Genomic DNA, 105,260 nt, shown 5'->3' with positions numbered 1-105,260 from the left:
TTTTCTAAAAGGGCCGCCGCGGCCTTCCTGAGAGGCGCACCCTGAGCCCACCCTGCATGAAGGGCTGGCCCCCTCCGTCCTCAGCTCCGGGGAGCTGGCTGTGGTCTGCAGACCCGACCTGCGGATGGGGAGAGGGACGCACAGGTGAAGTGACCGGCCCCACTCCACCCACAGGCAACGTCTGTGGGTGTCCAGCGTCTGGACCCTGTGCTCCTGGCCAGGCCACCTGCTCCTCCCACTCGTCCGACTCTCATGGGAATGCAGTGTCCATATTCCATCCCGGCAGCTCGCCCCTCCAGGGCCTGGGGGCCATTAATCATTCAGACACACCTGCGGATTCATTAACTTCCAAATTAATCCAGGGCCCTCATTACCGCGGGCCTGCTGCCTACATCAAAGACGCTCCTTATTAAACTCCCCTGATCAACGACCACATTCCTGCTTCACAGAGGGGGCAGCGCCAGACCCCGGAGCTGGCAGGTCTAACTGCTCCCGTGCCAGCTGCTGTGTGACCTTGAGTTGAGACTTCACCCTCTCTGGGCCTCCTGCGTGGTTACCTGGTGAAAATCAGGCAAAGCACAGTCTCCAGACACGGCCGGTCGAGGTGACCCTGCCCGTCTCTGTCCCCTCGGTCTCTGTGCATCTTTCTTGGACTCACATGACCCCTGTCCCCATTTCCCAGGAGAATCCGCCTGTGGTTTCCGGGGTTCCTCCTCCTCCTCCTCCCCAGCGGCCTCCACTCGACCTGGAGGCCTGGGCCGTGGGCTCCGTGCCACCTTGTCACCTGACACCAGTGTCTCTGGGCTACACTGGCTTGGCAGATGGACACATGCAAATCAGAGAGGCCAAGGGACCCACAGCCACCAGGGCAGACTCTCGTGGCCACCCAGTCGCAGCGAGGCCAGCCCAGTCTCGCGCTGTGTCCTGTGCCGGCCACCCTCTGAACAACCTGCCCTGTACGGGGGGGGGGGGACTGGGGTGGGCAGGGGGCTGCAGCTGGCTGCCACCTGGGTCCTCAGCACCTCCCCCACGGGCACCTCCAGGGCAGCCACACCGGGCTGCCCACTGGCCTTGCTGCGTCCACACCTCCTCCCCGTCCCTCCAGCCGCCCGCCCCGGCCCCACGGTCCTGCAGCGGCACAGAATGGCTGTCCCCTCAGCCGGCAGACACCTGATCAGTCTCCACGAAGCCTGGCACCAAGAGAGCCCCAGAATGAAGCACAAAGACACCGCCACCCCCCAGGATCCACCCGCCTCCTGTCCCCGCTCACGGGCACCAGCAGGCCTTGCCGCCCCTCCTGGCCTGGGACTGGGTCCTGCTCCAGCCCACAGGCTGTGCAACTGTGGGTCCTTTACCAAACCTCTCTGTGCTTCAGCCCAGGCATCTTCACGCCTGACACGGCCCTCGCCTCATCCACCCTGACACCCATCCAGGCCACACACCTGCGTGTCCCCTGCTGTCCTGACATCTAAGCCACCAGCGGCTCCTCTCTGGACCACAGCAGCTGCCTCTCAGGTCTCCTGGGGTCCCACGTCCCTCCACTCAGCTCCCAGAGCGCCTCTCAACTGCCCCTCCAGGCCCCCAGCCAGGGCCTCCCTCTGGCAGCCGGTGGAGGTGCCCACGGTCCCCTGCTCTCCCTCAGGCTCCCTGACTCCCCAGGGCCACGGCGGGGGAGACCGGAGGAGCCAGGAGCTCGTGGACCGCGGGACTGGGCACCGGGAGCTCGGCTCCGGAGGGAAATGTCCTGTGAGCTGTTTTGTAGAAGAAAGCGTCCGACCGTTTCCCATGACAGTCCCATTTTCAGACTGGGTCGGCTGGGGGTGAGGTGACACTCCTGCTTGCTGGGAGCCCCCAGCACAGGGGCCGGGACGGGACGTGGCGGCCTCCCTCTGTGGCCCCGCCCCAGACACCAGCGGAAGAAGGTGCTCAGTAGATGCCCCCCACCCTCCCTCCCTCCCAAGCCCGGCACCCGGCTGCTGGCTGCCAGGACCAGGCCCTCGCCCGGCGCCCCGTCCCCTGAGGCCCTCGCCCTGTCCCCGAGGCCCTCGCCCCGTCCCCTGAGGCCTCAGAGCTGGCAGCTCCCTCGAGCAGCAGGCGAGGAAACCGGGGCCAGGGGCCGCAGAACCTTGACGGGGCCGATGGCCGCTCCCCGGCTCCTCCGGGAAACCTCTTCCTGACGGCTCTCCAGGTGGGCTCCCGCTCGGCCTGGCCACCCCGCCTCCGGCCTTCGCCTGCCAGAAGCCCCCACAGGTCCTCCTTGGGTGCTCCAGGCTCAGACAGGCCACTCCTGCCCAGGTGTCCCCACTCGGTCAAGGTCACCACCCCAACCTGGTGGCTCGGGCCTGGACCCCAGCCTCCCCTCAACCCCTGCCCTCCCACCTGGAGGTGAGGGGAGGACCGGCCTCCCCTTCCTGCCACTTCCGCCTCTGCCTCTCAAGACCGGCCACGGCCTGGCTCCCCTGGTCGCCCACGGTGGCTCCTTCTTGGCCAGTCCCGCTGCCCGGAAGCCAGCAGGAGCCCCCCGAAGGCCGCTCGGGGGCTGCTTCCCCCTCATCATCTGTCCAGGGTCCCCACCTCCGGGACGCCCTCCCGAACCTCGGGTGCGACTCACGGCTCCAGCTCCCAGTGGAGGGCCAGGACAGCACCATGTGACATGTCCCCAGTGCCAGCGGGAAGCCTGGCACGGAAGACACCCTGGGAGAGGGACGTGGAGAGGCAGGAGGACCAGGCAGCCCCCGGGCGCTGACCCCGGCCGGCCTGCCCACCGCCCACCTCCCCACGCGCTGAGTGAGCTCACTGTCACCCCCGATGACAGCCAGGCCTCGGGTCCTCGTGGTGTCATTATGACCCTGAGGAAGTCGACCAGCCCACGGCTCCCACGCCAGCCCTGCCCTCGGCCCACGCAGGGGCAGGGGAAGGGAGAGAGTGGCCGCAGCTCCTGCCAGGGCCCTGCTGGACCAGGGGCCAACACAGCAGCCTCCTGGAGTCTTGGGCCTCTTGTGCCTCCTGGGGCCGCTGACAGAGGAGGCCCGGGGTGCAGGGCCCAGCGCCTTCTTAGTGGGAGGGAAGGTGCACCCGGGGTGGCCCCCACAGCCATTCTGGGAGGACACAGGCTCTGAGGCCCCAGCACAACCTGAGTTTGCCCTGTCCCTGGCACAGCTGTGTGGCCTCAGGCACCTCACAGTGTCTCTGAGCCAACCTCCCTGATGGTCCCTAGAGACGCAGCCCATTAAACGAGAAGGCAGTGACGCAGCAGGTGACCACCTGGGCCGGGCCCCCCAGGACCATTCCTCTAGCCCCCAGCCCCTCGAGAGGCAGGCCCCTGGCACTCCCCGCTGATGACCAGGCGGCCCAGTGGGCGAGGGTGCGGCCCCGGGTTACGAACCCAGCACTGCACTGGCTCGCGACACTCGTTCCCTTCCGGCTGTGACCCTCCCTTGGGCCCCCCAGGGCCACCTGGGCCAGCAGGGAGCTTCGCAGGACCCCCTCCTCCAGACACCTGCCACACCCTGCACCGGACAGCAAAGCCTCAAATGCCACCTCTCTCAGGAAGCCCCCTGCGCCCCACCGTCTGGGGGTCAGGAGCCGCCTAGTGGGTCACCGCCCGAGTGCCCAGCCTCAGCCCACCCTCTCGCAGCCTCCGGAGGAAACGGCCGGAAGCAGGAGCCAGCTCTGGAGCCCGGGCGCCTCCCTCGCTGCTGTCCCCACCGTGGAGGGCGCTGGCCATCTGGCCTGGCCCTGAGTCTGCAAACCCAGCTCCAGCACCACTGGGGTCAGGACGACCGCCTGGGGGAGCTGCGCCCCAGAGGCGTGCACACACACACACACTCAGACGCACACGCTCGTGTGTACACACACGCACACGAACACACACGCGCGCACACACGTGTGTACACACACACGCACGCGCACACACTCGTGTGTACACACACGCACACGAACACACACACAAACACACACATGCACACACACATGCGTGTACACACACATGCACACACACCCACGCGGGGCCCAGCCTGGCACTGGACCTATGGCTCTTCCTTGCTCAGGAGCCCCCTCCCCCCCGCCCCACCCCCCTTCCCTCACTTAGCTCTGGGCCCCTCCCCACCTCCTCCCCCTCCGCCCACCCTGAACCCCCTACACCCCTGGCCACAGGGGCTGGACTTGCTCCCTGCTGCTGGAAGGTGCTGAGCCGTCTCCTCCAGGAAGCCCTCCAGCCCAAGCCTGCCTCCCTGCGGCCAAGGGATTCCCGGTGGCGGGAACCGTGCTCCTTCCCTCGGGAGCCCCAGCACCTGGCGACCCTCGCCCTCGCCACACCCGGGAGCTGCCCTCCACACCTTCCCTGAGCTCCTGGCCCACAGTGACCTGCCACCTGCCCACTTCTGCCCCCCCCAGCCCGAGTGGCACACCTGGGCCGCCGCGTCCACTGGGTTGGGATAAGATCCCCGCTGCCCGCCACCGGCTCCTCCCTGGGGAAGGAAAGAGGCAGGTGTGCAGGGCCTCTGCACTGTCCACAGCCTCCAGAAACGGCCACCGTCCATGGGCCTGTCACCACCTCCTGCCCGCTAAGGCCCAGTCCTCGGCCCCAGGCCACCCGGCAGGGAGGGAGAGGAAGGGAAGGAGGAGTCACCGTCCACCCCAGGGAACGGCTCAACCTACCCCCGGAGCCCCCCCAGGGAGAGGCCCACTCTGCACCGTCCCCTCACCTCTGGCCCCTCCTGGCCTCTCCCCTCCTGCTGCACTGGTGAGGTCCCCAGCAGCCTCCCAGCCCCTGGAGGGACAGACACCAGGGGGGCCGGGTCCGCCTGCCCACGCCTCCACCTGGCCGCGCACCGGGAGGACTTCCAGTTCCACCTGCGTGTGACAGCCTGCTCCTGCTGAGCCCTGGGGGGTGTGCGGGGACCACAGGGGCCAGGCCGGCCTGGTGCTGCCCAGCGGAAGCCCCATACTTGGGGAGCGGTGGGGCCTCGGGCAGCGTGACCAGGCCAGGTGGGGCCCCTGTGAGGAGGGATCCTCTGTTCTCAGGCCAAAGTGTCCCCAAAGAGCTGAATCACCAGCAAAGGGGCTGTGGCTGCCCCAGCGTCCCCGGAGGAGGGTGCGTCGGACGGGAGGCAAAGGAGGTGGGAGCCACCCGCGCCCCCATCTTGAAGACCAGGGACCTGAGAGCCGGGGAGCCGAGGCCCGACCCCACAGCCCGCGGCAAAGCCGGAGGCCCCAGGCCTCGGGTGCTCTCCAGGGAGGCCGGGGCAGTTTCTAGAACAGCAGCCTCTGATCTAAGGGTCAAGTCTGCTGATGGGCACCCGTGGGAGAGAGGAGGCCTCAGGGGTCAGCGGCGGGCCTGTGGGACCAGGACCCCGCTCGGTCCAAAGGTCACCTAAAACCAGCCCCAACCAGGCCTCGGTGGGTGGAGACCCCTGCCTGGGAGGCCCCGGGAGGTCTCCCAGTGACCCAGCTGCCCGTCTTCCCTCTGATGCAAACGAGGGGCACAGTCCTGCTGACTTATGTCACAAACGTTAAGGGCTCCTAAAATGTAAGTCCCTCTTCCCCAGCACCACACACCTTTCATTTGCTTAATTTCCTTCTCCTCCCTCCCCCAGCCTCCCCGGTGCTGAGAGTCCTGAAGAGCTGCAGATCATCTCCCCGCAGGGGGTGGTCCCTTCCCTCCCTCCCACCTCCAAGGGAAGAGCCCCCCGCTGAGGAGCAGAGGCCCAGGGGTAAGGCCTGCTCCTTCCCGACAGCTGTGTGACCCTGGGTTGCAGTCTTAACCTCTCTGTGGTTTAAATGCCTCCTCTACAGAGGAGGAAGAGCCACTGCACACTGCCCGCCTCGGGGTTGGTGTGAGGATCAAGCGAGATAATCCGAGTAAAGTGCTTAGTTGTCTCCTGGCGCAGAACAAGCCCTCAATGATGTTAGCCCTGGTCATTATGCAAAGGAGAGTTACATGCCTCCCCCCAGCTAAGCCGTTGGTGCAGTGGGCCTTCTGGGGCAAGCTGGCAGCTCCACACAGCCCTGGTGCCGCCTGTGGGACAGCGCGGCACAGGTACAAGTCCCGGCTTCGAAGCCACCAGACAGAGCCGACGGCGGGGGTTGGCCACAGGCCCCACCAGGCCCTATTGCCCTCCTCGGATCAGATGTGCACTCCTAGGTGACCCTGCCCTGTGGCATCCAGTTCCCCCGGGGTTTAGACCTCTCAGAGGTTTCCCAGATGCCAAGCTCGACATGCCTCAGTAGGCCCAGGTGACATGAGGGACCGAGGCTCACAAAGAGGAAGCAGTGGGTAGCTGAGAAGCCAGGGCCTGCCCGGGCCTCTCCTGCCAACCCAGGGCACTCCTGTGTGCTCAGGCCAGCATCGGGGGCTCCAAAAGACAGAGGGAAGGTGTTAGAGGCCCCCCACATCCTATCGCCCAGAAAGGACCCTAGACAGAAACTGTCCACAAGTGTCCCCTCTGCTGGCCCAAGGCATGAGGAGCCGGGGCCCCAACTACCCCACGGTCCCCATCTCTCAGTAGAGAAAAGAGGTGCAGGCAGGAGAGGGGGTCCCCAAGGTTCAGGGAGGGAGAGTCGAGCCCTGGCCTCTGAAGACCTGGCTGTGGCCAGCAGCGCCCAGTGAGGCCCAGGAAACAGCACCCACGCCCGCCAGAGATGGGCCCTCCTGGGCCAGGCGCCGCCCCGAGCCCCGAGCCCATCTGCTCCTGGCCGAGCTCCTGGGGGCGATGGCTGAGCTCAGGGCTGGGGCCACACTCAGAGCCCCCCGCAGGGCACCCCCAGCCTGCATCCAGCAAAGGCACAAGCAGCAGCTGGCGGTCACCAGGGGCCTCTGCCGAGCTCCCCGTGGACCGCAGGGCGGTCATGGACAAGGAAGCGGAGCCAGGAGAACCAAATGCCAGGCCAGGGCCCGGGGGAGAATCGGCGCTGCCGGGTGGACTGATGGACAGGCCAGAGGACAAGGGTGGGGGACGCTCCCTGATGACGTGCTGCAGACGAGGCTCAGAGGGGTGGCCCAGTGGGTGAAGGCCAAGGTCAGGAGGAGCAGGGCAGCACTGCCCTGGTGGCGGAGCCCGCAGAGCCCACGGCTGCCACTGTGCCCCCAACACCTCCATTCAGGGCCACCGCTCTCCCTGCCCAGGGCCCGAGGCAGGTCTTCCCCGCCTCCCATTCAGTCCACTGACCAGAGGTGTCGCCCAGGGCTTCAGGGACTTGCCCAAGGACCTACCAAGCCAAGGGTGGCCACGCGGGGACTCCAGCCCCACCAGGGCCTCCCTGAGTCTGGAAGAGTCCCCGAGGGTCCCCGGCTGCTGCAGGGGAGAGGGCGGGCCAGGGCCTCAGGACGTGGTGGAGGAGGTAGGAGAGGGGCTGGGGGGGGGGGGTGGGCCCTGGATCCCGGTCCAGGTCCCGGTTGCCTTGGCAACAGGACTCATTAATTCCAAGTCGGCTCCATCTGTGCCTCGGCTGGATGCGCGGTCTGGGCTCGCGGGTGTTTGTTTTGAAGCAAAGGGGAAGGAGGCGAGGGACTGGAGCCTGTGGTCCCGAGGGTCGACCAGGGCTGTGACATGGTTCACACGCGGCGTCCCCGTCCCACAGACCGTCCCAGACACCTCCCCTGCAGGAGGCGGCTCAGATCCCAGCCCAAACACGGCCTCCCAGACGGCAGACGGCAGCGCCTGCCACGTGGGCACACACGTGGGCACACACGTGGGCACACACATGCACACCCCGGTGGGCACGGGCAAGAACGAGAGAGACCTGGGGCCAGGGGCCAGCTCAGCTCACGAGTCTCAGCTTTCACGTCTGCAAAATGGGCACAAGCCCTGCCCTGGACGGCCCTTGGGAGGAGGGGGGGGTCCGGAGCGCAGGGCTGGGGCCGCCTACCCCAGGCCACAGTGGCAAGCCATCATGGTCCCCAGAAGGTGGCACTTTTGAGGAACTGGAACAGGGCCAGGATGGATCACAGCTCGGGAGAGGGGAGGGAGCCCCAGGCAGGAGCCCAAGGCGCCCAGTCCTGGCAGGGCTCAGAAGCCAGAGCAGGGATTCTGGATTTGGGCCCAAGGACAGTGGGGAGCAGTGACACTGAGGAGCTGGCACCAGCCGAAGGATGCAGAAGGAACCAGGGGCGGGGGCGGTGGCGCTGCTGCCACGGTGCTGGCCTGTGATGGTGACTGGACACAGGCAAGGGCAGGAGGGGGCAGCCACAGGAGGAGAGAGCAGAGCTTGGTGGCCTAGGGGACGGGCTGTCAGGGACCCCAAGGACTGCCTGGGAGGCTGCATGCAGCTGGCACCCACCTGAGCAGACAGGTGCAGGAGGAGGGAGCCCAGGGCGGGACAGAGGGACGCCCCGAAGGACAGGCCAGCCAGCAGGTGACACAACCAAGTCCTGCCAGAGGCAGGGCCAGCGGAGGATGGTGACAGGGTCCTGCACATGGCTGGCAAGAGCCAGGGAGGCAGAGGCACTGCCCAAGCAGGAGGACGAGGCTGGAGGGTCACCCTACAGGGACAGAGCACTGACGGAGGACACAGTGCTCAGGGCCCGCCACACGACGGCACAGAAGTGAGACCCTGCGTGGCTCTGGGAGGAAGCGCCCAGGACCCCGCCAGCCCAGGCACAGCAGCTGTGGGCAGCTGTGGGCGCAGGCTTCCCAGGGGTCAGGGTGCTGACCTCTGCTGAAGCCCTACTGTGTGCCAGAGCACCGTCCACCCCAGAGAGCGACAGTGAAGGGATCGGGCCCTGCCACACTCTCACCAGCCACCAGGCCAGGGCCAGGCCGCCCCGCGGAACCTCAGCTCCTTCAGACGTCCAGGGCGGAGAATGAAGGCATGACCCGGGCTCATGGGGTCATTGTGACCATGAAATAAGGACACATGCAAAGCACGTGTCACCCGCCTGGCACACAGCAAGCACACGGCCACACATCACTGCCGTCACCTCGACTGTCATCGCGACGGCCGGAGAAGGTGCAGGACGGATCCCCTCAGAGCCAACGAGAAGCCAGAGGTCACCCTGGTGCCCAGACCTGCGCCGCAGGACCACCCCGACCACGGGACGCCCCTCAGCCCAGGGCAGGGCTGCACGAGATGCTGGGCCTCTCTGACCTTGTGACCTTGGACGGCCCAGCTCACCTCTAGGCCCCCGGGTCCCCCCTGAAAAACTGAGGCCTCCAAACCTGCCTGATGGTCCCCAGGACCCAACGAGGCCGTGTGGGAAAGGTGCCCGGCGGCTGCACGCAGCAGGTGCTCAGTGAACGTCCCTGGCACGACCACAGGACAGGAAGGGCCACACAGCACCCACGGTGGTGCCCGGAGGGGGGGCGCCCCAGGTGCACCTCCCCGGGTCCCAGGATGGGGAGTAGGTCCCCACTGCCCGGCGCATGCCTGCCCCCCGCCCCCTGCAGCGCACGGCCACGCCAGCCCCCAGCCCGCTCCCCTCCCCCACCCTGCATCTGCTCAATTAGGGGCGCGGGAGCCGGGAAACAGACTTAATTTCTGAGCTAATCAGCCTGCCTCGTGCTAATTACCATCCTCCTGGGCACGGATGAATGCCTCCTGGGGGAGGGCACAGGGAGGCTGGTCCCCAGGAATGCCACCCCTCCCCTGAAGCCAGAGAGGGACAGCAGTGCAGGGTGGGGTGGTGACCAGGAGGTGGGCAGATGCTACTGAGGGTGGGCCTGGGAGGAAGTGCCCAGGAGGAGGGACGTGTCCACCGGGCACCCAGCAGGGCATGTGCCAAGATGAGGCCTGTCTGGGCTGGCCCCGGCCCCCCGGGCTTCTTCCAGGACCCTGCCTCAGCCCAGGGCGCCTCGGACTGAAGGGAGGCCCCAAGCAGGTGCCCCAGTTGGTGTCCAGCCCATGGCCTTGGCAGAGCTGGACACATGGACACTTTAAAGCTAGGAAGTTGAGTGACCATCCGAGGGAAGCTTTTGGGTCCTGGTTAGTGTGTGTGTGTGTGTGTGTGTGCATTCGTGTGTGTGCACTGGAGGGTGTGCACTGGAGGGTGTGTACATGTCCATGTACGTGTATGTGCACTGGTGTGTGTGCATGTTGGGATGTGTGTGCATTAGTATGTGTGTGCGTGTCGGTGTATGTGTGTGTGCACTGGTGTGTGTGCACTGGTGTGTGTGTGCACGTTGGTGGGCATGCACTGGTGTGTGTGCACGTTGGTGGGTGTGCACTGGAGGGTGTGCACTGATGGGTGTGTACATGTCCATGTATGTGTATGTGCACTGGTGTGTGTGCATGTTGGGATGCGTGTGCATTGGTGTGTGTGTGTGTGTTGGTGCGTGTGCACCGGTGTGTGTGCGAGCACACTAGACAAGAAGACCTGGGAGGGAGCCGGGAGGCCTGGTTCGCGCCCGCCCAGGCTCTGGAAAAGTCTGGAATCAGCTTCACCATAAGAGCTGGAGGAAGGGGTTTTAGAGATCTTTCTAGAAGTGCCTTATTTATCAGGTAACCTACTCTTCCGCAAATGCTCATAGAGCACCTACTACGCGCACTCCAGGCCCTCTGCCGGCTTGGCAAGTCGTGAACACGACACACAAGGTCCCTGTCCTGGTGGGGCTGTCCCCGTGGAAGAGCAGCCGGGGCTGCGAAACATACTGTGGCACTGACCCATCCCGGGGGACCTGGGCCGGGTGGGCCCTGCGGCAGGCTGGTCACCACGTGTTTTAGAAAAGGTCCCCAAACGGTCTGGGCTCACTGCGGCCTGTGCATCAGAACACACGGGGAGCCCGGGGACGGCTGTGACCCGCAGATGCACACCGACTCAACAGATGACCCGCGTCCCCAGCCTGGGCCTGGCTGCACAGTGGGTGCACCCAGTGGACAGGCGTGTGGCCCCTGTGGCCTCTCCTGGCCGCAGCCCGCTCACACTCAGACCTGCTGCCCTGGGCACTCCTCGAACTGGCTCCCTCTCGCCCTGTCACGAAGCCATCGCAGCTGCCCGCCCTGCTGAGCACCTACTGTGTGCCCGGGCCCCAGGTGCCTCACACACTCTCACAAGAGCCTGGCACAGAAGCACCGTTGCCCTGTTTTATGGACGGGGAACCCACAGCTCGGCCAGTCAGGGGCTGCCCAGGAAATGACAAGCAGGGCCCGGGTGACCTGGTCCCGGCTGCCACACCTGCTGCAGGCAGGACCTTCTTCATGGACATCCTCGAGGCTCTGACCAGGGGCCAGGCTGCCCGAGCACGGCCACCACAGATTGCCAGGGCACGAAGTTAGTTAGGAGGGCGGCTGCAGGAGCGGGCGGCCCAGGTTCAAATCCTGATTTCGCCACCTTGTCCCTGGGTGACCAGACGGCACCTGCTGCACCTCTGGGCCTCCACCTCCCCATCCGCATGGGGGCCCGGTAGCACCTGCCTGGCGGGTGGCCTGAGGATGCCGATTCCTGTGATGTTCTCAGAACAGCCCTGGACGCCGTGGTCCCTAAGTGTCGTTAAGAGGAACAAGTGATTCCTTGGATGCAGTGGGTGGCCCAAGAGTCGGGTCCCAGGCAGAACGAGAAGCCCAGACCCAGGACTCCTGTGGAGCGCTGTCCCCCACCGCTGACCAACATATTCCCAGCTCGGCCAAGGGGACAAGAGAGTCCCAGGCCTGGCCCAGGAGAAACGGGGGAGGGGGGCGGGCTGAGAGCCCCCAGGGCCAGGCCTCCGGTCCCTCCAGATCCCCTTTCGCCCTCTCTGGGGGCTGGTGCCCACCCTGCGCCAGAGGGCGCCAGCACATCTGTGGGCACCCAGCACCTGGACAGCAGGGCCCAGAGCAGCCCCCTTAGTGCTGAGGGGCCAATGGCTAGTGACCGGGGCCGCGGCAGGCGGGGGATGGCCAGGGACACTGGGCCTCCCAGCAGGAAGCACCGCTGGGCGAGTCCCCAGGGAGCTCTGGCCCTGGACCCCACATCCTGCCCTCGTCCCCAGGTGCCCACAGGCTGGATGCCCAGCTCACTCAGACCCCAGCTGCGAGGAGAAGCCAGCGTCCACGCCGACCTGGAGGCACATCCCCAAGACCAGCCCCCGCCGCCCCAGGGCAGCCCCCAGTTAGACAATAACGAACCGCCATAAAGAAAAGCCGCACAAGGAGGCTCAGGACCGCTGCACTGTGTCCCAGGGGAGGCGCCCTGGGTGCCCACCGGGGCCCTGCCCAGGCGCAGGTGCCAGGAGCACAGGCCAGTGGAGCCCCAGGGGAGGGGGCCAGGGGGCAGCAGCGCGCCCTGCTCGGTCAGTCCCAGGGAGGTGTCACACCTTGCTCCTCCCCACGGTCCCCCAACACAGGACAAACGCAGCAAAACCAGCCGGTGCCCACCACGCCGCTGGTCCACCAGCTCCTTCCAGTGGCCCAGAGACCACGAAGCCTGCGGCAAACGCGGCACAGACCAAGACAGCGGGACAGGCGGCCAGCTGAGAAGGCTCACTGGGGCCTGGGGCGCTGGTGGCCCCAGGCCCACCTCAGCCTGGCCACCCGCTGCACCGTGCCTGGGGCCAGTGTCCTGCTCTCGGGGCCACAGTCTGTGGTTATCGGGGTGGAGGGGACGGAGCTGGCCCTGATGGTCACCCTGCACTCTGGGTCCTGGTTCCCTAACCCGCCGCCAACCCCTCTTCCCTCCAGACCCCCTGCCTTGGGTCGGGCCCGGTCAGGCCCAGACAGACCAACGACAGCCCCGGGCTCCTTCCTGAGTCCAGGGCCTGGTGTCCAGGTCAGCTGCCATCTCGGTGGAGCCAGGAACGCATCCCCAGAGCCGTCCCGTCCCCTGTCACCGATGGCAGCACTGAATCAGAGGAGAGAGCAGGGTGGGCACAGGAAAGCGCAGGTGCCCAGCATGGGCTTGGGGCAGAGGCGGCCGCCCTGACAGCTTCCCTCCGCCAGAGCCCCAGAGCGCCGGGGAGCTGGGGCGGGACCCGGCGTCCACCCCGAAGCCCGTCGGCTCGAAGGTAGGCACGGTCAGACACCCCACGTCCCCTGACCCAGACCCCCAAGGCCACAGCTTGTCTCAACAGCTCTGAAGGCACAGACTGCCCAGCAGGCAGCCAGCCAGGCCAGGGCCAGTGTCTGGAGCCCACTGGGCCCGCAGGGAAGTGGCCTGAGGCAGCACCTGGAGGCAGCACCTGGAGGCAGCACCTGGAGGCAGGCACTGAACAGTCCCAGTGTCCAGATGAGGCCCCCTGAGGCAGGCCCAGAGATTCTGGGGACCCACACCCGTCACTGCTGCCACCCGGCTCTGACCTGACTCTCATGTCACCCCTGCAGAGAGCAGGCGAGGCTCACTCAGGAGACCCAGAGACAGGCGCGGGGTCCCTGGGAGCTCCCGCCACCATCCTCGGGCCAGGAGCCTGCAGTGGGGGAAGGTCTGCGTCCCCTACTGGCCTCGTCTCAGCCTGAGGTCCAGAGTGGGTGGAAAACTAGCTAGGGTCACACAGCAGGCTGGAGGCAGGCAGGAGCCCTGGGGTCCTTTGTCTCTGCCTTGCAGCTCAGCATAGCGCCCCACCTCTTGGCTTAGCGGAGCTACGAGCTGGGGTGGACACGGGGCGGGGGTGGGTACGGAAGCTTCTAGAACTCCCCACGCCCTCCCACAGCCCATGGGCTCACTGTGTGCAGACCCTCCCCTCCTACCCCAGCCTCACTCCTTCCCCTCCAGGAGCCCACAGCTCCCCATTTCACAGCTCAGCAAACTGAGACGCGGCGCGGCCCTGGGCGGACCTGGCCTTCCTGCTGCCCGCCCATCAGCCTCGCTGCACCTTGGGGACCACCTCTTCCCAAGCCTCGGCCCTCGGGGAGCCTCCAGTGGGTGGATGGGCCTCCCCGCCCACGCTCAGAGAGCAGAGGGACCCCAACACCCACACCCCCATCTCAGGAGGTGAGGGCACTTGGGAGTCAGGAGGGTGGGGCGCCCACCTCCCCCCGGGGCACACCCAGCGCCTCCTCTCCCTCCCTCCTGCTGGCTCCCCTCCAGGCCTGGCCAGTACCAGGCAGGCGACCCCCCTCACCAGGCCCAGGCCATGAATCCCACCTCTGTTGGGCACCACAGACCCCCCTTTCTCCTCCCCAAACAAACGGGGTCTTGAGCGAGACCCAGGGAGGAGCACACAGGCCCGTCTATTCCCTGGGCTGGCATGGCTGCCAGCAGGGGCGGGCAGCAGGCCGGGGCAGCGGTCGGTCCGCTCCACAGGCCCTGGAGGTCCAGCCCCTGAAATGGGGACTGGGCACTCTAAGCTCAGTCCTGGCAGCACTGGGACCAGCAGCCCCCTACCCAGGTGACCTAGAGCAGGCCCACACCGGTACGCCATGCCCTCTCCCTCCCTCCTCTGTGCCCTGCCGAGAATTACCCCAGATTCTCGAGAATCAAGTGGCCTGGCATCCTCCCTGCTGCTGGGGCTACCGTGGCCACAGGAGGAGATGCAGGCAGGAAAGTCCCCAGCACACAACAGGTGCTCAATTAAACCACTTTCTCCTCGGTCTTCTCTCTTTGGTTTTCTCTCTCTTTCCACCGAGAAGGTAAGAGGTGGAGTTGGCAGAATGGGATGTCAGAGACCCCGGACTGGCAGGGCAGACTAGGGCCGGTCCCAAGCACGTAAAATGTCCCCTATTCAGAAATCAAAATCTCAAGCCCCTCCAGGGCAGCAGTGAGGCCTCCCAGGACTGAGGGGACTGAGGGAGGGAGGGGACCTGGGAGAAATCTGTCAATCAAGTTCAAAGTCACTGCCTCCAGAAGCCCATTGAGAGATGCCCCCCCAAGACAAGTAAACTGAGGTACTGGGGGGAGAGGACCTGGCTGAGGTCACGCAGCCAGGGGCAGGCAGCTGAGTCCTTTAGATGATGCAGCTCTTCCACCAGAAGCTCCTCCTACAGCCCATCAGGAACCATCCGTGACCCGCCTCTGCATTCAGAGTCAAGGCCAGAACCTCCAGCCTGTCACCGCCAGACCCCAGAGGCCGAGGCAGGAGAACTGCCAATTTGAAGCCAGCCTCCTGGGCAGCTGGCAGGGTGACCGCCCATGCACTCACCACGTATTTTATTGAACATCTACTATATGCCAGGCCCCACTTGGGAGAGAGCAGGGAACAGGACAGAAAAGGCTGTCCTCAGGGAGCTGACACTCTACAGGGGCGGGAAGGCAGACAGCCACAACAGGACAGAAGTGCGCAGCCGTGGTGGAGCCATAAGGAAAGAGCCAGGAGGCCCGGAGCAGGGACAGGCGATCAGGGGGGGCTTCCCTGAGGAGGCGACAGTTAAAGAGCCAGGGGGACTGCAGTGAACAGAGGGACCAGCAGCTCGTGCAGAAGGAACAGCCACACCGGCAGGACACGCCCTCTCCCTCCCCCACAGAAGCACGTGGAGACGGGCCCGGCACACGGTGGCCACTGGGCACCACCTGCCACTGCCCCTCTGCTCCTCGCCTGCTCTGCTGGGAGGTGGGGAGCTGTGTGTCAAGAGAGCCCCGGGCCCGGTGACCCTCGTCCATTGTCATGGTCCCCATTTTGCAGGTGAGGAGACACCAAGGTCTCGCAGCGGGTCCGCAGGGGCGACTCTGGGACGTGGACCTGCCTGGTTGTCCCAGACCCCAGGCCCCGACGGCCTTGGTGGTGTCACTCACCACGGGGCCGGGCCCGTCCCAGGACGCGGGGACCCTGAGGAGCCTCGCCCAGCGAGGAGCCAGGCCCGGGTCTGGCCGGCCCAGGACCGCCCTCCGGGTCACCTGGGACACTCCTCTTCCCAGGGCCAGCCGGGAGTCCCCAGAAGACAGGGAGCCGGCCGGGCTCCCCCAGAGCCGACGCAGGGGGTCGCGAGTTCCAGGGTGGCCACGGCGGCTCAGCGAGACCCCGGCTCAAAATCAGAACCAAAAGGGCTGGGGGTGCCACTCGTGGTAAAGCACCCCTGGGTGCCACCCGGCACCAAAAGAGAGACCGAGGCACCCAGAAGGGCAAGAGCCAGGCCGCGGGCACCCTCCCCCGACAGCGGCAAGGCCGAGGCAGGTTCTCGACACCCCCCCCCCCCGTGCAGATGGAGAAACTGAGGCCCAGACACCCATCAGAGGCACCCGCCCCCGCAGGCCCGGGACCTGGCAGAAACCCCTGTCCCTCGAAAGACAGCCACCTGCCACTCCCCAGGCCCCTCCAGGGTGCCCCCTCCCGCCTCGCCCGGCCTGTGCCCTGTGGTGCCAAGGAGGTGACCCGATCCCCGACTGGTGATTTGCAGGTCCTCCCCACCCCAGGCCACTGGCTGTGCCCAGGCCGGGGTCCCACTGACCAAAGTGCCCCCAGGTTCCCAGGGCAGCCGCAGAGACGCCAGAGTCAGGGGACCTGTGTCCTAGGTTCCCTCCCGCTGGGCCATAGGTGCCCTGTGACCCTCAGGAGGCACTCAGCCTCCACAGGACCCGGGACTCCTCCTGCTCAGCAGGGGCCCAGGGTGGGGCTCAGGGACGCGGGTCTCGCAGGGGCACCCCAGCTCCCGCGCCCGTCGGAAAACCATTTTCCTAAAAGATGGCGGTGATGGTGGGGACGACTGGGACGCCACAGTGCACCAGGGGCCACACCAGAGCATCCCGAGCAGACCCCAGAACAGCGCCTGCCAGGCCTGAGCCCCCTCCCCACCAGGCAGAGGGAAAACGAGGCGCAGGGCCACAGAGGGAGACCGCCACCACCAGGGTCAAGACTCAGTGTCCTCGGAGGTGCGTCCTGTGATTCTTTCAATGACATGTGGCTTTGGGAGAACCTGTGGGGCCTGGGGACAGAGAGGACTGAATGGTGCTGGGTGGCAGAGGCCAGCCACCCCGCAGAAGGAGCTTAGCCCGTGGCCTGGACACTTGGCGCAGGGGCTGGGGGCCAGGCTGAGTTAAGTCCCCGGCCCTGGACGCGTCTGTGTGACCCCAGACCTGTCACTGCCCCCACCGGAGGTCTCAAAAGCAGGCAGCCAGCTGGGCCAGCAGGGGTCTCCGCAATCGCGGGGCAGGGAAGCATCGTGGGGGGACCTGAACAAGCCCAGGGACGCGCTTAGAGAAAAGGCGGGGGGTCAGGGTGGCAGTGAGGTGGGCCCCCTCCCCACAAGAAAGCCCCCCTGAACCCGTGACGGCCACACCAGATCCCCTGACCCAGCCCTCCCAGCACCGTCACCTCCCTTCCCGAGGGACCTGCACCCTCGGCAGCCTCGGCCGCCACGTGGGGACCACCGCATCCTGGAGACGCATCTCCCTCTGCTTAGCAACCACCAACACGGAGCCGGCAGCCGTCTCCTCCCCTCTCCATGGAGACCGCAAAGCCACCGAGGAGCTCCCTCGCACCGCCCGCCTGGACAACAGTTCCCTCCACGTGGCCACCACCAACACAGTGCGGTGACAGTGACAGCCTCTGGGCCTCTCCTCCCCAGGGCCGAACAGCGCCTGCCGCCTGCCGCCTGCCTGAGGCCTCCTCCCGTCAGGCCTCCTCCCTCCCGTCAGGCCGGGCTCCCTGCCGCCTCCCACCTCAGTGACAGGGACCAGGCCCCACCTGGACACTGCAGGCTGCACCCCCCAGTCCCCTCTCGGCCCCTCCGTTGGCCTCCCCTGCAAGGGAAAGGCCTCCACCAGGGGCAGGGGAGGCTGCCTTCCCCCAGGCCTCCCTCTGGAGGCCCCCAGCAGGTGCACAGACACCCCCTGCCCTGTGGGGGTGCAGGCCAGGCCGCTGCCCCTCTCTGCAGGGGAGGGAGCAGGACGGGGCTCTGACCCGCAGGCTTCCTCCCCACCCTCCCGCGGGCCTGTCCCAGCCCCCATCGGCCTGCGCTCTGGCAGCGGCCACAGAGGCCTCGGGGTGGGGGAGGCAGCCGGGTGCCTGTGGCTGGGGCAGGGGCGGCCAGGCAGGGAGGGACTCGGCAGCAGCCTGAGGCCGGCCACTGTGCGGGTTTGCCAGGCCAGGTCACGTGAGCGGTGCTCACATCCAGCCGCTCGGGCAGAGGACCCTGTCCTTACCAGGCATCTGCAGGCAAAGGGAACCTCCGTCCCTGACCTGGGTCTCAGGGAGGTGGCCAGGCAGCAGCGGCAGCAGAGGTGGCAATGGGGTCTCAGGTCCTGGCCCACAGCAGCCGCAGCTCCTCACCCAAGTCCTCTGCTGCCAGGAGGCGAGGGGGAGAGGGGGAGGGAGGGAGGAGGGAGGAGAGCAGGAGAGGGAGGGGACGGGGAGGGAGGAGGAACACCGAAGTGTTGAAGGGTACACTCACTTCTTTCTTGGGTTTCCCATGGCAACCAAATACACCACAAATGATATCAGTGTGAGCGGGAGGCCAGGGAGGGGACGGAGGGAGGGGAGAGAGATGGGGAGAGACCGAGAGACAGGCAGAGAGACCGGGAGACAGGCAGAGAGACGGGGAGAGAGGAGAGACAGGAGAAAAGTGAGGAGAGGTGGGCAGAGAAGAGGCGGCCTGCTCATGGCCGGCCAGAGGAGTCCAGAGACCAAGGCCTCAGGACAGATGCGGCTGAGGGCTCCCGTCTTAGGCTGTGGGGTTCAGAGGGAGGGGACAGGCCAGAGCCATGGGACTCTTTCCCAGTCCCCCACAGGAGGGGCAAGCGACAGACTTTTAGGAAACAACATGTCCCCCTCCGCTCCTTGACTAGGCCCCCGACTCCCTCCTGGGCCCCTGGCCTGGAGGTGCCTCCAAACCGTCCTCCCAGGGCCACACCCCACTCACAGCCACGGCCACACACCGCCCACAGCATGCCTCACCCTCACACTTGGGCACCCTCCAGTGCACACCCACCTCAGTGCCCAGCACATCGCCCTCCTGCTGGTCACCCAGATACTGGCACCGCACCCCCTCGTCAGCTGGGAGAAACAAAGACCCCCACCCCTCTCGTTCAGCACCCTACCGGGTTGGCACTCACCTCTGCCCAAGTGCCCAGCCTGTGCCCTGCCAGGTGTGACGTCTCAGCCCACCTCCCCCTGCCTGCTCCAAGAGCTGGGCACACCCATCTCCCCTCGCCACGCTCCCAGACAGGGGCCGGCAGAACTTCACCCATCTGCCAGCGCACGTGCATCCACAGGGGGCCCTCCCTGTCTGGCCCCACATCCGCCACCAGCCCAGATGGAACTGCAGCTCCCCTCCAGGCAGGGGCTCACACCTCGGCCCCCCCAGCCCTGCCATTCACAAACATATGGGACCCACCAAGGCTGGCAGCCAGCGACACCCTGCAGAACATAAACACTCCTGGCCCGGCTGCCTCCTCCCGCCCCCTCCCAGAGGCACAAACAAGGACGGGCTGCTCCAGAAACGGGCCCCAGCCCAGCCCAGGGTGTGCCCCTGACCCCATCCCCAGCCCAGGGCGCACCCCTGACCCCAGCCCCAGACCAGGGAGCACCCCTGACCCCCAGCCCAGCCCCAGCCCAGGGCGCACCCCTGACCCCCAGCCCCAGCCCCAGCCCAGGGTGCACCCCTGCCCCCAGCCCAGCCCCAGACCAGGGCACACCCCTGCCCCCAGCCCAGCCCCAGACCAGGGCGCACCTCTGGCCCCAGCCCAGCCCCAGCCCAGGGCGCACCCCTGCCCCCAGCCCCAGCACCAGCCCAGGGCCCACCCCTGACCCCCAGCCCCAGCCCAGGGTGCACCCCTGACCCCAGCCCAGCCCCAGCCCAGGGCGGACCCCTGGCCCCCAGCCCCAGCACCAGCCCAGGGCCCACCCCTGACCCCCAGCCCTAGCCCCAGCCAAGGGCACACCTCTGACCCCCAGCCCCAGCCCCAGCCCAGGGCGGACCCCTGACCCCCAGCCCCAGCACCAGCCCAGGGCCCACCCCTGACCCCCAGCCCCAGCCCAGGGTGCACCCCTGACCCCAGCCCAGCCCCAGCCCAGGGCACACCCCTGACCCCAGCCCAGCCCAGGGCGCACCCCTGACCCCAGCCCAGCCCCAGTCCAGGGCGCACCCCTGACCCCCAGCCCCAGCCCCAGTCCAGGACGCACCCCTGACCCCCAGCCTCAGCCCCAGCCAAGGGCACACCCCTGACCCCAGCCCCAGCACCAGCCCAGGGCGCACCCCTGACCCCCAGCCCCCAGCCCCAGCCCAGGGCACACCTCTGACCCCAAGCCCCCAGCCAGCAAGCACAGGACAGCACCCTGGCCCCCAGCCCCCAGCCAGCAAGCACAGGACAGCACCCTGGCCCCCAGCCCCCAGCCAGCAAGCACAGGACAGCACCCCTGGTCCCCAGCCCCAGCACCAGCCCAGGGCACACACCTGACCCCAGTCCCCAGCCCCAGCCCAGGGCACACCTCTGACCCCCAGCCCCCAGCACCAGCCAAGGGCACACCTCTGACCCCAGCCCCCAGCCAGCAAGCACAGGACAGCACCCTGACCCCCAGCCCCCAGCCAGCAAGCACAGGACAGCACCCTGGCCCCCAGCCCCCAGCCAGCAAGCACAGGACAGCACCCTGGCCCCCAGCCCCCAGCCAGCAAGCACAGGACAGCACCCTGGCCCCCAGGCCCAGCCCAGGGCACACCTCTGACCCCAGCCCCCAGCCAGCAAGCACAGGAGAGCACCCTGGCCCCCAGCTCCAGCCAGCAAGCACAGGACAGCACCCCTGGCCCCCAGCCCCCAGCCAGCAAGCACAGGACAGCACCCTGACCCCCAGCCACAGCCCCAGCCCAGGGCACACCTCTGGCCCCCAGCCCCCAGCCGGCAAGCACAGGACAGCACCCTGGCCACACATGAGACACACACCAAAACCCACCAGGCACACTCAGAGCCGACACACCCAGGGTCCAGCCAGGGAGCAGTCCCTCCCACAGCCCTGTCAACACAGCTGGGACACGGCAGACACATGGACACAGCCGCCCCCTACCTCGTGCACTGCCCAGCCCCAGGTTCTGCCAAAGGCACCCAAATACACACGCCCCCAGCGCAGCGCACCGACCGAGACCCACACGCCCCCCACCCGCGTCCCCCAGCCCACCCACACTCGGGGAGCCGCTCCCAGACACCGGGGCCAGGCAGGGGTGCCAACATGCCCAGCCCGCTCAGCTCACCCGCCACGGCGCTCCCGGGCTGCTCGGCCGGCGGCCCCCTGCTGTCCCCACCCGGCCGCCACCCCGGGAGCGCACGCTCAGGTCCCCCGCCCCGCGCCCGCCCCGCCAGCGGCTCCCGCTGCCGCGCACCGCGCCGAGCCCAGGGGCCGTGAAATTGGCTGCGAGCGTCAGCGGCGGCGGCTGCAAATTCCAAGCACCGGGAAGGAGGCGGAAGCGGCGGACGCACGGCGCCCAATGCGGCGGGGGTGGCCGGCCCCGCGGGGGCTCCCGAAGCGCGCTCCCGCCGCCGCAGTTCCCGCCCACCCCGGCGCGCGCTCGAGGCCGCCCAGCCGCTGCCCGCCGGCCCCGCACCTGCTTGTGCAGAGCGACCACCCCGCGTGGCGCCGCGCCACCGCCTCCAGGACGCCCTCCTGGCTCTCCCCTCCTCCACCCGGGCGGCCTCCTCTCCCACGCACAGCCGCAGCCCGGCTCCACCAAAGGAAGCAGAGGAGGGAGGGCAGTCGCTCGGTCCAAGGTGCTGGGCAGGCCCCCGCCAGCCCCATTCATCCCAACCCTCTGTGCCAAGCTTTACCCGCTGTGCGGCCTGGAACCCCCGAGCACAGACTCTGCCTTTGCCTCCTCATCTGTGCAATAGGAAAGGTGCTGAAGGGCAGCCGAGCCTCCGATGTGGGGCTCCCCGACTGGTGTGCGACAGCAGTCAATGAACAGGGAGATCATTAATCAGTATCGGCCTCTGTCTTGCTGCTGTGTCACTCAAAGCAGGGCTCTGCTCTGAGCACAAGCGCCTCCTCTGGAAAGAGGATGGCTCTGCCGCCTCCCTGGAGTCGGGGAGGAGTCCTAGAGACCCCCAGGGAACCGCCACAGACACCTCTGTGCCTCCGGCCAGCAATCGTGGGTGAATTAATCTCCAGAAAAGAATCAAAAATGGGGTCCCCAAACCAATGCTACTGAATCCAAGGCTGAACAGCGGAGCCCAGGAATCTGCATTTTAAACACAGGCAGCTCTTGACGCTCATGACCAAAGGGGAAACGCGATCTTAGCCCAGCAAATCCGGCCCTGTGTGGTGACCCTAGAGCCACGTGCCCAAATTCCCCTTCTCAAAATCCACTCCAGGCTGCTCTGCCTCGGGGCCCCTGCTCGTGGCCCTCAGGCTAGCAGGACTTCCAGCCAAAATTAAACCAGCAAACAGAAGGTGCCCATCCACGCCTGGCCCATGGCAGGTGCCCAGAGCAGAAGACATCCAGCCTCCCGGCCCTGCGGCGAGGCTGCCTCAGCACCTGGCCTCCAGCCGGCGGCACCAGCCCCTTCTTGCTCAGGTCACAGTCCAGTGAGGACATCTGTCAAGCAAGCCCTACTGTGTGCACCTGCCAGCCGTCACACACGTCCCATGTCTCCTTCAAAGCCAGGCTCCTCCAGGCAGGGACTCAGCCCCGGGGGCCCCTGCCTGCGCCCTGGGGCCAGCAGATCTCCTGGGGTAACACACACGCAGGAGAGTGTGTCTGTGTGTACACGGTCCGAATGGGAAACGCATCGATCCATCCTCAGTCGCATGCAGATGAAAGGAATTGGTTCAACAAGTATTTTTTGAGGCATACGGAGCTGACAGGCAGAGAGAGAGCCGGACACAGCTCAGCTAGCAGATCTGTGAAGTCCCCGCAGGTGACAGGACAGGCTGGGAAGGGCCCGAGGCTGGTGACCTGCAGCCTCCGTCTCGACAAGACCCAGGGAGAGCCGTACAGAGGCCAAGGGGGAAACCGAGTCAGGTCTGAAACTTGGGGCAGAGCTCGGAGCAGGCTGGTCAGGGGGACCTGGGGATTTGCTCCCCAGGTCCCCGACCCCCAGGGGCAGTGACCACTGGGCAGGTCCATGCAAGCACACACACGGACACACAGACGCCCCCCCACAGCCCCACTGCACAACCCAGCAGCAGGTAGGCAGCCCCCGGCCTCGCCACAGCTGAGGACTGGGACTCAGTTCCAGTGCATTTCAGAAGTGGAGGAAGGAGACAGACACACAGCCCAGACAGGGACACACAGCCACAGCCAAGACCCACGCCAGGGCCCCAGGAATGAATGACCAGTCAGACAGGAAGGAGGAGGGAAAGAACCCAACCCAACTATGTGCCAGACAGCATGCTACACCCAGGTGAGGAATTTGGCAGGACCGTCCTGACTCTCAAGGAAACAGGACCTTAGGGAGGTGCCAGGGACACACACGGATGAGGACCAGGGGCAGGGTTTGACCCCTGAGCCCCGATTCCTCTCACAGGCAAGATAGGGGAGGTGGCAGGTTAGTCCAGGGGAGAGCCCAGGGGCAGAGGCCGCCCTCAGGAAGACACGGGTCCCCGTGAGGAGGAGCACAGGAGGAACCAGTCAGGGGCTGGGCAGGAGGACCTGGACCCAGGAGCCCTCCCCAAGGCCTCCTTCCTGTCCTCTGTCCCTGCAGCCATGAAAATGGCTTCCCCACCCACTGCTTCCCTGCAGCATGGTCACAGTCCCCATGTATAGATGACCACACGAGGCCCAGAGAGGCCCTCGGCGAGATGACAGGGCCAGGCCCACCTGGCGAAGAAGTTCAGCGGTAAATGGTGCTGGTTCCAGAGTCCCCCTGCAGGGATTCCAGTCCTGGCTGCACGGCTGTGTGGCCACGGGCTGCTCTGTAACCTCTCTGTTTCTTGTCTCTGAAATAGCCCCTACTGCAGAAAACTTTTCTGGGATGAAACAAATGCCAAGTGCTGTTTGTAAAGGGCTACACACCAGGCCTGGCTCTCGGTACCATTGTCATGGTCACCACCGTAATCACTGTTGTTGCCATGAGCAGCATGGGGCCCAGACGGCTTCCTCTGACCAGACAGAGGGCTGCCTGGGAGGCTCTCCAGTGCCTTTTCGGCCTTCCCTGGGGACTGTGCGCAGGGCCGGGGGCCGGAGAGGGGCCCTCTTATTCCAACCCCTGGACGCCGTCCTCAGAGCAGTGGCAGGCCTGGGGCCAGCTGCGAGCCAGGAGGCTGATCTAATCAGAGGCCGCGCTGGGGCGGCAGGAGACGGCTGGAGCTGACCCCCTGGGCTGATCACGCCCTTCCTGAGGAGGCCTTTCCACCCAGGCTCGGCCACACATGCCACGCGGCTCAGTGGCACATGGGGTGGGGGCCGGGCGGGAGGGAAGACTGGGCCCAGAGCACTGCAGCCGGAGCAGGGCGCAGTGACAGGGACAGGTACTGCCTTGGACTGCCCTGGAAGCCAGATTCACGTTTGCTCACTAAAGCCTCAAAGGCAAAGCAGCCTCTGCCCTCCACAGACAGGCCCCGGGGGACACAGAGCCAGCAGGTGGCACAGGTGGCCCCAACCCCAGTCTGCTTCCCAGGCAGACTTCCTGACCCCACGAAGAAGGATCAAACGTGTCCCAGGAGCCACCCTTGAGGGGAACTCCCATGGAAGAGTGAGTGGACGGGCCTCAGTTTGCCCATCTGTCAAATGTGCCCATCACAGTGGCCAGCCCGGCCGCCTCACAGACTGCCACAAGGACCCAAGGAAGAAAGGAAGTCTTTGCAGAGTTAGGCTTCATCTGAAGGAGGAGCAGCTGCCCGGGGCCAGGGACACGGGGACAGAGCTCATGGGAGTGGAGCCCCCTCCCCGAGGGCCAGCACCAGCACCCCCTGGAGGCCACCGTCGCCCATGACCCCCTCCCTCTCCAGCCCTCCCAGGCTGCGGAACAGAGAGCCCTGCTCAGAAGGGTGGCCGAGGGCCTGAGGCACAGAGCACCCAAAGTGGCAAAATGAGATTAGAAGCCAAGGTGTCCCTGGCTGTGGCGGTCAGCAGTTGTCACATGCATTTACATTCACAGGCACACTCACTAGGACACAGGTGCCCCGAAGTGGCTGGGACAGGAAGGGGAAGAGGGGCCGGACAGAAGAGCCACCGTGTGGGGGCAGAGGAGATGCACTTCTCAGGGGCACAGGAGGGGACTCCCACACCCGCTCAGGCCACTGGGAAATGGGGCCTCTGGGGAGGGACCGCCCACCTTGTGGCTCCGTCCCCCTCCTCTTATCCCCCGAACACACAGGGGCATGACCCCACTCAGTGCCACACACAATGACATCACACTCGCATACTCTGGACAGTGGGGGTGGCCCCTCATGCCGCTGTCCCAGTGACGTCACCAGCAGCCCAGAGTTGATGTCACACCCCAAGGTTCTCACTGATGTCACCATACTTCTCCCTGATGTCCCCTTTCAGTCACTCCTCTTTCTCCTGCCCAGGGGCTCATGGCCCAGAGGCCCCCACGTCCACCCCTATGTAGCCATAGCCCACAGCTTGCTCAGGACAGTGTCCATGTGCTCACCCCCTCACCAGGCACGTTTACCTACCTGAGCGCCCACACGCCCTGCCCATGACCTAGACATGTTACATCCCACAGGTGTCCACAGGCTAGAGAAGCGGGGTGGGAGCCAGGCACGCACACACACACCCACACACACTCCTGCCAGCGCTCCCAGCCCCCACGGTGCTGCCGCTCAGATTCAAATGTCCCTCAATAACTCACACCTGCCGTCTGGGCTGCAGCTTCCACCACCCTCCCCTGGGCGGGCGGGCGCGGCCAGCAACTGCCCCTTCCCCCAGCTTCTCGCCTCCGACAGCCTGCTGACAGTGACAGCCGCAGCCTGGACACACGCGCGCGCACACACACACTCCAGCCCAACACCTGTGTCACCCAGCAAGGGACCCAGCCAGCAGTGCCCTCCAGAAGCAGCTGCTGGTGAGGGAGGAGCTGGGGGAGGGGGCATGGAGGGAGCCCCCAGCTGCAGAAAGTGCCCTGAGTACCACAGTCCCCTGAGCTGAGCCAGGGTACACCACCATCCCTGCTCATCTCCGTCCTCAGGCATGCCTGACACACCACAGCCTGGTGGCCTCTGTCCCAAACACAAGCTCCCCAAGTGCCCATATGCACCCACACACAAGCACATGCACAACCCCACGCAACAGCTCTCTCCCTCCAAACAGTCCCAGGAAACCCCGCTGGGCCACCAAACGTGCGCATGTGTGTGTGCGCGTGTGCACTGAGATCCGCGTCTACCCATGTCCACGCAGGGCACATGCGTCCCTCCCCACCTGCATGCACTGCCCCAGCCAACACGCCCACCCCTCCCCCTTCCCAAGACAGTTGCTGGAGCCCACATGCAAACACACACTCGGGCGCGCACACACACACACACACAAACGCGGACACACACACACAGACACACAGAGCCAGCAGTGGCCCAGGCTCTGCCAGAGCTGCAGGCTCTGCCGATTTCTGCTGCTCCCTGCAATACCTCCCTGCTTGCCCCACACCAACCCAGCGCAGGAAGGGGCAAGCCTTTGCCAGGGTCCCCACCCCCCAGTTCTGTCCTCCTACCAAACCCACCTCCCTGCTGCCGGGGCAGGGGGAGAAAGCCCCACCCTGGCCCCCTCCCCCTGGGACGGCCACCCCGTATCCGTCAATCCCCCCTTACCAGTTGGAAGATGAATTCCTTGACCAGCAGAACCCCCTGACACGGGGTGGGGGGAGGGACTCCGATTGCCAAAGAGAGGGGCAGAGAGGTGCGGTGTGGCACTGGCGAGCACAACCATCCACCATCAAGCCTCTGCACCACCACCCCAAATGCTCACCTCGCCGCTCGTCCTTCGTGTCCTCCCACCTTGCCTCCGCCCACCCCCACCCCCACTACCCCCATGCAAGGTGGTCCCCTGGGGGTCTCAAGGGGATCCCCAAACCAGGAAGAACTGGGGGTGGCTCTCCTGGTCTCATCCTCCCCCTTCTGGTCCTCCTCCAAGCCCCACCTCCGCTGGCGGAGGGGGGTCTCCTCCGGCTCTTGCCCGGGCTCCCACAGTCCCCGCCGGCCACCAGCGCTCAAATCTGGAGGAATTCACTTACCCCCAGCCCCAGCCGAGATCCGGGCGACCGCCGCCTCCGGGCAGCGGCGGCTGCGGGCCTGCGCGCGGGTGCGAGTGTGCGCGGCGCCTGGCGGGCTCGGCGAGCCCGGCCGTGGCTCTATGCGTGTCGTGTGTCTGTGGCGTGGCCCGTGCGTGTGTCTGTGTGTGTCTGTGAGCGAGCGTGTGCGCGCAGACACCGCCGCCCCCGCCTGCCCGCCGCCGCGCCTCTGCCTCGGCGGGGCCGGGCGCCCGGGAGGGGCCGCGCGAGCGTGCGTCAGGGGCCGCGGCGCCGTCTGTCCGTGCGCCCTCGCCCGCCGCGCCCGGCTCCCTCCGCAGGCCTTCCCGCAGCAAGCCCCTCCGCCCCTCGGCCGCGAGGCCCCGCGGACACACGCACACTCACGGACACACACCCGCCGGGCGGGGGCCTCGCCGGCTCCGCTGCTGCAGCTGCGGCGCCCTGGGAGGCGGCGGCCCCGCGGCCCCGCGGCCCCGCTGAGCCTGGGCACCCGCTGAGCGGGCCCCCTGCACTGCTCACCCGGCGGGGTCCGGGTCCCGTCGCCACCGCGCATTCAACAGCTGGAGGCAAACTTGCAGCCGGGCGAGCCGCCCCGGGTGCGCAGCGCCCCCCAGCGACGGCCCGCTTCGCTCCCGCCCAAGGACGCCCCCATCCCGGGACCCGCCTCCACCCCTGGACACCCCTCCGCCCCACCCCCGCCCCTCCGCGCCCTGATCTTTAACCCCGCGCTCCACCGCTGGGCATCAGTGACGTGTGGCTGCTGCGTGCCATTTTACAGGCGGGACAACTGAGTCTCCCCAAGGTTACACAGCGAGCTTGCTGAGTCTTAGTCTCCAGGTCTCCCTGGCTCGTGCCCAGGCTCTCAGCGGCCGTCCACTGCTGTTCCTATCCCCCAGGAGTATCCCCAGGAGGATTCTGGTTTCTGTTGCAGCCGGGAGAAGCTGCATGCTGCTCCTTGCCCCAGTCCCACCACCTGCAAAGGGGTGCGCGCTGCTAGGAGGAGGTGGGACACGCAGGGAGAAGCCCTGGCACCGATGGGGTCTATGCCCCTGCGCTTGGACACCTAGCACCTGGTGGGAGTCTTTGCTCATGTCAGGCGCCTCCTCCCTGCCGCGGTGACCCAAACTCAGACAGTTGAGCCGGGCCGCCGGCAGGCCCTGTGCATCTCAATCACGCCGGTACCTGTCCTCAAGGGTTGCGCTACGGTTCAGACCCGACTGCAGGCGCTCCAGCGGGGGCATCTCATCCAGACCCGGAATACCGCCGCTCGGGCTGAATCTTGACGAATGAATGAGAGTTGGCTAGCTGAAGAAGGTAGGGAGGGGTGTCCCCGGCTGTGGCGACCGCGGGGACAAGGCAGAGGTGGGAAGCGACCTGGGGCTGTACAAGGAACTCCATGGAATTGGGCACCACTAGAGGGGAACGAATAGCTGCTCAGAAATGGCTCCTTCTGTCATCTGGGGCAGGAAAGCCACCCTCCTAGCAGCGCGCTCTCCTTTGCAGGTGGCACCGGCATGTGTGGGCTTGGGATGGGGAGTGGGACCGGGGCACGGGGCAGCATGAGGCTCTCTGGGCTGCAATAGAAACCAGGAAAGCCTCCTGGGGGCTGGGAGGGCAGACAGGCGCTGGGATGTGGCCACTCTTTATCTCAGGGACCAACTGCTGGACGTTCCACCGCTGCCCTTCACACCTGCACCCAGACTGCGTGGCACACTCCTACCTACCCTTCAAGGTCCTCCGCTGCATACCCAGAACCTTCTGCTGTCTCCACTCTCTAATCTGAGCCCTCTTAGAGGGCAGGGGAGGTATGGCACACACTGCGTCCCCCACATCAAGCAGGGTCCCAGCTCTGCGTCTGTGCCACAAGAGCCCTCCCCAGTGCCCCGCCCCCTCCAGGCGGAGACACGACGGCCTCCGCGCCCTCTGGTGGATCTGGCGCGCAACTGCAGAGAACTCTGCCTGCCGCTCCAGTCTCCGCGGTTCCCTGAGGTCGGGCTCTGGCAAAGGTCTACCTCTTCAGCTCCTGCCCAGGAGACTGAGCAGTGCCCCCCAAAGACTGCCAGGCATCGAGCGGCAAAAGGCATCTTCTGGTTCCATCTGCGTGACTTCCCAGTCTGCTGAGGGCAAGTCACCACCTCTCTGAGCTGCTGTTTCCCACTGACAATCCCAGGGCATGTCTGCATGGGCACTCCCTCCTTCTTGGGACCCCCATGTCCAGCTGTATTAGCTCAGAAAGGGACTGAGTTCTAAAACAGTTGCCCTTGGAAGACTTTTGCCCTTCCTGGACAGATGTACACTGGCACGGGTTTCAGACTGAGCTCAGTTGCTGCCATCATAGAAGATGGAATGACCTGGGCTGAGGGTCATGGTGGACCACACCACCTGGATACTTGGTCTTTCTTTAGATCAGTGCAGTACAACAGAGCATTTCACCACAGTGGAAGTATGAATAGCTGCACTGTCTGATACAGTAGCCACTAACCCCATGTGGCTACTGAGTGGTTAAAATTGTGGCTAATAGGACTGTGGAACTGAATTTTTAATTGTTATTTGTATTGATTTAAACTTAAACAGTTATGTGTTGCTTGTGGCTACTGTGTTGAACACTGCAGAGCCAGAAAAGCCATCACCTCCTTGCTGAAATAGAGCCCAGGTAAGCCAGGCACAGCTGCATGCACCTGTAACCCCAGCTACTTGGGAGGTTGAGGCAGGAGGATCACAAGTTCGAGGCCAGCCTCAGCAACTTAGCAAAACCTTGTCTCGAAATTTAAAATAATAATAATAATAATAATAATAATAATAATAATGGCTCGAGGTATAGCTTAATGGTAGAGCCCCCTGCATTCAATCACCTGCACTGCAAAGGTCCTCTGCTGCATACCCAGACCAAAAAAAAAAAAAATTAATAGAATTCAGATAGACCTAACACACACACACACACACACACACACACTCACACACTCCCTGGCCAGGCCATGGTGCAGAGGGGATTGAGACAAATGTGGGCAGCGACTGTCCATCTCCACAGAAGTGGTTTCAGTCAGGCCTCCTCATCTTTCACCTAATCACTGCCACAACCTCCTCCTCACTTACACTTTTAAACCCTGCAGTTGTGCCCGGAGCCCACGCAGCGTGCAAATAGACTTCACTTTTGATTGGCAGCAGTTCCCTAGGTGCTCATTTTCTGCAGAGCGTCAGGATGGATTGGTGATGCCTGCCTTGGGTTCCGATTCAGACACACAGTAAATCCCTCTGCTAGAGAGCAAAGCCCAAACTCCCCCCACGCCCAAATAAGGCACTCCACAGTCAGGCACGCCCTGACTCACCCTCCAGCATCTCCAGTACCACCCTACACCTGCTCTGTGTCCAGCAGCACCAACACCTGCCCTTTCCAGAACATTCCATGAGTCTGCCATCCCATAATCTCCATGCCTGCTGGGTGCGGTGGCACCTACTTCTAATCCCAGCTGCTCTGGAGGCTGAGGGAGGAGATGGCAAGTTCCAGGCCAGCCTGAGCAACTCAGCAAGGCCCTGTCTCAAAGAAACTCAAAGGGGTGGGGACGTCTCTCAGGGGTGGGGCGCTTGCCTGGCCTGTGCAAGGGCCCAGGGGTCTATCCCCAGTTCAGCAAAAATCATCATCCTCATCTCCACACCTGGGCTTCTGATGGTGCTGTTCCCTCGGCCTGCGGACACTCTTCTCCTCTCAGGTCCTCTCCCCACGTGTCTACTCCAAGTCCATCTCCAGGTGGAACCCGAAGGCCATCCGGAAGCCTCCCCTGACCGCCCCTCACAGAGCTGGCCAACCTACTCCTCCCTCCGCGGGCTCCCGCCACAGTCAGGAGGAGTTACCGACAGCTGCATGGTATTATGTCATTTACTCTCCGTGTCCCTCCCCGACTCTCCCTTCACCCCACCCTCTGCCAGACACTGCCACGGGTCCACGGCTTGCTCGGGGACAGGCACTGTGCGGAGGCTGCGACATTATTCTCATGAAGGAGCTGCAGAAGTGGACACTGGGGGTTCTGTCCTGGGCACCCAGCATCTATCCTCCCTCCCATCCACCCCCGGTTCCCTCCCTCCCCACTGCCATGGACGGCCATGGTGAGATGGAGTCACGATGCCCATCTCTGCCCGACCTGGGTCAGCGGGACTGTGGGCGGAATGATGTGAGCCCACCCAGGGATTTCAATGCCAGATGACACAGGCCGTCCTTCCTGGACCTCTGGGCTACACCTCAGGCCCCCACCCTCACCCCCTCCCTGGGGGGCAGAGGAGCCGCCCCCAGCAGCCCACCAAGAAGTGCCCTGGCCAGACGGGGCTCACAACCAAGGAACCCCACTGGCTGGCCACGCGGCCTTGGGGATGTTTCTCCGGCAGATCTTTCCTTCCTTGGGGCCCCTAGGGCAGGAGGACCAGGAGGACCAGGGGGACCAGAGGAACAGGGGACGCTGGGAGCCGAGCCGCGCGGCGGATCAGACAAGATGCGCCCTCCCTACTCAGGTGGAGTGGTTTTGCGCTGGGTCCCCACGGCATTTTGAATTGATGCTAAGAAAAAATAGGTTAAGTGATTCTTTTGGAGAAAGAAATGCGCGCGCGCACGTCCACGCGCACCCAAGAGCACAGAAGGGATCCCACTCCGGTTTAGGATCTAGACCCAAACCTCAAGCTTTCAGCTGGCACCGAGGGCCCTGGAGGAGGAGCAGGGAGGAGAAGAAAGGACCCCGCCGCCCTGCCCACCGGGGACCACCCTGCCCACCGGGGACCGCCCTGCCCACCAGGGGGCCGCCCTGCCCACGGCGGACCGCTCCATCTGGGGGCATTTTGTCTTCCACACGCTGTGGCAGGGCTGTCAGCAAGACGATGAGAGTGGCTATGAGGGGGATGGGAAGGGGAGCCCCCCAGGGGGCCTGCTTGGGAAGAGATTCTGGAGAACGTCCCTTCCTACAGGGACCCGCGGCATTTGGCAGGGCAGTAAGCCCCTCCCTCACTTCCGCCCCCTGCCCCCTGCCCATCCTCATCGCCACACCTGGGCTTCTGGTGGTGCTGTCCCCTCGGCCTGCGGACACTCTTCTCCTCTCAGGTCCTTCAGAACAGTGTGCGGGTGACCACATTAGTCCCGTTGTTGGGTAAGGAGCCACCTCAAACCTCGGTGGCTTGAATCAGCAAAAAATAACTAAATAAAAGAGAAGCTTACTATTTCAGTCTCTGTGGCCTGGGATTGTGGGGCGGGGGTGGCTCCGACTTGAGGGGCTTGTGAGTTTGCCATCGAGAAGTCTGGCCGGGCCCCGACGCCACCCCAGGACTGGTCGCGGCTGAGGGTGTGCCCAGCACGGCTGCCCCAAGGGGCCGGCAAGCGGGGCTGGCTCTTGGTTGGGGGCCTCAGTTGCTTGTCACATTGGACGGCTCCACAGGACTGCCTGGGTGGCCTCAGGACTGGCAGCTGCCGCCCAAGACAGGGGCCACCGTGTCTTTTACAAGTCACCCACTGTCACGTCTGCAGTGTCCTGTTGTCACACGGGTCCCCCTGCTCACGGTGGGAAGGCCACACAAGGGATGTGGACCTCAGGAGCCAGGGCCGTCTGGAGGCCAGGAGGTTTGAGATGGGTCGCTGGTCACCTAGTCCTGCAGGCAGATGGGCCAAGGGAGGGCAGCAGTGAGGTGGGGCCGGAGCAGGACCCTGGGGTTCCCGCGTCTGTGTTCTCCGTAGCCCACGAGGCCAGGGAAGTGCCAGACTAATGGGGACAAAGGTGCATGCAGAGATCCTCATGAGGCTGGACAGGAGAAAAGGGTGCCCAGCCATGGGGCCCAGTGTCCCTGTGAGGCCTGCGCCACACTCTGGGGGTAGTATCCAGGTGGATGCCCTCGGATCCAAAGGTCCCACAGTGGAAGGGGACCCACAAGATCCCACTGGGGTGCTGGCGGCTCCCTGCCTACCTGGCCCAGGGCTGAGGTTACTGGGCAGTCAGGTTTGCTAGGCCACCACCCTGCCAGTCGGGGTAAAGCAGCCCAGGAACGTGCCCCAGGACATCAGGGGGACTCCTGTCCCCCTGCTGATCCATCTGGTACCTCCACTAAGACCTGAGCAATCCTGTGTCTGACCCAGGTCTGTGCCCTGGGTGCCCCAAACAGGGTCAGACGGTGGGTGTCCCCACCCCACCCCAGCAGGTCCAACAGAGGTGGGGTCTGCAGGGCATGGACAGCCCCGCGGCGGACCACCTCCCCGGCCCTCGGACCCAGCGGTCCCGAGACACCCCAGGAGGCGCTGGATCGGGTGGAGGGGGCGGGGCTCTCCGCAGCGACCTGCCCAGCTGCCCAGCAGACAGGGCCTCCGAGCCCTGCACCGTTGGGCGTCTGCCATTTGGGCGTCTGCCATTTGGGCCCGGGCACCCTTGTGCAGAGTTCCAAAATCCCTCCATCCTGGGATCCTGCTGCCACAGCAGGGATGGCGAGGTGAGCCTGGCAGCCGGTTATTAAACCCTCTATCTGGCTCTGCCTGGGGACGCGGGGATGGTGCTCGCCGGCTTCTGCGCCCTGGGCTGGAACTGGGTCAGCCGGAGGCCCCTGGGAGCTGGAGGTCAGCGACCAGGCTTGTCACCGCCGACCTGCTGCGGGCTCCGAGGCTCCGGAGGCAGCAGACTGGAAAGGCGCTGACTGGCTGGTTTCTTCATCTTCTTTCCAGCCTCTGAGTCCACAGGGTGAAGCGCCGCCCCTCCGCCTGGCATCTGGAGTTGTCTGCAATCTGGCCCCAGTCTACCTAGAGTCACAATAATAGCTCAAAATGGGGCATTTACTCTCTTTCAGGCTCAACGCCAAGTGCTCCACATGAATTAGTCTCAGGGAACAATGACAACCATCCTACAAGGCACTGATCCTTTGTTCCCATTTTATTGATGAGGCTCAGAGTTGCTAAGCAATTTGACCAAGATCACACAGCAAGGAAAGAGCAAAGGTTCACCCACGGGGCTCTCCGTGTTTTAGGTGAGTCTCCTTCTCTTTTTTAATTTTTTTTTTTTAGTTGTTGATAGACTTTTGTTTTATTTATTTTTATGTGGTGAGAATCGAACCCAGTGCCTCACACATGCCAGGTAAGTGTGCTGCCGCTCAGCCCCAGCCCCAGCCCGTGAGTCTCATTGTGAAGCCACCATGGCCTGTCACTTCCCGGAAGGGTTCTCTCTGTCTAGAATCTGCATGTCTGAAGGTGGCTCTAGGCAGGGGACCCAGCTCCTGGTGAAGGAGGGTGGATGGCTGTTACCAAGTTACTCAGGCCTCAAACCCCAATGTCCCTGGAGGCCAACTGGGCTACCACCAATCTGGCCCCTCAGGACCTCCTGTCATCTCTGCCCCTAACCAGGTCTCGCCCCACCCAGGGCCAGGTGAGTCCTGCGGCAGGGTGCAGGAGTCCCCTTACCTCTCCCTCAGGTACAGTGGCTGCGGTGTCCTTCCTTCGCCCTCTGGATGCCCTGGGGGCATCTGTCCCTTTCTGGCCCACAGCCCAGACCTGAGATGAAAGAGCAACCCCCACCCTCACACCCTGGCCCCTTGGGTTGTGCTGAGCTTCAACCCCAGCTTCCCTGAAGCCTCCCCGTCTCCCCACATGGTCTGCTTCCTGCCTGCCCTCACCCTCAGACCCGCCCAAGCAGACCCCAGGGGTGCCGACTCCCCAGCGACACCTGGAGGTGCCAGAGTTGCCAATTTTCTGCCAATGGCCAAGTTCCCCACGCTTTCCCCACAGCCCAGCCCTGTCCCTGTTGGGAACTCAGCCCCCAACACCCGGAGGAGGAAGCCTAGAGATGGGGACTCAAATCAGACCCCGCCAGTGGCCGGGGGAAGGCCAGTGGAAGGGTAAAGTTTCTAAGCTGCAAAGCCTGAGTTGAAATGTAGAGGACGAGGTATTGTAAAGTTTCTGAACTGCACACAGAACCTGAAATTCCTGAGGCAGTTAAGACGATGCCCACTGACCATTTAGTGGATTAATAGCCTAGGACCCTGTGCAGCTTGGCACTTTCAGGGCCCGAACCAATCGGTTTGAATGTCACCCCCTCCTGAGGAATGACCTATCACTCCAGCCCGACCTGTTCCCGCCAATGAATGTACTAATCATGTCTAAGAATTGTTGTTTGATTTTCCCGCGGTGTATGGTGATTTGTTAAAGGAGACTGTGATGTATGCAAAGCCCCCGCCCTCCCCAAAAAGTGTACTTAAGCACTGCTCAACCCCTGCTCGGGGCTCTGGGCTGCTCTCCCTTCTTGAGTGAGCACGGAGCCCCAGCACGCTGGATCAATAAATCCCCGATTCTGCGGATTGCATGAGTCAGTCTCTTGGTGGTCTCTTCCTCCGACGTTCGCCGGACCCTTACAGCCTGGAGGGGGACAAGACCAGGGTCAGTGTCACAGCCAAGCGGGCTGGAGCTCAGAACAGCCCTGCACTCCTAGGAGAGGATCACACTGTCCCTCACCATTCCCAGGGTGCCAGGTTATGTCATGGGGTGCCCATCCTCAAACACCATCGAGTTACCACTTGGGACTCACTGGGCGTGACAGAAACCCAAGGGCGGCCCGGGTTGACCTGGCTGAATCCCACAAAGGAGCCTGGGGAAGGCTGGGGAGGGGGAGGGGCCACCAGCATCCCTCTCACTCCCGGTGGCAATGGAACCGGAGCACCCCCCCCCAGAGTTCCGGGCACAGGCTCAGGATCACAGTGGGGCGAGCTGTCCCGCCTCTCCACCCCACTGCGCCAGCGGGGACTCTGATTGGGCCGGCCTGAGTCACATGCTCATCCTCTGGCCCAATCACTGCAGCCAGGGTAATGAGGGTAGATTGGGGGTGGGGCCTGGGCCAGGAGCCCCACCCCGGTAACCAGGGGGACAGATGAGCAGGAAAGCTGGGGCCTGGCCCTTGGACTGGAAAGGGAGGAGGGAGGGCAGGCGGGACCAGGCCAGAGCAATCCAGAAAGGCTCCCTGGAGGAGGGGGACACAACTCCAGTGACCCTCAGGAGAGCAGCTGGCTATGAGGGCTGTCCCAGGAGACAGGAGGGTGGAGTCCCACAGCCTGGGTTCAAATCCTCGTGCCCCTGCTTCCTGACTGGGTGGTGGGGACAGGGGACGGCTTCCCACACTCCTCTGGGCTTCCCTCCTCCCCCTTTGCCTGGCCCTGCTCGCTGCCCGAAGCGCTCCGTCCTGAGCCAGCGGCTGACCCCAGCCTGGACCAGCTCCAGGCCCAGTGAAACCCCTCCCTCCAAAAGCACTGAGAAGCTCAAGAGCATTAAGTCAGGAGCGGGGTCCCCTTCCAGGTGAAGGTCCCCAGCCACCACCTGGGTCACAAACCCTACAGCTCGCCCTGGCCCAGCCTCGGTGACCACCTGCCCCGTGTTCTGGCTGCTAATGTCCCCTTCAGCTGCTGGCCCCCACCACCCCCTGCCCCTGCTGCGTGGCCACCGTCGGCAGGGGTGGTGGCTCCCACGTGGCTTCCCTTGGCTCACCCTGGCTAGCAGGTGGCCTGAGATGGGCTCCAAGGTACCACCTACAGTTAGACTTCAGGTCCTTTGTTTTTTTGGCTGAAATAATTTCTTTTCCCAGGAAGCTCCTGAGCACCGTGTCCCAGGATGCCAGGAACCAGGGGTCCGCGTCCCCCGCAGGCTCCCACAGTCCCCGGGGCCCCCAGGCAGCTGGTGGGCTTACACTTGGGGGGATGGAGGCTACGATTTTATCCACTGACATTTTGCAAATTTAAAACGGGGCTGAGCTGTGAGCTTGGCTCAGCCCCTGAAGGGCTCCTGTCCAAAAGAGGCCCCAGAGCTGGGCTTCCCTGGCCAGGGACACCGGGCCTGGCTGCCCCTCTCACCTGCACCTCCCTCCCCTCCTTCCCCCACTGTGCTCAAGGGGGGCATCAGGACCCACGGCCCCTCCCCTGCTCGGCCCGAGGACGGGCGCCTGCGGCCAGGCCTCTCTGATGATCGCAGCCTGGACGAGGCGGGACATCCAAGAAGGCTCAGCCACAAAGCTGGCACTGGGTTGGTGCCCACTGTCAACTGGCAGGTGCCCTGGAGCCGGTGACTGAGGGCCTCCCTCTGGCATGGCAGGAACAGGGGAGTTGGGCTTTGCAGGCAGACAAGTCCCACGAGAGCCAGACAGAAGCCATAGGCACCTGGAGACCAGGACGTATCACTTCCGCTGCTTCCTGTTGGTGACAGCAAGTCACTAAGTGCCGTCCAGATTCTCTTTTTCTTTTTGGAGGTCCTGGGGATTGAACCCAAGAGCATTGGACACTGAACTCCACCCGCAGCCCGTTCTTCATTTTATTCTGAGACAGGATCTCCCTAAATCATTGAGGCTGGACTCCAACTTGTGATCTGCTGCTGGAGCTTCCCAGGGCCACCAAGCCTGGGCCAGCCCAGATTGGAGAGGAAGGGACCTAGACCACATCCCACAACAGAAGTGTTTTTTTTTTTAAATGGGACATGTTTTAAAAACAGCCTCTGTGTGGGTTAGAGTTAGCTCAGAGTAGAACTTACCCAGTGTGTGCATGGCCCTGGGTTCAATCCCCAGCACCACAAAAAATAAAAATCAAAACTGCCACCATCTGGCACATAGCAAGATCTCAATGTGTGATTGCAGTTGTACGACGATAGCTCCAAATAAGAAAAGTAAACATATAATGCAGAATGGAATTGTTGAAATATCAACAGAAGAGTCAAAATTCCAACAAAAATTGAATAATCCAAAATATACTCAGTCGTAATCCTGGTGAAATGGGATTTGATATGCCTGTGGAATGTGTTCCTCAGAAATGTATGATTTTGTAAAAAACAGAAAGCACAAACCATAAACGCCCAACACCAGAGCTGCGTCACCTGTGACCCGTGTGGGCTCCTCTGTCAGCTGCCTGGTGCTGGCTGGGAAAGGACCCCGTGGAGTTTTCACATTTTCCCCCCAAAACACATCGAGGCGTCCCTGTGGGGAACCACTGGAGTTTTCTAGAACAAGCTCAAAATAAACTCTCCAGTGCACAATCGATGACTCCCATCACGAATGGCAGAAAAGGGACCAGAGACGTGGAGGTGTTTCTCCAAGTGGCTTGTCACATAGAGAAGCCAGGCACAGCTGTGCCTCTGCCCAGACACTGGCAAACCAGCCACACCGGGAGGGAGGGACAAGCCGCACGCGGCAAACAGGTGACGCTCGTTGCAAAATTATTGTATCTTTTCCCAAGTCACACTGCAGGCGGCGGGGACCCTGAAGTTCATGGCCAGCAACACGGAGGATGGGTGACTCCCGCGGGCCCTCACCAACACGCACTTCACTTCACGGGCACAGAAGCCACTGCCGAGCAAGACCTGGGACACCCCGCTTCTGTGCCTCAACTGAACCCTACTGCCGGGGAGAGGCTCCGTGCCCTGCTCCAAGCCAACCCCGAGACCCTGTTCCCGATGTCCCAGGCTCCCTTGCAGCGAGGGAAGCCGTGTGACCCAGGTGTCCAGTGAGAAGGAAGGAGACAGCAGCAGGCGGTTTGGGGAAAGTCTTTTCTTCCCAGGGGTCAGAAGCCAGGCGCCCCACATGGGCGGGGCCAGACTTTCCCAGCTCCTTCCCACCTGGACTGGGGCGGAACATGGATCCGGCCACCTTGCCAGCCTCAGGCCTCCTGTCATAGAAGGAAAGGCCCCTCCATCTCTCCTCCCACCTGCCCTCAAGCCACAGTGACCTCCGTTCCTGTAAGAGGTGTCCCCGACGTCACACTACTCCTTCTGAGGCCACTCTGTCCCTTCCTCTCACCAAGGCCCTGCTCCACTGCCCTGGGCCTGTCCCCTCCACTCCCAGGGGGTGCCTCTCAAGGGTCCCCTCCCCCTGCTTCATTTGCATTCCCCTTGCTGGGCTTCCGGCCAGCTGTGCCCAGCCACTGGCCACTCCCTCCACCTGGGAACCTCCTGGGCTCCCAGGGCCCCAGCTCTCCTCCCAGAGGCCAGGTGTTCGCTGACCTGTCCATGGTTCTACCTCACCACCTGAAACAGCGCCTGGCCACTAGTCACTGAGCTGAGGAAGACTCTGTGTCCCCAGTGTCCCCCGCCCTCCTTCTGCAGGAATAAAAGACACAGCTATTTAGACAAGTTCCCCAGCTGGCCAGCACATAGACGGGGTCACATGACTGGATTCTGACCAATGGAATGAGAGCAGAAACGAGTCCTACAGTTTCCTGTTAATGCCTTCAAAAAGAAAGGTAGGTACCTCCCCTTCGTTTTCTTGCCTCAGCTGAAAGGCAGATGCAATGGCAGGGGCTTCGGCAGCCATCTGCAGACAGCACTGCTCCTGTAGGCGCAGATGGTTTCGCAACAGAGAGGTAAACATCAGCCTTATTTACATCACTGCCTTCCGGCAGAGACCCAGCTCTCAGAATGCACGAAAGCAATTGTAGCTGGGTTTTCTGTCACTTGTGACCTGATCCAGACGTGAGGGAATAGGCTGCATATTTTATCTGGTCTTGTTCATCGCTGTCCCTGGCACCTAAGGAGGACGTTTGGGGTACTCTGATGGCTGCCTTGTGGGTCACGACATAGACTGGACAGGGACACAGGGACCCAGACACAGCGTGCCTGTCACGTGGCTGCGGGGCCAGGCAGTGCCACCTCGTTGGAGGCCCTGCTCCAGGATGCCGTAGTCTGCACTCACCCACGAGTACGGCCGGCGGGTCAGGGCGCCTCCCGAGCTTCCTGCTGAGAAAAATGGAGAAAATCAGAGCCGAACCCGGGTCCCTGGGTGGACGCCTTTCCAGCCAGCCATCAGAAGGGACAGGAAGGATGAAGATCTGCTCTTCCCACCCCAAATCCTCACTGTTGACTGGAGCTTTCTGAAAAAAGGAGAAAGCTCCAAACTCTTCCTCTGTGGCCCAAAGGCCCTTCTCGTGACTCCCCCAGGACGGGCACCGAATCCAGGGCGCTCTGCCGCCAGCCGCACCTCCAGCCCTTTTTATTTGTAAGTTGGAGACAAGGTCTCGCTAAGTTACTGAGGCCAGCCTCGAGCCCGCGCTCCTCCTGCCTCGGCCTCCTGAGAGCTGGTTACAGGTGCGTCACTCTCAGCATCTGACACTGTCACGCAGAGCTGAGATACAATCTCCACCTGTCACATAGCGATGCCGGCTGTAACCCAGCTCCGGGGCTCCTCAACCCCAGGGCTCCTCTGCCCCAGGGACTGACCTTCTCCTCTGCTCAGCAGCATAAGCCTATTAAACCCCGTCCAAGCCGCTGCCCAACAAGCAGGAACCCTCTCCAGTGGCGTGAAATGCAACCAAAGCCAGGGTCAGGCCGCTGTCCCCAGGACTCCCCAGCCCCCGAGTGTGCTTGTGGGTGGCGGCTCCTCTTCTGATGGGCCCTAAAGGGAAACTTCAGTGAATAGTGGCTCCTCTGTCACCTCTGGGGCCGTGTCCAATCCCCAGAGCGCAGCGCTGCTGAACGCCACCTGGCCCTGGCCACACCCTGCCGCCTGGCGATGGGCAGCCGCATTCAGCAAGATCAAGGGTAAAGGAGGGCGGCGGCCTGCAAGTGAGCGGGGACAGAGGGGTGGAGAGGGACTTCCCTTTGGGTGATCGGAGGCTACTTCTGAAAACTGTGGTCAAGTCTAAACAACCGAAGAATGTGCCGCTCTGGGCCGGGGCTGGGCTCAGAGGCCTGGGCTGGAGCCTCAGCTCTGCGTTCAGGTAAATGAATAAAACAAAGGTCCGTCAGCCACTGAAGACAGTTTTAAGAGGTTCCGCTTCGGTCCTGTTGAGGTGTGCGCTCCAAGTCCCCTCGTCACTGTGCAGCCAGCACCACGGCCCGCCCCCGGAACTTTGCTTCACCCCAATGTGAGTTCTGAACCCCTGGAGTGAGAGCTCCCCTCCCCCCCCGTCCCTCCCCCAGGCCTGGCCACTTGGTCAACTGTCCCAGGGACCTTGAGTAAATGGAGCGGGACATCGTTCGCCCTTTACTTCTGGTTTCTTCCACTTCGCACGTTTCCAAGGTCCATCGTGCTGTAGCCAAGCGTCTGAATTTCATTCCTTTTTTAGGCTGAATAATAGTCCCCTGTACGTAGATGTCACCTGTTCCTTATCTGTTCCTCTGTTGGCCACTTGGGCTGCATCACCTTTTGGCACTGGGAACATGGGATGCTCTTGTCTAAGTCCCTCCTCTGAGTCCCTTCTAGGATGTTCCCCGGGGTGAGACTGCCGCTCATGTGGAAATCTGCATTTAATGTTTTGGGGTTTTTTTGGCAGTACTGGGGATGGAACCTGGGGCACTCTACCCCTGAGCTACATCCCCAGCCCTTTTTAAATTTCATTTTGGAAAAAAAAAAAAAGAACTAAATTTCATCTTGAGTCAGGTCCTGCTCAGTTGCTGAGGCTGGCCTTGAACTGGGTGGGGATCCTCGTGCCCTGGCCTCCCGAGTCCCTGGGTCCCACGCGTGGGCCGCACCTGGCGGTGCTTGACTTCCCGAGGAAGTTCCGCTCCGCTGCACTGTGCGCACTGCGCTGCTCCACGGGACGTTTCTTGCTAATTCACTTCCACTTGTTCGGCTTTGGCCAACCTTCCCTGATCTGACGAAGCGGGATCTGAACAGACCGTCCACTTCCCTGTCCTCAGGTGCTGGCTTTTATTGCCATTTTAGGGGTCACCCTGCAGAGGGTCCCAGACGTCCAGCCAAAGCCCGGTGCTCTGGGCGTCTCCAGCCCCAGGTTCTCAGGTTGCCGACTGCGACTCGAAGGTCCTTTGTGCTAGGACCAGGACATGTGGCCCTCACCCTGAGGCTGGGGGACAGGGTCTGTGAGGGGACTTCCAGGCCGTGATGGTGGATGGGGACCAGGTTGGGGCCACATTCCCCTCAAAACCTCCGGGGGAGGCCGCTGGAGGTGGGGTGGCTGGGGACGGGGAGGGGTTCGGCCAAGCAGTGGGGCTGTGGCAACGGAAATGGGGAGGAAGAGGCCGAGGTGGGGGCAGATGAATGGGGGAGACCAGGGAGAGGCCAGGTCCCCTGGAGGCCCACCAGAGAGAGGCCAGGTCCCCCGCCGACGGGCTGGGCTGGGAGCTGGGCCCCATGTCCCCAGGGTCACCGCGCCTGGCCAGCCTGCGGGGGGGGGGGCACCTTCTGCTGAATCTGAACGGCCCTCCACTCCCCTTGTCCTCTGGCGCTGGCTTTTATTGCCACTTTAGGGGTCACCCGGCCAAGCAGTGCACCCCCTGCCGGGCTGCGGAGGCCCCTCTACGTGGAGGCGCGGCAGAGGTAGCTCCGAACCCTGAAGCCACCCGCCTTCCCTGGGCCTGTGCCGGGGTCGTGAGTGGCCTCTGCGTGTCCAAAGGTCCGGAACTCCACCTCAGAGCTGAGCCTGCCCACACTGCGCTTTCTGCCCTCCCCAGGCCTCCGACCACCCGTGTCTCTACCCACAAAGACTCCCAAACCCTGCCCTCAGCCGGGGGCTCTGGGCCCCGCCCCTCCTCTTTGGCCGCCTCGTGAATAGACCCTTTCTGTAAAGGTAAAATTTCTAAGCTGATTCTAAGCTGCAAAAGCCTGAGTTAAAGTGTAAAAGACTAGGCTTTGTAAAGCTTCTAAATGGCAAGGCCTGGGCTAAAAAGTAAAGACTAGGTATTGTTACAATTCCTCTGCTACCCCCAGAACCTATAATCCCTGGAGCTGTTAGGACAATACCCGAACTGCCCAGTAAATATTTCCACTGATTCCCTGGTTGTTTAATAGCTAAGGGCTCCAAGTAGCTCCGCACGTAGGCATCCAGGCCCCAAAACCAATCAGTTTAAATGTGTACCCCGCTTAGGAATGACCAATCACCCCCGCCCGACTTGTTCCTGCCAATGAATGTACTAATCACGTCTCAGAGTTGTTGTTCAATTTTCCCGCACCTCATGATGATTTGTTCTGATGTATGCAAAGCCCCCGCCCTCCCCAAAAAGTGTACTTAAGCTCTGCTTGACCTCTGCTCTGGGCTCTGGGCTGCTCTCCCTTCCTGAGTGGGCACAGAGCCCCAGCGCGCTGGTCCAATAAAATTCCCCCCTGCTTATTGCATGAAGCTGGTCTCTTGTGGTCTCTTTCTCCGACGCTCTGCCAGACCCTTACACTTTCCTGTTTGCAAACCTGGTCATTGTCCTTCTGGTGTCCTGGGCCATGAGCACACGGGCCTCAACTTCCAACACCAGTGGCCTCCCCCGAACCTCACTGCCCCGCAACATCAGCCCCCACCCACTAGGGCTCCCTTGGGACGGCTGTGTTCTAGCACTCTCCAGGGGTGAACACTGGACCTCACAACAACCCCCACTTCCCAGGTGAGGACCCTGCGGCTCAGAGAGGCTGAGTAACGTCCCCAGGATCACACAGCCCAGAAGTGGAGAAACCCCAAACTGCCTCTCTAACCACAGGAGTCTCCTGAGGGCCCTCAGGAGGGACATCACACTCTCCACGAGATGCAGTGTTTCCTTCCCACGGCGTATTGGAAGTGGGGCCACCGCCAGAGAATCCTCAGCTCTCGGGCTTGGTTCCTGGTCCCCCTTCCCTCTGCACAGACTCCTGTGGCTCCGGCCCCCCCTCTGCAGGGACAGACTCCTCTAAAGAGAGGCCCAGCCCACCCCGCGGCCTCCGCCTTCTCCTGAGCCGCGAGGGCTGCAGAGAACAAACACTCCTCTCCTTTGTCACACAGAGTGACAGACTCTTGAAAAATCACGTTCTCGGGGATCACAGCTGAGTCGTAAGAGCCGGGACTCTCCATCAAAGAGCCTCGGAACCACCGGCTAATAGAATCTCAGTCGGTGACCAGAGATTCCAGGTCACTCCAGTCTCCCCAGGGCTGGGCTGAGGCAGTGACACGGAGCAGGGCAGGGGGACGGCGAGAGGGAGGAAGGCCTGGGGGGACAGGAAGGGGAGGGAGAGGCCCGGCCCGTGGTCACGCTAGAGGAAGCCGCTGGCGGGCGAGGCTGGCTCTGTTACTGATGGTTTTTAATTATGTAAATCAGCCCAGGGCCTGTGCCTGGCACAGGCTTGGCATCCATCAGCTGGCAGCAGAATTAATCAATAAATAACCAGCTGGATGGGGCGCGGGCCTGAGCGCCAGCCACGCCCCACCCCCACCCAGCTGCCCGCGGGGGAGGAGAAGGAGGGCCGCAGCCCAGGGCCATCAGTGGCACACGCGTGTGCAAACCCACCTGCACATACCAACCAGGCACGGTAGCAGTGGCTTCAGACTGTGCACATGCCCGGGCAGACACACAGAGTCAGAAGCAGCAGTGCCCCCGCCCCAGCCCCATGGGCCTCAGGAGCCCAGCCGTAGGGGATGAGGTCCCCGTCCAACCTCGCCCTTAACCCCTCTCGGCTCACAGCCACAAGGCCCTGTGACACTGGCCGGGCCGGGCCGGTGGCTTACAGATGAGGAAACTGAGACCCAGAGGAGCAGTCGGCCTGAGGTCCCGGCCAGGGGCTCCCCCCTCTGCCAGCCCCTGCCCCCCTCAGATGCAGAGTGGAAACGGAGGGGCATCGCTGAGGCAGGGTCCCCTCCAGAGAACAGGGCCCTTGGTGACCTGGCAGAGAGGGCCGCAGGCGGCAGTGAGGCTGGCCGGCCGCCCAGCTCCCAGGGTGGCTCAGCGCCACCCTTAAACCTCACCTCGGCCCGGCTGCTCCCTGCTCATGCTCCAGCGTCAAGGGGAGGGGGCTCCCATCGCTGGTGGCAGGAGGGAGCTGGCAGGGAGACGGTCCCCTCTTCCCTTTCTGCCTCCAGCTACCCACGGCCTCTGCTGCCTCATTGGGGACCACTGAATCCTGAGTCAGAGGTGAACGGAGGCGTCACCAATCTCCTGACACCCGGCACTGCGTCCCTGTTCTCTGGGCCTGGGGACCGTGCAGTGGGGACCAGCCCTTGGCACCCACTCCCTGAGCGTCAGCTGAAAGGCTCCTGGAGGCGGGAGAGGGGGCAGGGAGAGGTCCTCCCCACCAGAGCCCAAAGGAGACCAGGAAGGGCCTTCGGGGCTCCTGGGGAACCGCCTTTGGGGACCACCCACTTCTTAAAGCAGCTGAGCTACGCCCCCAGCCTTTTTTAACTTGAGTCAGAGTCTCGCTGAGTTGCAGAGGCTGGCGCTGAACTTGGAGTCCTCCTGCCTCAGCCTCCTGGGTCCTGGGATGACCGCTGTGCGCCACGGCCCCCAGCTTGCTCTTCTTTTTATGAGTCAGGGTCTCACTGTGTTGCAGAGGGAGGCCGGCTTTGAACTCACGACCTGACCTGCCCGCGTCCACAGAGCTTGCCTTTCTTACAAGTTGCCAGCTAACGCCGCGACCGCGGGTGTGGGGGCCACGCTCTGAGAACCCACAGCCCGTGTGAGTGCCCACTGAGCAGCTCGACTCCGCTGACCCCCAAACTCTCTGAGTGAGGGAGGTGAGCCAGGGCCCAAGGCCACACGGGGAGAGGGTGGCCCAACAGCAGGGGGTCCCTGAGGTGGAGGAGGCTCCACCCCACCCACCCACCCTCCTTCTAGTCCCATCCCAACCCCCACCAGGAGCGAAAGGCGGAACTGCCTTCCTGGGCAGAGGTGATCTCTTAATCTCTTGGGCTTTAATCTTGCAGCCCCATATAAACCCAAATCCTCCAGGGAAAGGAAGGGGGTGGGGACACTGATCTGCCCTGGGGGGGGGGGGCGGTAATCTAGGCTTTAGGGTCTCCCTTGGCCACAGATGTCCCACCCCCTCCTCTGGGAGCTCTGGGGGAGGAGCAGAGGCGACAGGAGAGGAGGAGGCGGAGGCAGCCAGACGGGGAGAGAAGGTTCAAAAGGCCTCACCAGCAGGAGTTTCCTTGACCAAGAGGCAGAAGCACTAGCATAAAAAGAAAAAGCGGTAAACAGCGCATCATGAAAACGGAGACTTTATAGTTAGTGAGCGCAAAACACCCTCTCCCGGGTCAGGAACGGCATCGGCATCGTAATGCCTGTCCGGATGCGAGGGAGGCCCAGCATCATCTCACGTAAAGCACTCCTACACACGAGTGAGCCCTGAAACAGGCAGAAGGTACGAGGGCCACCTCGCCAAAGAGAAGATGCGTCCAAACAGCGACTCGCACTTGAAAAGACGTTCGCAACCCTCAAGAGGCAGAAATCGGAAACCCTCCAGTTAGCCTTCACACCCAGCAGGAGGGGCACCACTTGAGATTGAAATTAGTAAATCTAGGCTGACAGAATCACCTCCCGTCGTCACAGCTGGTCCCAGTGTCACGGCTCAGCCACTGTGAGAACCGTTTTAAGCCACAAGGGTGGGGCCTCCTGGACGGAGTTAGTGCCCTCGTGAAGAGGCTCAAGGGAGCTGGTTAGCCTTTTGCTCCTCCGGCCACGTCCAGCCCTTGCCAGACGCCGAATCTGCTGGCACCTTGATCTTGAATTTCTCGGCCTCCGGCGTTGTGAACAGTGAGTTTCCATTATCCATCGACTGCCCAGCTTCAGACAGCTGGTCACAGTAGGAAGGCCCCGAGACACCTGGGCCTGACCTACCCATTCTGCTCCTAGGAATTCACCGGGAGAAATGGAAGCGTCTGTCCACGCAGTGACCAGGAGGGCTCCCTGCAACAGCAAGCCACCCAGACGTCCATGGACAGGTCCCCGATCACCACCGTGGAGCCCCTCCCCGATCCTGGACACCTACCCCTGATTCATTACATGGAAGAGACCGCGAGGCTCCGCGTGGCATGAGCCACTAGTTTCCCAGTAGTGAGACGTGGTTCCTCACGACTCCACCCACGGAAGACCTAGAGGTGGACATCGCTGGAACCCCTGTCCCTCACACCCGTTTCACAGATGGGCACCCACCTTCCCCCTATGGAGATGCCCATGGTGCCCAGGAGCCCAGCATTGAAGGCCCAGGTCCCAGATGCTGAGCCAGCCTCCAACTGACCTGGACCAGTCCTGGGACCAGGTGCCAGTGGTGCTCCATGCAGGTCACTGCTGCTGGGGACCTTGACATAAGCGCCAGGGAGATGGCAACTGCCCACCTGGACAGCAGGCCCTGCCACGGAGATAAAGGAGAAGCCAGAGAACATGACAAATTGTAAAGAATAAGCAGCTAAAATAAGCCCTGTCCCCCTGGGTCTTGTCCTTGAAATGGAGCAGCTGTCCAGGAGCCGCCCGGCGAGGCTCAGGAGGACAGCTGAGACGCCCACACCAGGACCACCCGGGGGCTGCTACCTGGAACGGGGGCTGGGTGGCCTGGGTCCAAATCTCTGCTCCAAGAGCCATCTTGGACGTCCTGCCGGGCCCAGCGGAGCCGTCAGATGGTGGCAGCCCCAGGAGACACGGGCTGCCACCAGGAGAACTCCCCAGCTGAGCCTCCCGGAACTCCTGGAACGACCCTTGCCACCACGAGCAACGTCACCGATCACAGGTGAGCAGAGGCGTGCCTCGTCCAGGCTGCGGTCATCAGAGGCCTGGCCACAGGCGCCCGTCCTCGGGCCGAGCAGGGGAGGGGCCGTGGGTCCTGACGCCCCCCCTGAGCACAGTGGGGGAAGGAGGGGAGGGAGGTGCAGGTGAGAGGGGCAGCCAGGCCCAGTGTCCCTGGCCAGGGAAGCCTGCAGCCTCTTTTGGACAGGAGCCCTTCAGGGGCTGAGCCAAGCTCACAGCTCAGCCCCGGTTCAAATTTGCAAAATGTCAGTGGATAAAATTGTAGCCTCCGTTTTCCTCGTGTCTAAAGCCCCAGCTGCCTGGGGGCCTGGGGGAGCCTGTGGGGGAGGCAGACCCCTCGGCTCCTGGCATCTGGGGTCACGGTGCTCAGGAGCTTCCTGGGGAAGATATTAGAGCCATAAAACTAACGGGCACCAGCACACTCTTTAATATCTAGAGACTGGATGTGAAATGAAGACTCCTGGGCCAGTAAGTGCACGATATATACAGCAGGACAACGTTCAGTGAAACACAGGGAACAAACGGCCGTGGGCAAGCCACAGCTTCCAGCACATTCTACAAGACCCCTTTTGCCACTTCTTCCTCCCACCTCCGTGGGCCTGCTGAACAGGTACGATTCCAAACGCAGTATTTCCCATGCATTCCTTAAAGCTCTTTACAAAAAGTTTTATTCCACGACTTCTACTTTCAAACATGCCAAGCCCTTCCAAACACACAGAAGCTCTCCCACGTGAGAACCTGTCCTCCCCGCGCTCGGCACTGGTCAATACAACTGCGCACGTCGCGATGGTTAAAACCCGAGGGATCTTCTAACATGACTGTTTTGGCCTTGAATCTCTCCCTCCCCACTTCTTTCTCTCTAATTCAGTCCAGTGGACAAGTGCAGCCGTATGTGATGCTTACAGATGGTTAAACAAATTCACAGCCAGAAATTATTTACAGAGGACAAGCTTTCCCACGGATTTAACACAATGCAGAAAATGTGCTAATTTTACTTTGTCATACACTGGCCATCTCTTTATCATCTAGAGACTCCAAGATGCAAAACTGGGTCTCGTTTGTCCATGATATGCACACTGCAGGGGTGGGGCTCAGCGGTACGGCGCTCTCCTAGCACGCGTGAGGCCTTGGGTGTGATCCTCAGCACCTAGTTAAAGTAACTAAATAAACAATAAACGTCTAACCACCTCCACAGCCCTGCTCAGAGCAGTGGATTAATAGTTCCACTCCCCAAAGACAGTATCTGATATGAAGTTGAGCAAAAATGCATCTACAAAGCGATATTTTTACCACCTCTGCGTTTAGCATACGCAGGGCCCTTCTGAACATTGACCCGACGAGATGTTTCAGGTAAGGGCTTTGATTGGTCTGCCACTTACACCATGGTCTGGAGTCACCCGCCCACAGGTAGCAATGTTCTCATTTGGAAATGTCTTCAAACTATGAGCATTCTGGCCCGTCTCTGGCCCGTCACTGGCCCGGGGGCTGTAATGCTGATTTCTTTAGAAGACCTTCTTTCCCAGGAATTTTAATACAAAACGGACATGATTCATGCTTAGGAACAGTACTTGGTCACACCGTGGCCACCTCTGGAACATCTAGAAAGACAGCGGGCGTAGATGAGGACTCGTTTGTCCTTTACAGACACTCTGCACCCAGAAGGAGTGAGGAGTGAAATCCACACACACACAGTGTGGCCCCACGCGGCCCAGGACCTGCTTCTCTTCCTTGTCCCAGCTTCTGCTCAAGGGAACAGGCGTCGCTCCTGGTGTCACTTCCAGAGGTGGCTCCATTTCAAAGTCGCTTCCAGAAGTCATTTCTGATTGTTTAAAACGAGTGGGAGGCCAGGCACCACGGTGCCGGCCTGGAATCCCAGTGGCTGGGGAGGCTGAGGCAGGAGGATCGCAAGTTCAAAGCCAGCCTCATCAACTCAGTGAGGCTCAGTGGTTAAGTGCCCTTGGGTTCAATGCCCAGGACCAAAAAATAAGTTAAAAAATAATTTCAAAGGGCATTTCCAAGACGTGAAGTTTTCACACCCCTTATGTCCAGGTTTGGCGAAGTTTTCTTTTTCAGCCAAGCTTTCTGAGAGCAGATTTTCCCAGTACACACACAGGCCTTCTCCAGGGGCCGCGGACCTTGCCAGGGGGCACCGGGCACTTCGAGTTGGCTGGGGGACGCGCTGCCTGTCAGTTGGGCAAATCCAGGCCATTAACTGCACGCGTCGCTGTCGGCGGCTTCACTCCGGACCCTTGAGGCCTCTGTCCCCTGTCCCCACCACCCAGTCAGGAAGCAGGGGCACGAGGATTTGAACCCAGGCTGTGGGACTCCACCCTCCTGTCTCCTGGGACAGCCTCACAGCCAGCTGCTCTCCTGAGGGTCACTGGAGTTGTGTCCCCCTCCTCCAGGGAGCCTTCCTGGATTGCTCTGGCCCGTCCCGCCTGCCCTCCCTCCTCCCTTCACTGTTTTCCCACAGGGCTAGAGGCCAGCCTCTGCCTTCTTTTCTACTCTGCAACATGCCCCCCGCCCAGGGTGACATTGAGGACTGCAGGAGCCTGGTCCGTGCCTGGGACACAGAGGCAGCTATCAAGTACCAACTTGGTGGAACTTCATTTCCTTATCGTGCCTCCCGGGAGGTGGAACTCCCAGTGCTGGGCGCCCCCTCGCCGCTCCCACCCGCTGCTCCTGATACAATTGACCCCTGCCGTCTCCTGGCGCAGAAGGAGCAGCCCAGCGCTTCCCCCTGGCTTAGGGTTATGGAGGCAGAAGTAAGTGGTGATTATCAGCGATTCATTTGTCAAACGCAAGGTCAACAGTCCCATTTGTCCCTGTCACTAGGACAGCGGCAGGAAGCTCCCCACGTCCCCAACTCTCTCCCTGACAATGGCAGAAATTCCACCATTCGAGCCAAGGGCCCAGGACGAGGAGCAATTTAGGAGCAGCAGCTGGAGGAGAGGCGGATCCAGGTCAGCCGCGAGGAAGGAGGGTGGGAAGGAGGGCAGAGGCGGGCCACGGGTGTCGGTGGCGGAGGGTTCTGCAGCCTCACAGCAGGCGCACACTGTAATCCCCGCAGCCCGCCCCGAGGTAGGGGCTTAAGCCTCCATCTAGAGGAGCCGAGCCCTGCCCCCAGACTCACAGGCCACCCGTCCCGAGCAGGGCTTCCCAAAGGCTCCGCAAGGCACCCCGCAGGGCTAGAGGCCAAATTCATCAGAGGAGCAACAACACACACCCCAGCAAAATCACACACTCGCACACACACACACACACACACACATGCACACTCACACTCACACACACTCGCACACACAGACACACACACACACTCACACACATGCACACTCACACACACTCACACGCACTCACACACACTCACATACACGCACACACACGCACGCACACACACTCGCACACACTTACACACACGCACACCACACTCTCACACACATGCACACTCTCACACACATGCACACTCACACACACTCACACACATGCACACACACACGCACACTCACACACACACTCTCACACACACACAGAGGCAGGTGGTGCACTGACCACAGGCCAGGCACAGGCACGCTCAGTCTGACCTCCCACGGGCATGACAAACCCCCGGAATGTCGTCATCCTGTCCTGGAGGAAGCCACAGCCCTGCTCTGCTGGAGCCCACCTCTTCTCCACAGAGTCCCACCTCAGGGAGGTTCCTGTCACCTCATTCCCTTCCCCAGGAGCGTCCCCCAACCCATGCGTCCTCTATCGCTGTCCCCTGAGCCTGGCCTGTGGGCGCCTGTGGCCTCTGCAGAGGCTGCTCCAACAGCCGCAGAGGGAGGGACTCCCCACGGCAGGCCACTCTGCCTCCTGGGAGGAGCTGGCCAGAGAGAGTGTGAAAACACAGATTAGAGCAATTAGAGAGGAGCCGTGGGAGGGCACAGGGACCCCCACACACCGTCACTAATCACAGCCCCAGCACAGCCATGAGGCACTGATGCCAAAGCAGGAAGAGGGCTGGGGTGGGGGGCAGGCAGGCAGAGCCCCTTGTGTCTGAGTCACACCCATGCCACAGAGAGGCAGCATCACTGAAGTTCCATTCCCCAGAGGGGACACTAAGGCCTGGGGCACTGATGGAAGGGACCGCCAAAGACCCCGTCCTGGCTTGGTCTTCCCGGCTTGAGGTGGAACCAGGCCCTGGGAGAGGACCCCGTGGGCTTGGGATCCTGCTCTCCACACTTGGCCTCTCTGGAAAGAACCGAGCTGAGCAGGAGGCCGACCCAGCTCTGTCTGCTGCTCACAGCGGGCTGCCAGTTGCACATGAGGCAACCCTGACCTTCACCAAATGGCAGGATTATTTAACTGATGGCTGCTGTCCAGCTGGTCATGTTTGTTCAGCAGGGTGAAGAGACGTCTGTGGAATTTTCTTCCCCTGGTTGGGAAGAATTTCCATGGAATCTCAGTGCAAAGGGCCCACTCTGGTGCCCCTTTATCCCATGAGGTCCCTCCAAGCCCATCAAGTGCCCCCAGTGACCTTCTGGTCAGTCCTACCTGGCCCTGCTGGGTTGAGAAGCCAGTGGTGAGACGTGAGTGCCCTCTGCTGGTCACGGCCCGCACTGCCCACGGGGGCTCCAATCCTGGGTCCAGGTAGTGGGCTCCCCCTGACATCTCAGGTCTCCTGGCTGGCTGGAGGGATTGTAGGACCAAGCATGGAGCCCTGAGGAGGCGCCAGCAGCACATGAAGAAGCTGCAGCTCCATTCCTGTCCCAGCCCCAGGGAGTGGAACCGGGGGGCAGGTTCCTGGGTGGGCGCCAGGCAGGGTCAAGAAGGCAGGGATGGCTTCTTGAGGGGGCCCAGGAACTGGGAGCCAGATGAAGTCGGGGATGAGCGAGTGGATGAGTGAACTCACTGCTTCCTAAAGGAGCTGGGTAATCGGGATTCACGAGAGAGGTCTACACCACAGCAGTGAGCCGGAACGGATCCACTCTGGTGTGAATTAGAGGTGACGTCTCTGGCCCGTCACATCCTTTGATCTAAAATGTCCTAGGTACACAAGAGTCGACGTGGAAGCTGTTAGGTAAATAACATGGACATCCTCCGCTCTGGGCCTCTGCACTCAGTACGAGTCCTGGATGGATGAAGGGACGTTAGGGCAGGTTTTGAACGATCTTTGGCAATGGGTCCCCTGTCCTGCTGCGTAGGCGGGGCAGTCCCCAGGGCAAGTCTGTGTCTTTGAATCTGGGGGGGGGGGTGCTGAGGAGGAAGTTTCTGTGTCATCGACAGTCCTCAAAGGTGACTGCCCTTTACAGGACATCGGGGCTTCGCTGCCTTTTGAGATAGTGACGCTGAACTCAGCCCCCACCCCCACCCCGGGGGTTCCTCTGCTGGGTAAGAGCTTGGACCAGCCAAACGCCAAGGTTTCATGTACGCAAAAGGAACTGACCTGCTGAATCTGTGCACAGTACAAAGTGAGCGTGTGTTTACCATGGTCTTGATGCATCTGGATTCAGAATGTCTCACTTGTCCACCCTGCACATCATTCTTCACGTGGCACGTCTTTAGGATCAGTCGCGATCACAGCGGCTCTGTGCCGAGCACGCAAGGTTTGCTGTCCTGAGTTTATAAGTTCGTTGATGAGACTTTTCTCCCCCTGAAAAATGACTCCCCATCTGGAAAACTGTGACTGGCTAATTATGAGCATGTATTAATAAAATGCAGTTATAATCTGTTTCTCTCTCTTAACTGGGTCCTGATTCGCTCGTAATAATTCTCAGTGGCGGCCCGGACGGCTGGGCTGGTTTTTTGCAGAGGGCTGGCCTGTGTTTCTCTAAACCCCACACCACGGCGGGTGGACAAGTTAAGGCTGCATTTGATGTGCGAGCAGTTCAATTATCTTGTTAGATACTCTGGATAAGAGAAAAAGAATTTCCACTCATGAATTTTCATCATTATACCTCTGGGAAAAAAAAATGGAGAAAAATAAATTTTGTCCTCTTGGCGAAGACTGGCAGACATATTGCTGTCAAGTCTGATTCTTAGGTCAGTTTAATGGTGTTCAAATAACAGGATTTTTTTTGGTGGGGGGAGGATTTAAAAACAAAGCATAAATAGATTTGACATAGCACAGGGTCAGAATTAGTTCTGTTGATGGCAAGTTATTCAATATTAATTCTACTTTATGAATAAATGCAATTAAGTTGCAAATCCCTTAACAGAGTGAAATGTTAGGCCAGTGTTTTAATTGGTATTAGGAAATGTCAGATTAGCGTCCCAAAGGAAGACGAAATCTTTGGCATGATGCTGAAAACATATGTGTTAGTTTTAAAGCTGTGTCTTGCTCTTTTACATAACTACTGGGGAATAAAAATTGGTACCGCCACTCTCAAGAGCAGCTGGACGGAATCCACCTAAATGATAAATGTACCTTCTCCTAATTCATCAATCCCTCTGCTAGGAGAAATTCATTTTCCAATATGCTCAGTGTGGACATAATAACACGAGTACAAGAAAACTCACCGTAGCATTGTTGGAAAAACAGCCTGGATGACCATCACCAGAGACTGGTGGATAGAAAACTAGAGAAGTAGTATTTGGACTTTCTTGGCTAAAGGAGATTAGGGATTCAACGACGACACAACCCAATTAAAACCTGGGCAAAGGACTTGGACTGACATTTCTCCAAAGAAGATATGCAAATGGCCAACAGCACGTGAAAATAGGGCCAACATCACTCGTCACTAGGGAAACACGGATCAAAACTGCAATGAGGTACCATTTCACACCTATTACAATGGATATTAAGCACGCACACAGTAGAGAATAAGTGTTGGTGGGATGTGGAGAAATTGGAACCCTTGTGCTTTTCTTGTGAGACTATAAAATGGTGTAGCTGCTACGGAAATACCATCAGAGTTCCCTAAAAAACTTAAAACACAGAATTATCATATGATCCAATAATTCCACTGCTGGGTATATACCTTGAAGAATTGAAAGCAAGGATCGATATTTGTACCCAGGTTCACAACGTTATTCACAGGTGCCAAAAGATGCCAACAACCCAAATGATCATCAATAGACCAATAGTTAAATATTATACTGTCATAAAAAGGAGAGGAACTCTGAGATATGCTTACAACATGGATGAATCTTGAAAACATTCCACTTAGACATTAAGAAGAGGCTTTGGTGATGGTCACACAACCTTATAAATCAGTGCTGCTGAATTAAACACTTCAACATGACTGAAAAAGCAAATTTATGGTATACATATTCTAACAACATTTTAATAATTTTTTTAAAGTGAGGAAGTCTAAATCTCTTCCTTTGAGGCTGGGCCATCTTGGTTAATAAGTTATGCTGCCTGACTTCCCAGGGGAAGTCACAAGAGGTCACACAGCTTCTGCCGAGCCGTCTTGGCTGGGAACCTGAGCCAGAAGGGAGAGTCCAGCTGTCCTGCAGGTCCCTGCTGGAGACACAAGACATGGCGCAGAGCCCCACTGTCCAGCTCATGGCCTCTTCCCCATCTAGGCCTCAGACAGGTGAGGGCCTCCAGGTGACCCAGCCCCAGCCTGGAGCCCCGCCTGCGGAGGCCAGGTGCAGCAGGGACAGGTGTTCTGCCGAGACCTGCCAGACTGCAGATCCTTGAGCACAATGGCGTGGGCGATAGAGGACGGTACCGTGGACACGCTGTGAAGTAGGAGTCGTCTCAGTTTGGTTTCCGTGACACAGATTCACACTGTGTGAACGCTTCTTGCCAGACAACTGCTTGACTGGGTGGCTTCACTCTCTCTAAACCCCTACGGGTGCAAGGTCGCTGTCACCCTGGTTCTGAATGGGGTCCCGGGGTTGGAGCCACAGGGGGCCCTCTACCCAGAGGGCAGGGCTGTGGGCAGGAAGGAGAAGGCGGCGGGGCACCCAGCCTGGAGGTTCGCCCACCTCTTCTACCCCAGGTCGGGCTCCTGCTCAGAGGTCCTTGAAATAAAATCCAGAATGAGGAGCAAGGAGTGAGCGGGAGTCGTCACCTGAGATGGGACTTCAAGAGATTTGAGCAGAAATTATGAGGCCAGAGCCAGAGGACCTCAGGGGCTGTAGGGTTATCAGGCGCGGAAGAATCTAGAAATAAACCATACTGCACCCCCCGGAGACCTCCCCCGTCTCCTGCCTGCTCAGGTCCTTCCCGCTCCTCCCCCCCAGCTCTGCAAGTCCTGCTTGTGGCCACAGGGGAGCAGACGCTGAGTAAGGAGCACCCCACAACCCAAGGGCGCCCCTCTGCGCAAGTTCCATTCCTGCGCGGTGCGCATGGCAGCGGTCCCACCCGCCAGGCCGCGCCCCCTCTAGCCAGGGTCCTCTGCTAACACCAGAGGGTCCGATGGCCCATCCCGTCACACAGGACCCAGCCAGTGGTCACCCTCACTGCAAGGGGCGCTGGAAACATGTCCGGCTGGGGGCCCAGGGGGAAGAGCTAAAGGGGCCATGACCCCTCAGGATAAGAGCCTGGTGGCAGCCGCCACCCACCCCGTTTGCCACGTCTGGCGCTAAGCGTGGGGTGCGAGGACCTTAGAAAATGGGGAGTCTACGGTGGACGCCGGTGCTGGGTCCTGGGCCTGGAAGGAGGAGACGCTCTCCCCCCAGCGGCCCTGGAGCGATGGCGGGAGGGGTGCGCGCTCTCTTTTCTGATTAGGAGGCAGCCTCTGAGCTCTGAGCTGGGCACAGGCCACGCTGATCCTCCACCTCTGCGCCAACCGCTGGAGCCCGGGGCCGCCTCCCCAGGCCACAGCCTTGCTGAGGGCATCTCCAAGGCCGCTCTCCTTCCTGGCAGTCAGTGGACCGTGCTCGACACACGGGGGGCTCCTGGGGCAGCAGCTAGAGCCCCCTCGTCCCCACGCGCCCTGGCTGCCAGCACAGCCCTTGAACACAGTGTGGAGGTGTAAAGGAGCCAAAAGCCAGTGAGAGGGTAGGTTACGGCTGCAGTGGGACAGCTGCACGAGCTGGATCTCGTCATCGCCAGGCCCTGGATACCACTGTGAAATGGCCGTGAACCAGGGACCTGCAGCATTAAGACAGTCACTCGCCCTGGGCCATCGGGAACGGAGTCACCGCGGCTCTGTGGACAAGAAGTGTGGCCGTAGGGACTCCACCTGGGCTGTTCTGGACCCCATCCTCATTTTCCTGTCGCTGCTCCTGTGAGGAGGGACTTGCAGGACCCACTTCTGAGAATCAGAAACGAAAATTGTCTTTTTATTAAAAAAAAAAAAATTGTACTTTGTGCCCCACAGAATGTCCCAACTCAGGATATGGTGGTGGTGGTGGTGAGCTCCGTCCTGGGTTTGAGTACAGCTACGGGGCTGCGTGACTGAAGTGGATCACGGCCCCGCTCACCTGAGACTCGGACACGGTCGTTGAGCACCTGCTCGGCCGAGACGCGGCTCACCGAGTTGTAAGCTCCCTGCTTGCGTGACGCCAAGAAAGGCCCCTGAGTCGTGGTTTCCACCCTTAAATTCCCAGGACACAGGCCAGGCTGTCCTCCCACCGAGCATCAGACTCTCGGGTGGGTGACGGTCCCTGGTCAGGTAAAGAAAGCTCTCTTCTGTTTGAATTCGGACTTGAGAGTTTTCCGAGGCGGCTCCCCAAGACAACAGTCGGGGCTCAGGCCATGTCTGGGGGCTCATTTGCTCACACAGGCTCCGTCTTCATGCCTTGCTGCTTGCACAGTATGGGGTCCCTGATAAGTCATAAATCAAGGGGTGTCCACCAGATGGCCCCTGTGTAGAGTCAGCAACACCTACAACAGGACCTTGGCCTCCCTGAAAGTCACTCCTGAAACAGGGATGAGGACGACTCCACGCGGGAGCCAGGACCACAGAGTCACCTGCACCCCATCAGGCACGGACACACAGTGATCTCGCCCCAGCCGAGCCCCGAGGCCTGCGGGAGGCCGGGCTCTGTCCGTGGTGCTGAACCCCTGGCTCCAGCCGCTCACTCCAGGAGCCTGGTGAAAACAGTCTGCGTCTTGGGAGAGCTGGGTTCTGCGGGTCCAGGGGGAGCCCTGGAATCTGATTTTGCCAAAAACCTGCCGTTCTACACCTCCACCCTGGTACTGGCCCGTGTCTAAGCCCCGTCAGGAACCGCTTGGCCTCCTGGGGTGACTGCTCTGGGCCCAGCGCTGGGCCAGAGACCGCGAGGCACGGACCAGGCCGGGTCCTGCTGTGGGGGGCTCAGGGCCCCCTGCTCTGTGTGGACAGCGCCCCGCCCACGCCTGTGACTCTCAGGCGGAAGATGAGATGTGTGGCGACAGGAGTCATCTCAGCCACACGGAGGTCCGCATCTGTCCCCCGGGTCTCCACACCCCATCAGCAGCGGGGCACACCTGCTCAAGACCCAGAGCCCCCGCAGCCCTCCCCCACCTGCTGGCTGTCCCGCTGCTGCCTTTGAGGGCAAGTTCTGCACCCAGCTCAGGGGCAGACTCCACCCCACCCGCCCCCACGTTGTTATCCCAGGAAGCCAGCAGTGAAGGGGGGGGAGAGCAGGAGGGTCCCAGGTCACAAAGCCGCTGGGACAAAGGTTTGTAACAAGCAATCAGGGTGCGCCTCCGGGGACCAGGCTCCCGGCCAAATGCAAATCAGGCAGGGCCCTTCCAGCCCAGGGCCGCCTCTCCTCCCTCTGGGTGCGCAGGGAACAGGACGGGAGCCAGAACAGCTGTGCTGATGCAGACAGATGTTCTCCAGGCGAATGTGGGGCAGGGAGGAGAGGAGAGAGTGGGGGGGGGGGACAGAGCTTTCCTGCGCACTCACGGGGGGGGGCGCTGCCCAGGGACCTCCCCGCCCCCCTCCTGCCTCAACAGCCACCCGCAGGCCCCCTGTGAAGGAAAATTCCCCCGTGATATCATGTCACCCACGAGTATTTCAAAATGCATCTTTCCCCTCTTAGAACGTTTTTCAAAATAACCTCAATGTCATTGTCACCCCTCATGATGTTAACAGCCCCTAATGTCATCTAATGCACAGTCCCTGCTCCGATTTCCTTATTTTCCTCAAAAATGTCATTTTAAGGTCCATGGATTTCAATCAGGATCAAAACCAGGCCCACACATCGCATCTGGGTGCAGTCTCGGGCGTCTCCTTTAATCTGCCCCCCTTCTTTTTGTATGCCGTCCCCCTGGTTGGAGGTCAGGTAGAACTGTCCCCATGGTTGACCCCGTGGGTTGAACCTCAGTGTCACCCAACATGCTGCACAACCTGGCAGGCCCTGTACCCCGGTGCTCAGATGCAGAGGGCCGACCTGGCTGGGGCCCACGGCCAGGGGAAGCCGACCGGGGAGGCGCTGGACCGTCCAGTCGGGTCCTAACTGGACATGCACGCCTAGGGTTTCTCCTCTGGGCCATACTAAGGATGAGTGTCTTAGTAGAGTGGGTCCCAGTGAGGCCAGACTGATTCCTCCATGATAAAGTCCCTCCCCAGGACCCCATCCATAGGACCCCAAGACCCTGGCAAGAGGAGCAGAAGAGATGGGAGAAGCCCATTCGCTCAGTTTTCTATTCATCCTTCAAATGTTTGTTGAGCATCTACTATGCCAGGCCCTGAGCGGCAGCCAACAGAACCACGGGACCCCTGGGGCCCTAGGGTCCAGAGCCAGGTGGGGGTGGACACCTGAGGCACCACAGGGGCAGTCTGGAGCAGGAGGGGTGGACAGCATGACCACAGGCTGAGGCGGCTGCTGCGTGCTGGGTGGCCCCGGGCCCCCGGAGGGGCAGTGGCTCCCGACAAGAGCAAGGCTCCAGGGAGAGGGAGAGCTGTGCAGACAGGGCCCCACCTGCTGGAGGAGCCATGAGGAGCCCGACCGAAACCTTCCCCTGCCGTGCCTCAGTTTCCTAATCTGCAAAATGGCCACAAAGGTCGGTGCACTACTTCAAACAGGCAAAGATGAAATGGCTCGATTCGCATCAAGTGCTCGGGGTGGCGGCCCTGCAGCATGCCCCCATGAGGGTCAGCTCCGCAGCAAGGGGGAGCTGAGATGCCCGTGGCCAGTCTCCCAGGGTGGTGCCCACCCTGTTCACAGAGGGGCAGCGTGGCTGGGGGAGGGGCAGCGTGGCTGGGGGAGGAGCAGGCTCAGCTGGGGCCTTGCCTACTCCATGACGGGGTGGGGGCTGGCCGGAGGCCCCCAGCCCCTGAGGACCATCTCCAGGTTCCTCTGGTGCCTGTCCACTCTGTCGTCCTTGTCATAGGAGCCCACCTTCAGCCCAAGGTCAGTGGCCACCAGGGCCCCAATTATCCCATCCACGTGCACCCTAAGGGGGGCGGGCAGGCTGCCCAGCCCGGGCTAAAGGTGAGGGGGCTTAGGAGCACAGTGAGGCGGAGAAAGGGGTCCCACCGCCCCCGACCCTGCCCCGGCCTGCAGGGCCCACAGGGGCGCCTCAGCTGGGGGGGGGCAGACACAGAACCGCCTGCTCCCAGAAGGGGTTACGCGCTCCTCCACCCCCCTCCCCCGCCATCCTAATCCCCGTCCTGCTGACTCCTCCAGCCCCACCCCCAGCTATTCTGGGATAATGGAGGCAGCAGATGGCCGAGCCCTGCTCCCCCCACCGACCCTCAGGATCTGGGAACTACCCGAAAATCTGCTGCTGCTTCTAAAACCAGGCCAGCCAGCAGCCTCCCCGCCGGGTGAGGAGGACAGCGGCCGCCCTCAGCTCCATCCTGCACTCCCGGCACAGGTCCCTCCCGTGCTGGGGGACCACGGGCATGTGGCAGTCCCCCTCTGGGCCCCAGGACCCTCCCTAGGAAGGAAACAAGGGGCTGAGCTCGGTGGTTCCAGATGCCTCTGACCCAGATGTGCTGGGACAAGGACTCTGTCCCTCAAGAGCCAAGGACATGACCCAAGGGAGCCCGAGGCCCGCTGCCTGGGCCAGGGCCCCTCCACCCCTCAGAGTCTCTCCTCCCTCCTCCCCCATCCCAGAGCCCCACTGTGGCCCTCAGGGGTCAGTGGGCACAGCCACACGCACACGTGCATCCCCGCACAGAGGTGCACAGAGGGGCACTCACACCTGTGCACACACTCCCACAGACGGCACACACACGGAGCCCCTCCTGGGCACCAAAGTGACCACCGTCACCACTGTGACAGACAGACTGAGGATCCCGCCCTGATCTGGCTGCAAACAGAAAACTGGACCAAGAGAGACTTAAATAGGGGTTTAATTTCGTACAGAACCAAACGCTGGAGGAGACAGCTGCGGTGACGGTCTTGGGCTTCCCTTCATGGTGGCAAAGTAGCTCCTCAGATCCAGCCATCATACCCACATTCACACAGGAAGATGAGGTACAGGGCTGAAAAACCTCACCCAGAAACCTCTCTACTGGCCAAACCTGGGTCACAGGGTAACGTCTCCCAGCAACGGAGACTGGAAAGTGAGCCAAAGGGTCCTCTGGATGGGCTGGGACCGTGCGGAGCCATCACCTGGGCCTGCTGAGGCCCCAAACCTGAGCCCATTAGCAGGGGTGGGAGCCAGGAGCTCAGAGATGTCATCATCCGTCACAGACCCTGGGTTTGCCATGACTCTTTCAGGTCCCCTCAGGGACACAGGATCCGGCCAGGGGACTTAGGAGCAGACGGCCCAGTGCTTCAGCCCCAGGGGAATGACAGGGACAGAGCCAGGGCTGGAGCCACACCCCCCAGGGGCCCAGGCACTGTCTAAGGGATGGCGCCCGATCCCTGGCCGGGCCCAGGTGCCTGCTCCGTCGGCTCCCCCAGGCCGCGGGCTCCAGCCTGGGCCTGTGCGGCCCTCACCTGGTCCTCCTGCTCCCCAGGCTGTCCAGCCTCCTCTCGGGCCGGGTGCCTCCAGCTACCCACAGGCCTGCACCTTCGTCGCCCGGAGGCCGCGCCAGGAGCTGCCCTCCCGGGCACTCGCCAGCGCTGCGCGGGCACAGGAGCCACCCGAAGTCTCCGCTGGCCTCTGCCCAGCAGCTCCTGCTCACTGCACCACCAGCTGGGGGCACCAGGGCGTGTCTGGGTGCAGGAGGCAGTGCAGGGAGCGGAACCTGCAGAGAGACCAGAGCGGACGGTCACCGTGCTGCGCGCACTCCCCGGCTGCCCAAGGGCACAGGCCGCAGGTGGCGAGCAGCAGGCACCACAGACATCTGGGGCCAGGAAGCCCCGGGGGGCAGGGACTGCCCTGTGCCCTGGAGGAGGCCCAGCGGCACCCTGACCTCTACCCACTAGACGCCCGCAGCACGTCCCCAAGTCGAGCAACTGGACATCACCCAGTGTCCCCTGGGGAACTAGGCCACCCCCGGCTGAGTCCCCAGTTTAGAGAGACTTCAGAACAAGACCCCACTGAACCCGTCCGCACCACAGACCTGGGTCTTCAGGGCTCTGGCCCCAACCGCAGGAAGCTACGGATTCTAGAATCCTGAGCCTGGAGCGGACTAGCGCCATTTGTCTTGCAGGGCGGGGGCGGGGGTTTGAATCCAGGGCCCCGCTGCTGGGCCAGTGCTCTGCCGCTGAGCCGCCCAGCCCCGGGGCCAACCCTCAAGCCTCTTGGCCTCAGCCACAGCTCCCGCCCCCACCGACGGCCGGAATTTTGAGGTTTCTCCCTGTGTTAAGCCAAACTGTCTCCTTGGAACCTACGACGTGGTCAACGCAGCCCCCAGGACCCTCGGGGTGCTCAGAGCCTCTGCTCCAACCGGGCAGCTCTGGAAACCTGGGGGCCAGGGGCCCTGCTTCCCTGCAAGGGACCAGAATCTAAATCTAAGGTCCAGGCAGAGCCCACAAAGGCCTTGCGAGGTCGCTTGTCACCTCCTTGAGCAAACCAGGCACCGTGTCACCTCTCCTCACTCTGCATCGGGCTGCAATGGCTCCCTCTGCTTCCTTGAACACGTCAAGGTCTGTCTCCTGCCTCTGGGCCTTTGCACATGCCATCCCCTCTGCCCGGGACACTGTGCCATCTCCTGTCCTGGGGACTGCTGCTACCACTTCAGGTACCCCATGCCCCCTCCCCTCCCCCTCCCTGGACAGCCCACGCCCGTCAACACGGAGGCTGTCTTACTGTCCCCCACAGGACAGTGTCCCAGGCGCCCCATTGTCCAGGACTCCCTTGGACAAGTCTCCACCCTCAGGGGACCCAGGGCCCACACCATCCCTTGCTACCCGTTGCCCCGAGACCTGCACACCCCTGCAGCAGGACCCCTCCCCAGCTCCCAGCCTCCACAAGGCGCTGGCTGGCGGTGGGTGAGGAGGAGTGGGGACCGCGGGACTGCCCGGAGGGAGGGGCTCCCCGCGGCTGGGGGCTGCAGGCTGCACGGGTGCCAGGAGGGGGCAGTCCTGCGGCTGGGCTCAGAGGCCACCTGCCCCCCACCCCTCCCACCACCTGAGCCAGCAGCACAGGCCACACACCCCCGGGGCAGCGGTGGACGGGGAACCAGGCACCGTCACAGACTGTCCCCTAGACTGCTCCACACAAAGGGACAGAGCAGCCCCAACCCCCTGAGGCCTTTCAGGAAGGTTCTAACCATCCCAACCCTCCCTCCCAGAAGAACCATCTAAGAGGACCAAGAAACAAAGAAGACAACACAACCCCCGCCATGTCTGGGGTTGCAGCACACCGCGTCCTTCACTCGGCCAACAGGACAGTCTTCCGGGGGCTCCTGAGGAACTCTGGGGGACCAGAGCTGGGAGAGTCCTACACAGCCACAATATTCAGTCTCCAGGTGTTACAAGTGAGAGACTGAAGCCCAGAGAGGGCAAGACACTGGCCTAAAGTCACACCGCAGAGCAGAGGCAGAAATCTACTCCTTCCACTCAGCTGCCTCACCTCTGGAGGCCTGGGCTCAGCACCCCCACCTCCCGTCCGCAGTTGCAGCCCTCAGACCCACCTGGAGGGGTCCTCTTCAGGGGAGAAGGGGCCAGGTAGCTTAATGACATTGAGCTTCCCCTCAAAGACACCATAGCTGAGGGTGACCTGGGCAGAGAGAAGCGGAGTAGTGTGAGGGGGTGTCGCACCAGGGATCCCACAAGGGGGCAGCATCTTGGCAACAGCAGAGAGGGCCAGAGGGCATCCTGAGAGGCACAGGTCTGCCTGCAGCTCCACCACGAGGGTCCTTCTAGAGCCCCCCGTGGGCAGCGCGTGCTGGGCCAGGAGCCTGCTGCTCAGCTGCGCCCCAGCTGGGGGGGTCAGGCCCCATCCTCCCAGCGGGGAGGATGCTTCGGTCCGCCCTCCACCGGGCGTTGCACCAACGTGGATCAAAAATACGCAAGAACCTTCGCCTCTGACCTGAACGTGCACGAGAGCATTCTTCTGACGTTCCCTGACACTTCAGTGCAACACCCACTCACCTGCAGGGGACAGTCGGCAGGTATCAGGCGTAATCAGAGACGGCTTATGTATTTTTTATCTTTACTTTTTCAACACTGGGGATTGAAGGCAGGGACGTTTTACCACTGAGCCACATCCCCAGCCGGTTTTATTCTTTGAGACAGGACCTTGATAAGTTGTTGAGGCTGGCCTCAAACTTGGGATCCTCCTGCCTCAGCCTCCAGGGAGAGCCCTGCTTCCGGCTGTCCAAAATCTGCCGTTTTCCCAGTTTCGGGCATGTGGTCCTCATAAGATGAACCTGGGGTTCCCAAGGAGGAAGCCACAGCCCAGCTCCCCGCCTGGCCAAGCAGCTCCCGGCCCTGGTAGGAGAAGGGTCATGTGATGGCCCAGGCCATTAGAGTAGGAATCAAATCTGCACGGGGTCTGGGAAAGGAGGCGCCCTGCTCCCAGGATGGAGTGGAAACCAGCTGCCTCCCGCCAGGATGAGGCCAGCGTGGGCAGACAGAGTCCCGAGAACCAGAGGCCAGCTTCCGGTCACCTGTGCAGGCCCTTCCTGCAGCATTTGGGGACCAGATCAAAGAATCACAGTGTCACAGTGCTGACCCTTGAGGAGCAAGTCACTGAGTACCTTTAGGGGGTCCTTTGCCACCCTGGGCCTCAGGGTCCCCATCGATAGCCAGGCCCCATAATCTCAAGTTCCAGATTGATGTCAAACACCCCAAGGTCCTTTGGGGGACCCTCCTCCCCACTCATTGCCACCTGCCCCAAGACCACTCACCTGCTCCAGGAGTTGGGCGGCCCCTAGTAGCTGCAGGGTCTCCAGGTGCGAGTGGAAGAGGGGGCTGGGCCGCAGGCGGCCCCCCAGCTTGCACTCCACGATGTAGCCCACGGTACAGTCATCAGGCAGCCGGATGAGGGCAGAGGTGTCCACGAAGTGGGAGCCGCTGTGGGCAGAGCTGGACTGTAGCACTGGCCAGGCCTCCGCACTTGACCCCTTCCCAGGAAGCTCTCCGCGGGGCGGCAGCAGGGCGGAGCGCTCAGGGGTGGAGCGGCCTCTGCCTACTGCGGGACCCTGGGAGTCAGGGCCCCGAGCCTCCGTCTCCTCTGCTGTGAGACGGGGCGATCGCTGTCCTGCTCAGGGCTGTCGGGGGCCTCAGTGGTGAAGCCCTTCATAAATGTCTCCTTCCTCCTCTCCCCAACTTGTGGGTTCCCTGCTGAGCCTGAGCACCTGCCTGCCCCGGACACAGAGAGGAAGGCTCTGGCCTCCTGGCAGCGCCTGTGCTGGGAAGAGAGCTGGTCAGGAGAGCCAGGAGGCCGGTCACTGGGAGCAGGACACCCAGCCAAGGGGGGAGGGGTGCAGAAGCCCCGCCCACACTCCCTCCCAGGCTGGGTCCACAGCCAAGCCTTCAGGACAGAGGAGGGGGAGTTTTTCCTAAATAATCCCAACAGCTCGGGAGGCTGAGGCAGGAGGATCTCCCATTTCAAAGCCAGCCTCAGTGATGGTGAGGTGCTCACCAACTCAGTGAGACCCTGTCTCTAAACAAAATAGGGCTGGGGCTGGGGCTCAGTGGTTGAGTGCCCCTGAGTTCAATCAATCAATCAATCAATCACATGAAAGTCCCACAGAGGTGGGACACCCCCTGGCCGTTCCAGGTGCACGCCTGCCAGACCGGCCCCAGGACAACAGGCCACTCCCACGCCCACGGATCCCAGCCTGGGACAAGGCGGGCTGTACAGTGGGGAAGCACCCAGGTCTCAGCAGCTCGTACCCCTGAGCCTGGGTGACCTTAGCGGCGCTGACCCTCTAGGCCTCACCCTCCTCAGTGCAGACACAGGCTACACCACCAAAAAGGTGACACAGAGGCCAAGCTCAGATCCAGCCCTCAACCCAAGTTCAAGGCCACGAGTGTTAATACCATCCTGCCCACAAAGACATGTGCCACTTCTAGAAGGCCAGCATCCCCCATCCAGTGCCCCCGGCTCCCCTCCTCTGGGGTCCTCTAGTGCTGTCCCAGGTCAATTCCACCTCTTCTGGCATTGACTGGTCAGAAGAGCGGAAGGAGGCTGCAAACGGGGCCTTGTGATTCCCTGGCTCGGCCAGATGCAGCCCAAACCCTGAGCCTTGGCACCAGTAGTCCCTGTGTTTGCAGGTCCACTTGCAGACACGCAAACAGACTTCTCGAGGTGCTCCTGTGTGCAACAGAGGCCACCAGACTGTGCACCCCCTGCAGACAGGGGGACAGGTAATTTGCTCAGCATGAACTGGGTCACAGGGTAACACAAAGTGAATGACAGGCAGCTCCTCCTGCGCCCACTCTCAAGCCTTCCTGCCCCTCGGGCATGCCAGTAGCCACCCTTCCCTGCCCTCCAGCCACCCAGGGTCTTGGCTTACCTCGCCCACGGGGCCATCCTCAAAGCCAGCTTGCGGTTGATGCAGAAGCCGGCACCCCCTGTGGCGAACCAGAACTGCACCAGTCTCTGGGAAGGAGAGGGCAGAGGTGCAAGGTGAGCTGGGGACAGGGACATTGAGGCCACGCCTCACCCCAACCCGCGTGGCTCAGAATCTCTCCATGTAACCTTCACGTCTTGCTACAGCCTCGCATTACGAGGCCCATCTCACAGGTAAGGACACCAGGCCCAAAGTCACACAGCTAATTATGAGTGCCGAGGTCACCAAGGACACTGGAATACAGTGGAATCTGACCCCCTCCTCTGAGAAAGGGCTCTACCTTCTGGCAAGAGGGTGGAATGGGCTACTCCCCAGGTCACGGAAGCACGCAGGCACCACAGGAATGATTGTGCACAAGGCCACACCCCTTGACCAGTGATTGGCTCCGCAATAGGCACATGACTTAGGCCAGCCAATCAGAGTCCTTCACTGAGTGCTATGTGCTATGTACAGTCCTGATGCCACCTCCACCAGGCCACTTCCAGTGGCTTCCCCACTCCCAATTCCTGGGGCCAAGAAGAGTTTTTGGCAGAAAATGAAGATGAGGTCTCTCATGGAGTAGAGGGGACAGTCAGTCCTGGGAGCCCCTGCTGCCAGCAAACCCCGTGACATCTCAATCATGGGCACCAAGGTGTCCCTTTGGGGCTTAAACTATTCTCTGAGCCCCAACATCACCACTATCACCTCAGCCCAAGGCCACTCCCGCCCTCCTCTGTGATGACCCTAAATTCACCATGGATTTCTCTAGAGGCACTTTGCCCTTTCAGCTGTCCCATCCCTTGGTCCAACAAGTTCCCCAAGGATTCCTGCCCCCAAGTCCATAGGTGGTGCTTAATGGAGGCACGTCATTTGGGGCGAGTTATCTCCCGTGATGCAGCGGGGAGAAGAGCCCTGGGCAGCAATGAGGATGCCTGAACCTGAGGTCTCCCTCCTCCCTGCTCAGCTGTGCGACCTCGAGAAAGGCACTGCTCCTCTCTGGGCCTCCTGTGAGCACATCTGCTCCAGTTCTGAAATCTGACGGTTCTCCTGGCTCGGAAGCATCCTTCTAAAGACCCCAACAGCCGTTCTTCTAGAATGCGAAAAAGGTCGGGCTCAGCAAGGCAGAATGAGTAGCTCTTGAGGACCTGACACAGGAGGTGCCCGGTAAACTCTAATTTTTTGTTTTCTAAGTGAACGAGTGTGTGGTCCCCACTCCCGTGTAATGACACAACATGGCAGTAGCCTCGTAAGTGCCTGACCCTGAATGCTGCCTGTCCCATGCCCTGTGCCAAGGCCCGTGCCCCAGGTGGGTGAACAAGCACAGAGAAATGAAGTCACTTGCCTGAGGTCACAGAGTGAGGACTGACCCCAACCAGAGCTCTCACCCCCTTTGCAGTCCTGCCCTGGAGGACCCAAGATCCGCACAGTCCTGGACACTGTGGCATTCTGCAAGCTCCAGGGCAGTCCTGGGACCTGCTGGGGGTGCATGCCAACGAGGGCACATGTGAGCCCTGGGGGGTGGGCCTAGATGTGCCCAGCTGGGCACTGCATCTGCAGAGAGAGGACTTGGCTGGGATGTGAACACTGACTAGGACTGACCGCTGACACTCGCCAGTGTCCATTACATTCCAGGTGCCATTCCAAGGACTTGGACAGATGACCCCTTTTTATTCTATGCTCATAACTGCCCTGTGAGTAAGGGTTGTTATCTCCTGCTTCTCAGAGGAGGAACCTGAGGCCCAGAGAGGTTAGGTGACTTCAATCAGGGTCTCAAAGCTAGGCAGTGGCAGGGTTGATGTGTGAACCTCTGGAGGCAGGCTCCACAGTGACCTTCTCAGCCCCTGAGCAAACGGCTCAAGCCAGATGAGAGTGGGGTGGGAGCGGTGAGGGAGCCTGGGGGACCCCTGGACTTACCTGGATTCTCTCACATGCATGGCCTCACGCCCAGGAGGATTTAATTAGGGCTCAGAGGCTGGGGAGCTCTGATAATTAAGGCTCTGGTTTCCCTAGCGAAGCAGATGGTGACCTGGGGAGGGAGAGGGAGCCCCACAGCTCACCCAGCTCCCGCTTCAGGCAGCTGCCTCTAGGGAAGGGACTTCCTACCTGCCTTTTCCCTGTAGCCAAGGGGACCATTGGGGCCTGGGCACCCCAACACCTATAACCTGGTGGGACTTGGGTTCAGGGGAGAGCCATGTGATTTTTTCTTCTAACAGATTCTTCATTATTTATCTGAAAGTCAAATTTAACTGGGTATCCAGGATTTTCTTTTTTTCCCTAAATCTGGCAATCCTAATCAGTGTCCATTAGGTCTAGGGTCGAAGCTGGTCTGGGCTCCCTACGGTGCCAACTGTGCACTCTAAGTTTGGTTAGTGGAGGTTTGGAGAGGAGGGTGCTGAAGCGGGGTCGTGTTCTGGGGCCCACAGGATTCCAGCATTTTAACACCCTGCGTGACTGCATGGTGACACCAGGTGGCCACGAGCCCCGCCATGGAGACAGGAAGCCTCAGTACACCTGGAGCTCACTGACCAGACCAAACATCCGCTCTTGGATGACTGGGGACCTACTACCTGCCCTTCTCTAGGCCTTGCCTGCACAACCTCCATCTCCTTCCACAGCGGAGGAGGCTGAGGCTCAAAGAGGAGAAGCCACTGGCCCAAACCCACAGGGACGAAGCCAGACCTGACGCTCAGACCCCACCAGTGGCCTCCACCACGTCTCCGCCCCCAGGTCGGCCGCGCCCCTGGATCAGCCCCGCCCCCGAACTGGCCCCGCCCCGAATCGACCCCACCCCTGGGGCCTACAGCCAATGGGCGAAGGAGGAGGGCAGGACACACCGTGCGATTGCGCGGTTGGGGTTCCGAGGCGCGGATGGGCCGGTTCAGGCTGGGCCTGCCCACGTAGACGTCGAGGGCCGCGGGGAAGGCCCTCAGCAGCCGCAGCAGCGCCCATGGGTTCACGTAGTTGTCATCATCCACGTGACAGAACCACCTGTGAGGAAGGACAGGAACAATGAACTTGGAGGGATAGGGGGCTCCCGGGCCGAAGCCAGCCAGGCTCCCCTTGCGCCCCCAAGGTCAACAAACACTTGCACGGCGGGGTGGCCACCACTTGAGGCCCATTTTATGCCAGAAGCACGTGCTGGAGGCTCCTGGGGAAGGCAGGCCGCTTAAGACACGAGGCCTGGGGCAGAGGCTGAGGCACTGGCCCAGGGCCACGGCTGGTCTGCAGGCTGCCTGCTGCGTGGGAGACGAGGGTTCTCCCACTGGACTCAGGTCACGTCACTGCTTTGACCCAACCCTCAAAGCCACCCCTCCCCCAGAGACCCAGGAGCACCCACCTGAGCCCGCTGGCCAGGAAGGCGTCGAACTCGGCAGCCATCTTGCAGGACAGCGCAGGATGGCTGTGCTCAGCGGAGCAGTTGGTGACCACGAGGTGGGGCCCTAGAGGAGAAGGAGCCATCAGGGGCCCTGCCCAGCGCCTCCCACAGCCCCAAACACTGAATGCAGAGCAAGGCCAGGCCAGGGGAGCCCCAGGGCCACCCCCTCCCAGCTGACAGTGGGGAAACCAGGCCCGGGGCAGGCTGACCTGGCCAGAACAGTAGGCTGGATTGGACCAAGTGTCCAGGGCCTAGTCCAGCAGCCCCTCCCCACACCTGCACATGTTTCCAAGAGGGAAGCCCTCTCCCCTCCTGGGCTAAAAGGAATCCCAAAGCCAAAGGTGGTCAGCCCATTTCCTGGGCAGCCCCGGGCCAGAGCACGGCTGCCCAGCTCTCTCTGGCAATAGCCAAGGGCCCCACCCAGCCAGCACTTACCCAGTCTCTCCTGGAGGCCTTGGTCCGGGCTGTCAGTGAAGATGAATGTCTGGGAAGGAGAAGGGGTCAGGACTTGGGTCAGGCCTCGGTGTCCCAGGGCAGACCCAGGCCAACCCAGCACCCGCCATGGCCAAGCCCAGACACCACCCAGGAGGATACACACATCAGTGACAGACACACGCCCCCCTCATGGCCATATGTCTCTTTAGGGGACACACACACACACACACACACACACACACACACACACACCTCCTTCTATAGACACAACCTCCTGGTGCACAGCCCTGTCCCCTTCACAGAGCCATACCCTTGGCAGAATGGCACCCTCTTACATCCCAGGTCACATACACACGACCCTGAGCCCTGTTGGGAAGCAGACTCAAAGGACCCCACACCGGCGCCCCGGGTCCCCACACCATAGACCCCACACAGTGCAGGGGCCCTGAGCATCTCAAAAAGTTTTCACCAAGATATGATCCCGCCCTCTCACCCTGGGCACCCACCAGGAGCAGGACCCCTGCCTGCCCCCGGCTGGCCCTCTCCCAACCTCATGAGGAAGGGTTTGCGATCTGTCCCCTAAATAGACCAAAGGCAAACTGGGAATGAGAGGCAGAGGGGACGCTCCAGAAGCAGCCATGAGTGAGACAGAGATGCAGGGCCAGGACGCCTCACCCCCCAGGCCCAGCCCGACAGGGGCAGAGCCGCCCGGCAGCCCGAGAGCTCCTTTCTCTACTGAGCACCTCCAAGGCCGGCAAGGACCTCCCGATCCCTGGCTGCCCTGTGGGGACCAAGGAGAAAATGTCCCACCTGTTCATCCACCCCAGGTACCCCATGCCCCACCATGCACACCTGAGGCCTACCCCTGTCCTCCCTCCAAGAGCAGGGCCCTGGCCCTGAAGGCCCTTCCTTGTCACCCACAGACCTCTTCCTCCTTTCTAGGAACCAGCCCCTCAGAGCAGTGCAGCCCCACCTTGGGCCTCAGTTTACCCACTGTAAAATGGGGGGCAGTAACAGCTGTGAGACTGAAGTACGACCGTGTAAAGGAAGGAGTGATAGTTCCACAGGAAGACTTAAGGGAGACGGAGGCAGCGAGGCTAGAGGCCAGGGTGAGGAACAGCGGAAGGTACGGGGGGACAGGGCCTCTCCCAGGGCTCATGTCCACAGACCGACTTCTCAGCCACCATCGTCTCTCAGGGATTGTGGCAAGACTCTGGTCCATTCACCCCGATCTGTTTTCCTCTCGGGACCAGAATCAGATAAGCTCATACCCACCACCCCTTGCCAGCACCTTCCATGGGTTCCCTTCTGCCCCTGGGATAAAATTTAGCCTCCAAAGCATGACCAGTGAAGGGACCCCTGACCCTTGCCACCTGATGCAGCCTGATCTCAGTACTTCCTGCTCCACCATGAGGCAGGAATCTCTCTGCCCAAATTTGTTTCGGTTCCCCAAATATGCTCTGTGTGTGTGTGTGTGTATGTGCTCGTGCATACACACACACACACAACTCTGAGCCTTTGCACGTGATGCTCCCTCTTCCCACACTCCAGCTCCCAACTTGGGCATCACCTCTCCCAGGAGGCCTCGACACCCCTCTGGTGACACTAAGGAGCTCCTTTGCCCCCCCCCTTCCTCCCAGCTTTCACATCCCCTGCAGCCACGACTTCCACAAAAAAACTTAAAAATAAAACAACATGGGACAGGACGATGTGGCACACGACTGTGATCCCAGCGGCTCAGGAGGCTAAGGCAGGAGGATCGCGAGTTCAAAGCCAGCCTCAGTAACTTAGCGAGGCCCTAAGCAACTCAGTGAGACCCTGTCTCTAAATAAAATATAAAAGGACTGGGGATGCGGCTCAGTGGTTAAGTGCCCCGGATTCAATTCCCAGTACCAAAAACAAAGGCTGGTGTGTGCCTCTGCGGCAGAGGCTGGGCAGCACGCACAGGCCCTGGGCTCCATACCCCTCCCCCCGCAAAAACAAAAAAGACCGAGTCCCTGGTGCTCTGCTGGGACCCAGGACTGGGGGCCACCATGCTGCCCCTCACATGCAGCCTGTCCACCCCTCCACACCTTGAATCATCGCTATTTCAGTCTCTCCAAGCCCAGCCCTGGTCCAGCTCATGGGCATGACCTCCTACGGGCATCTCCCCTGGTCTCCTGCTCTGACTGCCCCCACCCACGTCTGATTGCCACACTGCTCCCAAGGGGTCTGTAACAGAAGCCAGGACTCTTGCCCTGCTCCCTGGCACACCAAGCAGCACACTGGAGAGGATGGACCAAGCGGGTGAGGGACGGCTGGTCGTTGAAGAAGTAGAAAACACAGGCAATCAGGGCGAGCCTCAGGCGGTGGGATGAGCAGGGGGAGTGGGCGCTCCGGGAGCAGGAGAGGGCGCAGGAGCTGGTGGTCCCCGCCCCTGGGAACTCGGAGGCTGGCAGAGGAGAACAGTGGGCAGAATTTCCTCTGAGCCAGAAGCTGCATTTGATTTGTTTAACAGGGTCCTGACAATGGTTAAGACTTCACAGGCGAGAAACAAAAGACCAGCGGCCCACGGGGCAGGGAGGGGCGCAGCGGGACCATCTGCTGCAGGAAGGGAGATGTAGGGTTGCTGCCACCTCCCGACCCCTACACACACACACACACACACACACACACACACACACACACACGGGACAAGGGGCCTGTGGGGGAGAGAAAGGCTCCCCTCAAGCACAAAACACACAAGGCCCGCCTCCCCCGCCCGCCCCTCCGCAGGACAAAGGCTCCCACACAAGCCACAAGGGTCCACCTGCCACCCCACCACTTCTGACCAGCCGGCGCCTAGCGCTGGAGCTGGCCAGCTCAGGCCCCTTCCGGATGCCCCTGTGCTGCGCAGGTGGGGAGGGCCTCGGCCAAGGTCAGAGAGAGAGAGGAACCCAAGGTGAGAGAGAACCGACGTCCAGGGTGGGCCTCTGCTCCCCGCTCTGGGGTCCCTGAGTGAGCTCGTCCCAGGACTCTGCTTAGCTTGCATCAGCTTCCCCGCCTGCCACCTGGGAGCATGGACACCCAGCCTCAGGTGATGTGAGGGAAGCGGAGCCACGGGGCACAGTGCAGCCCCCAGGAGCTGAGCCGCCGGCAGGTGCCCCCTGATCCGCTGCCTGATCAGCATCTGGGATAGAGCCTGGGACGGGGCCACTGTAGCCAGGCTGGCACTGCCAGGCACAGCCCCCAGGCTGAAGGTGCAGGAGAGGTGAGACCTGGGTCCCGCTGGGCTCTGCCCCCTCGGACCCCTGGGTGACACTGGCCAGCACTTCCTCCTCTAGCCTCAGTCTCCTCATCTGGGGGCACCACCGCGGTGAACAGGACAAGACAGGAAGGGACCTCAAGCCACGTGAGGCCCACTCCCGGTCCACAGACACCCGCCATAAACAGGAAGGTCTGCAGGGAGGGCCAGCCTTGGCGGCTTCCGCAGGCGGAACCAGATCTCCCCACGATGAGAATCTGGCGGGGCCCAGGGATGCTGGGGGCCCTGCTGGGAAGGGTCAATCCTGGCGCAAAGACATTGGTGCCGGGAAACCGGGGCAGGGGTATGCCCTCCCTGGGGTCCCTGGCCTTTCAGCCCTTACTGTGCCTTTCCTTGGGCTCCTCTCCAAGGGCTCAGTCACTTCCTCCCGCAGAGCAGCCACCACAGTGGGGGTGGTGTGTGTGAATCCACCCCTGGCCTCCCCAGAGATGGTCCCCAACAACCCCAGATCCCTGGCTTTGCTTGAGGAGAGTACTGACCGCAGGGACAGGACAGGCTGGGAGGGCTTCAGATGGTCAGAGGTGCCTCCCCTGAAGGGCACGAGCCACGTGCCCAGGTCACCCACACACCTCTTGTCATTGCATGTGGAACACTCTTGGGCTCCGCACAGGTGAACACAAGTGTGCACGCACACACCCCAACCTCTCACCCACCCCTGCCTCAGCGACAGCCTCCCAGGACAACCACAGGAAACCAGCGCAAGACACCAGACGTGCACATGCGCACACGCCTGCGTGCCCACAGGCAGCCGCAGGGGCTAAGGAAGCCCGAAAGGGCGCCTCCCGGAACAGGCCCCACCTAGGGCCTCCCTCCACCCTCCACCCTCCACCCCAGAGCCTGGGCAGGGCAGTTCCTAGGCCGAGGTTGGCACAGGACCCTTGAGAGGACCTCTGAGTCAGGACCTCTGGGAAGCCTCCACCCCAGTGGCCCAGCACCCTCTGTGGTCCCTGCGGCCAGGCTGGGCCAAGCTGGGCGGGAGTGAGGCCCCCGCTGGGGCAGCCAGGGAACAGAGAGAGCCCAGGAGGGACCGGGAGCCTGGGGCAGCTTGGCCACCAACAGAGGATCTGAGGAACTGGACGCCGTGTCGTGTCAGTGAGAGCGTGGGGCCGGGAGGAAGGATGGGGCGATGGGCCCCGATGGCTGGACGACAGCAGCTTCTGCTTCAGCCAACAGAGATCCCAGCCCAGCGGGAAGACTCCAGAGTCCCTCAGGCCCCAGACTCCATGGCGCGAACTGGCCCACTCATCACCTGTTGCCTGATCCTGGAGACCCACGTGTCGAGCAGCAGGTCCAGGCGCGAGCGGTGGAAGGCCCGGGTGGTCTTGACGGCGATGAAGATGTCGTGCAGCCGCAGCTCGCGGGGCGCGGGGCTGGGCCGGCTCAGCCTGGGGGGCTGCTGCAATCCCTGGGGGGGCGGGCGTGACTGGTACCGTAGGGACAGAAGCCCCATGCACAGGAGGGTGAGGAGGGCTCCGGCCAAGCCCTGGAGCAGCCGGCACTGCATGGGCACAGCGGCCGGACGGCTCAGCTCCCAAGTCCCAACCAGTCCGGGACCGGAGGCTGGTCAGGCGGGGGCCCTGGCAGGGGCACGAGTGTGGCAGGCATCGGGGCGCACAGGGAGCGGGGAGGTGGAGCTGGAGCTCCCGCCCCGGAGCCTGAGCTGCGGCTGCCCCACCGGCCGCCACCCTCCACCTGCTCGGGGGCGCTCGCCGGCCCGGCCGCCGGCCCCGCCCCGCCCAGCCGAGGGGCGGAGCCAGGCCGGGCGCAGAGGTGGCAGAGCTGGAGGCAGCCGCCTGGGGCAGCCCTCGCCCTGCCAGCTGCTGGGGCGGGGGCGGGGGCGGGGGCGGCGGCAAGAGCCAACCGTCCATGCCCGGTGGGAGCCAGGGGCCCTCCAGCCACGCCGCTCCCCAGAGACCGGCCGGCGTGGCTGCAGCTGCGCCCGTTACTTTCCAACGTCCTGGCGTCTCCGCTCTTGCTCAGTGTCTCCTGGATGCTCTCCCCATCCCACGGCCTCACCCGCGTCCTCTCCTCTCCTCCAGGCCAAATTCTGTTTGCGCTTAAAGCTCAGCTCCGGGGGTCCCTCCTCCAGGAACCCTTCCATGGTGGCCCCTCCCAATTCCTGGGACTCCCACAGAAGTTTTCTCAGTTCCTTTGGACTTCACAACTGCATTGGGACAGTCCCAGTTTATAGCCGAGGCACAGGGTGACATAAGATGATCCAGGCAGTCAGGCCCAGAATTGGGTGGAAGCCTGGTCCCGTGTCCTCATCTGGACCCGCAGGAGACCCCTGAGGGCACCTATCCAGCCGTGGCCCTCCTGATCACCCTTGGCAGGCTCTACAGCTGCCTCACCCAGCCACACGTGTGTCTTCCTTGACACTAGGCCACTCACACCTCCTTCCTCTGCTCCAACCCTGCACTGGCGTCCCGTCCTTAGAACAAAATCCACAGAGCACACGCCAGCGCAGGCATGGCCAAGCGTGAGCAAAAGCGCCCCAAGAGTGTGGCTAGAGGCAGATTCAGAGGCCACTGCCAAATGGGTGGGTGGCTGGAGGGACAGGAGAGGGACTCCACCAGAGGCAGCCTGGACTGGCACTGGACACCTCAGGGTCCAACTCCACAACTCCATCCTGGTGACTGGCTGGGGGACCTCAAGCTCCCAGTCAAGGCCCCCTGTCCCCTGCAGTCCCAACCTGCACCTGCTTTCTTAGGGAGGGTAGAGAAGCTGAGGCTCTTAAGCCACACACAGCCCTCTTCCAGCCTGCCACCCCCACATAGGGCATCAGCAGACCCTCCAGGGACAAGGGCCACAGCCTGCAGAGGATGTGGCTGTTGCCGGGGGACTCCCGGGCTGGTGAGTCAGGAGGGTCAGGAGCTGGGTATCGCAACCAAACACACTGCTCTGCCCCGGCTCCATCCTGGGAAAGAACATCCCCTCCCTCCCTCCCTCCCTCCCTCCCTCCCTCCTGGCAATCCCCTTGTCCCCCTGGTCCCATTTGGGGCCCTCAACCACCTCCTTCCCTGCGTCCTCTCCTTTTCTCCTCTTGTTCCCACTGAGGAAGGGGCTTGGTCCCTCACTCAGGCGCCCTGGTCCCCTCAGCCTCCCTGCTCCCCTGCCCACGCCCTGCCCCCACATCTTCAGCCCAGATCCCTTTGAAGCCCAGGAACATTTTCCCCAACGGCCAAACATGGGGCCCAGAGCTGTCCCCGGGAGTTTCAAAGAGCCCTCTCCCCTCCTCTAGACCTGGTCACTGCCAGCCCCAGCCGCACCCCCAGCCCCCTTCCCCCAGGGTGGTCACTCTCAACCCATTTTCTGTCCCCAACTGGTCAGTACACCCTCTCTCTCCAGATCCTCCAGGGGCCTGACCAAGTTCACTGTGGGGACCCAAGATGGCCACCTGCACGAAGGCACAGAGGCCCAACGAGTGCCTCTCAACCACAGGAGCCCCAGCCCACGGTGCCCACAGCGTGCTCCAGTCGGCCCGGGCTGCCCCCTGGAGGTGACTGGGCACAGCTGCCCCAGGGACCTGACCACACTCCCAGGGCCTGCTCCTGCCCTCCCAGACTCCGCAGCTGGACCCCCAGGTCTGCACCCCATGGGCTCCGGGGCCCCGCTCCAGAGGACACTCCTCTGAAAGGCAGGGCAGGGCTGGGTGCTGGGGTGGCCCGACTGCGGGGCCCTCAACCCGTCACTGGGGGCAGGTAAGGTGATGCCAGCACAGATGGCCAGCGGCGCTGGGATGAGTCAGGAGGGAAATATGACCCTCCCCACTGGCGAGCGGGGACCTGAAAGGTGGAATCAGCCTGTGCTGGAGGTGAGGACAAGAGCGGAGAGGGGCCCAGGCCAGGTACAGGCAGGAGGCCACCAGTCTATGACAGTGTTTAATGTTCCTTAATGTGCAGCTTCTCAGTGACAAGGGCCCAGTGGCGATGCACGGGCTGTACATTCTGTGGCAGAGCAGCCGCCCCTCCCCCAGCCCTCAGAGAGGCCAGCGGGGGCAGGGGGCGGCTGTGAGAACATGGTCCTGGGTGTGCAAGAACACACGTTAGTGCCCAAGTGTCACAGGGGTGGGACATGACATTTACACAGGAGAGAACCAGAGACACACACAAGAAGACACAAGGGGTACAGTGAGTGGAACAGGGGGGCCACATGTCCATGTGTGGCCACGTCAAGACTGAGCTGGACAGGCTGGAGTCATGTGGCGGCAGCTCGGCCATCCTGCAAGCTGAGCAGGCTGAGGACCAGGATACCCCGTGTTCCTGGGGGAGGGACAGAATCTGCCTGGTGAGAACCTGGCTGTGCAAACCCACGCACAGGGACAGGACCCAGACTCCAGGCAGGTGTTTACCACACAAGACACACACGAGACCACGAGTGGGGACACAGGGACACAGGGACAGACAGGAAGGCCCACAGCAGCAGGTTGGGGGCCGGTGGAAGCTCTACCCCCCAGGCTCCCACAGGCTCGGCACAGGTGGTGACAAACTCAGGTCAGAACCCAAAGCCAAGGCCCCTCATCAGAGTCCAGGATCGAGGAAGGCTCAGGATGGGGAGGGCCAAGTCCACCGCAGGATCGGGGTCCAGCCGCTGCCAGCCTCCGCAAGGTGGGAGGAGGCCCGACGGCCTCAGGCCTCGCTGCTGCTGCCGCTGCCGCCGCTGCCACCACGGCCACTGCCGAGCTCCACCCACACGAGGCGCGCCTGCTCCTGCAGGATCCGGCCGCGCACCACCTTGGCCAGCTCCTCAGCGTGGCTCCAGGCGTGCGCGGGCACCTGCGCCCAGGAGCAGGGCAGCCCCCAGAGCACCTGCTCGGAGCCACGACACTGCCGCAGCAGCTCCGAGTCCCGCCAGCCGGGCCGGCCCAGCAGGCCCCTGTCGAGAGAGGAGGAAGGACAGTGGTCAGAGGCTCTCCCTCCGTGAACCAGGACTCGAAGAGTCAGACAGAGAAGATGGACAAAGGGAGGCAGACAGAGAGACAGACAGAGATGGAGACAGAGAGACATCCACGGAGAGGGCACCCCCCACCACCACACCTGACTTCCCGGACATTCTTCTCGGTCACCTCCACGTGGATGACGATGGGGTAGACCTCGCTCTGAACCAGCTCCCGCACGCCCCGCGCGCCCAGCTCCAACAGGCAGTGCTTCTTCCCGGTGGAGAGAGACCACGTTTACCAGAGCCCAGGGACACCAGGGCCCCGCTCCACCCGCCACCCTGGCACAGCCTCCCGGGTGCACAAACTCCGCCTCACCCAGAGGGACCCTACCAAGAAGGGAGACTGAAGACCTGAGCTCGCTGGTGACCTGGAGGAAGGTCCCCTCCCCACTTGGCCTGGGCCACCTCATCTGCAGGTTGGAGTTAACCCCACCTCACCCACCACCCTGGAGCCCTGGCCATCTCCCAGGGTAGCAGAAAGTTCAAGAACAAGGACGAGCAGGCGAGATGTCCCAGCTCATCACGTTCAGGGCGACCCATGTGAGGGCAACGGCCCCAACCCCCCCACGTCACAGGTGAGGACACTGAGGACGCAGGAGGCGGCTCCGACGCTAGCTTGTGAGCCCAGGATGGCAGCCCAGCACCTACCTTCCCAACAGACTCCTGGATGGCTCGGATCCTGGTGCCCAGCCCGGGGGTGGCAGGCCGGGACTTAGGGGCCCCCGGCGCTGAGGGTGCACACTGCTCCTCCCCAGAGAGGCTCTCTGCAGAGGGACAGGGACAGGGTGTTGCAGGGCCACAGGCCTGGCTGTCCTCCACTGGCTGTCCTACTGTCCCCCAGCCTCCCCTCCCAGGTCACAGGCTCACCTGCTGGGCACACTTGGAAGTCCAGCCGGGAGCTGGGCAGGTCTAGGAGATTGCGGATGAGCCGGGGCGCCAGGCACTCGGGCAGCAGCACCACAGGCCGGAGGGCGGACACCAGCAGCGGCCGCACCAGGCTGTAGGGTTTGAGGCTCCGCTCGGGCTCTGAGGCAGGACGGGACCCACAAGAGATGAGAGTCCGGGCGGGGTCCCAGCTCTTACTTCCCTTGACATTCAAAATAACTTCACCTCCTCGGCCACCTGCTGCTGCTCCCACAGGTCCCCAGACACACACGCACACGCACACACACGCACACACCTGACACTGCAGGCTGGCCCCTCTTGCTGGGACCATGACAACAGGCTCCCCAGGGATCCTCTGCCTCACCCCTGCCCCCTAGAGGTCACTCTCCGCTCAGCAGTCAGAGAGGCTTGTTCACGTGACTCCCTGGTTGCCAGGCACCAGTGACTTCCCAGATCCCCAGGGCAAAGGTCACATCCTCTGCACAGGTGACACAGTCCTGCAGGAGAGACTGCAGCCCTGCCTGGGCAGTGCCTTCAGACACCTCCAATCCCAGGGCTTCTGCAGGCCCTGTGGCCACCCAAGGCCCTGCCCCTGCACCCAGGTAGCCCTCACTGCCCCCAGAGCCCAGGCCACACCTCCCCTGGTCCCTAGATGGGGGGGGGGTCCCTGCCATGTTTCTACCACACCCGGCTCTCTTGTGTCACACACATCATGCTTTCTCTCCGTGTCTGCATTGTGAGCAGCTGGAAGCATCTGCCTCCCCCCAGACGGGGACCCCATGCAGAGGACCACCATGTCCCCTGGAACCCACACGCCTGACGGAGCAGATGTCCCATACCTCGTTCGGAACCCACTCATCCTCCAAATACACCAAGCGCAGCCCTGTCTCCACCTCTGAGTGAGCGGCGCCCTCTGCCTGGAGCTGACCCCTCTGCACCCCTGAAGGCCTCAGCTGAAACAGTCTCTTCCAAAAGTCCCCTAGCCACCCCTGTCCCCCCTCGAACGCTACTCTCATCTGGGCTCCCTCGCTCCTTCTCCCTGCTCTGGCCAATGGCCTCACTATGCTGCCTCCAGGACCCCCCTAGAGTCCTCCTGGCACCTGCCACCATGTGTGAGAAGCAACACTGCAGCGGACAAGAGCAGCCCCAAAGTCACATCACAGCCACGCCCACGGCACCTGCCCACAGATGACCCACAGGCAACTTGGCCTACTCACCACCAGGGGGAACCCTGTCTCCCAAGCCCACTCACAATCAGCCTTTCCAGACCAAGGACCACGGTGGCCAAAGGACACATAAATGCACACACTCCTGGCCACCGGGAGTGACACGGGACACACCTTCCCAGCGGCACTCACCTGAGCAGGGCTCCAGCAGCAGCTGCTCTGGGGAATCCCCTGTAGGACCCCCCACGGGCTTGGGTCTCACCAGCCCAAGGGCTCGCTTCTTCAGCTGGGAGGACATAAAGAAAGAGTCACCTCCACCCCAACGTAGGGAGAGGGGACAGTGGAAAGGACCCCGGGCAGAGCAGGCCCCACGGGCACCTCATGTCACAGAAGAGACGAGCTTTGGTCTCTCTTCCAATGAATCATCAAGGTGACATGGATTAACGAAACCCATGACACTAATTACACGGCCACCTAACAAGTGGCTGCAACAGGGCAGCCCCGGGCTCCGGTGTGCAGGAATCTGGGGCCACAGGCTGTCTAGGAGGCAGGTCAAGCAATGTCCCCCTTCACAGATAAGGAAAGCTGCCTCAGGGCTGGCTGGGGCTGGAGCAACAGGGAGGACAAGGCACCGTCTTCCCAGAGCCGAGCTGAGCCCAGGCCACTCTCCACTGGCTTCTCCCTGCTCCTCTCATTTTACCCACAGACACAATGAAGATGGTGGCCCGGCCCGGCCCTTATCCAGGGACCTGCCAGATGCCTGCCGTGTGCCCCACATGCTCCCGGGCACTGGCACACTCAATCTAATCTCCCAACCACCCTGGACGGTGACATTGTTTTCCTGTTTGCTGGGCACATAGTAGGAGATCAACTAAGTCACAGGAAGGGCTGCAGGGGGCCTTCTCCTGGCTCTCTCCCCCCAGAGCTGCCAGAACATGAGCCTGCCCCCTCCCTTTGGACCCCAGCCTTGTCCTGCTCTCCCCGGGCCCTCTCCCTGCCCACCCAGACCTGCTTACATTACTGCGGGGACTTCGGTGCCGGCTGGAGGACAGACATTTTTCCTGAACTTCTAGGAGCTGCTGGGCTCTGTGGGAAGGAGACCTGTCATGCACTTGTAGGGACAAGCAAGCCCCTCACTCCTCTTGTCCAGCCCCCATCCCATCCCAGAGGATGGTGAGACCCTGCAGAAGGAAAGACCGCCCCGTCCTGGTCCTGGCCGCTAGTGGACCCCATCCCCAGGCTCCCTGCTCTGCATCACCTCTGATAATTGGGCACAGTGCCCCGGTCCAGGTCCCGCAGAGTGACGGGGTCCACCCGGGTGCAGAACCACTCCCGCCGCCGCTTGTGCGCCGGGTCCACCAGCCGCAGGATCTCCTGGGCTTTCACACAGAGGGCGTGGGGGTCTGCGCGCTCGGGCAGGGCCAGGTTGGCCCGAATGTAGAAAGGCTCGGCCCCCGGCCCCTTCACCCAGGTGTCAAGGGCTTCGTGGAAGGACTGGCAGGCTGGGTGGACGGGGCAGGTGCAGGGGGGACAAGAGGAAGACGGTAAGGTCAGGGAGCAGCCTGGGGGACCCAGCCCTCCGACGGTCGAGCTGCCAGGACCCCACTTTCCTTCCTCCCGTGAGAGAGGGCGTAGGGGCTGCCCCAGGCCAGCCAGGACCCCGACCCAGGCCTCCGGACTCCTAACACAGTGCTCCCCTCACAGTTACGATGTGACCAAGGAGAGGCCAGAAAAGAGCCCAGAGCTGACAAAAAGAGGCCACAGCACGGCCAGGAGGAGGAGACAGGGGGACGCTCCCTCAGGCCCTTCCTTCCCCACCTGCACCAGGCTGCAGGGGCTCTCCCTTGGGCCCCACGCGGTCACCCCCCCCAGGCCAGGCTCACCCGTGGAATCCCGCAGGAAGGGGAGTGTGGACGCCTGATTCCACGGCAAGGTTCTCTGCTGGGTTTCGGGGTCCAGGCCAGCCCCCTCCAGGCCGGCGGCCTCTGCCTTCGGCTGGGAAGAGATTTTAAAGGCGGGAATCTGTCAATGTGCCTCAGCCTGCCCCGCCTCCCAGCTCCCACCCAGTCAAACTCTTATTTATTTATTTATTTATTTATTTTTGGCGGTACCGGGTATCCCACCAAGAGCCTCGCACATGACAGGCGAGCCTCTACCACGGAGCTACATCCCCAGTCTCCATCTCAGTGCGAACTTTTTTTATTTTTATTTTTTTGAGACCGAGTCTCACTAACTTGCTAGGGTGGCCTTGGAGCTGAGATCCTCCTGCCTCAGCCTCCTGAGTGGCTGGGATCACATGTGCATGCCACCGCTGAGGCAGGACAGTCACCGAGCCTCCCTCTCGAGCTCCACCCAGTGATCCTGCTCCACCAATCAGCATCCAGCCCTGGTTACCGCACTGACCCCGCCCCCAGCTCCAGGGGCGGGGCCTCACCTCTCTGGGTTCTGTCCTGGCCGACCCGGGCCCCGACAGCACCCTCCGGACCACCGCCCCAGACCATCGGTCTCCAAGAAACGACAGACCATCCGGACCCTTGTCCTGGGCCTCCGGGCCTCCTGGGGGGCTCCAGCCAGACACTCGGATGGCCAGAGACCTGAAAAGGGGGAAGAGGGATGGGAATTACCGTCCAGCAGTGCTTTGGTGCAGCTCAGGTTCATTGGAGATGGCCTGCTTCCTCCCGGCAGCAGGCCATGGTGTCGCCCCAGGCCTGGCACTTGCAGTGGCCCCTGCTTGGAATGCCCTTCCCCCCTGCTGTCCTTCAGAGCTCAGTCAGAGCAGTCCTCCAGGGCCCCTGCAGCACGCCTCTGCCCAGGCTGCGGTTTAGCACTTTCTTTTCTTACATCCATCAAAAGAAGGCTTTCAGCCGCAGAGCCAGGCAGCCTGGCTCCCCAGCACCAGCCCCGGGTCTGGCACGCAGCGGATGACTCATCGGTGCTGGTCATGCTCACAGTCCGGGGAGGGGCGCAGCTGGACAACACAGATCAGAGGATGGCTCCAGGTGCTCGGGAGCACAGGGACGGGGGATTCCGGGGAAGAAGCACCTGGGCTGCACCGTGGTGAGGAACAGAGACGAAGGCATCGGAGACAGAGGGAGAGGAGACGGTGGTCCAGGCAGAGCGTGGAGGACCGAGGACAGACCGCGTGGCAGATTGAACAAGGACAAGAGCGGAGCTGCCGTGGCCAGCCACCAGGCTGGGCTCCCTACCCTGAGTACTAATAAAGCATCCTGGGACATGGCTCCCAGAAAAGAAGCCGGAGCCAGCCCGGGAGGCACGGGATGGGGGCACTGGCCTTGCTCGACAGCGCAGCCAAGATGCCCATGTGCCAGGGTCCTGCCTGCCCCAGAACTGGGAAGCTCTTAGCAAGGCTCAGTGACAAACAGAAGGCTCAGAGGGCTCAGTGACAAACAGTGGCCAGGCAGAACCCTGGCCACTGCCACATGCCTGCAGCTGCTCTGCCCCCTGCTGCCAGCCCAGGGTGGCCCTGCTGCGGGGACCTTGACCCAGCCAGCACCCCTGGGGAGCAGGAAGCTGTGTTCCAGGAGCGGCTCTCAGCCTCCTCAGTCAAAGCAGAGAGCCAGGCCTGAGGTCGGGCAGGCAGCCACAGCCTGCGCGGGTGACACGATAGACCCGGGAGGCCCGAGACCTGGCCTGGCCAGTGGCTGGCGCAACAGTCTGGCTACCTACCCCAGGGTCACCTGGGTCCCAGGCTTAGGCAAAGAAGCCACTACTTGGAGGTCAGTTACCGCATCCACGAGATAAGAATGACCACGACTCCCCTGTGCCCTGGGGTGGTCGGCTCAGATGAACACGAGGATACCGCAGGGAACAGAGGGCCCCGCAGGCGCCGGGGGCTGCAGACCCGCCAGCGGAGCTCTGTCTTGTTTGTTCAGTTTGGTTTTGTACCAGGGATTGAACCCTGGGGTGCTCGGCCACGGGCCTCATCTCCAGCCCTGTTTTTTTATATTTTATTTAGAGACAGGGTCTTGCTGAGTGGCTCGGGGCCCAGGTAGACTCAGCTGTTGTCTCTGGACCCTTTTGTTTGAGGTGGTGTCGGGTGTGGTCAGAAAAGCTTGGGGAAAGCACCCTGGAGGGAAACACAGGAACTCTGGGGCCAAAGCTGGGGCCAGGCGGCGGATGCTGGGCGTCCACCCACCTCTTCCAACACACTGAGTTAGAACATGGACGCTCTTAGGACAGTGCCCGGCAAGAGATGCAGAGAAGGCAGCATCTCACGGTCGTCAGGTATGAGTCAGAACAAGCACCCTCTCCGGCCTCGGCTTCCCCCCCCCTTTTCAAACCCACACGCCACTGACCATCACCACGGCCCCCCGACACCAGCCCAGCAAGCAGCTGCACCCAGGCCCTGCGCAGCCCTCCCCCGCACGGCAGCGAGGCTGACCCTCGGCTCCCCCGGCTCTTCCTGCCCCCCCCCACTGCTCCCCAAGACCAGCTCTCCACGACCCTCCGCCAGCTCCTGAGGTCCAAGAGGACCAAGGGACTTCTCTGAGCTCCAGAGAGCACGACACCTGCTCTCTGTGCTTCTCAAGGGTCCTCAGAGTCGGCCTGGGGGCTGCCGGAAGCAGGGACCCCTCAGATCCCCCAGCACCAGCCTCCCACAGCGAGCAGGAGCCGGGAGAGAGAGTGGGGCAGGAGCTGCCGATTCCAGCCTCCAGACCCACCACCCCACCCCGCCTGGGGGATTCTGCAGCCGCGGGGTGAGGGCCCCCAGCTCCTCCCCTAGAAAGGTCAGGAGGTCGGGTCACTGGCACACAGGAATGGGGTGAGTCACCAGCTCCAGCAGCTCAGTGAGTATCCCCTGTCCCCAGAGCATGGTGGGAATATCTCGGGGGCTGCTCTGCACCAGCTCAGGGACCCACAATGCAGAGACTCAAGCATGTCACACAGGTCCCTCCATGTAATCCCCGACACCTGTCATCACCCCGCATCAGAGGAGGGAACTGACTTGCACGGGGCAAAGACCTACGAGAACTTGCTGTGTGAGGACAAGGTTCTGGAACCACGTGAGGAGGGGAGAGGCAGGGCTGTGCCTGGACTCTGGTCACTCTTGGAGTGTTCCTGTTTCTCTCCCTGCTGGCCATCTAGCCATCCCCAGTCCCCCACCCTCCATCCCCTGCCCCATTCTGTCCAGCACAGAGGAGGGAGGGGCCCAGAGTGTGACCTGGGGGCAAGGACGTCTGAGCGCTGACAGGTGTGGACACCCACCCTGAGCCAGCACAGTCCCAAGCAGAAGGAATGCAGGAACCTCCACCGTGACCCCAGGGGACAGCACTACTGTGACTCTGGGAAACTAAGTGACCTGCCCGGAGCCCCAGGGCAGCAACCAACGGCTGAGATCTGAGCCCTGAAGCTGGCCCCAAAGCCCCTTCTTCCCACCTCGCCACAACACTGTCCTGGGACACAGATGTCCCCCAGCCCAGGCTCCATGAGTGAGGCTCCCCTGGCCTCTGTGCTGTCCACCTTCCTCAGCCACCCTGCCCCCGCTTCCATCTGGCTCTTCCTCCAACCCCTCCCCCCAGGAATAGCGTAGGCAATAAAGAGGGCCACGTGACCCTGCTCCCTCTCGCATCCTGGCGCCCCCTGGACAGCAGCCAGGACCCCTGCTGCAGGCCGAGCAGGAGGAAGGAGGAAGGGCCAGGCAGGCAGGAAGGGAGGCACCTCCGCCCCTTCCCCCAGCCGCGCAGTGTCCAGCACCGGCAGAACAATGTGGCCCTGGTGAGGGTGGGGGTGGGGGCCTGGAGGCAGGAAGGCCCTGGTCCCTGGTTTGCCGTGTGACCTGAACCTCTGTGCCCAGCAGCACATGTCCCAGCTCTGGCATTCAAACCCTTTCCAAAACCCAAGTCCAATCAGGTCCCTGTGGACCTGGCCCTGGTACTTCTCAGCTGTGTGACCTTGGGCAAGTTCCTTAACCTCTCTGAGCTTCAGTTTCCTCCTCTACATCCAGAGACAGTCCTAATGCCTGTTCCCAGGACAGAGAACACTGTGAGCAGCCGCCGCTGGCCTTGCCTTTCATAACACCTGCCTTCCCAGGCCCTCCTGAGCGTACAAGCCAAAGTCCAGTGCCCCTGCCTGACTCAGAGCCTCCCCCTCCCCCCCACCCCTATCCCCGCCACCACCCCGGTCACCTCGAACTCCAGGCCCCTCCATGAGCCCCTGCTGCCTCCACACTGCTCTCCCTGCAGGCTGGCTCCTCCAGGCTGGGTTCAAAGGTGGCGTTCTGGGCCCCCCTGCCCCCCTCAGAGCCACCGGCTAGTGAGAAGAGGGGGTCACCAAAATGGACTCTGCACCAACATTTTGTGACTCCTTTTTTTTCGGGGGGCAGGGTACCAGGGATTGAACGCAGGGGCGCTCAACCACGGAGCCACACCCAGCCCTATTCTTTGTATTTTATTTAGAGACGGGGTCTCGCTAAGTTGCTTGGATTGGAGCCTCACCAAGTTGCTGAGGCTGGCTTCAAACTCTCGATCCTCCTGCCTCAGCCTCCAGGGCCACTGGGATTCCAGCACGTGCCACCTTGCCCAGTGTGACTCCTGCTTCGACTCACAGCCAGGCCAGCCACAGGGCTCCCAGAGCAACCCCAGGCCACCCGCAGCAAGAAGTTCAGCTGGAAGACTCAGACACGCGGGGCTCAGCAGGGAAGACGGCAAGTGGGCGACGGGGCAAGGACCGCTCCCGAGAAGAGCTACTGTTCACTAAGCACCTATTACGTGCCTGGCAGAGCTGGAGACTTCACAACACTGTGCCTCTTCACCAGCCAGGAAACTGGGGCCCGGGGAGGAACAGGGGTGGCTCAAGCCACGCAGACAGCGCACAGTGGGAACGAGACTCGAACCCAGGTTCTGTGGGTGCTACGAAGCACAGAAGAGGGGCGCAGCCTGCTCCCCCGCCCGCAGTGCGCGCCCAGCCCAGGCCCCTGCCCACCTGTTGAGGTCCAGGCCACAGCCGCGGCCCAGGAGGGCTTCTGGCTTTCCCAAAGGCCACACGCTGTCGGAGGAGGAGGACGAAGAGAGGCCGGGGGACCAGGGCTTGAGCGTCACACTCCCTGGGGAAGGAGAGTGAAGGTCGGGCTGGGCTGGGAAGCAGCGGCCCAGGTTCAGGGGGGACCTTGCAGGCGGAGCTCCCAGGAGCGGCCGGCCCGCGGGCTCAGAGCCGGGCCAGGGCCCGCGGGGAGGGGGCAGGACTGAAGCCCCTCACTGCACGCCCAGAGCAGGGGCCGGGACTGGGCACCGGAGAGCCCGGAAGCCTCCCAAGCAGGCCTCCTGTCTGGCCAGGGCACAGTGCGGCCTGGGAAAGGGGACCCAGGCCAGGGCAGCATGGCCCCTCCCGAGATGGCCCTCCCCGTGCCCCAGGTCCCCCAGGGCTGTTACCTGTGATGTCCGACATGCTGCTGAAGGACCTGCTCAGAGAGGGCGGGAGGGGACAGGAGATGTGACACCGTGGGCACTATTCCCCACTCCCCCTCCTGCCCCCAAGCCACTAAAAGTCCCACCACCCCCAAGCAAATCCGGGCTGGACCTCAGTCAAGGGCCCAGGCGCAGAGCACCAGTGCCACCCAGCTGCCCTGAGTCACAGGACGGGAGGTTCACGTCCTGGCCTGTCCTTCAAGACCAGCTCCCTAGAGGCCACCTCCTCCTGGAAGCCTCCCCTGACCACTCCCTCCCCGTCATCATGGCTCCCAGGGTGTCCCCCCAACTAGGCCACCCTCCTCCACACTGACGATTCACCATCCCACCATCCCACCTCCCCTGGCAAAGGGCTAGATCAAGGGCCACCTGTGGGGGACAGCTGTGCAGGGGGACACACCCCAGAAGGCAGGAACCTTGTCCCTTGGTCTGGGCCACCGGCAGAGGTAACAGAGGTTTTCCGGCCCCTGCTTGCTGCTGATGCCCCACCCTGGGCACAGCCTTCTCCCCGAGGCCCGTGGCCCCCAGGACACCCTCGCACCCTGGTCCTGAGCTGGGGCTTCCCCTCGGGGGACTGTCCTGTGTGGAGCTGGGCCGGCCCACGCTGCCCCCTGCTGTCTTCCTGCCGCGCTGGGGACGAACCCAGGGCCCGAGCCCGCGGGGCCAGCACCCACGAGGCCTGGTCTAGCCCGACCCCGCCTGGGCCCTCCTGTGACTCCGTCCCCGAGCCCCAGCATTAGGGGAGGTGACGCCTGGACCGGGCTCTGGCTCTAGGGCTGCGGGGGGCATCTGTGCAGGAAGGGCCCCCCCTCCCTGGGCGGCCACTTACCTCTTAGGGGGTTCCGGGTCCTCCTCGCGCTGCCGCCGGAGGATGGAGCCGGCGCTGGGCGGGAAGGGCAGGATGGACAGCCGATTGATCTCCTTCTCGCTGTCGGTGGCCTCCTCCTGCCAGGCGGGGACAGGCCCGGGTCACCCCACGGCAGCCCCATCCCAGCCCCCAGTGCACCCGGCCAGGCCCCTCCACAGACGAGCCCCGGGCACAGGAGCAGGAGCCGCCCGGGCCTCGGCCACCACACGTGGCTCTGGGGGAGCTCCGAAGCTTCCTGGCCCCCGGGGCCTGGGTCCTCCCTGGGGAGTGGGCAGCTGGCGCCTGGACACCACTCTGTGTCGGCAACTACAGGGGCATTTCGCCCCCCCCCCCGTGTTTGGGCAGGTGGGCACCTTACCGAGGTGTGGGGCTCAGATCCCCCGCTGACGGCCGCTTCCCCGGCGGCTTCGGGGCCCACCAGGGGGGACGGGAACTCGCTGAGGCTCCAGGTGCTGCTGAGGTTGGAGCACAGGGAGTGGGAGGAGGCACAGGCCTGGAAGGGAGGGGAGGAGGGAAGCCAGTGGAGCCCGGGCCAGGCAGGGACACAGCCCGGGCACAGGGAGCAGACGCTGGCCCTCAGGCAGCCTTGAGGGGGAGACAAATTGCCAACGAGCAGATAGAAACAGAACCACCCCAAAATCACCCAAGCAGTGAGACAGCAGAAGGAAGGGGTCCCCACCCAGTCTAGAGCATCGGAACGCTCTCCAGAAGTCAGGCTGAACTGAGAACCAGGGAGATGTAAGTAGGCACAGCTGGGGAGGACCAGCAGGGCAGGCGGAAAGTATGTGCAAAGGCCCCGAGGCAGGACTGTGACCCATTCCAGGAATTCAAACACTGAGAGCCAGAGAACCAGACTAGAGGGAAGGAGGGGTCCAACCTGCAGGGCCTCTTGACAATAGGAGCTCGTCTTTACCCAAGAGCAAAAAGGCCACTCAGGGTCTTAACAAGGGAGGGACCAAAGATCTGTGCCTCCTTCTATTCCTCCAGGCCCCACTGCATCGAAGCCAGGGTTCGACTGAGCTCATCTACAGGCAACCCTGACAGGAGGGGCTCGGTGGCAGCCAGGGGACAAGTGTCTGATTTACAAAGGGTAGAAGCTGGCTCCGGGGCTACTTGGCTGTGTGAGTTTGGGCAAGTCCCCACCCTCTCTGGGTCCTGTACCATGAAGGTCCAGACCAGCTGGTCTTAGACAAGACTAACATGGGCCTCTGATCTCTGATGCCCAGGTGCATCCCTAAAACACCCGAGGCCCTCAGCCAGCCAGCCTGCCCAGGCCTGCCCAGGGACAGGCTTCAAACACCCTCAGTGTCCCAGGAACTCAGAGATCCACGTCCCCACCCCCCAGCTGAGGGGTCCTGGCAGGTCCCTGGGCTCCGACTGCACCGGGCCCCGCTGCCCCAGAGCCACCCAGGCTCCCCCAGCACCCAGCCTTCCTCCTGGACGCCCGCTGCCCACCTTGAGGCAGGGGCCGCCCTGGGTCCGCTGCAGCTGCGCCTCCAGCAGCGCCTTGGCGCCCTCCAGGCTGGTGAGCGTGGTCAGCAGCTCGTCCCGCTCGGCCTCCAGCTCCCGCACCTGCTTTCGGTACTGGTCCTTCTCGATGAGGCTCTGTGAATACTGCAGCTGGACCCTGTCTCGGCTCTGGATGGCCTGGGGAGAGCGTGGGAACACTGAGGGGCCGCCCTGGCTCTGCTCCAGGCCCCCCGGCCTCAAGAAAGGGGTCGGTATCAGGAACGGCTGCTATCAGGCCTGAGTGCTGGGCCTTGTGCTAAGTATCAGCTCATTTAATCCTCACTAACAGGATCGGGAACAGTCTCATACTCTCATTTTGCAGATGGGCTAACCATGCAGCCAGGGCAAAGCTGGACTCCAACTCAAAACGTTTCCAGCAGTCCTACTGTGTGCCCAGGGCTTCGCTCCCAGTCCCGATCAGCGCAGGAGCCACGAGCCAAACCCACCCCGTTTCATCCCAAGCACTTTCCTCCACCATGGAGATGAGGGTCCCCGAGAGGCGGGCACATGGCCTGGTCCTGCCACTCTACGGCTCTGAAGGAGTTGGGGACAGAGGCCCCGGGGCTGGGTGCAGCCCGATGATGTACATGATGGCTGGGCCTCACCCCAGGCCCCCTGACCAGGACACCCCAAGACGAAGCCCCAGATCTGGGGCAATTCTAACGCGGAGCCTTCTCTTCGCGGGACTCAAACTTGGCCACAAATAAAACCCTGCCCAACCCTCCCCCCAACCCTCCCCCTGGCCTGGGGGAGCCAGCCTCCAGAAGGCAGCAGGCCCGGGGCCTCAGCCCACCCCACAGCCTCCACAGGAGGCGGGGCCGTGGGGCCCAGGGACGGGGGCCAACACTTCTCAGAATTCCTTCATCAGCAAATGCTTGCAGGCACCTCCTCTGCGCTGGCCTTGTCCTTGGCAGGGAAAGAACAAGGGATTCAGGCGGGCAGGACAGCTTTTAAACCAACCCGGGGCTCAGGTGAGGCAGCGGGTCCCGGGCATGAGGAGGAACCCCCAGCCGCGCTCTGGCAGCAGCCTGGGGACCGCGTCTGACTCAGAGGGTGTGAGGGCCCAGCTCAGCTGCCTGGCCGCGTGACCTCAGGGAGGCCGCCGACTCGGGTCCCTGGGTCCTGAGCCACCAGGCATCAGGCCTCCGAGGGGCTCCTGGGCCCCAGGACACCAGACCTGCTGCGGCCTCAGGGCTCCGCTCTCCAGCCTGCGCACGGGCCTGGTCCCTGGCTCCTGGCCTACCTGACCGTCTACGGGGCCAGCACACCCTCACAGCCCCTCCGAGTCCAGCACCGTCCACTCCCCCTCCTCCCCGGCACAGAACCAGCCGTGGGACCAGGGCCTGCGGGCACAGACGGGCCTCACCTGGTCGCGCTCCTTCTCGATCTCCTCCAGCTGGGCCAGCACGGTGGCCATGCGGTGCTTGTACAGGTCGCAGTCCTTCTGCAGCGTGCGGTGCTTGAGCCGCAGGTCCTCCACCTCCTGCAGGTACTGAGGTGGGCAGGCGGGGCGGCTCAGGCCACAGCGCCAGGGCAGGGGACGCCGACCAGCAGGCACTCCAAGGGGCCAGAGAGAGGCCAGAGCCCTGGCCACGACGGCCCACCTCCCCTCACTGGGCCTCAGCCGCCTCGTCTAGAACTGGAGCTGACCATGACGGTGACACCCCAGGCCAGCTCGGCCTCCACAGAGACTGCAACCTGTGGCCGCCGGACCCCTCTGCCTGTCCCCATCACCCGTCCGTCACCACCTGTCACATGAAAGAACTCCCCGGGATGACGCGTGGCCCTGCTCCCTCCCGGGCCAGGACTCCCTCCATGGGAGCAGGGCCTCGGGTTGGTCACTGAGAGTCCCGAGTGCCACAGGGTCTCCTGTCAATGGCTGAGACAAATGGACGCAGCACTCTCACCCCTGCCCAGAGATGCCTGGGGAAGGCTGCGGCTGGACAGGACCCTGGGAGCCAGGCGCCGACAGAGGGCAGCGAGGTGGGCACAGAGGGCGCTACCCGTCAGGCAGAGGGCGCTAGCCGCCCCACAGGGGGTGCTACAGTCCCGCAGAGGGCACTACCCGGGAACTACCCGTCCCGCAGAGGGCGCTACCCGTCCACAGAGGGCGTACCTTGTCACGCAGCTCCTCCGCCCACTGCAGCTCGCCCTGCATGGCATGCAGCTTCTGGCACAGCTCCTGCCTGCTGTCCTGCGCCTCCCGCCAGTCATGCTCCAGGATGTCCAGGAGGATGCGCTCGGAGCCCGGGGCCCCCGGCTGACCGGCCTCCTGGGGACCAGAGTTCAGGGCCCCTCAGCATGCAGCCCCGGCCCACGGTGGGCGTGGGGACAAGGGAGCCTCACGGGCCTCAGCCCGACCCCACCCCGGCTCTGCCACCTTGGCCTGGGGCCCTGAGCTGAACCAGGGTGCCCTGCGTGGCCCACCAGGGATATCGGGGCTACAGAGGGGGGTGCAGCAGCTTGGACCAGCTCCCCCGGGCCTCTTCCTGAAACAGCCCTGGCCACTCCCTCTTGCCTTGGCCCCCACCTGGCACCACTAGGGAAACACAAGCCAAGGCCTGTCCCTCCCCCTGACTAGGGGTCTCCAAGGGGTGGCCCTGGGCCCCAGATCCAGCCCCAAGACCCACCCAGCCAGGCACCCCAGCCCCATGATATGTGCCGGCTCCCACCGTCTTCCTATGTGGAACCGGAGCCAGGACGAGGCCCGGCTGCCCCGACCTGCCCAGGGACACCAAGCAAGGCCTCGGGGGCTCAACCTTCAGAGTCTCCGACTCCTCTACAAAGTCCAGGAAGCCCAGGGCCCTCTCCCCAGGAAATGTCCGCACACAGCAGCAGGAGCAGTGTCACGGGACTCAGAGCCCTCCGGGGATCCCCCACAGTCCCCCGAGTGATCCTGCAGGGCGAGCAGCACCATCAGGACCCTGGGCGCAGAGGCCAGGTCAGGTGGTGGGCCAGGACTGCACCCAGACCTCCGAGCCTGGTTCTGAACCCCCGGCTGTCCAGGCCTGGCGAGGACAGGTGAGCAGCAGGGGCACTCCCAGGGCTGCCCAGGCCACCCGCGCCAGCGCCCACCTGCTGGAGTCCTTCCTGCAGCTCCTGCAAGGACGCCGTCAGCCGCTGGTTCTCAGCCCGCAGCTCCGACACCAGGTCCACGCCGTCCTGCTCCTGCTCCTTGTCCTTGTCCTTCTCCTCGGCCCCGGGGGGCGGCCCCCTGGCCCTCCGCAGCAGCGTACACTCTTCCTCCAGCCGGCTGACCTTCAGCTTGAGCTGATCCACCTAGGGCCCAGGACAGGGGTCATCCCAGGGAGGGGCCACGGGGAGCCACCGCGAGTTGGGGGCGCTGCTCCCAGATTCCCACAGGGGCCCTCGCGGGAGTCCTCCAGGGACCCCCCTGTGAGGAAGGGCTGGGCCGCTCAGATGAGGGGCTAATGGGGCGGAGGAAGGTGGGCAGCAGCCTCCCGGGGAGTGGGTGGGTGTGCTGCACTACAGCCCCCCATGTGCCCCCGGTCCTGAGACCCTGCGTGCCATCAACTTAGCCCAGGATCGAGGTGACACAGGAGGGCCACCTGAGGTTAGGGGACCAGGGTCTGGGCCCAGCTGTGCCTCAACTGCAGGTGGCCTTGGGCAAGGCACGGCCCCTGGCTGTGCCTCCATCTCACCTGCACCGGAGGAGGGAGGGGGACAGAGGTGGGTCTGAGGGTCTCAACCACCCCAGGAGCCGACCGCAGCTCCAGATGCTCCCTCAACAAGATCCCGCACCACAGCCGCAGCAGAGGCCGCGGGCTCAGCCGGCCCCGGCGGCCAAGGTCTGGGTTTCGGTTTCACCATCTTTAGGCTCCACCTGCGGAGCCAGCCGCCCAACTCCCTGTGCCTCGACGTCCTCCTCAGTAAAATGGGGCCAGCCGGCCCCCTCCCCCACACCCCCATGTTACTCCAAGAATCGACCGAGACAGTGAGTGGACAGACGGTGACAGCTCCCACGGATGTGACCTGGTGACTTCGACGTTTTCATTAAACCCCAGCAGGCGGCCACCAGACGGCTGTGTGGCCCCGGGGAGGCTGGGCAGCTGGCGATGGCCGCTTGGCTGAGGGCAGACGCGCGTGGCCAGCCTGCTGGAGAGCGAGCGCGCTCGGCCACTGCGCGTGATCTTCCAAACTCCTGTGAGTCCTGAGGGGGCCAGATGCCATGAGAGCAGGGGCAGGTGGCAGGCCAAAAAACTGAAGTCATTGTTGGGGACAGTCACAGTGACCTCTGAGGCTGTGTTCTGAGTGCCAACGTCTGGTGTCTTTTAGGAGAGCCTGGCCCATCTTGGAGAGTGACCTGCTCTTCCCCAGCCCTCAGAATGGCGCCCACACCCGCGGCCCGGGAGGCCGGCCCAGGCAGCCCATGAGCTCCCTCAGGCGCCTCCTCCACAAAGAATCACAAAGAAATCCCTGAGTCCGCGCCTCCTTCCACTCACAAAACCCGCTTTGTGACCCCCAAGGACAGTCTCAAGGGCAGGCCTGGCCACGCCCTCTACGGCAAAGCACAGCCTCACTCCGCAGCCTCCTGGCTGACCCGCGGCCAGGCCAGCGGGCTTCCCTGATGAGCTCAGAGCCGGGACACCTGCAGCTCCTCCCAACACAGGAAACACAGGTGCATTTAATCCCAGGGCACAGACTCACTTAGCACCAAATGACAGCCCTGGCCCCCGAGTTTATGCTGCTCAGAAATCACGGCTCATTAAATTCGCACCTTATAAAACACAGTATTAAACACAACCGCCACCCACTGCCCACGGGGGAGGGACTCACCTGCCATGCCCAGCACCACCGACCGTTCCCTCAAAATCCAGTCACACCTGCACACCCGCCACGGCAGGGGACCCAACCACAAATCCACCCAGACCACGCCAGGCCAGGCGCGGCCTCTTCCAGGCCACCTCCCCCCACCCGCCCCCCAGCCCCGGCCAGTGCTGGCCTCTCTGAGCAGCAGGTTCTTTGCTAGTCTAGAAAAAGAGGATCTCTGGGTGAAAAGAGGGGATCCCACTTGCCACCCAGCACCCCTCAGTGATGCACAGGACAAGGTCAAAATTTTTTCAATCTTGGGAACTTTGAAAAAGGCTCTGATCAACTTCCCCGTGCCTCAGTTTCCCCCTCCAGGAATGGAGACGACAGCCGAGCCTCCCGCCCTGCAGCACAGGGCTGCTGTGAAGGGAGCCGGTTTGTGCCCTGAAGACATTTAAAACCAAGCCTGGTGACCCGGGGCGCTTTACTGTGTTTTGCAGGGGGCAGGTTCCGGGGATTGAACCCAGGGGCACCCAACCACTGAGCCCCATCCCCAGCCCTATCTTGTATTTTATTTAGAGACAGGGTTGCACTGAGCTGCTAAGGGCCTCGCTTTTTCTGAGGCTGGCTTTGAACTCACAATCCTCCTGCCTCAGCCTCCCAAGCTGCTGGGATTACGGGCGTGTGCCACAGCACCCAGCCCAGGGTGCTTTATAATTGCAATGCCGTCCTCATCTGTGACCTCTCGCTGAGGATGGGTAAACTGAGTCCTGGAGCGGGAAACCTCACCCAGACCAGACTGTTCATTAGTGGCAGAGCCAGGTCTGGGACATACATGGTGGCCCTGCCCACACCCTTCAGAAACCCCCCCCTCATGCCAAGCACCCAGCAGAGTCCTCACCCTCATCTCCCAATAGCAAACTGGCCACTGACACCCTCAAGCAGGACCAGCTGCCTGGACCCTCCGACATGTAACCTCAACACTCTGATCAGGACTCCCCTTCCCAAACCTCAGCCCACCCAGCAAGTGCCCGAGTCCACCCAGTGCCCCCACACACCAACCTTCATTCACCCACAGGAATCAGCACCCCCAGCAACAACCACTGGGGGCCTGTCACCCCAGCCACTCAGGAGGGTGAGGCAGGAGGATCACGGGTTCAAGACCAGCCTCAGCAACTTAGCTAAAGCCCATCTCAAAATAAAAACTAAAGGGGCTGCGGATGCAGACGCTGGCCTAGCATGCACGAGGCTCCACCCGCAGCAGTGCTGGGGAGAGAAAAAGATCACACTGTGGAGTCCCACACAGCACTCCAGGAAACAGCCTACTGTGTGCTGCTGGCCCTGGTATTAGCTCATTTGTCCTTTGGACAACTCCCCGTGGCGGCTGACACTCGTATTGTTCCCTGCTAAGACCCCATAAGAAGCCACAAAATTGAGCTGGGTTTCGGGGCCTGCAGGAGGCCACCTCGCACTGCTGGAGAGGATTAGGTGAGATTTCACTGGGCAGGGAGCAGGCAGAACAGCATCCTGGGAAGGAAGCCAGCACCAGTGCCAGGTGGCCCCGGTTCAAAAGCAGGCCGCATGCCTCCTGGCCCGGAGACCTGGATCGATCCCTGCACAGTCTGAGCCTGAGCGTCTGTTTAGCAAGGAACCTGGTGCATGGTGCTCTGGGGAGGATTAGATGACAGGACACGTGTAACTGTGTGGCTCCAGCCAGATTCTCCGCGCTGTCTCTACCAGGCCTAGCACCCGAAATCCCCGGGCTCACAGTGGCTGAGTCCCCACAACCCGAGGTCTCTCCCCTGGGCACTGTGCACTCGGGGGCCAGGTACTTCCTGGTCATGGAGGCTGTCCTGTGCACCGAGGATGTTTGAAGGTGTCCCCGGCCTCTACCCACTAGATGCCACCAAGGCCCCTAACGTATTGGAGCTGGACCCACAGTTTGAACCACGAAGCAAGAACAGCAGGCCCAGGGTGGCTCTGGGACGCAGGCTGCCTTCCCAGGTGCCCTGTGTTCTGCAAAGGTCACTCCTCCGCACCTGCCCCGGCCCCCGCCCCACCGCCTACCGCCAGCTGCAGGTCGCGGCTGCGCAGCACTGCTGAGTTCTTCTCCTCGCTGAGCTGGGCCAGGCGCATGGCGATCATGTAGTTCTCGTCCTTGAGCCGCAGCAGCTCCAGGCTGCCCGCCTCCCAGTCCTCCCGCAGCCGCTGGCAGCGCTCCTGGGTCTGCTGCTGCTCCCGCAGCCGCTGCTCCAAGCCCGCCCGCTCCTCCTCCAGCGCCCGGCCCCGAGCCTGAAGCTGCTGCTCCCGCTGCAGCTGGGTCTTCCGAGCTTCCCGCAGCCTCCGCACCTCAGTCATCAGGAACTGGGTCAGGCCCTCGGGTCCTTCCTCATCTGCCAGGACAGGAGACAGGACACTCAGGGGGGGACAGCAGATTACACAGAAAAAAACAAGCGATAAAACGAATAGAGAGAAATCCTGGAATATATCTTTGTAATTTGAGGATAGAGAAGGCCTTCCTAAACAAGACACAAGGGGCTGGGGCTCTAGCTCAGTGGGTAGAGTGCTGGCCTTGCATGCACAAGGCCCTGGGTTCAATCCCCAGCACCCAAATAAATAAATTAATTAATTAAAAATTAATTAATACTAGAAAAAGTATTTGGGAAAAAAATATCCTAAACAAGACACAAAAATCCATATGTTACAAAAGAAAACAAGACAAATTCATATAAAAATCTTTAAATCTCTGAAAAAATGAAAGATATAACCATGTTAAAAGAAAATCAAATTAAAATATAACATATACAACAAATGACTCAGTTGTTATATATAAAGAGTTCCTACAAATCAATAAGAAAAAAGCAAACAACTGAATAAAAATATGGGCAAAAACTATCAATAAGCATGTCCCAAAATAAAAGTGGCCAACAAACACAGGGAGAAAAGATCCATTGCCACAACATTTGGTGACTTCATTTTTTTGCACTAAATATACATATGACAACTCTATAAGGTAAGTACTACTATGGTATCCATCATTGCCTGACATAACATTTAAAATATACATACTCCTTGAGAAAGTCTATTTCAGAAACTCTCCCCAGTTTAGAAAGTGAGAATTGCACAAAGATGCACACACAAGGTGTTCTCAGCATCCCACAACAAAACTGGAAAAAAGAACTAGATGTCCATCAACATGGGATGGGTCACATGCATTAAGTGACAAGTTCACTAATGAACATTACGCATATACTTAAAACAAGGGTGACAGGCATGGAAGAATCCATTCTGAGAAACAGCCAGATACTGGACAACACAGATGCCACCCCAGTGTGCTTGTGTGTGTGTGTGTGTGTGTGTGTGGTGTGTGTGTGTGTGAGTGAACACTACGACGGGGGAACTCACAAAAGTGCCACCTGCAGAACAGAGTTGGAGGAAGGAGGAAAGATCTAGCTTCTCTTTTTACTGACATCACCTGGAGCCTCTAAATTCTTTACATACAAAACCATAAGCCCATGTAGCCGGCCAATCAAGTCTGAAAACAATACTGGGCAGAGTGATGTTGGGCTACACAGGTGGGCCCTGAGCTGGGGCTAACTGGAGTAGAAACCGAGCCCCACCCTCAACCAGCCACGGGCCCCTGGGAAAACCACATCAGCCCGTGCCTCAGTTTCCCTATCTGACCAAGAGGAATATCAGGTGCAGAGGCTCGAGCAGATCCACTCACCAAGGATCATGGAGCAGCGCTGGGCGGGTTCCCGGCCCGTTAGCAGCCTGAAGTGCTCGGGATAGTAGAATTCTAGTGCTTCCAGGAAGGCCTCATAGCCCCTCTTGCCCCGGCAGCGCAAGATGTCCATGAGTCGCCCTGTGGGGGGCACCCAGGGGTCAGGATGAGGGCGGCCCCCACGGGCTGCTTCTTCCCCACCATGCTTCAGGGCCCACGTTCCCCAGATTTCTGAGCTGATGACACACTCACAGGGGCCTGTCCCAACAGATCAGGGAGGAGAGCCGTCTGCCAGGCCAGGAGAGCCAGAAACCCCCTCCACAATGGCACCTGTGGAGCAGCGGCCAACACCCCCGCCCCACCCCCACCCACAGACAGATGCCCGTCAGCAATGGCCCAGAGAAACCCCTCCGTCCCCCAAAGCAGAGTACTTCTGTCCTTAGCCAGAGCCAGAATTCCCGAGCCTTTGCCAGCTGTAGTTCAAAGACACCCTGCGAGGGAGGACCCCCATAAAACCGAGATGAACCCTTGAGGAAAAACAACTCTCCAAGGAGCACGTGCACACAGGAGGGGGCAGGGGAAAGCAAGAAGGCCAAAAGGCACAGGAGAGATGCCAAAGCCACCAGCTGTAACCACAGGTCCCAGGTCTAGCGGGCACCAGCAACCACATCCAAGCCTCTCCTCTAATGTGGGTTCGGGAAGTGAGAAGGAACCCCAAGGTAGGCAGACCCCTGACGGAGTGGGCCCCACAACCCACCGGGCAAGAAGAGTGGCTCGGGAGGAGATGGGAGGTGGGCGCCCCAAGCAGCCCACTCCACGGATGCGGAGACTGCAGCCCAGGGGAGCAGAACCCCGGCCCTGCGCCCCAGGTCTCCATGCGCTGCACTGGGGACCCGTCCCGCCCGGGGAGGCCCGACCGCGGGGCGCCGACCCCGCAGCTCACCGGTGCGGTTGACGCGGCACGGGAAGCGGTAGGTGCTCAGCACCTCTTCCTCGTCCTGCTCGTCGATGACCCGGCACTGGCGCAGATACGGCGTGAGCTTGGCCGGGTTCAGGGCGCGCGTCAGCCGGTGCCGGACGCCTTCGATCCGCTCCCACAGCGCGTCCTCCTCCGCCTCGGACCCCGAGCCGGCCGCGGGCTCCTCTTCGGCCTCCCCCGCCTCGGCCGGGCCGGGCATGGCCGCGTCCCCGGGGTCTGCGGGCGAGAGGCGCGCGGGGGTCGGCAGGGAGCCCGGATCCCACCGCGGGGCGCCGCCCGAGCCGCCCCGCGCGCGCCGGCCGCTGTGCGCCCCGCGCCGGACTCACCCCGCGCGCCACGGCCTCGCGCTCCCGGCTCCGCGCTCGGGCGGCGGCTCCGCCGGCGCAGGGGGGCGGCGCCCTCGGCGCCCCCGGCTCCGCCCCCGTTCCCGCGGCCGCCCGGGCCGCCCCACATCGCCGCCCGCCGCCGCCAGCGTCCGCCGCCGGCCACCCGCACGTCCGCCCTCCCGCCGTCCGGCCCGCCTCCCCCGCTTCCTGTTTCCCGCCCGCTCTCCCGGCCGGCGCGGCGGGGTCCCGGCGGCCCGCCCACACCTGCCCGGCCTCCCGCGGGGCGGGGACCGACACTCAGGCTCACACCCTCCTGCGCGCCGCGACACACCTTCCCAGGGCCACCGCGCCCGCTGCCCACGCCCACACCGCGCCGGCCGCTCGCTGCAGCCGCAGGCGCAACCTGCGCTGGACCGTGCTAACGCTGCGCTGGACGCACACTCGGTGCCACACCACCCGGCGCACATGTCACAGAGCTCAGGGGAGCTTAAAGTGTGGGACTCATCTAGTGGGGCACAGCGACACACCAAGCGGCTCAGTGTCACACCAACACGCAGTGGACTCAGCTTCTACCTCACACACAGCTCACACGCCACCACAATGGTCCCCACACAACCTACACATCACACCAACCCTGTGCATATGCGACGCACCTGGTCACAGTTCCATGCACCTCAGGGAAATGAGCTTCAAGTTTGGGGCCGGACCTCAGAAGGTCCCCTACAACGTCCCAGATTCTGGAACTTCTATGGCCCTGATCAGCTGTGGGCCACCAGGACCCTCCCTCTGGGGAGCACTGTCTGGGAGCACTAATTTCCATCAGCCCAGCCTCTTGCCTGCCAGTGACCTGTGCAAGTTTGCCATTCCCAGACCTCTGGGTCCCCAAATAGACTGCCAGCTCTGGCACCTTCCCTCAAGTTCAGGACAGTCCCTGGGTGGGCAGAGGGCAGAGGTCATGGACATCTTGTCAAATGCGGGAGTCAGATACTCTCTCCATCCCGTGTGAAGTCCCATGGCACACGGGCACCAGGGTCCACACATTTCTCCAAGGGGTTCCCCCTGATGCTGATCCCAGAGAGGCTTGGGGGGAGTGTCTGTGGTTAAAGTCAAGTAAGTTGGAGAAATAGCTACATCTAAGCTCCTCCCCCTTTGGGAACTGGTGGTGGCTTGGCAGGATAAGGTCTGAGTCTCTCGCTTACTGGTATGTGTGATACCGTCTTTGTATGCACTGGAAACTTCCAATGTGCCTACTGAAAGGGAGGGCCCCTCCATACTTCTGACCTGGCTGCCTGGGTGCATGCATTACTCATCCAAGGACACAAAAGTTTTCAATCAATAAAGGCTCTGAAAAGTCCTGCCATTAAGAAATCGGAAAACACTATCCCAGTGGCCTTTCCCAACCTTGGCTGACCCCAGATTTTCTTCCCCTTGTTGCTTGTTTTCATTTTTGATGTCCCTGTTTCCAAGCAGAAGAAAGGCTTGGGAAGGACTGAATTCTAGTGCAAATCCATCCGTTAACACAAGAGGAAACAGAAGCCCAGAAAGAGCAAGGAACCTGTCCAAATTCACACAGTGAAGCAACAGAGGATGAGGTCAGAGCCCAGCCCCTGACCTCTCTCCACCCCAGCGCTGTGTCCCTGCTCAGGCCAGGCCTCCCTCCAGGGCAGCCTTCCCTCTCCCTCGCCACCCTCCCACACACGGCCCCTCCCACCAGCAGCCCTGTTCATTGTGAGTATTTTTATCTTGGCCAGGAGAACGGGTGGAAGCCTTGGGAAATGAGTCTGTGGTTAATTATTTTCTCATGGAGAAACCTAAACAGGGTCCAGAGATTAGGCACAGAGATCAACATTGTCTGCAGAGAAGTGAGGGCACAGGGGTCTAAGCAGATGAGGTGGCTGGGTGCCCGTGGGTGCCTGGCATTCCTGGAAATGCTGCGAAGTTGCTGGGGCACCACTCACACGTCCACGCACAGTTACACACACACACACACACACACACACACACACACACACGGTCACACACGCACTTGCCCTCTGTGGGCACTGAGCCAGGCAGCGACCACTCCCTGGGACAGCAGAGCCTGATTCTGTGTGGAGTCCCTGGGGGTCATGACACTGACCGCCAACGGGTGGCTAAACATCAACTTCGTTATCGTCCTCTCGTGGGTTCTGCTGTGTCCATCTTCCCCGTTAGCCATGCCCGGAAAGCAGGGCTGCAGCAGGACACAGACTCTAGACCTCCCGACAGGGGCCCTGGATTCTCGCCCAGGCTCCGGGCCAGGAGTGGTATCATCCCTGGTCCTCCATTTCCCCAGCTGCACAAGGCCAGTGGTGAGTAATCCCAGCCACACCTAGAGGGGAAAATGGCCTAGGAGCAGAGACAGTGCCCTGGAGACCTACATTTGGTCTTTGCCACATGTCCTTGGCAAATCTCTTTCCCTCTGAGTTTCCATGTCTGTGCGGTGGCATAATAGCCCAACACGGGCAATTGTGGTGCATCTGAGCTGAACTTCCTCCATCTGTGAAATGGGTACAAGAACCTCAGGCCTCTTCCCAGCCCTGGTGAGGTCTGTCCCCTCATCTCAAAGTCCCCCTGTCTCACCACCTCTGGTCCCACCCCAGATCTCCTCCCCCCAGGCTCTGAGCTACAGAGAGATCATTTTTGGTTTTTTGCAGGGGTTGGCAACAGGGCCCCACTGTGTTGCCCAGGCTGGTCTTGACTCCCGGCTCAGGTAACCCTCCTACCTCAGCCTCTGAGTAGCTGGCACTGCAGGTGTGCACACATGTTCCTAGCTGAGAGGTGGCTTTAAAAACCAAAAGCTTCCCTCGAACTTAAAACCTCCCAAAGATTTCCCACCAAGCTAGAATAAATGCGAACTACCTCAGACCTGCCGACTGCCCTACCTCTCCCCTCTGAATTTCCCCATCTGTGCTATGTCACTGTCCCTTGCTCTTGGCATGGGGAGGGGGCTTCTTTGATTATTCAGGTCTTGGGCCAATGGAACCTCCACTTCTACCCCAGGAACAGAGCCTTTCTGGTTAGCAGGACTGGGCTGGGATGTTCCAAGAACCTGGAGGAGGAGGAGGAGGAGAAGGAGGAGTGGTTGGAGCAGGATCTAGCAGGGAACAGAGCAGAAACCGGCAGGTCCTCATCAGGACATTGACCTTCACATTCGTTAGCAGTAATATCATTTTGTTCTACTTTGTTTGTGGCACTCAGGACTGAAACCAGAGGGGCTCTACCACTGACCCACATCCCCTTTTTTTTTTTAATTCTGAGACATGGTCTTGCTCAGTTGCCCAGGGCCTTGACTTTCTGAATAGCTGGGATTACCACATATGCCTGGTGTAATATCCTATATTACCGTCGTCCACAAACCTCTCACGACATCCACAGACACAGGGACCCCCTTTTCCACCCTTTCCTTCAAGGGTGCACCTGACCCCAGAAACTCCCACTTCTTCGGCAACCTCAGATTACATTCCAGGAATCTGGGTCTTCATTCGCCTGGTCTGCGAGTGTGGGTCCTTGGTGAACCTGTCTCCCCTCCCCAGCTTCCAGACTGATGACACCTTGGGCGGCCACCTTGTCACCACGAGCAGGACCTGGTGGTGTGGATCTCAGCAGAGAACTTGACACACAGCACTGTCTAGCAGGAGACTGGCAGATTGCAAAACACCCCTGACCGGAGGCCGGGGTTCAACCCTCAGGACAGCACAAGCTGTGGTCTCGGGTCAGTTCCCCAAGCTCTCTCTCCACTGTGGGGAAGGGACCGGGCCCAGCCTGAGCAAGGTGGACGCTAAATGTGCACCTCAGTTGAATTCACCCAGCCTCTCCCCCTCCCCATTCCCTGCCCTGGGCTCGGAGACCCAGGGGAAGCTAAAGCTGGGCTTCTTGGCCTGGCCATCCCTCCCCGAGGCTGTGCCACCAGCCACCATCTCCACAGAGGGGGTGCTGGAGGAGGTGGCTGCCTGGGAACCCTGCCTGGGGCCCCAAATTCTAGAGAAAAGCCCAGGGAATCATCCAGGCTGAGTCAGCAGGAGAGGGCGGGCCAGGGGGACCGGCAGCTGAGTCACTGCCCCCCCCCCAGGCTGCCCTGTCTTCCTCCACTGGCCGCCCAGCCAAGAGGTCACCCAATCTGGGTTCAAATCTCAGCCCTGCCACTTCAGTGAGGTCGTGACCCTGGGGGAGACTGAAGGGAGACAGTAAGGTGGTGTCTGGTGAAATGAATGACGACATGGAAAGTGCTCAGAATGAGGCCATGCTGAGTGACAAGGCCAGACCTTATCACTGTGGGCCTGCCCTGTAGACACATCTTCTGATCAAACCCCCCAGGTCGGTCCTCCTCCATCCCATCCGATGACCTGGGGTGGGGCGGGGTACAGGGCTGGTGCCTGAGGACCCGTGGACGTCCCTGTGGGTTGCGCTCCTCCCCCACCTGCCGGCAAGTTCTCTGCCCAGGGTCCGTGCCCAGCCCCGTTTGGTGTCCTGGGGACCGGAAAGAATGGACCCAGAGGCTGCCCTGAGAAAACGGCCCGCCCACCACGGCGTCCCGTTATGTTTCTGGCAGCAGAAGAGGAAGCAGCCCCGGGCTGGGCACAGGGACATCAGCTGTGCCGCCGAGGAACGGGCACAGCGGGCACAGAGGGCGGGGGTCGGGCAGAAGGAGCGGCCGGCGAAGAAGTCCCGGAAATGTCACCCTCTGCTCCCGAAGGGAGCCGTGTCCTCGCTTGCTGTAACTTGCAGGTCCGCGGGTGGCCGCTCGCCGTGACTCAGAGCCCCGCCCCCGGGAGGGGCGCAGGTGAGTGGGCGGCGCCGCCCGCGGCTGCTGACTGGTGGCCCCCGTCGGTCGGCGAGGGAACCCGGGCCGTCTCACGCCACCCTCGGGCACCTGTCCTACTCCAGGGACAAGGGACAGGCCGAAGCTCAGGCAGGGCAGGGGGCAGAGCTGCCAAGTCCTCATGGGCCACCGCCAGGACCTCGGTGTCACTGGACTGGGGGGAGGGGGAGCACTGCACCTTCTTTGGCCCCGCTTTCCCCACTTGTGTTACAGGAGTGACCTGAGTGGCATGAGCCACAGTGTGACGTGGGGACAGGGGTGCGGGTGCTGCTCTCACACCCGTCTCTGGGCCTGAGTCTCCTCATCTGACGTGGGGAGGATCGGGTGGTCCTGGGGACCTCATGAGCTATCTCACCCCGGGAGCCCAGTGCGGTGCCCGGCACACTGCACGCTCAGAACAGCCTCCTGCTCGGTCCCCAAGTCCTCTGAGGTTCCAGTCTCCTATAGAACACTGCATGATATCCGCCGCACACAGCCTTCTAGACGCCCCAAATCATCTCTGGATGACCTGAATCCTAATAAAATCAACCATCGCTATTCTCCATCGTTTTTAAGTTTGTCTTACTTTACTCGGCCTCCGGACAGTTCAGCTCTGCTCAGGGAGTGTTCCATCGCTGCACTGCAGTTTTGTCCCCCGTCCTGGTGGGAATTGAACCCAGAGCCTCCGGAAGGCGAGGCAGTGCTCTACCAGGAGCCACAGCCCCAGCATTTGTAGTTTTTAATGTGAACTTTTTTTTCCTGTGTTCAA

At 62.2% G+C, this 105,260-nt stretch overlaps 3 protein-coding genes and 3 long non-coding RNA genes across 10 annotated transcripts; 3 read left to right on the top strand and 3 right to left on the bottom strand.

Annotated features, from left to right (window-relative positions):
• Nucleotides 1-24,730: 24,730 nt before the first annotated feature.
• On the top strand, nt 24,731-32,085 carry LOC110597848 (uncharacterized). The gene is made up of 3 exons (XM_078052451.1): nt 24,731-24,766; nt 26,451-28,198; nt 28,537-32,085. The coding sequence occupies exons 1-2, from the start codon at nt 24,731-24,733 to the stop codon at nt 27,603-27,605; spliced, it is 1,191 nt and encodes a 396-aa protein (XP_077908577.1). The 3' UTR covers nt 27,606-28,198; nt 28,537-32,085.
• A 1,670-nt stretch (nt 32,086-33,755) lies between these two features.
• Mfng (MFNG O-fucosylpeptide 3-beta-N-acetylglucosaminyltransferase) lies at nt 33,756-74,825 on the bottom strand. 4 transcript variants are annotated; one of them, XM_005322276.5, is made up of 8 exons: nt 74,333-74,822; nt 69,801-69,849; nt 69,327-69,429; nt 68,824-68,977; nt 65,954-66,039; nt 64,340-64,505; nt 63,122-63,207; nt 61,073-61,288 (listed from the first exon to the last, which is right to left on the bottom strand). In XM_005322276.5, the coding sequence occupies exons 1-8, from the start codon at nt 74,585-74,587 to the stop codon at nt 61,222-61,224; spliced, it is 966 nt and encodes a 321-aa protein (XP_005322333.1). In that variant the 5' UTR covers nt 74,588-74,822; the 3' UTR covers nt 61,073-61,221. The 4 variants fall into 4 exon arrangements, 3 of the variants coding, with proteins under 3 accessions (XP_077908912.1, XP_077908911.1, XP_005322333.1); XR_013440276.1 differs by having other exon boundaries at nt 61,224-61,288; nt 63,122-63,920; nt 74,333-74,825; XM_078052786.1 differs by lacking the exons at nt 61,073-61,288; nt 63,122-63,207 and adding an exon at nt 33,756-35,243 and having other exon boundaries at nt 74,333-74,825.
• LOC144378525 (uncharacterized) lies at nt 45,739-52,619 on the bottom strand. Its single transcript, XR_013440277.1, has 5 exons — nt 52,168-52,619; nt 51,810-51,975; nt 47,064-51,690; nt 46,774-46,884; nt 45,739-46,442 (listed from the first exon to the last, which is right to left on the bottom strand). It is a non-coding gene; the product is annotated as an uncharacterized LOC144378525 (long non-coding RNA).
• A 2,126-nt stretch (nt 74,826-76,951) lies between the features above and the next one.
• Card10 (caspase recruitment domain family member 10) lies at nt 76,952-99,798 on the bottom strand. Of its 2 annotated transcripts, none has more exons than XM_078052783.1 (21): nt 99,673-99,798; nt 99,311-99,562; nt 98,371-98,508; nt 96,711-97,036; nt 92,949-93,152; nt 91,990-92,145; nt 91,240-91,365; nt 89,820-90,011; nt 88,723-88,857; nt 88,326-88,441; nt 87,461-87,489; nt 87,015-87,135; nt 82,507-82,666; nt 81,956-82,067; nt 81,331-81,574; nt 81,089-81,158; nt 80,265-80,358; nt 78,889-79,047; nt 78,670-78,785; nt 78,120-78,232; nt 76,952-77,958 (listed from the first exon to the last, which is right to left on the bottom strand). In XM_078052783.1, the coding sequence occupies exons 2-21, from the start codon at nt 99,543-99,545 to the stop codon at nt 77,712-77,714; spliced, it is 3,093 nt and encodes a 1,030-aa protein (XP_077908909.1). In that variant the 5' UTR covers nt 99,546-99,562; nt 99,673-99,798; the 3' UTR covers nt 76,952-77,711. The 2 variants fall into 2 exon arrangements, with proteins under 2 accessions (XP_077908909.1, XP_077908910.1); XM_078052784.1 differs by having other exon boundaries at nt 78,120-78,229.
• Nucleotides 93,159-94,620, top strand: LOC144378524 (uncharacterized). The gene is made up of 2 exons (XR_013440275.1): nt 93,159-94,037; nt 94,170-94,620. It is a non-coding gene; the product is annotated as an uncharacterized LOC144378524 (long non-coding RNA).
• Nucleotides 98,906-105,054, top strand: LOC144378523 (uncharacterized). Its single transcript, XR_013440274.1, has 3 exons — nt 98,906-99,086; nt 103,227-103,405; nt 103,763-105,054. It is a non-coding gene; the product is annotated as an uncharacterized LOC144378523 (long non-coding RNA).
• The last annotated feature ends 206 nt before the right edge of the window (nt 105,055-105,260 follow it).

The sequence above is a fragment of the Ictidomys tridecemlineatus genome, chromosome 6 (assembly GCF_052094955.1).
Source record: "Ictidomys tridecemlineatus isolate mIctTri1 chromosome 6, mIctTri1.hap1, whole genome shotgun sequence".
In the NCBI taxonomy this organism is placed as follows: domain Eukaryota; kingdom Metazoa; phylum Chordata; class Mammalia; order Rodentia; family Sciuridae; genus Ictidomys; species Ictidomys tridecemlineatus.
This window is presented reverse-complemented; position numbering and strand designations above follow the sequence as displayed.

Coding starts and splice junctions, on each gene's coding strand:
- Mfng (XM_078052785.1), bottom strand. CDS start 74,587: ATGCAGTGCCGGCTGCTCCAGGGCTTGGCCGGAGCCCTCCTCACCCTC. Junction 69,850..74,332: donor TCTCCAGGATCAGGCAACAG/GTGATGAGTGGG, acceptor TCTCCTTCCCAG/ACATTCATCTTCACTGACAG. Junction 66,040..68,823: donor CCCAACCGCGCAATCGCACG/GTGTGTCCTGCC, acceptor TCTCCTTCCCAG/AGACTGGTGCAGTTCTGGTT.
- LOC110597848 (XM_078052451.1), top strand. CDS start 24,731: ATGAGATTAGAAGCCAAGGTGTCCCTGGCTGTGGCG. Junction 24,767..26,450: donor AGGTGTCCCTGGCTGTGGCG/GTCAGCAGTTGT, acceptor CCCCCTTACCAG/TTGGAAGATGAATTCCTTGA.
- Card10 (XM_078052783.1), bottom strand. CDS start 99,545: ATGCCCGGCCCGGCCGAGGCGGGGGAGGCCGAAGAGGAGCCCGCGGCC. Junction 93,153..96,710: donor GCCGCGACCTGCAGCTGGCG/GTAGGCGGTGGG, acceptor CCTGGGCCCTAG/GTGGATCAGCTCAAGCTGAA. Junction 87,490..88,325: donor GACCCGGAACCCCCTAAGAG/GTAAGTGGCCGC, acceptor CTCTCTGAGCAG/GTCCTTCAGCAGCATGTCGG.